This window comes from Humulus lupulus, chromosome 8, assembly GCF_963169125.1.
Source record: "Humulus lupulus chromosome 8, drHumLupu1.1, whole genome shotgun sequence".
Classification (NCBI taxonomy): Eukaryota; Viridiplantae; Streptophyta; class Magnoliopsida; order Rosales; family Cannabaceae; genus Humulus; species Humulus lupulus.
The window spans coordinates 170374104-170518282 of NC_084800.1; the positions used below are offsets into that span (position 1 = coordinate 170374104).

Consider the following 144179-nt stretch of genomic DNA (forward strand, 5'->3'; position numbering starts at 1 on the left):
GCAGTACCGGTGCTTTATATTTTGCCGGCAGTTGGGCTGCTCTAATCCGGGCACAAAATGGGCTGCCACTCCGGTTGTAACGACCTAAATTTGCTATTAAGGCTTGGAGCCTTGATTAGTGTGCCTGGAGGGAAATAATTGTTATATTGCATTAATTTATGTGAATTTAATGAATATGTGGTTAGAATGCATGTTTAGGTGAAATAAATATGCATGCGAACCCCGTTTGTATGATAGGGGTAAATTGGTAATTTTAGCCCGCTGATGGCATAAATGTGATAATTGTATTATGTCATTTGAACCACGTGAGTGTGGTGATATTATTGTGATGCACGTGCCGAGACGGTCCTAGAGAGCTAGTTAACTTAGAAGTCACAACGGGATTTTTTTATACCCAGCTCGGGAGGAGCCTAGGGGGTACTTTGGTAATTTCATGTTTGAGTTGTGAATTAGTGGTTATTGATTATTGGTGATTGAGTAACCTTTAGTAACTGCTGAGAGTAACAAGTTGTTATGGAAAATGGTAGAATAGTAATAGAGATGAAATGACTAGAGTGCCCTTGAGGTTTAGTTAGGAAAGGGTTTTGATGGAGGGGTAAAATGGTCATTTGGCAAGGGTTTAGATAAGTTTCAGCTGGGGAAAAAGGGGCACACGTTTAGCATTTAGTCACATATTGGTTTATGCTAAAATTTGAAGAAAAAGCTAGAAGAAAAGGAAAGGAAGAAGGGAGCTGAAATTTTGAGACTTAGGAGAAGAATCAAGGAAGCTTAAGGGTGAATTCTCCACTTGAGGTAAGGATTCTATGCAATTTTAAGATTTGTTTCTGTTGTGGTTTAGGAAATTTGAAGCATGGTTTAAGTTTTTCAACCTTTGGTTTATGTTTTTGGTTTATGGGTTTAGATTTCTGAAGTTTGAAATCAAAGGGGTGGATTTTGAGTATGATTTTGTGTATGATCTTGATGCTAGTGTGTATAGGTTGTTAGATGGTTCATTTGAGGTTTCAAATTGGTTTTGGGGTTTAGATATGTGTTTGGGTTGGTTTAGAGGTGTTTTGGATGAGGGAATTGCAGGAGAAAAACCCAGAATTTCTGGGTTCGCATAGGGGCGCCGCGGCCCTGCTCTTCGGCGCCGCGGTGCGAGGCTATGTCAGGGGGGAGGAAACTTTCTGACTTTTATGGGCGTCACGGCCCTCACGGGTAGCGCCGCGGCGCTAGGCTATTTTCAGGATGGGAAATTTTGCATTTTTGGGCATTTGTTTCGGGGGCTCAGGGGATGTTTCCGATGCATTATTTTAGGAATTTGGAGGTCCCGAGAGTACGGGATTGGTCCTGGAAAGTGGTTTTGGAATTGGTTAGTATTAAAGAGTGTTTTATATGTGTTGTGACTAGGGTTTTGGTGAGGCTCAAGTTAGAGGACCGTGCTCGTGACTTTTGTGCACTGTGAAGCTCGGGATACAGGTAAGAAAACTGTAGCACCCGTAGGACAGGGCATGGGCCCATAGTGTTAATGCAAGGAACGACCCTAAATTATATTACATGTTAGGGTGTAGTCTTGATTGAATTGTTATATGTTTGAATGTTATTTGAATTATACTATATGTGATTATAGTAGAATGAACGACAAAGGAGCCGAGAACGGCAAAGGTGCCGAGAACGGCAACGGAGCTGAGAATGGCAGCGGGGCCGGAAGTAACACTTAGCACGTGGAATACTTATAGTCAGGGTGGGACCCCAATGGATACATGGGATATCCTTATGGTGAGGACTGAGATACCAGACCTGGGTAATGCTTCTGGAACGGCATGGCCGTGTTTGTTTAGTCTGATGGACTACTTGGTTATCTGTGGATTATCTGATAGGTTGATTATATATTATGCATACGCTATGTGCTGTTTGAGTTTTCTTGCTGGGCTTCGGCTCACGGGTGCTCTGTGTTGCAGGTAAGGGAAAAGATAAAGTCAACCAGCCATGAGTACGGAGAGCATGAAGCGACGCGTACATGTTTGGCCTGCTCGACTGCTTTGGTTGGGGGCATTTTTTAAAAATGGTTGTATTAACCTGTAATTTTGATAGTCAATCAGCTGTAAACTTATTTTAACTTGTAAATATTTTGCAAACCTTATTTTGGGATCCCAAATGATAGATACTTGAAGTTTTCAACGAAGTAAAGCATTTTCAAAAGATTACAGCCTTAACTTTTGCTTAGTCACACTTTTGTTTTAAAAACCTCGGTTAGCGGGTTAATTGCACAATTTTTCGTAAAACTCACTTAGTAATGGCTCTAGGGCGTTACACCGGTGGTCTATCGCATCCATCCCAGATGGTCATTTTGACAAACCTTGCATTGCAGCTGTTAGCACGTCATGCTAGGATTGGATGGCTGGTGCAACTGATGAAGTTCCAAGGTCTTGACCGCCTGGTCGGGCATTACCATCTGGTGCACTGTCGTCAAGTATTTTTACTTGACTGGCAGGGTGGTTCAGATTTTGCCCTTTGACCGGGATGGTCCTCCTCTTGTTGGTGATAACGTCCCTCAGATCCTTCCGGGAAGCATGCTCTCCTGCCTGATCGAACACCGTACTTTTTAATTTTTCAGAGGGCTTACTACGCGGGACTTGCTCTCTCCCACTACGCTGCTGCCCGAGGTGCAGTGGAGGCCTTTTGGTACATCCCGGGCAGTCTTTTCCTCCTTGTTGGTCATTGCCCCCCTTTTCCTTTGACTAGTCGGTGTGATGACTATCAACCTCATCACGACCATGCCCATCTTTAAATTGTGAAGTCCTCTTGTCTCGAGGAGTCCTGGTCTGATCCTGCTTGGGTGGAGTCTTTTTACTGCCCGATCGGTGTCTCCCGGATCTAGAAGTTTCTGATCGGTGGCTCCTGGAGGGGGTTCTAGAGTTCTCCCTTTGCGTTGAGGCAATTCTGGAGCGGACTCCATCATCTGCTCGACCAGTTTGATTGCTTCATCTCTGGTCAGGTCCCTGAGAGTCCGTCCTTCCAGCAGGGGACTTCCGACTAGCGTTATCCTTTCGTGCTCCTTGGGCGGCTGCTCGTGTCGCGACTTAATCATTGGCTTAGCCCAATTGGGTAGCCGCCTCTAAAGCAAGTGCTGCTTCGTGATGTCTTCGGTCGACCTCCTCTTGTCGTTGTCTGATCTCTTCGCTTCTGGCCTCCATATCGCACCTTTACTTCTTTAACGCAGCTCTCTGCTTGGCCATCTCTTCAGCGAAAGACTCTTGCCGAGCATTGAATTGCATCATCTCCCCTTGGAAAGTGCCGATTGCTTCCTGGAGTTGTTCAACTTCTGGAGTGGTCTCCTCGAGAAAGACCCTGGGCTCAATCTCTGGGTTCTGCGGTCCAGAACCTTCTGATCTAACAGGCTCTTTTGACGTGCCTGGCTTTTTGGATGCCACATTGGTATTCTTGGGCGCCATCTTGATATGTTAGTCGTGTGTTTCTTCTCTTCAGGCTCTCAATAAAAGCACCAAAATGTTGACCACGATTTTGGCCAATGACGAGTAGACGTCAAAACTGCAATAAACATTCAAGAGAAAAAACAACACTGATAATTTTATAGTGGTTCAGCCCCAATTTATTGGTAATAGCCTAATCCACTTGGAGTTGTGATATATATCCTATACTTAAGATTAAATGAACTTGAGCCAACTGAGTTTCTTAAGTATAAGTAGAAAAATACATAGTTTCTCTCTCTAAACTCTCTCAGAAAATGCCCCAAGAATGCCCCAAGTCACAGTCCCAAAGTCTCCAAACTAGAGAGTTTTTCCTCAGTCTAAAAAGATCAGATCCCCTAAAATGATGCCATGAGCCATTTATTTATAGGCTCATGGATCATACATCAGGTATCTCCCTTTGACCAGGTCCTTGGTTCTTCCAACAGACTTTAATTAATCAAATATTAATGAATTTAAATTACAATAATATAGCTATTATTCCGGGATATCTGAGAGATTCCCGCGACAGTTGAGAATGATTCGGGTTGAAGCTGTTACTGAGGACATAGGCAAGCACCTCTCGTCAGTAAAGCACACCTCTAGCACACCTCTGGTCTAGCATGACACATCTCTGGTCTAGCAAAACACTTTACTGGTCGACCAAAATGACTGACTGGTCGGCCAAAACAGATGACTGGTCAGTCAAAACGACTGACTGGTCGGCCAAACTCCTAACTAGTCAGTCAGAAATTTTTACCGGTTAGACAGAAATTTTATCAGGTCGGTCAGATCACTTTATCACAACTCCGAAGAGCCAACATATTTATTGACTATTAATGTGTCATCTACTGATCATGCATTACCACTTGTCACTTCTGATTGCCACGTCATCGAACTGAAATTTTGGGGATAACAATTATAGAATCGAGAAACACTACAATATATTCAGATTCATCAAACAGAGCATAACAGAACATACATATAATTTCAATGTTTAAATTTTACAATATTAAGTAAAAAGAGTTAAGAAAAAAACTAACCAAAATATCACAAGAAAAGCCTTAGCCGAGAGACACCATAATCCAAGATGATAAACCTGCAAAAACATACATATCAAAAAGGATAAATGCCTAAAGGTGAACAACATATTAATAGAAATAGCCCATGAAATGACGTCAATATAAATGAGTTGTGTACAGAAATAAAGAATGTCCCTGGACTGGAATTCCACTCCCTCGCATGCAGGTTTAGTGATAGAGCTTTGGTCTGTTCCATGACCAAATTCCATACCAAGGATTATACCTTCTACAGTTCTATTTTGGTATATTAATGGAGTGAAAATGCATAATTATAGTCTGAACCCACTTGGACGAGATGGAGGTCGACCACCGTGCACTAAGAGCACCGTGAGGGTCGGGCGAGGGAGAATTGTGTGATGAGTGAATAGGCAGCGAGGGTCAGAGAATAAGATGATATGATTTGTTTGTATGTGTATATATTACAAGGAGAATGGTACCACCTACAAAGTTGTCATTTCCAATCTTCTGGACAATTTAAATGCCTGAAGGTATGCACACCAACCCGAGTGGCCCAACCATTTGGCGAATGACTCGGTTGTCAGTGAGCTTACGAGAATGTGACAACAAATGGATTGGTTTTTGAAACTCAAAGGATGGGACTCAGACTTTGATGAGGAAGGAGGAGAGCCCTGTGCACCTAGTCGAGGAGCCCATGCCTTTCAGATTTAGGATGCCTGCAATGGATTCCTACGATGGGACTACGAATCCTACTAACCATTTGGCCAAGTTCAATAGGCAAATGACAGTACACAAGGAGTCTGAGGACGCACGATGTACAAGTTTCCTATTGACAGAAAGTTAGTGGTTTAAAAAAAATACAAGTCGGGAAACATACACTCTTGGTCCTAGCTGTCTTCAAAATTCATAAGAGAATTCGAGGCCGCGACAATGGTCAGCTTTGAACTTAATGTGTTGGCCAATATAAAGCAAAGGCCTGGTGTAAGAACGCCCTAATCTATTACTTTATAAAAACTTCGCTCAACTCACATGTATTAGAAAAATACCATTTTAAGGAAAATTTCAGTGGGGCCTTGATAAATCATGCAATTTGGGCCCAATAGTTTGAAATAAAAAAATGTTGTGTCTTTATGTAGTATTTGGAAATAAAATAAAAATAATAAGTCCCACTGACGTAGTTTGAAACATAAACCATGACATAAGTTATTAATTATTCTTGGCGCTCATCTTGTTCATTATTCGTTCACAGGACACCCCGCGTCACACATGCCTAGACGTCGGAACCTCTCACATCACTGTGCGTGCCAAGGAGAAACCCGATTACCTACCTGAAAGGTGGAAAGTAAGGGGGTGAGCTAAAATCCTTGTAAGGAAGTACAAACAAATGCAACAATATTTAAGAAAACCACAAGAAGGCTAAATTCGTATCGTAAACTCATGGCAAAACATATCGTAACTATATCTTATTCATACTCATATATCATAATCATAAGAATTCAGGATCTCAGGTCTTCGAATATCCTTGGTGCGTCCACCCTATGAGTTATGTCATATCCTTAGTAACTCCCTTATTGTGTCGCGTTCAACATGCTAACAACCTACTACTTTTCATACAACATGCAAGCACATATACAAGCACCTTATCTCATAACATAATAGCTCAGTTATCTCATAACATAATAGCTCATTCATCTCATAACATAATTCATAGAAATTCTAGCTAACTTCCTTACCTTGAGTCCAAGCAAATTATAACGTGGGGATACTTCACAACGAGCCTATAATCACAATCAAACATTCGTCTTAAAATCATATAAGATTACACATTTCCTACATACATACCCCACGTGTGCATGGGTCATGCACACGGGGCACAAGTTGCACAACAACTCTATTCACACAACAACATCACATAAATTCATAAAAGAATAATGTCAATTCTACTAAGAAATTCTCAATGATTTCAAGTCATGAACCATGTATTTAATTAACTAACATATAGTTGAGCGTAAAAGTGAACTTGCATGTAATATGCATATGTGAGACAACTCTTAAAACTAGCGTTGATGTTGGAATTATTTGTTCCTTTATTTTCTTGTCAATTTCTCAAAATTCAGCAACATAAAATAATAGCCCTTTGATTATTACAACTTTATTTCTTTTAAATCACACATTTGGCATTCATAAATTTTATTGCAAAAATTTAGTTTACAAAATAATTCCTTAGCTTTAATGTGCATAAATAATAATCTCATTATTTAAAAACAATTAAAAGAATGTGACAAAATTTTGTAGTTACTTATGATTATTAAAGAAATTCCTTGATCTCCTTTAGAAAATAATTTTACTTAATTATTTTTTTAAACTGCATAAATATAATTGAGAAAAATACATATTTAAAGTGTAGAAAAAAATTGCATTTATCATATACATAGTCTAAGGTTTAATTTATTTGAGCACATGTTTTACTTACTTTTTTTTTTAAAAGACATTTTCTCCTAATAAACCAAAAATTCCAGCAAACACTTTATTTGTTTAAAACCACATAATTGAACTAAAACAATATTTTTCTTTCACAAAATAATAAAAAAAAACTACATATGTTTAATTAGATAAAAAAAACCCCATTAATATGTGAAATAATTTTCTTTTTGTTTATATAAGTTCAAAATATCACTTTGAGGCATAACTTGTACATTTTAAAATCATTGATTTATCATCACCATCAAACAATGAAAAAAAACAGCAAGCATATATTTATCTAATTACACCTTTAATCATGTTAAAACTAGGGGTGAACATTTGACCCGCAAAACCCGAAAGCCCGCCCAACCTGCAACCTGAAAACCTAGGTTTTGACAAAACCAGTTAATTTTAGTTCGGATTAGACCCAAACCCGAGTATGTTCGGGTCGGCTTCGAGTGTGATAAATACACATACATGGGTTCAGGTGTAACCTATACACCCGAACCCGAACAAATAGAAAAATATATTTTTATTTTAATTCAAATTTGATGACAAAAAAACCCTAACCCCTACCCTTTCAAAATTGTGTACCAAGGCCCAATTTGTAAAAAAATCAATTGAACCAAACTAATAACAAAATAAAAAATAAAACATGTGAAAAGTAAAAGAAAAATTAAAAAAGTGTCAAAAAATTGGTATTTTTGAATTTTTTTTACCAAGGCCCATTTTCGGCCCAAAACCCATCTTCGACCTAATTCCACCCGAAACCCGACCCGACCAAACCCGAAATTACCAAAAAAATTGAAAAATTCAAAGCAGGTACGGTATCCCATTTCCCAACCCGAAACCCCCAAAACCCGAACCTGATGCACCTGCAACCCAAAAACCCAACCCGTGTGCACCCCTAGTTAAAACATCACCTATCTCGTTTCTAGAAGTCATACATCCCAAGAAAATAAATTCTAACATATTCTAGGCAATTAAATCCTTGGCATGTTTTTAAGATCAAACATAAATAAAACACGTTACACGGAACCCTAGGTCGAAACCTATAGAATGTTTCTATTTTTTTCCATAACCCAAAGCAAATCCTAGAATATTCCTCAGATTACAAATGACAACGTGATATACAAACAAAAATATAAACCAACATGCAAAAAGAATACCTAGGCTGAAACCTAAATGACCAACAAGTTATGAAAATAATACAAATAATATTATTCAAAATCAATGGTTTCAAAAATAACAACAAGGGACAACATAAACTCATCATCCATTTTTTTTAAAAATGCCTATGCTGGAAATTACATAGCATGTTTCTAATATCCAACTTGCATTCTTTTATTATCAAAACTTTAAGATTTGTTGGAGCAATAATAATTAAAATATTAATCCTTGATCATAAAAAAATATGAAAATTCTAAAAATTATTCAATCAAAAACTCAACAATCCACATGAACCCTAGCTTGTTCCTATTTTCCAATAACATGAACAAGTTGAAAGAAAATCAATTGAAATAAAAATAGAACCTCACATGCATTGTCTAGACATAGAGAAAATACAAAACAATAATCCATTCCCATCATACAAGAATCCTAACAAGTCTAATACAACACTTTGCATAGGTGAAACCCCAAGATCAAAACAACACCCATACAAGGTCCTTCCTCACCTTGAGTATACCCAATGCCGAAATCTATGTCCTCCTCTTTTCATTGCTAACCTTCAACACCTTATCATGATCACCAAACCATTAGACCAACCAAAACCATATTCTCATATCAATCAACATAAGAGACTAAAAGAACAGCCTTACCCTTGTAGGCAGAAACCCTAGCCCAATACCTTCACTATGCTCTTGTGAAATTCTAACCTAATAACACCATGAATTTCACCAAGCTTAGAACCAAGAAGAGGAAGAAAAGAATAAAACCATGAACCTTAAACTCATACCTTAGGACCTCAAGCCTTAGCCTCCTTTTCTTTCTCTTCTCCTTCTCTCTCTCTCTCTCTCTCTAGATGTCTTGGCCAACCACCATGCAAATGAGACCAAGATAAATTTTCTTTTCCTTTTATTACCCTAGTGGCCGAGTACCTTAGTGCCCTAGCAAGAAAAGGTAACTTCAATTTCTCCTTTATTTTATTCCTTGATTTCCTATATTTCTAATAAAGGGCGGTGGACTTTACTCTTCCTATCTAATTTCATACTAATGTGAGAATCTTAAAAAATATGGAAACAACTCCCTAGCATGCATTCACACACCACACGCCCACACTTTCTTTCTCATACACTCTATACTTGTGTGAACACAAGTATTCTATAATTGATTTTCCCTTTAATATTTTAATTTCCTCCAAATAATAAAATAATTAATTTAAAAAGGAAATCACTTAATGCATAGGAAAACCAATGCATGCTCACCATGCATACCATGCACACACACAAGTGCTCCTCAACCAACCAATCACCTTGGTGCACACAATCAAATCTCAAGAAGGCTCTTAAAATAGAATAATTAAATAAAACAAATAACAAAATTAAATTCACATAATTTCTACCAAACAATTAAAAATAATTTCCTAACACTTAACAATTAATTAAAAATATAAAGCACAAAATTAAATAAAAAATAATAATTTTTGTGCGCTACATCTAGTGAAACCTTGAAGCAATACATTAACCACTTCAATCAAGAAGTTTCCCGTATGAAACGGATAGACAAAGACCTACAACTAATGGGCGTACAAACATGAATCCTTTCTATGTGCCCTCTATGGGACGATTTTCAAAGAAGGTGTTGTCACAGATTGGATGACTTCGCCAAGCGAGCTCAGGAATTCATTAACCGAAAAGATGCCCTACTAGGACTGTCAGGAGGACCGACCAACATGTCAGGGTCCTCGGCAGCCAACCTGGGCTATTTCGCAGGCCCCCAGTACAGTATGGTGCTGACATCTAACATCGGTCAGGTCGAAAACTCCCAGCACAATTACTCCATCCCTCAGGCCAGCTTCAGCGCCATCCCGATGGCCCAAACCCAGCCAACAATACAAAGCAATAACCAGGGAGGTGGAAAAATAGGCAATAACAATCAGTCCCGATGAGGGAACAAAAGGGGGAAGAAAAGTTAGGAGGACTGATACACCCCTCAATATGCCGAATACACGGATCTGGTGGAATCTCGTGAAAACATATTCGTAGCAACCGAGAATCAAATTCTGTATCAAAAACCTCAACCAATTAGTAGGGAACGGGAAAAGAGAGACCCCTCCAAGTTTTGTAAGTATCATAATGATATCGGCCATAATACTAATGAGTGCCGATAACTCAGGGATGAGATCGAAAACCTCTTGAAGCTCGGACATCTCCAAAACTGTCCTATGGGACCTTAACATGGGGTTCAAGGTAGTCCCTACAGGGTTTAAGGATCGGTGAAGGCGAGCAGCTGGCACCACCCCCTCCGATGGTATCAGGCCCACATGTGGCCAATATTCCTCTGCCGGCTGGAGACTAGGGGCAACCCCTACCAATCCCTCTGAGACCTAATGGCCAAGTGAACACCATATTAGGAGGGCCATACCTGGGAGGCTAGTCGAGATCCGCCCAGAAAAGGTATGCCCAAGCCCTCAACCATGATGAGGAAGTTTATGCTTTCAGATAGGCTCCCATGCAAATGCCAAGAATGACTGACCACGCCATCACCTTCACTGAAGAAGATGCGGGAAAAGTTCACTTTCCGAATCATGACCCATTTATGATCGAGACCCAAATACCAAACAAGATAGTGACCCGCATCCTCGTCGACAACAGAAGCTCAGTAAATATACTTTTTAAGTGGGCTTTTGACAAGACAGGGCTAAAGGTCTGAGATTTGCAGCCATGCACTTCCATGTTGTGTAGTTTCTTGGGAGAAGGAATGGCTCCTGCTAGTTAGATAAAGTTATCGATCACCTTGGGCGAGGCCCCAAGGCAAGCCTTCAAGTATTGTACCTTCATAGTAGTTGACTGCCCTTCAGTATACAATGTGATCCTAGGTCGACCAACCCTGGTAGAGTTATGAGAGATTACTTACATCAGGCATTTTTGTATGAGGTTCCTGACTGATTTAGGAGCGGAGTGGTTCGAGGAGATCAGAAGGAAGCTAGGCAATGCTACAATGTGTCAGTACGACTGCCAAATCAGCCTAACCCCACAGTCATGGTAATAATCAAAGAAATACTTGAAATGGAGGCACCAGTACTTGATGAACAGGTCCTCAAGATCCATCAAGACGAGGAGGATCTTGGCCCTTGGATGGGGGAAGAGCATTCGGCTGTGGAACTAGGGGAAGAGCTTGATGAGATAAGGTTAGATGAGGATGAACCCTTAAGAGCAATCAAAATCAGAAGAGGCTTCGAATGAGGGGTTTGGTAGAACCTTATCGCATTCCTCCATGAGAATCAGGATGTCTTCGCATGGTCTCACGTTGACATGGTCGATATTAGTCCTCATGTAATTAGCCATGCACTCAACACCGATGAAAGTGCTTCCCCCATACAGCAGAAGAGGAGGCTAATCAATATTGATTGGTAGGAGGCTTTGAAAGCTGAGGTACATAAAATTTTGGCCAACAATTTCATCTGAGAAGCCTTATACCCTGTTTGGGTAGCTAATCCATTCCTCGTGAGAAAACCCAATAGAACTTGGATGACTTGTATAGACTTTACACATGTCAACAAGGCGTGTCCAAAGGACTGTTTTCCTCTACCACTCATTGACCAGTTGGTAGATTCTACATTAGGGCATGAGCTATTATCCTTCATGGATGCCAATTCGGACTACAACCAGATCATCATGCATATCCCTGACAAGGAGAATGCTATTTTTTTTTTACAAATAAAGGAATATACTATTATAAAGTAATGCCCTTCGGGTTGAAGAATGTAGGCACAACCTATCAAATATTTGTCAATAGAATGTTTAAAGACCAAATTGGGAAAAACATGGAAGTGTATGTTGATGACAAGTTAGTAAAATTAAAGTTCTCAGGAAGGCATATCGTGGATCTTGAAGAGGCTTTCACTGTCCTGTGCAAGTTCAACATGAAGCTCAACCCCCAGAAGTGCACCTTTGGAGTAGCCTCATGGAATTTTTTAGGCTTCATTGTGTTTGCGAGGTATAGAGTCAAACCCCAAGAAAATTAAGGCCCTCATTGACATGTCATCTCCTCGAAAGTGCAAAGATATCAAAAGCTTAACAAGAAGGATAGCTCTCTTAAGTCGTTTTATGTCTAAAGCAACAAACAAATGTATATCATTCTTTAGCGTCCTCCAATGATGAGCCCAATAGTGCGAGAAAGCCTTTCGAGCCCTCAAAGCCCAGATGTCTCAACCGCCAGTCCTTTCAAAACCAGTAGATGGTGAAGTATTATTTCTATACCTTGCCATTACCAATCACGCAATCAACTCTACCTTGGTGCGCGAGGAAGGAAAAACACTATATCTCGTCTACTACATCAGTAAAAGATTGCTAGGGGAAGAATCTTGGTACCCGTTGATGGAAAAATTAACTTTTTGCTTAGTAGTGGCCTCACAAAACCTCCGTTTGTATATCCAGGCACACGTCATAAAAGTACTGACCAACCATCCCCTACAAAAAGTGTTGCAAAATCCATATGCTTCAAGTAGGTTGTTAAATGGGCCATAGAAATTAGTCAATACAATATTGCATACTACCCAAGAATAGCAGGAAGCATGGAATTCACAATAGCTTCTCGGTTGCAGCCCATCCCCACGCAAACGACCAGGAAGAAGCCTGAACAAAACACTCAAAACATCCTTGAAAAAGAGGTTAGAACAAGCAAATGTGCTTGGCCCGAAGAGATGCCCTGAGTACTTTGGGCCTATCGAACTATTGCTTGGACATCTGCTGGCCACCCACCTTTCTCCATGGCCTATGGATGTGAGGCTATGCTCCTAGTAGAGGCAGCAATCCCCACACATCGATGCACCACCTATGATCGAACGACCAACCATGAGTTACTCCAAGAGTCGTTGGACCTAGTTGACGAATACCGTGAGCTGTCACAGCTCTGAGTCACCTCATATAAACAAAAGGTCACTCAATATCTTAACTCCAGGATGTGAGATCATTGTATTGGTGGACGGGGATGAAGAGAGATGTAGTGGAGTATGTGGCTAAGTGCTTGGCTTGTCAACAGGTCAAGGCTGAGCATCAGAGGCCGACAAGGTTATTGCAGCCTCTAGATATCCCAGAATGGAAATGGGAAGACAACACAATGGATTTTGTGGTGGGCTTACCCAGGACTGTTGGTCAGCATGATTCTATTTGGGTGATAGTAGATCGCTACATCAAGCAACTCACTTCTTGCCAGTGAGGACTACTTATACAGTTGACCAGTATGCAGATCTCTATGTGAGAGAGATCGTGCGTCTCCATGGAGCACCTAGGTCGATCGTGTCATATCGGGACCCTACTTTTACTTCCAAGTTCTGGGGAAGTTTGCAGAAAGCCATGGGGACACAGTTGAAGTTCAGTACTGCTTATCATCCTCAGATAGATGGGCAATCTGAGAGGACGATCCATATTTTGGAGGACATGCTGAGAGCATGTGTGCTGGACTTTGGTGGATCTTGGAGTAAGTATCTGCCTTTGATATAATTCTCCTACAACAACAGTTATCAATCTACCATTGGAGTTGCACCTTATGAGATGCTGTATGGTAGGAAGTGCAGATCTCCCATTCATTGTGATGAGATAGGTGAAAGGAGATACTTAGGTCCTGAAGTAGTTCAGAGGACCAGTGAAGCCATTGAAAAGATTAGAGCTCGGATGCTTACTTCTCAGAGTAGATAGAAGAGCTATGCAGATCCCAAGCGCAAGAACGTGGAGTTCCAAGTGGGAGACTATGTTTGTTAGGAGTGTGTCCTAAAAGCATGTAAAGACATTTGTGTTTTTCTGTGAATAAATAAATACAATGGTTCATCATTATTGTTATATTTAGATTGTTAAATTATTGTTTGAATAATTTTGTAAATATCAGAAAAATTCCATATTCATTATTGAGGATGTAATCTTGTATTAGTACGAGAGAATTAAGATCACATGAATGAATAAAAATAGTCAACAACAACAAATTAAAGTTATGGAATTCTTTAATTGGAGTTGTAAGTACGGTTTACTGAGTATCATAATGATACAAATAATCTAGATTCGGATAATTGATGTGGAAAGACATCTCGGTAAATGTGCTTTATATAATATGATTATATATGACATGGACCGATATGAATTAAAGTCTTTATCCAAAAACCATTTAACAATAAAGACTTGTAATTCATATCATAACTAATGATCATTTATAGATCAACCTAAATCCCGAGTGTTCATGAACTCCTGTTCATGTTTATTAAATCTTTTGATTCATTCGTTAAGGTCTCTTCAAAGAATGAGGCTAATGACTTTTGTTTTGGAGATTTAATATCATGGATGGCTGGAAACATGTATCAACAATACAAAATCTAATCTTTCCTAACAGATCGTATAGTAGTTCCCTTAAGGGTTAATTCTGGAACTGGATGATTTTGAGCTCAAATCTATAATTAGATTATAGATTAATTATTCACTAGTGAATTAATGGTACTTAAGGAATAAGAAGTAAATTAGAAAGGTAAAATGGTAATTCTTCCATTTTAATTTATGAACTAATTAATTAGAGGGTTGAACTATTGAAAGGTGGTTATATCAATGGACGACTTAAGATAAGATTTCTGTAAAAGTATATCTATAACATAAAGAGTGCAATTCTGAATTTATAGTGGAGTAATATCAGAATTAATAAATTAACTATTATAATTAAAGAGTTTAATTTTTAAGTTTATTTATTGGAGCTTAATGTTATAGGTCCATGGTCCCCAAAATGGCTCAAACAAACACTGACAAAGGTAAACGCAAGAATGGGCAAAAAGGACTTATGTGATAAGTAAAATATTTTTCTATGTATCAAACATAATTATTGTTTAATTATGTGTAATTAATTAATTATTTGATTTAACAAAAATATAATTAATTTTGAATTAATTTATTTTTTGGGATTTTTGGTATTTAAATAATAATAAAAATTGGGAAAAATCACATGCCATCACTGGCATGTGGTACACGTGTGGCATAGTGCACAGTCACTGTGCTACACGCATAAGAGACTGTGTTCAGTTTCTTGGTTCCACAATTTTAGTTATTTAAATATTCAATAAATAATGAGATATTTTAATATGATTAAAATATAATTATTTAAACAAAAATCTAATAACTGATCAGTTATTTTAAATTGTTTAAAATAACAAATATTTTAATATATTGGATATATTAAATATAGGATATCAGTTTTACAGAACGTAACTTTTCAGGGATAGAAAAATATCTAGAAATCTCTCTCAGAGAAAGAGAACAGTGACATAAACAAAAGTCACTATTCTTCACAAAACCTAGGTCCAAACTTTATCAGATCTCATGTGTTGAGAACATCTGATAAATAGTTTTTTGCCTATTGTTTGTATAGCGAGCCCACACTCGTTACATTTTGGAAGATCTTGGTGTGAGACCTCAAGGATTTAGCCATACAAAAAGATAGCAGCAAGGAAGGACCTGAGGTAATTTCTCTATTCTTGTCTTTGATTCAATATATATATATATATGCATGTGAAAAAGTAGATCTAGAAATATTTTGGGATTAAACTGACAATTTGATTGTTGTTCCGCTGCGTATAATCTCTGATTTGATCAATAAAAACCAATAATGTTTTCCTTAGAGTCTCGCCATGGAAAGGGGTGAGAAGGTTTGGGAAGAAAGCAAGCTGAGTCCTAGATTTGTAGGTCCATTTGAGATCTTGGAGAGGGTTGGTCAAGTGGCTTACAGATTGGCTTTGCCTCCGGCGTTGTTAGCTGTGCATAATGTATTTCATGTTTCAGCTCTTCAGAGGTATGTATCAGATGTGAGCCATAATTTGAGCTATGAAGATCTGGAGCTTGAGCTAGATCTCTCCTTTGAGGAACAGCCAGTTCAGATACTTCACAGAAAGGAAAAAGTCCTCAAGTATAAAACGATACCTTTGGTTAAGGTATTGTGGAGGAACAGCAAGGTCGAGGAAGCGACCTGGGAGCTGGAGTTAGATATGCAGAGTCAGTATCCCGAGCTGTTCAGGTAAATTTTGAGGACAAAATTTCTGTAAGGAGGGGATACTTGTAATGCCTTGAATTCTCCGATATGGTTTAATGGCGGGATTAGTAGGTCGGGAGGGCCATACTTGTTTAATTATGCCATTAATTGATAGAATGCATGTATATGTGAATTATGGTATAATATGATGTTAAATGCATGCATGTGGGTCCACATTTTAATTACAGGGGTGTGATGGTAATTTGGCCCGTTGAGGGTATAATTGTATGCATGTCGGTGATATGTTGTTGAGACCACATTATAATGTGGGTTTGTTCGAGCTATTCGGCATGAGACGATCTTAGAATATTGATTAATGGTCTAGTCATAACAGGTTTAAGTTCGGGGCTCGGGATGAGTCTCGGGGTGATTTTAATGATTAGAGCGTTACCGGGAATTAAAGGGTAACGGGATATAAATTATTGGTGTTCGGGTTTATTGAGAATAGCAAGAATTGGAGAGCATTAATTATGATTAACGAGATAGGTTGGAAAGGACAATTTTGCCCTTGGGAGCTTTTAGAAACCCTTAATTGACCTAGGGGTATAATGGTCTTTTTACCCCTAGGATAGATATAAACTATGTTAGGCTGTGAAACAGAGGGAAAACAGAGCAAGTTCTTGAGCTTACCCGTACCTTCTTTCTTCTTCATTTCCTTTGTGATTTTTGAGCACTTGTTGAGGATTCTAGCTTGGGAAGTAGACCTTGGGAGTTTGGGAGAGTGTTCTACCATTGAAGAGAATCACAACCTGAGTTTGAGGTAAGTTTCTAGCCATTAGTTTTCTAGTATGCTCTGTTTTGGTTATAGTTTTCAGCTTGTGATTTTGTTGTGGATAGTTGGAATTAATGGAAGTTTTGGTTGGGGTTTAACTTGGGTTTTGATAAGGGTGTGATATAGATCAAGTTTAGGGGTTGTATTGGATGTTTGAGAGGTGTTTGAGCTTGGTTTGAAAGGTTGGTTCCAAGGGAAATCGTAAGGGAAGAAAAACCAGGGTGTTGGCTGAACTGGGGGTTGGGCCGCGGCATGGCCAAGGAGGGCCGCGGCTCTTGAGGGATGCTGAAGGAGGCCGCCTCTGTTTGAGGGGCGGGCCGCGGCATGGCTAGGGAGGGTCGCGACCCTTAGTGGCAATTTGGACAGAAATAAGTTTTTGGCTTGGGGATTCTATCCTTAGGCCTCGGGATCGATCCTACTACCCGATTTAGTAGTATTCGATGTCTCGGAGGCTAGGTTTTGGTTTAGGAACCCTTTGTTATTCATTTTATTGATGGAATCCCATAATTGGTTATGACCAGGTAACCGCTAAGGAACCAAAATGTTGATCGTTCTCAGGGGTCGTTCTTATTATTATCTCTCGCTCGAACAGGAGGTAATAAAACTGCACCATGTGTATATATGACATGCGTGATTGTTATTGAGGCATGTTGATTGATAAATGTGGACATGGATTGCCTATTAAATGCTAGCGAATGTTGTATACTTGTATATGTACTGACTAGTCAGGGATACTGACCTAAGAGTCAGAAATGGCATAGCGTCATGAATGCAGGGCCAAATGAAGATTAGATCTAATCGATACCAGCGTTGAATGGCTGTAAGGCATTAATGCTGGACTGACCCTAAGGTCGATGAACTTATAAGCGCTTATCTACTAGTTACTAGAGCCAGGGCCTAAGGCCCCGGTGACTGCTTGTCACATGGCTAGGGAATGCTGTTCCAGGGTTATGACTCTATGGTCATGAGGAAGGTTATGTTGGTGACTAGTCATGCACCTATCCTGTTCGAACTAAAAAAAGTTCACTTATTTATTAAGCCCCGGTGACCCTAGCGTCACAAGGCTAAAGGGAGCTAGACCCAACTTAGTGACTTTTGCGACTGTCACCTATTTGTTTGGACTGATAGTCCTGAATGATTATAATGATCATTGATGATATTATATCATGCTTTATTGTGTTTTCTTGATGGGCCTTGGCTCATGGGTGCTATGTGGTGCAGGTAAAGGGAAAGAAAAGCTCACCCAACCTTGAGTGGAGAGCTTAGGTGGTGATGTGTACATGTGCGACCGCTTGACCACCACGGCCAAGGACTTCTCAGAGGAACTAGAAGGTTTACCCTATTTTTGCCGCTTAGGTCGGCGGGTTTGTAATTTTGAAACAGCAATGACCTCTTTGAGTTATAAATAACTTGTAAAAGATTTAGTGGGCCCATGAATAGTTTTATGTATTTAATTAAATATATCTTATCCCTTTTATTGATTTTCCACCTTAGCCTGTTAATAACACTTAGAACACGTTTTTAACCAAATGACTCGGGTAGCTGGTCAAATTTCTGGTTCACCGTAACTTTTCTGGGGTAACTAGGGTGTTACACTGACTCTCCTTTATTACCTTAGCCACCCGAGCCACTTGGGCAATGATTCTTATTTTTAGAGTTGCCTCCTAGTGGATCATGTCCGCTTTGTTCTTCTCTAGTTCGACAATCTTCTACCTTGCCTCAGTAAGCTTTCTCTCGACAACTTCTCATCGAGTCTTCTCCTTATCCTGAGCACACTCAGCCTCTAAGAGATTGGGCCAGTTTATTTGCCTCTTAGGGAGGGAGAACATCGTCAACTTTTAGCTTGGTCAGCCTTTCCTCATACTTGATCAACATTGCAGTATAATTCTAGAGCTCCTTGTGAAGGCGTTGGGTGTCCCACACCAACCCCTTCATGACCTCACTTTGTTGGATAGTGAGGAGGGCCATCTAAAAGAAAGACAAACATTAAAGATCAGTTAAACATGAATAAAACCAATAGTTGAAACTTGCACTAAAATGAGGGGGCTCACTCGTATGGATGTAACGACCCAAAAATCACTAATAAGGCTTAAAGGCCTTGATTAGTATGGCGGGAGGGCATAATTGGTTTATGTGCGAATTAAATGATTTAATGCATGATTCCATGATAAGCATGCTTATATGATTATATTGATATATGAAATGCATGTCTAAGAGTATTAGTATGCATGTAGGCACTGTTTAGCTTAAAGGAGCATATTTGTAATTTTAGCTCGTTGATGGAATAAATGTGATTATATGTCATAATTGTGAAGAGCACATTATTATGTGGATATATTTGCAGCATGCGGCTTGAGGCGATCCTAGGGAGCCAGTTAGCGGGAAAGTCACAACGTGACCCAATACTTGACTCGGGGCGAGTCAAGGGGTATTTTGGGTATTAGATAGTTATTAGGGTTATCGGGTTATGGAGATAAATAATTGGAGATATAATTGAGGTTAGGAAGCATAGGAGGGAATACTGGGGAAATTTACCATTTTTCCCTCGGGGACATTTTCGGTACCCCTTGCTTTGGGATTAACTTAATTAACTAAGGGTAGATAAAACAAAACTAAGAAAACAGTAGAATTTAGCTAAACCAGATATTTCCCTTTTTCTCTTAGCTCACTCACCTTTTCCTAAACTCTCTCTCTCTCTCTCTCTCTCTCAAGGAAGCCATTGGAAACCAAAGGAGGATTTAGCTAGAGACTCAAGGATTTGAGCTGGAACTGTGGGGATTAGCTTAGTGTTAGCTAGAGGATCCAATCAGGAATTGAGGTAAGTTTCAAATTACACTCTTGGTCATTAAATTCTGTGTTTTCTTGGCTGGGTTTTAGTGTTCTTGAGTTGTTAAGTTTCAAAGCTTAAAATGTGGTTTGATGAGTTTCTAAGTTAGGTTTTGTTGGGTTTTGCTGCTGGGAATTTGTTAGAGTGTTTATGATAATTAATTTTTGTCATCAGGATGGATTTGGGTTGATTTGAGTGAGGTTCGATTGTTAGAAATGGTGGGTTTTTTGGGTTCGAAGGGGTCGGGCTGCGGCTCTGTTCTTGGTGTGACGCGACCCTCTAGAACAGGTGAGAGTTGAAGAGAAGAGCAGGCCGCGGCCCGTGTCTACTGTCTTGGGAGGCTGGGCCTCTAGTTGGAGGCAGGCTGTGGCATGGAGGGCTTAGGGTCGCGGCTCTTAAGGGTATTTTTGGCTTTAAGGAGGTTTTAGGTGTGGGAACTTAACCTAGGGTGCTCGGGATCGATTCCACTACCGTGTTTGGTGGAATTCAATCTTCTGAAGGTTAGAACTTGAACCGGAAGCCTTTATTCAATTGTGATCGATGGAATCCCTTATCTTGGTTGTGACTAGGTGTACGCTAGGGCTCAAGAAAAGGATCGTGCTCAAGGGTCATTCCTCGTAACCAGAACGCTCAGAATCAAAGGTAAGAAAATTGCACCTGGTCGTGAGTTTATGACAGGACTAAGGGTTCCCTATTCCTGTATGTATTATGAAAGGTGGTATTATGCCATGTGAATGTAAAACAAACGACCTAAGAGTGCCAGAGTTTATATTGGCGCATAGGGCACGACTCAGCCACTGGTAGCTGAGGATAGCTTAATATTCACTGAGCTCGATTTAAGCGGACCGGAGTCAGGGGAGTAAACAGAGGGTGTGACCTAAGGGCGTCGACCCTGGTTATTGTATGATTTGGTTGTTGTTGTTAATTGACGAACATGATATGCTAAATATCTTAGTATTGGTTTGTGGATTTGCTGGTTATGTTTCTGATTATGTGAATTTTATGGATTGCTGAATTTATGATCATGCTTAAAGAATTATTTGGTTATTGTCATTGTTTGTGCTATGATGTTATGGTTTTCTTGCTGGGCCTTGGCTCACGGGTGCTACTGTTGGGTTTTATGCCCTTATAAAATCATGTCGGACATGTAGCACGATTTCATATTATCAATAAAAGTAGTAGAAATAATTTAGTTTGACAACTGTGTTGCTTGCTTGTTTTATTACATGATTATTGAAATAATACAAACATTTATAAAATCCCGAACATATGGATAGTTACAATTATAGTGACTAGGTCACAGTGGATTATAGTTGTAATTATATGTTCAAAAGAACGAGTCCTAAGATTAGATCAGTACATTGGAATTTCACTGATTAGGCAATCTACGATATGATCTACTTACACATTCAGGGTGTGATGTCTTGTCCAAGGCATCGACCAAGTAGATAAGATCGGATGTATTTAGTTACATCGGACTAGGACCGATATTGATTATTGATTGATAAATAAGTATCGTTGTTATCAAATCTAATCAATGTCACAATGTTGACCATAGGTTAAGTCGATCTTAATTCTGAGTGATAATATTCTGCTAATTATATTATTTAAATCTTTTGACTTGTTCGTTACCAGCTTACCCTACGGTCTAGCCCATACTTACATCTTGGAGATTTAGTAATGTAATTGAGTGGGAGTATTATTCATAGATATGAAATCTATAACTTCTGTAAGAGATCTCATTGCTTTGTTCAAAATGTTAAATGATTGAGATCTCATTTCTGTGATTAAGTTCACGGAAATATCATTTATAAGGAACTTAGTGGGAGTTAAGGATAAAATACTGATGATGGGTAAAACGGTAATTTGCACCCAGCTCGTTAGTAAGTCATCGATAGAGGATTGACTGATTGTAATGGTTATAACAATGGATAACGTATTTATGGTTTTGAAAATACGTTCTATGAATTTAAGAGTTCAATTCCAAGTCTATAGTGGAGTCACGAGGAATTAATAAGGTAGTGAAATTATTCGTAAATAAATTCACGGTAACTTGTTGGAGCTTGATTTCATGGATCCATGGTCCCCGCATCACCTTTGAGTAAATCATCTAGAATGTCTCAATTAATTGATTTAATTATCAATTAGGATTTTTAAAGTTGACTAGGTCAATTTTGGAAAATTTACAGAGATATGAGATTTAGAGAATAAAAGAGAATCTTTGGGTAAATTTATTAATATTGATAAATTGGTATCAATATAAATAAATAATATTAAATCAAGTTTCAAATCATAATTAGTTAATTTGAATAAGGATTTAATTAATTAATTAAAAATAAATAAATACATAAAAAGTTTTGAATTTAGGCCCAGTTGAGATTTAAATTCAAAACAAAGAGATTGTGCCCAAGTCCATTTATGGCAGCCCAAGGCTTTTATTTTTGTTTATTATTTTTAATTAATTTAAATTTAAATAAATCCCATTAAGTTGCATATATAAGGAATATGATATCTAGGGTTTTAAGAAAGGAAGTCAGTCTAAGTTGATTTGGGTAAGTGAAAACCTAGACACTCTAATCCTTTCTTAGCCACATTCTCTTCTTCTTTTCTAGATCTCTATCTCATGTGTTGAGAACCAGCCCACACTAGTTCTAGGTTGAACAAAGGATTGGTGAGGAAGACTGTGTTGCTGATCTTGTTCAATCTCTTGATAATACTCTGCTACAGAAAAGAATCAAGGGTTAGAGAGATTGAAGGATGGAGTTGTTCCAGTTCCGCTGCGTAATGTAAGTTTTTACTTTACTTTGTATTTGTATCAATTTCATAGGAGCATGTTCTAGGAATTTGTATGTTTGTTTGATAATATGTAAATTGCATGAAAATAAATAAAGATCCTGAAATGAGTTTATCCTACAGCTACGTGGTGCAGGTAATGATTTGGAGAGCTCTAGAGGTGGAATGTACATAGTCAGCTACTCGGCCACCATGGTCGTGGGTTGGATAGGAACGGGAAAACCTTAAATGTCTGTTTTTCCTTAGAGTGACTAGTAGTTGTATATACCTTGGAATTTTGTAAACTGACCTTTAAACTCTATTTTCTTTTGGGATCCCATGTATGAAATGTTTATTTAAATTAATGGTATCTTTTATGACCAAAATCTTTTAACCCTAGTTATGTAATGGTTTTAGTGACACATTTTTAACTAAATGACTTGATTAGCAAGTCTTACACCTTTATAAATACACAGTGTAATAGTCTTGGCTACCCAGGGTGTTACAATGGAACTCACCGACTAACTTTGAGAAAGGTGGGAAATATTCTGTTCTTACAACCAGGCCCTCTGACGATGAGGTATGCTCCCCATAATAACGTCCACCATCACTAGTAATCTCGCAGTGAGTGGGCTGACCTTCTCCCTGAGTCCTCGGAGGTAATCCATGAACCTAGCATGGGCCAACACCTTCAGAGATTCGTGGCCCAGACCCATTGAAGGGTCGCTTGAGGGCCCTGAAGATGGGTCGCGACTTAATGAAGTCGCCAAAGAGGGAGCTGATTTCTCGACAACAAATTTACAACACTAGGCTACTCAGTCGAAGGCCTCTTATGCCACTGCAAGCCTACCAATGTCTGCCAGTCGTAGAGGAAGAAGACCAGTCATATCCTCTTGAGATGCCCCAAGGAGGGCCACTCCTGTAGTCGCAGGTGGGGCCGCGCTGACCAAGACAATTAAACCGACCGCCGAGTAGCTGGGGGAGAGTTAGTGGTGCTAATTCTCGATCTTTTCTCTGCCCTCGAGGGCTTGACAGTTTGTTTCTTTCCTTTTTAGGCATCCAAGGCCGCCTTCTTCTTCTTGGAAAGCAACTGGATGAAATCCATTTGACTTAAAAAGTGACTAGGAATCAAGATTAGTTGGAAAGGAATACACTACAGCACTCGAAACTTCATCCCACCATCGAGGACCTCCTCAACAACGTTGGACCTCTCGAATGGAAAGCCTTCTCGTAAGGCACCTATAACGCCCCACGTCACTATGGCTGCTTTCTGGAATGACGATTGGCCCTACAAACCAACACGAGTCTTTCCAGCGTGCTTTGTCCTCACTTGCACGCTTCCTGGGAAAACTTCCCAGGAGATCAACCATCTTGAGATTACTCCAGGTCAAGCATGCTTAACTTTGGAGTTCTCAAGTGATGGGCTACAGAAAATAAGATGCATCTTGTTGGCATAGGTAGTACCCATCAATCCATTTAAGTCCTCTTCAACTGTGTAGTCCCATACCTACACAGTCTTAGAATCATCACACTTGACCTTCCCCAGGCGGTGTGGGATTGCACAGCTTTACCCAGTCTATCCCCTTACGGATCACGACATTCTGACTATCACAGCACTCGAGTCTGTGACACTAAGACCGACTCCTCAACGATCCTCTCCATGGCATCAAGCAGGAGACTCAGGTCCAAATAAGCATTGCTGCTAAATTCGTCGAATCCATGAGCCCTCATCGCCATGATCTCATTGACAATAGCTATCTGCAATGCCTTGGTTAGCCAAGATCGTCACACTGTGTACTTTAAATAGTGCTTAACTCGTTAAATGATTCATTAGGCCATAAACATTCATCTAAGTGTTATTGATGGGCCAAGGTTAAAATTTCGATCAAAAGGAATGGATATATTTTTATTTAAAACGTTAAATTGTGCATGGGATCCCATAAAAGTGTTTACAAATTTGCTTACAATCCAAATTGGTCATTACAGTTCAAAGTTACAATCTGCCAACCTAAGCGGCAAAAATAGGGTTGAACCCTAGTTCCCCTGAGAAACACCTTGGTCATGGTGGTCAAGCGGCCGCATATGTACACGTCGCCACCTAAGCTCCCTACTCAAGGCTGGGTAAGCTTTTCTTTCCCTTTACCTGCACCACATAGCACCCGTGAGACAAGGCTTAACAATAAAACTTATTACTGCATGGATACAAGTATTAATAAATGATCATTCTGGGGCTTGTAACCCTAATCAAATGATGACTGTTAAGTCATTCTAGGGTCATGTGCCCTGGATTATTGACTACTAAGTCATTCTAAGGTCTTGTGCCCTAGATTAATGGCTACTAAGTCATTCTAGGGTCCTGCGCCCTGAATAGATGACTAATAAGACATCCTGGGGTCGTGCGCCCAAAGCCATGTGACTAACAAGTCACCTGGGCTTTTAGCCCTGGTTCTAAGTAACTAGACATAAACTAGCCAAGTTCTTTAGTTTTCTTCGACCAATCGGTCGGACGAGCATATAATGCTCTTGTTCATTAGATCTAATCATATCGAACAATGTTCCATATGCTATTGCCGCTCTGGACTCATAAGTCAATTCCATACAACCAACGCTCAGTACTATTGCTAATCCTGACTAATAAATCAGAGCTTCACGACCAGCACTTAACACCATTGTCGTTTCTGACTAATAAGTCAGTGCATTACTTAGATAAACAATGAATTTAGGCATTCATAATGCAACAAATCCAAATATAGAGCAATCAACATGCTTCAACAATAATCATGTATGTCACATAATGGGTGCAGTTTTCTTACCTCAAGCTTGAGCGTAAAATAGATAAGGAATGACCCTTGAGAATGATCGTGACCTTTGGCCCTTAGTAATTACCTATTCATAACCAAATATGAAATCCCATCAATAAAATGAGTAATAAAAGGTTCCCGGACCAAGTCCTAGCCTCGAGACCTCGAATCCTACTAAAACGGGTAGTAGAATCGATCCCGAGCCCTTAGGTTTGAGTTCCCACGATTAAAACACAACTTTGCCCAAAAATGCCCTTAAGCATCGCGGCCCCACACCCCTGAACCGTGGCCCGCCTCCAGACAGAGGCCCCTGCCCCAATCTGCCTGCACCTTGCGCTGCGGTCCGCCTACCAGGCGCTGCGACCCTAATGCCCATCAGCAACTCTTCTCCTCTTCGTTAAGCTTGGGCGGCGGCGCCCAAGAACAGGGCTGCGACCCAACCTGGAACCCAGCTAAAACCTTCGTTTTTCCCATTTAAAAATCTTCCAAAAACCTACCCAAACATATCCAAATCCCAAAAACAAAGTTCCCAAACATCCCAATGGCCCAAAACCATAAAAACTCGAGCCTCAAACAACTCAAAAACTCATCAACACATAAAATCCAATCAAAGCTTAGAAACTCAAAAACTCAAAACTTAAAGCTCGAATTACCTCTGATTGAGTTGTTTCCCAGCTAAATCCTCCGGATAAAAGCTTCTAATCTTCAATAGAATCACTATAACTCGATCCTTGCTTGAATTTGAGTCCTAAATCTCAAGTTTCCTTCGAAAATGCGACGAACGGTAAAAAGGGATAACGAGAGAAAGAGAGAAAATGTTTTGAACGTATTTTCCTTCTGTCAGTTTACTTCGAGCATAAGTAATCTCAAGTAAATCCCAATGCTCGGGGTCCCAAAAATGCCCCCAAGGTTAAAATAGTCAAAATTCCTAGAATTTCCTCATGATCTCACTAACTCCCAATATATCATCAAATAACCATTCTCATTACCCAATGTCCCGGTATTTGACCCCGTTATGACTAAACTGCTAACTTGCTTTCTAAGATCATCTCATGCCGAATAACTCAAACATAATTACATAATAATTATCACCCATATATCACATACATGCACATAAATATACAAATATAGCCATATAAAAATACAATGCACATAATCATGCATATAATCACATAATAACGCATTAAATAATTTTTGGCCTTCCTGGCCTCGTAATCCAGACACTAAGCCACATTAGGGAATTTTGTACATTACAACTATCCCTTCCTTACAGAAATTTCATCCTTAAAATTTACCTAAATAGCTTGGGATACTAACTTTGAATATCTGACTCCAGCTCCCAGGTCACTTCCTCGACCTTGTTATTCCTCCATAATACCTTAACCAAAGGTATAGTTTTATTCCTCATGACCTTGTCCTTTCTATCTAGTATCTATATTGGCTATTCCTCATAGGAGAGATCTGCCTCAAGCTCCAGATCTGCATAACTCAACACATGAGTCACATCTGATACATACCTTCGAATAGCTGAAATATGAAACACATTATGCACGGCCGACAATGTCGGTGGTATGGCTAACCTATAGGCCACTTGACCAATCCTTTCTAGGATCTCAAATGGACCTACGAATCTAGGGCTTAACTTGCCATTCTTCCCAAGTCTTCTCACCCCTTTCCATGGCGAGACTCTAAGGAAGACATAGTCTCACACTTGGAACTCCACGTTCATGCGTTTGGGATCAGCATAACTTTTCAGTCTTCTTTGAGAAGCGATCATCCGAGCTCTAATCTTCTCAATGTCCTCATTTGTCCTCTGAACTGCTTCAGGACCCAAGTATCTCCTTTCTCCTGTCTCATCCCAATGAATGGGAGATTTGCATTTCCTACCATATAGCATCTCATAAGGAGCCACCCAAATGGTTGACTGATAGCTGTTATTGTAGGAAAACTCGATCAAAGGCAAATACTTACTCCAGAACTCACCAAAGTCCAGCACACATGCTCGCAACATGTCTTCTAATATCTGGATCATCCTCTCAAATTGTCCATTTGTCTGAGGATGATAAGCAGTACTAAACTTCAACTGTGTACCCATGGCCCTCGGCAAACTTCCCCATAACTTAGAAGTGAATGTGGGGTCCTGATCTGACATGATCGACCTTGGTGCCCCATGAAGGCGCACAATCTCTCTCACATAGAGATCTATGTACTGGTCAACTGTATAAGTGGTCCTCACTGGTAAGAAGTGAGCTAACTTGGTATATCGATCCACGATAACCCATACTGAATCATGTTGACCCACAGTCTTGGGTAACCTTACCACGAAATCCATCGTGATGTCCTCCCATTTTGACTCTGGGATGTCCAGAGGCTGTAATAGCCCTGCTGGTCTCTGATGCTCAGCCTTGACCTGATGACATGTCAAGCACTTAGCTACATATTCTACCATATCCGTCTTCATCCCAGGCCACCAATACAACGATATCACATCCTGATACATTTTCGTGGTGCCTGGATGCAAAGAGTAAGGAGTAGTATGAGATTCATCTAGAATCTCCTGTCTCATAGAAATGTCCATCGTAAGACATATCCGACCTTTGTATCTCAAAAAGTCCATATTTGATACTGTATAGTCTCTCGACACTCCAACTAGAACGTCCTCTCTAATATTGGTCAGTTGTGGATCACCCAACTGACCTTCCTTTATTCTTTCCAACAGCTTAGACTCCAGTGTAATGTTGGCCATCTGGCCTAGTAGCAACTCTATGCCAGCTCTAGTCATATCCTCTACTAACTCTCTCGATATCAGCCTCGCACTGAAAATCTACCTCGGACCCTTTCGGCTTAAAGCATCTGCTACCACGTTGGCCGTTCCTGGGTGATACATGATCTCACAATCATAATCCTTTACTGACTCTAGCCAATACCTTTGTCTCATATTCAAGTCTTTCTGTGTGAAAAAGTACTTCATGCTCTTGTAGTCAGTGTAGATCTCACACTTCTCCCATAAAGAAAATGTTGCCATACCTTTAATGCAAAGACTACCACTGTGTGACAGTCTGAATCCCGTGATCCGTAAGGGGAAAGACCGAGTAAGCTGTGCAATCCCACACCGCCTGGGGAAGGTCAAGTGTGATGATTCTAAGACTGTGTAGGCATAGGACTGCACAATTGAAGATGGCTTAAATGGATTGATGGGTACTACCTATGCCAACAAGATGCATCTTCTTTTCGGTAGCCCATCACTTGAGAACTCCAAAGTTAAGCGTGCTTGACCTGGAGTAATCTCAAGATGGGTGACCTCCTGGGAAGTTTTCCCAGGAGGCGTGCGAGTGAGGACAAAGCACGCTGGAAAGACTCGTGTTGGTTTGTAACGCCCCATGTCATTGTAACGCCTTAGATAGCCAAGACCGTTACACTGTGTGCTTATAAAGGTGCAAGACTTGCTAATCAAGTCATTTAATTAGAAACGTGTTACTGAAACTACAGTTGAACTAGGGTTAAAAGATTTTGATCTCAAAAGTTTCATTTCTTATAATTAAACATTTTATTTACATGGGATCCTAGAAGCAGTAAAGTTAAAAGACCGTTTACAAAATTTCAAGATTTAAAATACAGTTGCTAGCCACTCTAAGACAAAACAGAAAATTAGGCTTTTCTCGTCTTGTACCACTCCTCGGTCGTGGCGGCCAATCAGCTGACTATGTACATTTAGCCCTGAAGCTCTCCATCTCAGGAATGGTCCAACTTGCCCTTGCCTTTACCTGCACCATGTAGCACCCGTGAGCCAAGGCCCGGCAAGAAAACACAATAACAGAGCATAATCATCAAGAAAACAACTAGATAACTCATACAGTATAAACATGTACTCAACAATCCAAACATTCATGACATTCAAGTATTCAGCATACCACATACATCACTTCATATCAATAATCAATTCACATATGATAACCAGGGTTAACGCCCTTAGGAAGCACCCTCTATTTATCCCACTGACTCCGGCCCGCTTAAACCGAGCTCAATGAATATTAAGCTGTCCTCAGCTACCAGTGGCTGAGCTGCGCCCTGTGCGCAAGTATTATTTATGGCACTCTTAGGTCGTTAAACACATGTCCCATGGCATAATACCATCTGTGACATCATACAGATATAGGGAGCTCTTAGTCCCACCACAAACACATAACCGAGTGCAGTTTTCTTACCTTTGGATTTCGATAGCTTTGTTCAATTCAATCCTCAAGCACGATCCCGTCTGAGCCCTAGTGTACACCTAGTCACGGTCACAAGTTAGAACCAACTCCAAACCTCAATTCCAAAACCTAGCCTCGAGACCAATCCCGAGCCCTCGGGAAGCCCTAATTCCACCAAATGGGGTGGTGGAACCAAACCTCGAGCCCCCGGGAAAAAACCCTAAGAAATAACCCAAAATCCCTTTTCTGGGAACAGGGTAGCGCTACAATGCCCTAAAGTGGGTGCTACAATGCTACAAGCAAAGCCATCAAAGCTCCCAGACGCCCAAGCCTAGCGCTGTAGTGCCCTAAGGCTAGCACTACAACGCTAGTCACAGCCAGGCACTACCCAATTTTCTCTTCTTCGAATTTCCTCGAGCCAAACCTTTCTAAAACTCAACCAAACCTCAACCAAACTTCAAAACAAGCCTCCCAACATCATCAACTCATCCCAAACAACCTAACCACAAGTAATTCAATCACATGCACCCCAAAACACAATATCCACCATGGCTGAACCTAGAGCTCAAAAACTCAGCAAAACAATAGAAATCACAAAGCCTAAAGCTAGAGTTTCGTACCTTTGATGGATGAGCTCAGTCTAGGTTGTCTTCCACACTTGCTTAGCCTTCATCTCCTCAAAGCCTTAGGTTTAATTCCCTAGAATTCCCACAGAAACTCTGCTTAGAAAAACCAATTCAATACCAAACCAGGAACTGAATATTAACCTCAAAACCTTACCTCAAATGATGAACAACCTCAGCTAATTCCCCAACCTAATCAAGATCCCAAGTACACAGCCTTAGCCCAAAGCTCCTCTGAATTTTAACTCCAAATTTCCAGAAGAAATTGATGAAGAAAACCCAAACCGTTCATGAGAATTGCCCTGCTTTTCCCTTATTTCCTTTTCCTTCTTTTCTTTCTCTTTCCTTCAGACCTCTACTGCCTTCTACACATTCCACTAAGGTATAAAGCTTAATAATACTTATCCCTACTTAACTCAAATGACCAATTTTCCCTCCCATTTAAAACTAGGCCTTTAAACCTCCTAAGGGCATTTTAGTCATTACACCCAATTCCCACTAATTCCTCGAATGTCTCTAATATTTACCGTTTACTTCTAGACACCTAACTAACCACCAATTATATTCCTCAATATCAAAATAGACTCCAATATATTCCCTAAATCCCCATAATTACCCCCCAGGCTCACCCCGAGCCGGGTATAAATCCCCGCCGTGAATTTTTCGTTGAACTGCTCACTAGGATCGCCTCGAGTCACAGATTCCAAATATATCCACATAATAATGTGGTCTCAACAATTTATCACAATTATTTACATTTATGCCCTCAATGGGCTAAAATTATGAGTATGCCCTTCTAACCTAGTCAGGGCCTACATGCATATTAATACACATAGTCATGCATCATAGATATTCAAATAATCATATAACATGCTTTTAATAATTTAATTCACATATAATCCAGTTATGCCTTCCCGGCACACTAATAAAGGCCCTTAAGCCTTATTAGTGAATTTGGGTCATTACACGCTGCCAACTCTAAATCATGAGTGGGATATCTATGTTTATACTCTTTCAACTGGTGTGAGGCATAAGCAATCACCTTCCCTGAGTGCATAAGAACACAACCCAAACCTTGATGCTAGGCATCACAATATATCACAAACTTCTCATGATCTGTTGGGAGACTTAGAATTGGAGCTGTGATCAACCTCTGCTTCAGTTCCTGGAAGATGTTCTCACACTTGTCTGACCACACAAACTTCTGATTCTATCGTGTTAGTTCAGTCTATGAAGTGGCAATCTTTGAGAATCCTTCCACACAACGTCTGTAATAACCTGCCAACTCAAGGAAACTCCTAACCTTTGAAGCATTCTTTGGCCTTGGCCAATCTCTGACCGCCTCTGTCTTGGCTGGGTCCACCTTGATCCCCTCCTTACTTACAATATGACCAAGGAAGGTTACATGAGATAACCAAAATCAACACTTCTTAAAATTTGCAAATAATATGTGTTCCCTTATGTAGAACCAACCTCAGATGCTGCACATGTTCTGACTGAAATAAACCAAAATATCATCAATGAAAACAATCACAAACTATCCAAATAATCCTTGAACACTTTATTCATCAAATCCATAAAAGCAGCTGGGGCATTAGTCAACCCAAAGGACATGACTAAGAACTCATAATGCCCATATCTAGTGTGAAAGGCAGTCTTTGGTATATCTCCCTCCTTGACCCTCAGCTGATGATAACCAGATCTAAGGTCTATCTTTGAGAATACCCTTTTTCCCTACAACTAGTCTAACAGATCCTCTACCTTGGCAGAGGATACTTGTTCTTAATTGTTAACTTGTTTAGTTCTCTGTGATCAATACACATCCTCAGAGAACCATTCTTCTTCTTCATAAACAGAACTGGTGCACCCCACGGTGATAAACTAGGTTTGATAAAACCCAAATCTAACAACTCCTGCAGTTGTACTTTCAATTCTTTTAATTCTGCTGGGGCCATTCTATAAGGTGCTGTAGACACTGGCTCCGTCCCTGGTGCCAGTTCAATCACAAATTCAATCTCTCTATGTGGTGGCAACCCTGGTAAATCTTCTGGAAACACATCCAGAAACTCACAAACTAGTCTAGTCTCCTCTGGTCTTACTAGCATGACCTGAGTGGTACTAACCACACTGGCTAAGAATCCTATGCAACCTCCTTGCAATAGATCTCTAGTCCTCAAAACAGATATCATGGGTATACGGGGTCCATGCACAGTGCCAACAAACACAAAAGGATCCTCATCTTCAGGCTCAAAGGTTACCATCTTCCTTCTGCAATCTATGCCCCATACTTTACCAACCAGTCCATACCCAAGAACATGTCAAAGTCGCTCATAACCAACTCTATCAAATCAACTGATAACTCTCTGCCCTCCACTATCATTGGCAGTGATCTAATCCATCTCCTGGATACTACTAACTCCCTAGTGGGTAACAATGTCCTAAACCCCACAACATAATAATCACATGGACTACACAGTCTATCAATAATTCTACTAGCAATAAAAAAATGTGTAGCACCAGAATCAATCAAAATAGTATAAGGGGTTCCAACACTAAAAAGCTGACCTGTAACTACTGAGGAGCAAGCCTCAACTTCTACCTGTGTCAATGCGAACACTCGAGCTGGGGCCAAGCTGTCCACCTTTCTCGGCTCTTGCTTCCTTGCTCTCGGGCAATCTTTCCTCAAATGTCCCACTACCCCGCATAAAAAGCAGGCTCTTGCTTGACACTCCCCTAGATGACACCTCTTGCATTTAGGGCACTCAAGAAAAGTCCTCTAGATCTCATTTCTGCCCTGGCAGCCCATAGTAATACCACGTGGTCTCTTGTCAATGCCTAGAGCTGAGAAGGTATCAGGAGCTTTTCTTTTCTGATCATTGGGGCCTCCGCCCCTACCTGAACCCATAAATGGAGGTCCCACCCTCCTCAAGTCTCTCCTGGCTGCGTTATTCTGCCAGATTTTATTTTTTGCGCTCTCAGCGGTAAGCGCCTTCTCAAACACCTGTGCATAAGTAGTCACTCCTGACACAGTGGTAATACGAACATCACGGACTATCCTAGGCTGTAGCCTTTGGAGAAACCTCTCCCTTCTGGTCCCATCAGTAGGCACCGGTTCCATTACAAACATTGCCAGTCTGTCAAACTTTAATTCATTCAACTATTGACAAGCTTCCTTGAAACAACTTGCTGAACTCTTCAGCTTTTGCAGCCCTGATGGCATCATTGTAGTACTTTTCATTGAACAGAGTCTGAAACTCTTCCCAACTCAAGGCATTAACATTTCTGGTCTGGGATATCACTTCTCACCAAATTCGGGCATCCTGCCGAAACATATATGTGGTACAAGCCACCCTTTCATTACCAGACACCCTTATAAAGTCTAAGATGGTGGTAACCATACTCATCCACTACTCTGCCTTAGCTGGATCTGCACTATCCTAAAAAACTAGAGGGTGCTATTTCCTGAACCTTTCATAAAGAGGTTCCCATTTGTTCCCAGCCTCTGGCAACTGCTCAATTGTTGGCACCGTTATAGGTGGTGCCTCTGGAAAAATGTTCCCTGTAGGAACCTGTTGTTGTCTCAGGAGGCGTATTTCTTCTTCCTGCCTCATTACCCTGGCTTGTAAATCAATAAGAAATTGCTGCCAATTTTTAGGAATTGGCTGAGGGGTATGACCCTGATCATTATCTTGACCTTGTCTATCATTTTGGCCCTGATCTTCTTGGCCAACTGATGAATCTACCTGTCTTGGAAGCATACTTTCAACTTATACCTTGCTGCAATAGTCAATGTGGTCAGTTAGGTTATGATAACTAAACCTCTTGCCGCCTCATGGTCCAAGATCAAGGAGAAACTCACCCACATTCAATATTCATGCTAATAAGCATGTCGATTCATAAACATAACAATTAAAAATTAACACTTAGCAATTTAACAATTAGCGATGCTAAGAAGCATGTTCTGGCAATATCAGTGCTAATAAGCACGTTCTTGCTTATCATGCAGCAGTCAAGGGCCAACCCTATTAGTGTATCTCATGCATGCAGGTAAAGCATTTATATTTTATTTAAGCAGTTAAACACATAACCACATAAATAGTTACCGAACCATGAGTCGAGCTTGTCTTCAGTGGCGAGTGTACATGCCCAGCCAGTCTATAGAAACCCTAAACCTTGGCACGCTCTGATACCAAGTTCCAACACCATGGTTAGCCAAGACCATCACACTGTCTACTTTAAATAGTGTTTAACTCGCTAAACAAGTCATTAGGCCATAAACATGCATCTAAGTGTTATTAATGGGCTAAGGTTAAAATTTCGATCAAAAGGAATGGATATATTTTTATTTAAAACGTTAAACTGTGCATGGGATCCCATAAAAGTGTTTACAAAGTTGTTTACAATCCAAAATGGTCATTACAGTTCAAAAGTTACAATCTACCGACCTAAGGGAAAAAATAGGATTAAACCCTAGTTCCCTTGAGAAACACCTTGGCCGTGGTGGTCAACCGGCCGCATATGTACACGTCACCACCTAAGCTCTCCACTCAAGGCTGGGTAAGCTTTTCTTTCCATTTTCCTGCACCACATAGCACCCGTGAGCCAAGGCTCAGCAAGAAAACTTATTACTACATATATACAAGTCTTAATAAATGATCATTCTGGGGCTTGTAGCCCTAATTAGATGATGATTGTTAAGTCATTCTAGGGTCTTGTGCCCTAGATTAATGAATACTATGTCATTCTAGGGTCATGTGCCCTAGATTAATGACTACTAAATCATTCTAGGGACATGTGCCATGGATTAATGACTACTAAGTCATTCTAGGGTCTCAAGCTTGAACGTAAAATAAATAAAGAACGACCCTTGAGAAAGATCCTAACCTTTGTCCCTTAGCAGTTACCTATTCATAAGCAAATAAGAAATCCCATCAATAAAATGAGTAATAAAAGATTCCCGAACCAAGTCCTAGCTCCGAGACCTCGAATCCTACTAAACCGAGTAGTAGAATCGACCCCGAGCCCTTAGGTTTGATTTCCCACGATTAAAACACAACTTTGGCCAAAACTGCCATTAAGCGTTGTGGTCCCACACCCTTGAGCCATGACCTGCCTCCAGACAGAGGCCCCTGCCTCAATCTGCTTGCACCTCACATTGCGGCCCGCCTACCAGGCACCGCGACCCTAATGCCCATCGGCCACTCTTTTCTTCGTTAAGCTTGGGTCGCGGCCCGACCTGGAACCCAGCTAAAACCTTCATTTTTCCCATTTGAAAATCTTCCAAAAACCTACCCAAACATATCCAAATCCCAAAAAGAAAGTTCCCGAACATCCCAGTGGCCCAAAACCATCAAAACCCGAGCCTCAAACAACTCAAAAAATCATCAACACATAAAATTCAATCAAAGCTTAGAAACTCAAAAACTCAAAACTTAAAGCTTGGATTGTCTCTTATTGAGTTGTTTCCCAGCTAAATCCTCTGGCTAAAAGCTTCCAATCTTCCCTAGAATCACTATAACTCGATCCTTGCTTGAATTCGAGTCCTAAATCTCGAGTTTCCTTCGAAAATGCGACGAACGATAAAAAGGGATAATGGGAGAAAGAGAGAAAATGTTTTGAACATATTTTCCTTCTGTCAGGTTACTTTGAGCTTAAGTAATCTTAAGTAAATCCCAATGCTCGAGGTCCCAAAAACGTCTCCAAGGGTAAAATAGTCAAAATCCCCAGAATTTCCTCTTGATCTCACATACTCCAAATATATCATCAAATAATCATTCTCATTACCCAATATCTCTTTATTCGATCCCGTTATGACTAGAGCGCTAACTTGCTTTCTAAGATTGTCTCATGCTGAATAGCTCAAACATAAGCACATAATAATGTGATCTCACCCATATATCACATACATGCACATAAATATACAAATATAGCTATATAATAATACAATGCACATAATCATGCATATAATCACATAATAACACATTAAATCAATTATGGCTCTCCCAGCCCCCTAATCTAGGCACTAAGCCACATTAGGGAATTTGCGACATTACACTATCCCTGCGAGATCCCTAGGATGGTGGTGATGAACCACCTTATCGACATAGTCGAGGTAATCAGCATACTGTCGCCTCGACCAACATTGGTCGACATACCCATACTGACGCAAGGAAGGAGGAAAAGAAAAATGTCCCAAATTGTGACCCTCGTCACCAGTCCGATGAGAAAAAAGTGAGATCTCCTCACCTTTGTTCTTGGCCTTCAGCTGCTTCAGGGTGCGGAGTCAAAGATTGGTGTGTTGAACGGGCACAACTTGGAAGGCCTCATCGACCTCATCTTCTAGCTCTATTTGAAGCTTAGGGGAATTCGTCTTAGGTTCCTGAGTGTCCAGGACAGCTCGACCCAAATTCAACGCCTCCTCCTTGACGCTCATCAACGGAAACTATTGATAGTTCTCAATAGCCTCATCAATCCTCGACTAGATGTGCAAGGTCTAGAGCGTCCAAGTCGACGGGGTTCTTGACCACCACCACTGGAAAGATACGTCTCTCCCTCTGACGAGGCTGGAAAATCCTTGTCATGTTGAGGCGATCAACTCTTTGCTTGGGATCGATAAGCCCCACCCTTTGCAATCAAGTGGTGGTGCTCAAGAGTAGTATGTCCCTCTCTTCGTGAGAGATGGTATGATGGCTTGGGCCTGCACAAGGTCATCATCGGTTTTTTTGGGTATTGCATATTGACCTACGAGATAGAAGTCAAGGAAACATGAGACAAAGAAAAGAATGGATAACGATCGACACAAGTAAGGCACCACTGAGATAGCTTACCGACTCGGTTGAATGCCAAGCGAAGTCGGTGGTTATTGCAGGTATCAAAACCCATCGAGAAGAAAAACGTGTTTTTGGAGTCTCGAGGGCTTGTTCTCGTTATGGTGGAGTGTCTGATAAGGCGACACCCTTTTCATCAATTGGTAGAATCCATCCTTCTCTCGACCACCTTTCTTGGGAGCAACTTTCATTTGGAAGTGGTAATGAAGTTCCTCAAGGTTCGAGAGAATCCAATCTTTCTCCTTGTAGAGCACGTAGAACGCCGCCAATAGTCGGTCGACATTGGGAATGAGCTTGAAAGGTGAGATCTACATACACACCACAAAATCAATGAAGTATTGGTGGAGTGGAAATGTCACACCGACTTCTAAGTTGGCCTGGCTCCAGGCTAAGTACCCATTGTAGGCATAACATGCTCTCTCCATCTTGTTAGGGAGCCTGCTGATGAAGTGATTGGAGGAGATCTAGCAGTGCTCCTCTATGGCACCAAACACCTCCAAAGAAGTTATGTCAGAGATGATACCCTCCGAATCAAAGCGAGTATCCCTAGGAAGGGGTGCTCAGGGGTCCAAGATTTGGCCCAGTGGTCTTTGAGCAGCAACAAGCACCGCTCGAGTTTTTTTGGGGTTGAGCCATCGGACCGGGAAGTGCGAATGTTTTGCCTGCCGAAGAAGATGTTCAATTTTAGGCTTCGTTCAATAAGACCCTCGTCGTCTACCTTATAATAGTTCTCAAAATTCATGTGCAATAGTTGCTCAAAACAAAGCTAGGTCCTTGTCTTCTCGACTCTCCCTTTGCAAACGCAGATTCCGCGATAAAGGAAACTCCTCGACGGTGTGCTCTTCTAGCTTGTCGCGGAGTGAAGATAAAAATCTATGTGTAACTCCTTGATTTTAGGGTCACGGGACATCTAAAACAAAAGAAAAAAAGAGCATTTAAGCACTTCGCCAAAGAAAAACACCAAGGTACTTCGATTGAGAAAAAAGTAGAAGATATTGCTCGCAGAAGATCAGAGAAAGAAAATGGGAACCCAGAAAGGGGAGAATGGAACCCTAAAACTCACTAACCCCATAAATCACAAGCATCGGGGTGTGAGCAAAACCTAGTGTAAATCATGAATCCATGCGGAATATTCAAAACTCTAAATAAATAAATCAAAGAAAGGAAGAAACTTACGTGCTGAAAACTGTCGGTAAGTTTGATAAGTTGTTCGCACACAGATATAATGGCGTCCATCTACTTTAAACACCCTCGTAGAGCTATTGGGATGACCGATTAACTCTAGAGCGGTCTGTAAGCGAGATGGTGGCAAGTGTAAACAAGAGAACAAGTATGCAACTTGGAAAGAAAGTTTGCAACTTGGAGAGAAAAAATGGTGAAACTTTTCTCTTAAAGAGATGCAGAAGGTAACCACGATATTTAAATAGATCAAGTCAAGTTTGAATCAACAACTGGATTAAAGGCACAAGTACTCGAGTACCATTCGACGACCCACCTGCGAAAGGACTGTCTCGAGACGCCCATCGAGTTAACAACCTACTCCTCGGGTTAGGATAGTAGGGGAAGTCGCAGAGTCCAGACCACTCAGCATACGACACGTGCCTTTGCATTTAATGTTTTCGCAGAGGTCCGAATGCTTATATTGCGACACGTGTCTTGACATTGAATGTAATTGCAGTGGTCCAACCACTGGTAATTTGGCACGTGTCTTGCCTTAAGCTCCGGAACGGATCCCAAAGCAGTTTTATTGGCCGACATGTGTCCTTCCGATCACACGGTTGCCGACCTGAAGCTCGAGTAACTTATCACCACGTTTCTACTAGAGAGAAGTCTCCACCATATGAAATATGCCGGAGACTTTGAGGCAAATGTTATAGGGTTTTTTTCAGGAACGTTCCATGTGAGCATTTCCTGACACGTGGCCATAAATAGCGCATCTTTCGAGGAATCCTCGAGAGGATACTGCCACATCGACCATTTCCAGGTAGTAATCTAAACCCAAATAACTACTTACACGAGAAGGAAGCTTGGAACCCTCCATGAGTCTTTATGGTAGAACTTATTTGGAGATCCCCGAATCCATGCTCGGGAAAGAAGCCTTTATGAAAATATCTTGGAAAGCATAAGGAGTCTCACCGAGTAACAGTTTAACGAATTTCTCAGAGATCTAGGTACCACAAAGGATACGATTATCGCTGACATCATTTTGGGAGTGGTCCCTAACACCTTTCTATTAGGTTTTGGGGATCACACCTTACAGAATAAAATTTCTAGAACTTGAAGGCCGCCCAATCAGTTCGATTTTCCAACAATACGTGTCAGTGTTTATTGCATAACGGATAATTCCCATTTATTGGGATAAATCAATGCAAACATTTTTATATTAATTATTCATTACCTAATTCCCTCATGCCACCTATAAATAAGGCATGAGGGGTCATTTGTAAGGATCCGAAAACCCTAACTTTTGGACTCTCTTTTTACCTTGGAGCAAGACAATCCTTGTAACGACCCAAATTTCAATAAGGCTTAGGGCCTTGATTAGGGGAGCAGGATGGCAAATTTTGGAATTATATGATTTTGTGATATTTATGTGTATCATTATGTGAATAATATTATAATATAACTAGATATGCATGTTTAGGTGTATTAAATATGCATGTAGGCCCATTTCTGTTTAATTGGGAAATTTTTATATTTTGGCAATTTTGGGTATATTTGGCATATATGTGGTATGGATATGGTATTTCATTATTATTTGGTTATGCTTGGGTTACTTAGCACGAGGCGATCTTAGGAAGCAAGCTAGTGGGAAAGTTACAATGGGATTCATACTTGACTTAGAGTGAGTTAAGGGGTATTTAGCACATTACCGAGATATTGGGTAATGGGAATAAATATTTGATAATAAATTGGGAGTTAGTGAGATCAGGGGGAAATTATGGGAATTTTGACTATTTTACCCCGGGGGGCGTTTTTGGGACCTCGAGCATTAGGATTTGCTTGAGGTTACTTAAGCTTGAAGTAACCTATCAGAATAATAAAAGAATGTTCAGAACGTTCTCTCTCCCTTTCGTTCCCTTTTCGACACCCGTTCACATTTTCGAAGGAAACTCGAGTTTTAGGACTGGGATTAAAGCAAGGATCGAGGCATAGAGATTCTAGGAAAGATTAGAAGCTTATTAGCCGAAGGATTTGGTGAGAAACAACATAATCAGAGGTAATTTAGGCTTTGAATTTTTGAGTTTTCGTTTCAAGGAATTTCTTAAGTTTTGAAATTGGATTTTTCGTTTTGAGGAGTTTTTGGATAAATTGAAACTTGGGTTTTGATGGTTTTGGGCCAGTGAGATGATTGAGAACTTTGTTTATGAGATTTGAGTATGTTTGAATAAGTTCTTGGAAGGATTTAAAATGGGAAAAATGGAGTTTCATGGCTGTGTTCGTGGTTGGGTTGCAACCCTTTTATTGTGTGCCGTGGCCCAAGCTTGAGAAAAAATGAGGTTTTTGGCTGTTGGGGGCACTTTGGGCTGTTGCCCTTTTTTGTCAGGTCGCGGCCCACGATGCAAATAGAGAGGGGTTTAGCCCCTGTTCTTGATCAGGCTGCGGTCTGGGTTTTTGGGGTCGCAACCCAAAAGGGCAGAAATGACCAAAATGGGATTTTATTGATGGGAACTTAAACCTAAGGGCTCGAGATCGATCTTACTACTCAGGTTGGTAGGATTCGATGTCTCGGAGGCTAGGAATTGGTTCGGAAGTATTTATTTACTCATTTTTGACGGGATGCTATATTATGGTTGTGACTAGGTTATCGCTAGGGGCTTGGAAACAGGATCATGCTTATGGCTCGTTTATTGGTAATGTAATGCCCCAAAATCCCTAATGAGGTTTATGGTCGGATTAGTAGACCGGGAGGGCCATAATTGATTTATTATGCCATTAAATGATTATATGCATGTTTATGTGAATTATATTATTATATGATGATAAATGCATGCATGTGGGTCCACTTTTCATTATAAGGGTATTTTGGTAATTTGGCCCATTGATGGCATATATGTATATTTTCATGCATGTTGGTGAATTATTGATGAGGCCACATTATAATATGGATTTGTTCGAGCTATTCGGCATGAGACGATCTTTGAATGCAAGTTAGTGTTTGGTCATAACGAGGTTAATTTCGGGGCTCGGGGTGAGTCTCGGGGTAATTTGGTGATTAGTACATTATCGGGAATTAACGTGTAATGAGATATGATTTATTAACATTTGATAATATTGGGAACAACGGGAATTGGAGGACGTTAATTATAGTTAACGAGATAGGCGAGAAAGGACAGTTTTACCCTTGTTAGCCTTAAGAGGGACTTTAATGACCTAGGGGCATTTTGGTCTTTTGACCATGGGATAGACTTAAAACTAGAAGGCTATAGAAAACTGAACCAAAAATAGAGCCTCTTTCTTCCTCCTCACGATCATCATTTCTCCTTCTTCTTTCTTTAAATTTTTGATGCCCCAATTGAAGATTCAAGCTAGGGAATCAAGCCTTGAGGGTCTAGGATTGTGTTATACTATTGAAGGGGGTTTAATCTTGAGCTTGAGGTAAGATTCTAGCCATGGAAACTCTGGTTTTTACTCTGTTTTTCATTGATTTTCAGTTGGGATTTTTGGATTTGATAGTTGAGAATTCATTGATGTTTTTGGCAAAGTTTGATTGGGTTTTGATGCCAAGGACTTGTAGAATGGGTTTTTGGGTTCATTTGTGAGTTTAGTTGAGGTTTGGAATCAGTTCTTGAAGATTGGAAATTGGAGAAGTCGAAGGGGAAAAACCAGGGCTGAATCACCTTGGTTCTAGCGCTACAACGCCCAAGGGTGGGCGCTACAGCGCTGTCCAGGGAAAGTCAGCCCTGCTTGTAGCGCCATGGCGCCAAAGGGGCAGCGCTACAATTTTTCCAGGGTACTTTTGAGGGTTTTTAGCTTGGGGTTTCAATTCCTAAGGCTCGAGATCAAATCTACTAATCGTTTGAGTACGATTCGAGGTCCCAGGAGCGAGTTTTAGATCAAGAACCTTTTATTGCTCATTTTCATTGATGGTGGTTATATTTGGTTATGACTAGGTGACCACTAAAGGATCAAAGGATTGATCGTTCTCAAGGGTCGTTCTTTTATTATTTCACGCTCGAACTAGAGGTAAGAAAACTGCACCAAGTATGTGACATGCATGGCTATTAATGAGGCATGTTGAGTGCTCAATATGTGGACATTGATTGCATATTAAATGATTAGCAATCTTGCTTATCTGTGAATGGTACTGACTTATTAGTCAGAATTGGCAATGGTGTTAGTATTGACTGTGAAGCTGTGACTCATTAGTCAAGTTCGGCAGTAGTACTAAGCACTGGTCGTATGGTATTGGCTTATGAGTCAAGAACGAAATTAGTGTGTTTAACGCAAGCCCAAAAGATTAGATCTAATAGACATAAGCATTATCGTCATAAGCATGAAATGCTTGACCAAATTTAAGTTTGATGAAAACAAAAGCACTTGTCTAGTCTAAAGGCTAGTTACTTAGAGCCAGGGTCAAAAGGCCCGGGTGACTGCATTGTAACATGCAGAGCCCAAGTTTGTGACTCACTCATTAGTCACTTATCTGATTCAAGTTTGTGACTCCATAGTCACTCATCTAGTTTAAGTTCGTGACTTACTCATCAATCACTTACCTAATTAGGGCTACACTCCCCAACATGATTATTAGAATCTCGATACCATCTGATTAGGGCTACACGTCCCAACATTTGAATCTTGATATTATCTGATTAGGGCTACAAGCCTAGTATGATTATCATAATCATCATTTGATATTATATACATGCAGTAATGAGTTTTCTTGCTGAGCCTTGGCTCATGGGTGCTATGTGGTGCAAGAAAAGGGAAAGAAAAGCTCACCCTACCTTGAGTGGAGAGCTTAGGTGGAAATGTGTACATATGCGGCTGCTTGACCACCACGGCCAAGGTGTTTCTTAGAGGAACTAGGGATTAACCCTATTTTTGCTGCTTAGGTCGGCAGGTTGTAATTTTTACACTGTAATGATCATTTTGGATTGTAAATAACTTGTAAATGCTTTTATGGGCTCATGTACATTTTTATGTATTAAATAAAATATATCATTTCCTTTTGATAGAGATTTTTCACCTAAGCCTATTAATAACACCTAGAAGCACATTTATAACCTAATGACTCATTTAGCGAGTTAAGCACTGTTTAAAGTTCACAGTAACGGTCTTGGAGTAACCAGGGCGTTACAGGTAACCTGTGCTTGGACCATAGGTAAGAAAACTGCACCCAGTATGTGATGCATGTGATGCATAATATACATGTGATTAGGGCATGACATAAATGTTGAATATGGGATTGATCAGCGCTTGAGTCACTATAAATGTGCATGATCATAATTATGCTAGTGAATGTTGAGTAAGCATGCTGAATGCCTTATATTTGGATATTTGACATATGATATATGCCTGGGTGCATTGCTTATTTGTGAGTGGTACTAACTCCTTAGTCAGAAACGACACGAGTCGTATGGAATTGACCTATGAGTCAAGATCGGCATAAGCGTATTGAACGCAGAGCCAAAATGATTAGATTTAATCAACATGAGCATTAAATGAATCAACATGAGCATTAAATGCTTGACCGACCTCAAGTTCAATGAAAATAAAAGCGCTTGTCTAGTCTAAAGGCTAGTTACATAAAGCCAGGGCCAAAAGGCTTAGGTGACTGTAATGTCACATGGCTTAGGGTGCGGAGCCCAAGTTCATGATTCATTAGTCACTTATCTGATTAGGGTGCAGAGCCCAAGTATAAGACTTATTAGTCACCTATTAAGTTCGTGACTCATTAGTCACTTATCTAGTTAAGGTATGGAACCTAAGTCCATGACTCACTAGTCACTTATCTGATTAGGGTACGAAGCCCAAGTGCGTGACTCATTTGTCACTTATCTGATTAGGGTGCAGAGCCCAGATGCATGACTCATTTGTCACTTATCTGATTAGGGTGCGAAGCCCAAGTGCGTGACTCATTAGTCACTTATCTGATTATGGTGCAGAGCCCAAGTGTGTGACTCATTAGTCACCTATTCAAAGATGGACATATTAGCCATCTATTCCCAGATTGACTTGATAGTCATCTATATAGGGGGCAGGGCCCATAATCACTTATTTAGACTTGTCTTCATGCAATGATAGGGATATTGTTGCTAGGCATGCCTATTATGATTTAGTGACATATTATTACCTATTCATGAGCATATTGAGTTTTCTTGCTGAGCTTCGGCTCACGGGTGCTATGTGGTGCAGGTAAAGGCAAAAGAAGGCTGGACCATCCTTGAGTTGGAGAGCTTAGGTGTCGATGTGTACATATGTGGCTGCTCGACCACCATGACCGAGGGTTTAAAGAGGAACTAGGGTTAAACCCTATTTTGCCGCTTAGGTCGGCTGGTTGTAAATATTTTGTTGTAATTAACCTTTAAAAATATATTTTTGGGATCCCAATGTATACAGTAAACGTTTTAGTGAAACGTTATATCTTTACCAAAATTTTTAACCCTAAACTGTTAATCACATTTAGTTATACGATTATAGCTAAATGACTTAGTTAGCGAGTTTAGCACTGTTTAAAATGCACAATGTAATAGTCCCTGGGTAGTAGGGCATTACAACTTGGTATCAGAGCGAGCCAAGGTTAAGGGTTCATGTAGACAAGCTGGGCATGTACACTCGTCACTAAAGACAAGCTTCACTCAGGGTATGGTAACTATTTATGTGGTAATGTGTTTAACTGCTTAAATAGAATGTAAATGCTTTAAGTGCATATTGATTAGGGAGCATGAGATTCTGATAGAGCCTGGCTCTTGATTATTGATATGATTATATGTTTGCCTGCTCAGTGAATATATAAATGTGTTATTTGCATGCTCGAGTTGGAGGCATGGTATGTATGTTGAAAGAGCAGGGGTTATGAATTGATATGTGAATGTTATGGGCATGTTTTTAGCACTGTAGTGGTCTGTGAATGTAGTGTGGTATGATTGCTCTTGAGGGGAAGGTTTTTGAATATGCTCATCATGTTTAATGGGTCAATTTATTGAATGCAAATTCAATCAGCATGTATGTATCCAAGGAAGTTAATGAGACCTGGTGGTGGTTTTACTAAGGCTGGGAATTACAGCCAGGGTTTGAGTTCTTTACCTACCCCTTAGAATTTCTAGCAGGTGTTTACAGATGTGCAATTAAGATTGCAGAGGCAAGAGGAAGAGATTAGGTGTTTAAAACAACAGCAGAATCTGTCAGGGAACACCTCTTCCTTTGCTATGCCAGGAGTGGCACCAGTATTGGCTCAGCCTAGGGTTAAGATTAGGTGGGAATTTCTTTGTGGAAGATTCCAGGAGTATTACTCTCCAGTTTTTGAGGGAGGCCTAGATCCATTCAGAGCTGAGCAATGGATGGGCATGATCGGTTCCATCCTCGACAGTATGGGGGTGGTAGGTCACGATAGGGTGATCTGTGCTACATATGTATTGCGGGATGATGCCCAAGCATGGTGGGAAGTGGTATGCCAAACTCGAGATACATCTATGATGGAACGAAAAGAATTTAGGTAGCTGTTTAATGAAAGATATTACTATGATGCAGTCAAGACTGCTAAGAAGAATGAGTTTCTGGACCTCGTTCAGTGAAATGTAACAACAACCAAGTATGTTAACAGATTTGATGGGTTGGCCAAGTTTTCCTTTGATATGGTACCCACGGATGTGGCTCGGAAGGAAAGGTTAATCCAGAGATTGAATCCCAGAATAGCTCAAGGCATTAGAGTCGCCCTAGTGCATGAAATCTCTACCTACGCTCAGGTGGTAGGGAAGGCTCTTGCTATTGAGAGCACAGGAAATCAAATTGACAAGGACAGTGCCAAAGAGTGTGGAGCTCAGACAACAACACCTCCGTTTATTGGATGAGCAAAAGGGGGTGGACAGCTTGACTCCATCTTGAGTGTTCGCATCGATGCAGTCTGAGACTGAGACTGAGGCTGGTTCCTTAGTGGTGGCAGGTCAGCTTTCTAGTACTGATTTTTGTATTGCACTAATTGGTTTTGCTGCCATGTTGTTCTTTGTTTATTACACCTAAAGAGGCATAGATTTGATATGCAGATTGCATGGTTATGTTGTGATGAGAATGTGGTACTTTATTGGTGATCTTAAGAGATGAGTTGGATTATTATGGTGAGAAGGGACTCATTAGTTGATTTGATAGGATTGGTTATGGCTGACTTCGATATGGTCCTGGATATGGATTGGTTAACCAAGTACGAGGCAATGTTAGATTGTAAGGAAAGGATAGTAACTCTTGGGTTTGAGAGTGGGACACCCTTGTGGTAGTTGGCACTGTGCATGGATTCTGTATGTTGATGACATCTGTATTTAGAGCTGGAGACCTATTGCAGGGGGATGCATATGACTCCTAGTTAGTGTGGTGGAAACCACTTAGGTCGTTCCAGTGGGACCAGGACAGACTGGATTAGTTTGTGAGTTTCTGGATGTGTTTCCAAGGGATTTGTCAGGATTGTCTTTAATCAAAGAGATAGAATGGTAATTGGATTGGTTCTAGGGACAGAACTAGATTTAGGGCACTGTATTGAATGGTTTCAGCATAGCTGTAAGAAGTAAAGACTAAGTTATTAAGTAAGGCAATATTCTTTAAGGTGGATCTTTGATCTGGTTATTACCAGCTGAAGATCAGGGAGAAGGATATGCAGAAGACTGCTTTTTATATCAAATATAGGCACTGGGAGTGCTAAGTTATGTTTCAAGGGTTTGACTAATGCCCCAGTTGTTTTGATGGATCAAATGACAGGGTGTTCAAAGAATATTTGAATTGGTTTGCGATCGTCTTGATCGACGGTATTGTGGTATACTCTCAATTGGATATTGGCCAAGGTCAAGGAACGCCTCAGAGGGCAGGAGTTTCCTTGGATGGGCAGGATATTACATGTGCTTTGTGGAAGAGTTCTGAGTCTTCTTACAGATCAAAACCAACTTGTAGGTTATTATGACACCTCATTGTTAGGAAAAGATGATTGCCTATGCATCATGTTATTTGAAGGATATGACCATAACTAGAGTAGAGTTACTGGTGGGCCAGGTGGCCAATATTATGTTTGAGTTTACTATTACAGAGAGGATCAAAGGAAAAATAGTTAAGGGACCCACAGATGGAAAGAGTTGAGGGAAATGTCTTAGCAGGATTAGCTAAGAACTATGCAATGTCAAGTATGAGTTTATTGTGGTATAGGGATCAGATTTGGGATATGATGGAAACTGAGATTAAATGGGAGATTTTGGATGAATCTCATATTACCCTCTTATTCTCTTCATCCAAACATCATGATGATGTACCAGGATTTGAAAGCTTTATATTGGTGGCCTGGGATGGATGGGGACGTAACAGAATATGTGGCGAAGTTCTTAACTTGTTAGTAGGTCAAGAAAGAGTATTAGGAACCAGTAGGGCCATTACAGCCTTTGTGTATTCCATAGTGGAAGGACATCGCGATGGGTTTCGCGGTGGGGCTACCCAGTACAGTGGGCCAGCGTGATTTGGATTAGGTCATTATGGACTAGTATTTAAGTATGCTCACTTCCATCAGTAAGGACAAGTAATACAGTTGATCAGTATACAGACCTCTATGTGAGAGATGTAGTACGCCTTCATGGAATTCAAGGTCTATCTTATCAGATGAGGAACCTGTTATTACTTCCAAGTCTTGAGGAAGATTGCAGAAGGTGATGAGTATACAGATGGAGTTTAGTACAATTTATTATCCTCAGACTGATGGTAAATAAGAGAGAGAGTTATCCAGGTATTGGAATGGCACCTTATGAGAAGCTGCATGGTAGGAAATGTATATCGCTCGTTCATTGGGATGAGATGTTATATCTGGATCCTGAGGTGATTTAGAGGACCATTGAGGTTATTGAAAAAGTTAGAGCTCGGATGCTCACTTCTCAGAGTAAACAAAAAAGCTATGTGAATTTGAAGTGAAGGAACATGGAATTCCAAGTTGAAGACTGTATCTTCCTTAGAGTCTCACCAAGGAAAAAGGGTGAGGAGGTAAGGGCATGTTGAGCCCTAGATTAGTAGGATCGTTTGAAATCCTTAGTAGGATCAGTCAGATTGCCTTTGGATTGGCCTTATCTTTGGCACTGTCTGTTGTATACAGTGTAGTTTATATTTCCATGTTGAGGAAACATGTGTTTGATAAGACTCATGTGTTAAGTTATGAGAATATGGAATTAGAGGTTGAGTTATCCTGTGAGGAACAGCCAGTCCAGATATGAACAGAAAGATCAGAGTTCGGAGGAACAAAGCTATACCTTGGGTTAAGGTATGATAAAGAACCAGTAGGGTCGAGGGAGCGACTTGGAAACTGGAATCAGTTATGTGTGATTGATATTCTGGGTTACTTAGATAAAATTTCGAGGACGAAATTTCTGTAAGGAGGGGATAGTTGTAACAACCCAAATTTCCTAATAAGGCTTAGTGCCTTGATTAGGGGGCTAGGATGACAAATTTGGGAATTATATGATTATATGATATTATGTGTATCATTATGTGAATATATGAATAATATTATAATATAACTAGATATGCATGTTTAGGTGTATTAAATATGCATGTAGGCCCATTTCTGTTTAATTGGGCAATTTTCATATTTTGGCCATTTTGGGTATATTTGGCATATATGTGGTATGGGTATGGTATTTCATTATTATTTGGTTATGCTTGGGTTACTCAGCACGAGGTGATCTTAGGAAGCAAGCTAGTGGGAAAGTCACAACGGGATTCATACTTGACTCAGAGAGAGTCAAGGAGTATTTAGCACATTACCGGGATATTGGGTAATGGGAATAAATATTTGATGATAAATTGGGAGTTAGTGAGATCAGGGGGAAATTCTGGGAATTTTGACTATTTTACCCCGGGGGCATTTTTGGGACCCCGAGCATTAGGATTTGCTTGAGGTTACTTAAGCTTGAAGTAACCTGTCAGAATAATAAAAGAACGTTCTCTCTCCCTCCCGTTCCCTTTTCGACACCCATTCGCATTTTCAAAGGAAACTCGAGTTTTATGACTCAGATTAAAGCAAGGATTGAGGCATAGTGATTCTAGGAAATATTAGAAGCTTATTAGCTTGAGGATTTGGTGAGAAACAATATAATCAGAGGTAATTTAAGCTTTGAACTTCTGAGTTTCCGTTTCCTGGAATTTCTTAAGTTTTGAAATTGGATTTTTCATTTTGAGGAGTTTTTGGATAAATTGAAACTTGGGTTTTGATGGTTTTGGACCATTGAGATGATTGGGAAATTTGTTTATGAGATTTGAATATGTTTGAATAGGTTTTTGGAAGGATTTAAAATGGGAAAAACAAAGTTGCATGGCTGTGTTCGTAGTTAGGCTGCGGCCCTTTTATTGTGTGTCGCAGCCCAAGCTTGAGAAGAAAAAAAATTAGGTTTTTGGCTGTTGGGGGCACTTTGGGCTGCTGCCCCTTTTTGTCAGGCTTGGGCCCACGACCCAAACAGAGAGGGGTTTAGCCCCTGTTGTTGATCAAGCCGTGGCTTGGGTTTTTGGGGTCGCGGCCCAAAAGGGCATAAATGACCAAAATGGGTTTTTATTGATGGGAACTTAAACCTAAGGGCTGGGGATCGATCTTACTACCCAGGTTGGTAGGATTCGACGTCCCGGAGGCTAGGACTTGGTCCGGAAGTATTTATTTACTCATTTTTTACAGGATGCTATATTATGGTTGTGACTAGGTTATCGCTAGGGGCTTGGAAATAGGATCGTGCTTGTGACTCGTTTATTGGTAACCTGCCCTTGGACCAAAGGTATGTGCTGCATGTGAAGCATAAGATACATGTGATTAGGGCATGTCATGAATGTTGAGTATGAGATTGATCAGAGCTTGAGTCTTTGTAAATGTGCATGATCATAATTATTCTAGCAAATGTTGAGTAAGCATGCTGAATGCCTTATATTTGGATATTTGACATATGATATATGCCTGGGTGCATTGCTTATTTGTGAGTGGTACTGACTCATTAGTTAGAAACGACACGAGTCGTATGGAATTGGCCTATGAATCAAGAGCGACATAAGCGTATTGAAAGTAGAGTCGAACTGATTAGATCTAATCAACATGAGCATTAAATGAATTAACATGAGCATTAAATGCTTGACCGACCTCAAGTTCGATGAAAATAAAAGCGCTTGTCTAGTCTAAAGGCTAGTTACATAGAGCCAAGGCCAAAAGGCTCAGGTGACTGTAATGTCAAATGGCTTAGGGTGTGGAGCCCAAGTTTGTGACTCATTAGTCACTTATTTGATTAGGGTGCATAGCCCAAGTGTAAGACTCATTAGTCACCTATTAAGTTCGTGACTCATTAATCACTTATCTGGTTCAAGTTCAAGACTCATTAGTCACTTATTTAGTTAGGGTATGGAACCCAAGTTCGTGACTCACTAGTCACTTATCTGATTAGGGTGTGGAGCCCAAGTGCGAGACTCATTTGTCACTTATCTGATTAGGGTGCGGAGCCCAGGTGCTGACTCATTTGTCACTTATCTAATTAGGGTGCGTGACTCATTAGTCACTTGTCTGATTAGGGTGCAGAGTTTAAGTGTGTGACTCATTAGTCACCTATTCAAAGATGGACATATTAGCCATCTATTCCCAGATTGACTTGATAGTCATCTATACAGGGGGCAAGGCCCATAATCACTTATTTGGACTTTTCTGCATGCATGAATAGGGCTATTATTGCTAGGCATGCCTATTATGATTCAGTGATATGTTATTACCTGTTCATGAGCATATTGAGTTTTCTTGCTGAGCTTCGGCTCACGGGTGCTATGTGGTGCAGGTAAAGACAAACGAAGGTTGGACCATCCTTGAGTTGGAGAGCTTAGGTGACGATGTGTACATATATGACTACTCGACCGCCACGACCACGGGTTTAAAGAGGAACTAGGGTTAAATCCTATTTTGCTGCGTAGGTCTGCTAGTTGTAAATATTTTGTTGTAATTAACCTTTAAAAATATATTTTTGGGATCCCAATGTATGCAGTAAACGTTTATGTGAATAGTTGTTTCTTTGACCAAATTTTTTAACCCTAAACCGTTAATCACATTTGGTTACACGATTATGGCCAAATGGCTTGGTTAGTGAGTTTAGCACTGTTTAAAATGCACAACGTAACGGTCCCTGGGTAGTAGGGCGTTACAATCCTCTGCCCATGTTGTGAAACCCTAAGAAGCTTGTGATTCCGGCAAGATTTCCTATATTACAAGTGACTCGTGGACTAGGCCTCGTTAATGGCCGAACCACGTAAAAGATCGTTTGTTTTCTTTATTGTGTTTCTACAAGCTTTTCTCTATTTTTATAGTTGACAAGAATTTGGGTCAATAGTTATGTTGCGTGAAATTAGCTTATTTATTAAAATAAGTATCCAATGATAACTTTCGTACGCTCACGTTGAATTTTAATTTCGTGCACACAATTCCTGAAACAATAGTAGACATTAAGATCTTACATTTTCGACGCTTGGAAATTTAAAGGAAAATAATATTTAATCTAAAATAGGATTTAATTATGAAACTATGAGATTTGAATTATTAATGATTTAATTAAGTACTAGGTGTTTACCCAAAAAAGGTCACTGATGACGTGGCAAAGATTACTTACACATGAATTGACACGTGGCGGAATTAAAAGGCAGAGGTGCTGTTCGGCCATCGACCAGAAGTGCACCCCCTCAACGGTGTTAATTTTTGTCATGACCAGTCTGGTCGTGAAGCCCGATTTATTTCCTTCTTAAGTTGTAATCCAATATTAACTGCATTTGAATATTTCTTCATAATTATCCTTGATACGCAGTTATTGAGGATAAGATAAGACACGTTATCATATGTAACATTCCTTAAGCCTATAAATACACATGAAATAGCTCAAGGAAAGGACTTTTGAATTCATTTTTAGCTTTTTTGCTTAAGATTGAGAGAGAACAAGCTAAGGTGAGTTGTTACCATCTGATTGTGTTACGCCTAAGGTCAGTGAAACTCAAGAACCCTAGTTCTTTGATCACAACTTAAGGATTCTATAATAACAATATCACAAAGTGGACGTAGGTCATTACCAATCACTGGGGCCGAACCACTATAATTCTTGGTGTTTTTTCCTTTCCATTAGATTATCTTTTCAAGCGTCGTGCTATTTCCTGTCGTATATTTGACTCCGTGTCGTTGGCTAATTCGAGGGTCAACACTAGGATAATAAATAGATTTTAATATCCTAAATTATGTATTACTCTTTGAAATAAATAATAAAATATATCGAAGTTTATAAATGGTGAATAATTAGAATTTAAAAGGGTTTTATCTCTTAATTTATATTATTATTATTTATTGGAAATAAATAATAAGAAATTTTTACATTGATAAATGAAATTTATCAAAACTTAAAGATTTATGTTGAAATTATGAGATTTAAAATAAAATTATTATCTATTTATGATAAAGTTAGTTTTTATATAATAATCGGGGCCAAATTGCAATTTAAAGAAAATTGATTATATAATAAGTTTTTTATTTAGATAAATTATTAATCAGATGAATAAGTAAATTAAATGAATAACAAAATAAAATAAAAAGAGATATAATCAGTTTTTATTAAAAAAAAAGAAACTCTCTGTCTTTCTCTCTCCTCTCACTCGACTCTCTCATGTGTATCCACTGGCGGACATCTGATGACCGTCGTCCCAGACTCCAACGATGACACGTGCCCCACCATGGGCTTCAAAGGGTGTTGAAACCTTTACCTTGCGAACATACCACCCCACGCGCCGCTTAGCATCCCTAATAGGTCGGTTCAAGTTTGACCTTCATGGTGATTCCCAGTAGATTCTGACCACAACAAGCAAGGTCGAGTGGAACCACCACCACCACTGCATTACTTGTGTCTTGGACTTCAAAACCCATTAAAGGATCATACTCAAAGGTTGTCAAAATTGAAAGTCGATGTTTACTAGAATCCATGAAAATTTGAGAGTGCATGGGTTTAATTTGGCAACCTCGGATCCTTCTAAGCTTAACCAGCACCACCATGACATTCTAGAGATTGGCCATCCCCGATCAGCTAACAAGCCAACATGTTGGCATCTATTATTATCACTCCCCAATCTTTTTCCTTAGTTGGAACGGAGGTGAGCGCTTGGTATTGGTCCCTCCTGAAGAAAGAAGCTTTAGACCTCTTGTAGAAAGCTGTGCAAACATGTAACATGATCAGAATAGAGAATATTGTGAAGCAGACAGAAATTTACAAATCATTAAGGTGAAGATGCATACGAGGTTGGTTGAAGTATCTGTAGTCGCAGGTTGTAAACCCATTCGACATGAAGAACAAGTCCTTAAAATTTCTTGGATGACTGGGGAGATCGATGATGTTGGTGGTCTTAGGAAATCAGGTGAGGTAATAGAGCCCATCACCTCCGATTTTGGTGTTGGGATTGACATTGAGGCAAAAAAATAGAGGATATCCTTGGGGTTGGGTCTTCCCATTCATGTTTAAGAAACACATATTTTAGCCCCACAAGGAGGCGATACGAGTTTGGGGGTCGCTAAAATGGAGCTAACATTACGTAATTCATAAAATCTGAAAAATACGTGCTCAGAGAAAGAAAGGCCCTCACCTTCAAGTGCTTGTTGCTCCAAGCCCCAAAATTATCCTCTAGGGGGCTGCAACTTTGCTCTTTTTCCAATGCTGCCCTTGATTATGACATTAATTAGAGGCATGGAGGTTATCTAGGACACGAGCCTCTCGGCCTCATAAAAGCTATCTGCAGTTACCTTGAACTCCTTTTCCACCACTAGCCCAAAGTGGGGAATAGGGGTCTCCGCAACTTCCTGGCCTTGAGAGGAAGAGCCAGCTACATTCTTGGGTTGTCTCATTTTGATGATAATATAATTTAGCTCTCCTGGTCATAGAACAATACTAACTATTTATGGGCGACCTAAGGATATAGCTCTGGGATAAGGTTCAAATATATTAAGTTAATAACTATTCATGGGCGACCTAACGATATAGCTCGTATAGAATGGAAATCAAATTTTATGAGCTTGAAATCTTACGAGATGGGATAAATTCTATGAGCGGGAAATCTTACGAGCTAGTGCAGGTATGGAACCCGTGTACGTAAATTCATATGTGCCCCTAATTCACGCCCCTTGATATCGGGAAGTACTTTCTCCTCAAGAATCTCGTGTCAGAGATCAGGTTTTGGGAAAGCAGTTTTTGTGAAAAACTGCTAGGAAACGTGGCCTCTAAGCTATCCGGATTTGGGATTACAAACCCAGAAATGACCCTAAAACGTAGCCTAATCCGTTCCTGATTCGAATCCAAAAAACCCAAAAAATGGCCAGAAAATACTCGCCTATTTCATTCTCAGTACACTTGCAATTACTAAACCTGTACACTTGAAATATCGTCTTCCACTATACAAGCTTCAAGTACAAGTAAATCAGACTTATGTTTCTTTTTCAGTTCAGTGAGATACATTTTACAGTTTTTCTTCCAGTGACCTTCAAATCCATAGTGGAAACACTTTCCCTTTGGTTCCTTCTTTTGGGAGTTATGGTCATTCTTGTTCTTATTGGCTTTGTAACGCCTCAACTCCAGGGACCGCTATAGTGCACGTTGCAAACAGTGCTAAACTCGCTAATCGAGTCATTTGGCCATAAACGTGTAACTAAGTATGATTAGCGGTTTAGGGATTAAAATTTTTGGTTAAGATATAACGTTTCATTAGAACGTCTACTATTTACACTGGGATCTCGAAAATATAATTTCAGAGTCTATTACAAGAAAATATTTACAACAGGCCATTCTAAGCGGCAAAACAGGGTTTAACCCTAGTTCCTCTTTCAAACCTCGCCCAAGTATTGGTCGAGCAGCTGCATATGTACACGTCATCACCTAAGCTCTCCAACTCAAGGATGGTCCAGCTTCCTTTTGCCTTTACCTGCACCACATAGCACCCGTGAGCCGAAGCCCAGCAAGAAAACTCATATGCTCATGAACAGTCATATCATGATATCAAGTCATATCTGGCATGCCTAGCAAACATAGCTTTATTCAAGCATGCAAATGAATTCACACAATGCTGGGGTATCCAGGATAAGAAATCCTGCCCTTCTGATTGGAGGACTATCAAGTCAGTCCTAATCAGATGAGTGTTTCAACACTTGAGGTTCTGGTAAACCATACTGAGTGACCAATAAGCAAGTCACTATGGGGCTCAGCACCCAAAGCCATGCATATGATGATCAAAATGATCATACAGAGCTCATAGCTCTGATCAGATGAGTGAATATCACTTTGAGGTCCTGTTAAACCATACTGAGTGACTGACAAGCACGTCACTGTGGGGCCGGTGCCCATAGCCATGTGACATAACAGTCACGAGGCTCGCTAGCCCTGGTTCTAAATGACTAGCCTTTGGCTAGACAAGCGCTTTTCAATATTCATCGAACTTGAGGTCGGTCCGGCATTAATGCTCATTTGAGTCATTCAATGCAGAAAGTCAATTAGATCTAATCTTTGTGGCTTGCATGAAACACGCTAAGGCCGTCCTGACTAATGAGTCAGTGCTATGTGACCATTGTCCAGTACCACTGCCGAACCTGACTAATGAGTCACAGCTTCACAGTTGATACTAACACCTTTGCCAATTCTGACTAATGAGTCAGTACCATGCACAAGTAAGCGTTGCTACCAAACATATATCATATGTCACACATCCAAAGATGAGGCATTCAACATGCTTACTTAACAATTGCGAGCATAATAATGATCATGCACAAACACAGAGACTCAAGCTCTGACCAATCTCATATTCATCATTCATGGCATGCCCTAATCTCATGTTTCTCGTGCTTCACATGCATCACACTTAATCATCCAGCATGCCTCAATAATAATCATATGCAAATGGGAAAAATTGCCAAGCATTCATTATGCTATCAATGTTTACATTTAAACATCCAACATGCATCAAGCATAACCATGCATGTCACATATGGGGTGCAGTTTTCTTACCTTCGGTCCAAGCATAGGTTACCAAAAAATGAGCCACAAGCACGATCCCAATTCCAAGCCCCTAGTGATAACCTAGTCACAACCATAATATAAAACCTCATCAAAATGGGTAAATAAATACTTCCAAGCCCAACCTAAGCCTCCGGGACAACAAATCCCACTCAACTAGGTAGTGGGATCCATCTCAGGCCCTTAGAGTTAAGTTCCCATGCTCAAAACATTAATTTGCCCAAAAATGACAACAAGCGCCGCGGCCCTCCCGGCAAGCGCTGCGACCCTTAGGCAAAACAGAACCTCCACCTGTTTCTTCAAGCCTGGGCCGCGGCGCCCAAGAATAGGGCCGCGACCCTACCTCGAACCAACCATTTTTCCTCATTTTCAACCTTTTAAAACCTCCCAAAAGCATATCCAAACATCTCCAAACTCAAAAATCAAAGTTCCCAAACATCCCCATCATCCAAAACAACCAAAACCCAAGTCTCAAATCACCGAAGAACTCATCAAAACACAAAGTCTAATTCAAGCTTAAAAACTTTAAAAACTAGAACTTAAAACTTGAATTACCTCTGATTGAGTTGTTTCCAACTAAATCCTCTAGCTAATAAGCTTCTAATTTTCCTTAGGATTGCTATGCCTCGATCCTCGCTTGAATCCGAGTCTTAGAACTCAAGTTATCTTTGAAAACGTGACCGGGAGACGAAAAGGAAACATTTAAGGAGAGAGAACGTACATAACGTTCTTTTTATTTCTTAAAAGGTTACTTCAAGCTTAAGTAACTTCCAATAAAACCTAATGCTCGGGGTCCCGAAAACACCCCTGGGGATATTATAGTCAAAACTTCCAGAATTTTCCTTTGATCTTATTAACTCCCAATTTATCACCAAATATTAATTCCCATTACCCAATAACCCAGTAATGCTCTAAATACCCCTTGACTTACTCCAAGTCAAGCTTAAATTCCGTTGTGACTTTCCCACTAGCTTACCTCCTAGGATCGTCTTGTGCTGGGTAACCCTGGCATAACCAAATAATAACAAAGCACCACGCCCATTTCACATATATGCCAAAAATGCCCGAAATGACCAAAATATGAAAATCACCCAATTAATCACAAATGGGTTCACATGCATATTTAATACACCTAAACATGCATATTATCATTAAATAGCATAATAAAGCAATTATGGCCCTCCCGGCCTCCTAATCAAGGTCCTAAACCTTATTAGGAAATTTGGGGCATTACAGGCTTGAGGAGGAGAAGAGAGGTGGCTAGAAGAGTGTAATCTCTAGGGATTTCTATAACTGAACACTTACCCAAAAATGCCTCTTAAAACCCTAGCTATAACATTCTATTTATAGACACAACCTTGGCCTTATTTTCTTAATTAAATTAATTATAAAATAAAAGGTAAATAGCAACCATCATGGTCGGGCACACCATGTGGATTTGGCTCATGGTGTGTGTCTTAAATTTAAGGCCCAATGGACTCAAATTGAAGACCCTTTTATTTATCCATATTTTAATTAATTAAATCCTTATTCAAATTAACTATTTATAATTTGAAACTTGATTTAATATTATTTAATAATATCAACACCAATTTGTCATTATTAATAAATATGCACAATATTTTACAATAACTATATTCTTTTCTCTAATTCATAATTCACGCAAATATCACTAAACTGACCTAGTCAATTCGATACTCTAAACTGATAATTAAATCATTTGTTTGAGACATTTAGACTTGATTTAATCAAAGACGATGCGAGAACCATGGATCAATGAATACAAGTTATAATAAGTTCTCATGAGTTTATTTATAAAATAAATTATCTCACAACTTATTAATTCCTCATGACTCCACTATAGACTTGGAATTGGACTCTTGAATTCATAGAACGTATTTCTACCAATGTAAATACGTTATCCATTGTTATAACCATTACCGTTAGTCAACCCTCTATCAATGACCTACTAAAGAGTTAAGTGAATTTTACTGTTTTACCCCTCATTTGTATTTTATCCTTAACTCCCACTAAGTTCCTTGTAAATGATAATTCTATAAACTTAATTACAGAAATGAGTACTCAATTATATAACCATTTGAACAAAGCTATTAAGGAAATCCTCTTTTCACTTCTATTATGGAAGCTATAGATTTCATATCTAAGATAAATACTCTCATTCAATTACACTATTGAATCTTCAAAATGTAAGTATGGGCTATGTCGTAGGGTAAGCTTTAGCGAACAAGTCAAAGGATTAAGATAATATAATTAATAAAAATATGATCACTTAGAAGAATGACTTGACCTATGGTCAACGTTGTGATGCTGATCATATTTGGTAATAATGATACTTAATTATCTATCAATAATTGTGACACGGTTTTTTGCCAATAGTAGATTAAGAAATAAAAAAAAAGATAATTAGACTTTTGCAAACCGTAAAATGAGAACACAGGAAATTTTACGTGGTTCAGTAGTTAAAATCTACCTAGTCCACGAGTCTATATTATTCTGTTTGTGAACTCTTGGAGAAATTTTTTAAGACAATTTCTGCAGAGTTTTTGCATACGAAATTCGGTGTCCCTTTTACTGTCAATTCCCTTTGTATTTATAGGGGGTTGATGGACAATTTTGGGTAACCATACAATATTTGGTAATTTAAAAGAATTGGTAACTTCCCAAATTCATAATTCCTTAAATATATTAATTACCTTGATATCGAGCATTTATTAGATAATGATTACAAGTATTAAATGCGTATAGAGAATCTCCTTATGTGTGTCACAGTACTACCGCGAGTTGAACGTGATCCTCGGACTGGAGGTTATACACGAAAGGAAATCTGAATCAAGTGATGCTCGAAGCCTGACTAAAGCGATCTAGAAGTCGTGTCACATGCCTTTGGGATGATCTACAAGATCTCACGCTATCTAGAATTAGTGACGCAACCTCTACTTGTTTTAACAGACGAATTGATGAAATGTCTTTAGAGTACAATAATCAATGTGGGTCACATCCGATCTTATTTATTTGGTCAATGTCTTAGACAAGACACCACACCATTGTGTAAGTAGATTATATCGTAGATTATTAAATAAGTGAAAATTCTGTGCACTGATTTTATGTTAGGACTAGTTCTTTTTTAACATATAATTACAATTATAATCCACTGTAACCTAGCCTCTGTAATTGTAACTAGTTACACATGTTTATGTTTATATAGACATTTGTATTAAATAAATAATCATGTAATAAAACATGTGAGTATGCATTGATAAACAAAATGATTTATATTTATTATTAATAATAAAATGTGTTACATAATAAATATGGTTTTACCAGGGCATAAACCCAATAGTATCATGTAAAGCTCCAAGACATGTAGAATTATTTTAACTTTTTCAGTAGTCCCAAAAGATAAAAAATATTGAGGGGGAAAAACATGTAATATTTGAAGAGTTTAGGGATAATAATTAAAAAATATTATGTAATTTATTTTCTTCATTTTTTTGGGTGGGGAGAAGGGGGGAGTTGTTCCTAGTGTAATGTTAGAGCTTCTCAATCTACTTCTCAATCTTTCGGTAGGAGTTGTATTTGATATGATTTAAAGTTGGGTAAGTAGATGCATTTTGAGAGATAATCTATTTCATCTTATTGTCTTTTAGCAACCAATTTGCTGAATATGGGAAGTCTTATTATTTATAGGGATGACTTGGATTTTCTCATCAAGGAGATGATTGATGATTCTTTCTTTTGCAATTCTCTTGGCTTCCATTTTACCCCTAGATCAACCAACTCTTCAGCCCATTTCTTCTCTAATTACGATTCTAAAGTAATACTTTAGCTTGTTGGAAGGAGGGTTTTATCTGAATGATCTATTTTGTTCTTTGATCAGATTGACCCTTTCCTTAATTAAGTGTACGTTATTTGTGGTGTTTGTAGTATTTTCTCTCAAAAAAAAAAAAAAAAAGATATTTATGCGGATATTCTAGTGGTATGTTCTATCAAATTGAAATAAAATTGGGTAAAAAATACTACACTGAGTTTTCACATGTTGTTATGTGCGTATGTGTATACATGACATATGATGTACATAAAGTGTTACGGACTTCAATTTTTAGCACACTATTAATATTTGTTTTGAGCCCATTTATAGTTATTACTAAGTGAAATTTTGTCAAAGTTCCGATATTACTCAAGAAGTGGGAAAAACATCAAAATAACATCAGGCTGGGCTAGCCCACTTTGAGGAAGGAACACCCCGACTTTGATCCCAAGGACAAATATATTAATGATAGATCGACTAAAAACAAAATAAAAAAGAGAAAGAAAAAAGAAAGAAAAAGGGCACAAAAATAATCTACTAATAATTATCACACTTTCTCCTCAGCCCGTTTTTTCAAATTTTAATTTGCTATATTCTTTCTAAACACACAAATTGGAATTTGACAGTGGAATTCCATATATTCCCAAGTTTGTTTTATGCACTTTTAATATCACACATATATCTACGGTCACCATCATATCATTGTCAAGAAGAAGAAAATAAAAACCATGAAACCATGGCAAATACTTTTTTTTTTCTTTTTGCTCAGATGATAAATACCATTTACTCTTATCTCAAATCTTTTTCAAACGCGATTTTTAGATATGGACCAAAAATGTTTTTATGTTTAGGATTATTGTCATACATAAATATATATTTATATGTATAATATTGTTACAATTTTTGTGACTGTGTTCAATATATTATGACTTTCGATCATAAATTTTGTAATAACCCTAAAAAAATAGAGGGTCAGATTTTGGTCCCAAAATCTCGAAGACCGATTTATTTCCCACATGATGCATTGACTAATGTGCTGGGTTATGTGTGTGTGTATATATATATGGTGCTGCACTGCATATGAGAAACCCTAGCTAGGGATGATGAGTTAGATAGAAAAGAAGAAGTTTTGTAAAGTGTTCAAATTCCATAAAGCCTGGTCCCACAAATTCACCTTCAAAGGAATATATTCATTTTAGCGAATAAATCCCCAGAACAAATAAAGATGCTTGAAATTCAAGCAAACATGGCCTTAACACTAAGCCAACCCACTTTTCCACTTGTTTATTGCATTGAAAACAATATATAATGAACTAAAAGTTAAGCCTCAACTTTGCTTGAATATATTATAAAGGCACAACCATTAAGAGATAAATGGTAGTGTAATTAAAGAGGAATATCTCTAATTTAAATTAAAAATATGCTTTTATTTATTTATCTCTATTAACAACCATTTGGATAGTGAGGTGCCAAAGTAATAGAAACTAAACATTAATGTGCAAAGGTGGTGGGGGACAGACAATTTTATAGTCCAGATTAATCCATAGATTTCGATCTTGATTCCAATAAATCACCTTCTTTTGTCCTCGTGGCATGCATACATAGTTTTGATTGAACAGATCAGTGGGACCCGGTCAAACATTTCGTTATAAGTGGGTCCAAACGTGTAAACATATGGGTGTGTATTATTTAAGTATTTAAAATATTATAGTTATAAAGGAAAATTATTATGGAACTGTAAACTTATTAAAATCAGCTTTAGTGTGACTCCTAGAGTTCTAGATCTTTGGGAGAAGAATCTACCCTTGATTGTCAAAGAAGAAAGCATTTATTCTCTAGTTGAATTTGGGTGAATAGCAGCCATTTTTTTTAATTAAAACAATAAAAAACTTCTTGACAATTTTAATTTCTCATTGGATTTGACACGTGTGTTACGGAACTCGGATTTATTTATTTATTAAAATTCAAATTATTTCTAGTATTTTTCGTCATATTAGTATAATAAAGAATACCCATCATATATATACTAACAGTAATCGTTTTAAAATTAAATTCATTTGTATAGCGCAATCACATATACGTACGGCATGTTTGTTGAATTGCAAGAAATTTAACCAATCAATGTCAATAATTAAATGAGAATCTCTATATAGTGGTCGAATTGCTCTCTTTGACGCTTCTCATTTTATTTTTTGTCTCCATGCACTATATGTGGTCAGCGCTCATAATCTGAGATCAATGCCTGCGACAATCCAATTAAATTATAGTGTTACATAATTAGAATGAACAAATTTTAGTTTTATTTTTTGTGTAGAGTAGATTTTGCATGGAGGGACAGTCTTGGTAATTAAGGGGACTTGAGGTTTGGAAAGGTTTTACAAGTATAAGGTCCCCTACTCCTGTCATCAAAAGCTTCACAATATAATATCAGCTTTATGCATGATGTTCACTTCATCACATATTTCCAACCACACACCCTAAACCTTTAATTGGTTCCATTTTTTGTTTCCTTTCGGTGCTTTTATTTTTTAATATATATCCATACTTGAAAATCAACTTTGACTACTACTAGTAGTACTACTGGTCATTATACTGTACTTATATAATACTGTTTTCGATTGCTCTCACATCCTCAATTATATCAAGAAAAGTTTACTCAATTACTAGTGTATAGTACACTAATATTTGAAGAAGCTTCACTATTTAGATTGAGGAAACCCTACGTAGTTTCATTTATATTTTACTATATAAGGTCTAATAATGCAGATATTATAAATTTATATAGACAATTATTATGTGTATATGATTTATAGCATTTCTTTATATGAGTTTCGATCATTGTGGGCACACCACTTTTAGAGATATAGGTAAAGTTTGACCATTAGTAGTTTCCCATTTAATAAAACGAACTAATCATTAAAATTAAAACTATTTTCGTATTAATAGATCCATAATTAAGCTCATTCGATCAGATGACTTGATGCTATCTTTTCTTTTAATATTTTTTTTTTAAGAAAATGGTTAGTACAGTAGCTTAGGGGACCCATTTTACAGAGAACTAAAAAAAACAGTTCTTTTCCTTTTGAAATTAAAAAAATAATATTAAAATTAGCAACTTAATTACCGACACACATTTCAACTCGCTTGGAATCTACTATAAAGGCTACTTACAAGTTTGAGTTTTCTATTATCTTACTATCATTTTTGTACAAATTAGCATTATGAAATATAAAAAATAATACACATCCCATCTCTTGGTCCCTCATGAACATTTGGACGTATATCAAAAAGCCCAACATATGTGCATTGAAAACTCAACAACAATTATTGTGTATTTAGGTGTTATATGCTAATTAAAGTTGAGTACGAATGTGACATAACTATAGAATGCTGTCACAATATGATTGTGTTGACATGAAAATGTTTACATTCTTGGACTTATTATAATATCGATCGACCAAATATTACATTTGTTAGAAACCGGCCTAGTAATAATAAGCAAATCATTATTTTAATCCTATTACATCTGTGATCTGTTACTAACCGCAGTAGATCTATTTTTTCAATTTTAGATTGATGCAATATGGTTAATGTAGCTAGGTTTGGATCGAGTCCTAAAATTACTTCTTTCTTTTTACCATTGCAGAAGATAAGATTGTTCTCTCCCAAGCCCCTTTACTGATGATTCTTAGAACTGTATTTTCATATTCTTAACTAATTTTGTTATGTCTTATTGATTAGTTAGCCAAGTTTGTTATTTAGTTGTTATTTGATTCTTGGTTAAACACTCAGCTTATATAAACAAAAGGGCTCTCTATTTTGTACTCTCTAATATATCTTTCAAGAATTAATAAAGTCATATTTCTTTTCGTGTTATGGTATCAGAGAAACAAAACTCCAAATACCCATTTTATTCCGATCGATCGATGGCCAGAGCAAGAACAAGATCTTCATCTACTTCACAAGATCTTCCGCTTCCAGATCCACCAATCCAAAACCCCCATCCCTGCTACTCAACCTCTGCCCAATTTGACTAAAAATGGTGGTTAGGCTTCTACCTCCAATCGATTCTTCTCCCTAGACAATCATGAACGACCTGCCCATGAAGACATCAACAATCCATACTTCTTGGGCAGTTGAGATCATCTAGGTCTGATTCTTGCTTTTCCAACACTCAGACAAAAAATTTCAACAATGGAGAAGGGATTTCAAAATCTCTATAGGGGCCAAGAACAAGTCTGCCTTTCTCAATGGCAGTCTTCCCCAACCTCCTCCACATGATCCCCTGTTCAACTCATGGCAACGATGCAACCAGATGCTAATGTCTTGGATTCTCTACTCTATCTCTCATGAGATCAAGAGCAACATAATCTTCCTAGAGACAATAGCTACAATGTGGACAAAATTGAACAACCGCTTCGACCAAGCAAAGGTCCTTGAATCTTTGAGCTCCGTGAAACTCTAATCAGTCTACACCAAGGTGATGACTTAGTCATTTCTTCACCAAACTGAAGGCTACGTGGGATGAAATCAATGAGAACTGTCTAAGAACTCCCTGTACTTGTGCTGCATCGGCTAATAATCTTGATTTTCACAATCAAGAACAGGTTTTTCAGTTTCTTACTGGTATAAATGACTCTTTTCACGCTGTTAGGGCTCAAGTTTTACAGATTGACCTTTTCCCTTCACTTTCCAAAGTGTTTTGAATGATCATTCAAGAAGAGAGACAAAGGAAGCTTGGTCCTTCCCATAATCAAAATCTGATTCAATCCACCATCCTGAACCAAAAAGACGTGCCCAACATGTTCACATTGCCAAAAACCAAGCCACCTTCGAGAAAAATGCTTATTTCTTCATGGTTTTTCCCTTGGGTATGGTGATAAAAGGAAAACAAAACCTCATTCTCAACCATTTTCCCATCAAGCTATTATATCTCAACCCACTGGTCTGACTAATGTTGACCCAGCTTCAATTCAAGGCTTAATATCTCTTCTTAGCCAACAACCGCAACAAGCAAACTTTGCTCAAGACACTACCAAACCTATTGCATCACATTTTTCTGGTAACTCTGTATCTCTCCTTCATTCTTTATGGATAATTGATAGTGGAGCTACTCACCATATTTGTATTGACATTACATGTTTTCTTCTTTTCATAAGAATCATATTGCTACATCTGTCACACTGCCTAATGATTTAAAAATTAGGATGCATAAATCTGGTAATGTTCGAATAAATAATGCTATCTTTTTGCTTGATGTTTTATACATTCCTGATTTCAAATTCAACTTATTTTCAGTTCCTGCTTTTCTGAAACTCAAACTCATATTGTTTCCTTTTATAATTCTTACTATATTATTTAGGAAACACATCTGAACAAGAGGATTGAGATTGCTAAAAGAGTTGGTCACCTCAATCTTCTACAACAAGATAAATCTTTTATTTCTACTTGTTCGTCTGTACATTCTAAATCTACATGTAATGATGTTCGAAAATGGCATACACGCCTATGACATCCTTCTTTACATATTACTAATAATCTCAATAGAAGTTTGCATTTTTCTACTTCTGTTTTTTCTTCTCCATGTCATATCTGTCAATTAGCTAAACAAAAGAAATTACCCTTTATTTCTAATAACCACATATCATCTTATCATTTTGATTTACTTCATATGGATATTTGGGGTCCATTTCACACTATTAGTGTAAAAGGGTATATGTTTTTTCTTACTATTGTTGATGATAACACAAGATATACATGGGTGTCCATATTCTCAACTAACATTATTTTTCTCATAGATGGTCAAGTGATAATTCCACAATTTTTTTTTCTATTAATTTCTAATCAATTCTCAACTTACATAAAAGTCATACGATCTGACAATGCCAAGGAATTGAATTTAACATCCTTTTATGCTATGAAAGGAATCCGACTATTTCATTCACGTGTTGAGAGACAACAACAAAATTCGATTGTTGAGGGAAAACACCAAACATATCTTAAATATTGGAAGAGCTCTTGCATTTCAATCACATCTTACTCTACCTTTTTTTGTCTTATATGATAAATACGATTGTGTACCTCATGAATTGAACACCTTCAGCCCTATTAAAATACAACACCTCTTTTGAATTGTTGCACAACAAACCATCTTCTTATGATCACCTTAGAAATTTTTGATGCTTTGCCTATGATTCCACTCTTTACAATAAAAGGCACAAAATTTTACCAAGAGTTCGAGCTTTTGTCTTTATTGGTTATCCTAATGGTATGAAGGCTTATACTCTACTTGATATTGAGAGCCATCAAATTTTTTTACTCTAGAGATGTTTAATTTTATGAGAATATTTTTCCTTTAAAGCAACCATGATCTATTGATCATTATTATTCTTTTTTCTCCTTTGATCACTCACATTCCTCTATGTATCATAATGCCATTGCTACAGAAACTACTACAAAGATTGATCATCAATTACAAAAAAATGCCTCCATCAATGACACGACTCTAACAAATACTTCAACATCTCAGCATCCAAAATAACATGCAATTGTTTCCACTGAATTCGATCGACCTCTCAATCGACCATCATACCTCCAAGATTTTTGTGAGTGTTCCACCTCCCATCCTTTGTCTAATTTTGTTTCTTATGACAAATTTAGTTCAACATTTTGATCTGACATACTCAACGCACACACTTTTACTGAATCGAGTAGCTATACTCAGGCCTCCAAAATACCTCAATGGTAAATAGCCATGATCGAAGAGCTTAATGCTCTTACACTAAACAATACTTGGACAATTATCTTTCTCCCCCCAGACCAACATGCTATTGGAAATAAATGGGTGTATAAAATAAAACATAAATCTAATGGTGATATTGACAGATACAAGTCACATCTAGTAGCAAAGGTTTACAATCAACAACAAGGTATTGATTCTTTTGAAACTTTTGCTCCAGTAGTAAAGTTTAATACCCTTAAAATTTTACTTGCTCTAGCTGCTATTAACAAATGGAAATAGCACAAAATGGATGTTAATAATGTCTTTTTACATGGTGATTACAGGAGCAAGTCTACATGAAAACCCCTCAAGGTTATACAACTCGAGGGGAGCTTCCTTTAAATGTTGTTTGTAAATTAAATAAGAGCCTTTCTGGCCTTAAACAAGCTTCACGTCAATGGAATGCTAAACTTAGCGTCACTCTATTAAATAATAATTTTCAACAATCTCCTTCTAACCATTCTCTCTTTATAAGGTCTACATCTAATGCTTTCCTAGCTGTTTTAGTCTATGTTGATGATGTAGTCATTGCTAATAACAATGACATAGATGCAAATTTTTTTTAAAAAAAAATAGAATCACAATTAAAATTTAAAGATCTTGATCCTTTACATTTTTTTTTCTAGGAGTTGAGATTGGTAGATCTAAGAATGTTATTTCTGTTTCACAACGTCCATTTACTCTTCAAATTTTAAGTGATACATGATACTTTGGTACAAAACCATCATCCACTTCAATGGAACAAAATGTGAAGCTCATCAATGATGAATGAGAGCTTCTATCCGATCCTACTACTTATAGAAGCCTTATTGGTAAACTTATTTATTTAACAATTACAAGACCCGATATTTCTTATGCGCATATGCTAGCATGCTGTCAACAAATTAAGCCAATATCTAAGTACACCACGACAACCCCATATGTTAGCAGCCCAAAGGATACTTCAATATTTAAAGGGTACACCTAGTCAAGAACTCTTTTTTTCACTCAAAATCCTCTACACAACTTACAACCTTTGCTGAAACAATTCTGTCAGCAGCAGATATACAACTCAAAGTCTTCTCGGATGCTGATTGGAGTATTTGTCCAGACACAAGAAGATCCATTTCTGGCTTTTGCATTTTTTTGGGCCAATCCTTAGTATCATGAAAATCAAAGAAGAAAAATATAGTCTCTCGCTCCTCTAGAGAAGCTGAATATTGGGAAATGGCAAAAACTACTTGTGAGCTCTTATGGATCCTTGCTCTCTTGAAAGATTTCAGCATCTCACATCCACAACCAACCGTGTTATACTCTCACAACAATGCTGCCATTCGTATTTCAAAGAACCCAGTCTTCCATGAACACACCAAACATGTTGATATTGATTGTCACATTATCCGAAAATGAGTTCAAAGTGGTCAATTAAAACTCATACATGTTCCTTCCAAGAACAATTAGGCTGATATCTTCTCCAAGACACTATATCCTTCTCATTTCAACAACTTATTATCCAAGATTAGTGTCATAAATATGTACCACTCACCTTGAGGGGGAGTCTTAGAACTGTATTTTCATATTCTCTACTAATTTTATTATTTCTTGTTGATTAGTTAGCTGAATTTTTTATTTGTTATTTGATTCTTTGTTAAACTCTCAGCCTATATAAACAAATGGCTCTCTATTTTGTACTCTGTGAGATATCTTTCCAAAAATAATAAAGTCATATTTCTTTTCGTGATGATGATGATTTGAGGATATTTCCTTATTTTTATTGGTTTTAATCATCATAAATTAATCCTCATATTGATAATTAAGTGTTTACAATAGTGTATTTTTCATTTTTTTTCGAGATTAAATTTTGAGAACCCTGAAACCTATATTATTGTTTTTTTTTTAATTATTGAGTTAAAATAGTCATTTTCTATATATTTTTTTGTCGATTGATTTCAGATCTTTTACTTTTTTTTTTTTATTTAAGACTTTAAAATTTAAAATTTTGTATTTTTTTTTGTTAAAATTCTCTTGAGAGTTTGAAGAAATATAATTGAGGTATGTTAATATAAATTTTATCTATTAGTAAATTATAAAAGAATTGTATGAAGAGGTTTTTAAAAATTTGTGAGCTACCTAAAGATAATGTGTGTTTTATTGCATGATATGTTTTGTATTTGTTTATTTTGAAAGTATCATTGCCTAAGTAGCATAGAGTATGTAATTGAAGTAACATTCTAAGTGTTTTTAGTTAACCGTGTTGATTGACGCTTTATTAATAAGATGTCAATCACCAATGTGACGCGTTAGGGTTACCCTAAAGGTTTTTTTAGTGAAGTACAAATTTATCATGTGGTTGTTGAGATCTCTAATGAAGGTATTGCTACATTCATAGCCGAAGTAAAAAAGAACTACCGTATTATAAGTCGACATATATGATAAGCTTATTACGTTATAGCCAATTTAATAAGCATAACAATGTGACAAACTTGTGACGTACCACCTCTTGATTTTGTGATTGACTTGATAGCCTTTCCACAAAGAAGGCACCCAGGTACAGTGGAAAAGAAGTTACTGTTGTGGTGTATGAATCAGTACTACAAGAAAAAAGATATCATTAACATTTTGTATCCAAATCATGTGCCATAACACTTCTAATACATATACATACATATATACATACATACATACATACATACATATCTTTAAATAACTAAGGCGTCGGCATAAGATGTATAATATTGTCAAATTGAGCAATATTGATATTTAAAAATCAACATTATATATTCCAAAGTTAGTAATCAATTATCAACTGATTATCTTAGGAAGAAAAAGAAATAGAGAAGAAACCGTTATAAAAATATGTATGCATATGCTCGAAAAAAAGTGTCCCATATATGCCTAGGCAGAGCAGTCCCTTAAATATAAATCATTTGAACCTTTTTGTTGGTAATGACATAAAGGGTGTCTTTGTGTTCTAAAACATGATGGCTGATTGGTTAAGGCTCATAATAATTACACTAAAAAGGGGGTCGTACTACGAAAATAAGGAGGGACCAAATATGTATATTTATATAATGCATCGAGTTATGCATATATATATAATGTATATGTATATGTATATGTATATATATACGTGTAATATTTTTGTAATGACTATGTATAGTATAGGGCCAGCATATGCAAATTTATATGTGGTTCAGAAAAGAAGGATAAAGTATTGCCCATCATCATTGCATAAGGGGTCTCACTCATATCCTTGTAATGCCAAAAGCTTCACATGCTAGAAGAATAAAACTACTGCTTCTATAAAGATATGTACTCTTCTTTTCGTTATAACAAAGCATACACTACTCTCTCTCTCTCCGATCTCATACGAACCGTATAATACTCTTTATTATGTGTAACCTTATAAGATCCTCTCTCACAGATATATATATATATATACATGTAATATGTATTGTAGTATATTATATTGAGAGAGAGAGAGAGTATCTTTATGCAAAGGAAGGCCTGCACACATTAGAATATATATAGGGTGATGTTCTTTAAATATCTTTTCTTTTCTACTTTTTTTAAAAAAAATAATAAATAAATGTTTAGTAATTAAAAAAACATTAATTAAAGAAATAATTATCTTTAATATGTAAGGGGTTAAATTGTCCTGTCCCCCCTCAAAATATTGCTTTCTACCCCGCAAAGCAGCTAAGCTCACACCGCTCTTCTTAAAAAACGCACCCTATTCTTCCCTATTTGCATCGCATTTGTTCTTGAATCTCTTGGTATTCCTCTCTCCCAAAGAGAGTCTCTCAGAGAGAGAGAGAAAGAGAGAGAGAGAAAAGAAAGAGAATTAAGAAGAGAATAATATGTTCCAACACAAGAAGCCCTCAACTATGAATGCCCATGACAGACCTATGTGTGTTCAAGGTGACTCTGGCCTTGTCCTCACAACAGACCCCAAACCTCGTCTCCGCTGGACAGTTGAGCTCCATGAACGCTTTGTCGATGCCGTCACTCAGCTTGGAGGACCAGATAGTACTACTTCAACTTTCCATTATTACAATTCAAACTTCTTTTTTATTATATATATATACATACATGCACATAGACTTCTTCTCTCCTCTTCTTTATCTTGTTCTTCCTTCTTATTGATGATACATATAACAATATTTTCAGAGGCAACACCAAAGACGATCATGAGAGTTATGGGCGTGAAGGGCCTTACACTTTACCACCTCAAGAGCCACCTTCAGGTTTGAATATATACTTCAACCTATATATATATATATATATGTATATGGTTTCTCTTTCCTATATAGTTGCACTCATATGCAAAAACAAAAATTGGTTCAGCCGTGAGATTATGTTTCTCTCTTATTTTTAATATATATATATTTTTAATTTACTTTGTAATTGATTTATTGTATTATATTGTTCAACCTGGATATATAGAAATTCAGGCTTGGAAAGCAGCCTCACAAGGAATTCAATGATCATTCGATTAAGGATGGTATGAGAGGTGACTCTTCTTTTCTAGGGTTCTTCAAATCAATGAAAATATTGCAATATGGTGTACTATTAATTTCATAATTTTAAATATGATCTTCGTCTCTTTCTTTACACAGCTTCAGCTCTTGAACTTCAACGAAATACGGCATCTTCTTCTGCCATGATAAGCCGCAGTATGAATGAGTACGTGTATATATAAATATCGCCTTTGATTTGTTTACTTTTCTTTTTCCTATTTTTTTTTCTTTTTCTTTTTCAACACCACAAATCAAATATAACTCAATTTCAATGCATGGTTTTCGGTGGGTTTCTTTCTCTCTTTTCTTTTTGTTCTCATAATTTATACGAACAAAAAAAAAATAACAGCCTAAGTTTTAGCTTTCTTGTTATCATCATGGGATTTTGGGGTGGGATTTTTCTTGTGAAAAATGTATGTGCGTGGATATGTAGTAATAGCTCACACTTTTTGTTGATGCAATACCAGGATGCAAATGGAGGTGCAAAGAAGACTTCATGAACAATTGGAGGTAGGTAATTTAAAAATATGTATGAATTAGTGCATGTAAATGATTTTCATGGATTTTTTTTTTTAAAGAAAATGATTTAACATATATTTTTTTATATAGGTCCAGAAACATCTCCAATTGCGAATTGAGGCTCAAGGAAAGTACATGCAAAGCATATTGGAAAAAGCTTGTCAAACTCTTGCTGGTGAAAACATGGCATCTGGAAGCTACAAGGGTAGTATTGTAAATCAAGGTGTTCATCCTCATCCTCATCCTCATCATCATCATCATGACATGGGATCAACCATGAAAGATTTCAGCTCTCCTCTTGGCTTTCCATCTTTTCAAGACCTTAACATCTATGGAGGTGGTGACCAACTTGATCTTCAACAGAACATGGAAAGGTCATCATCCATGGATGGCTTCTTACCAAATAATAATAGTAATGATACTCTTTGTCTGGGAAAGAAGAGGGCTAGTCCTTATAGTGGCAGTGGAAAGAGCCCTTTGATTTGGTCCGATGATCTTCGGCTCCAGGACTTGGGAACAGCCGCATCCTGTCTTGGACAACCGGATGATCCTTTCAAAGGCGATCAGATTCAGATGGCGCTGCCGTCGTCCACCGAGAGAGGAAGCGAGATTGATTCCTTGTCTGACATTTATGAGACAAAGCCAGTAATCTCATCATCAGGTGATCATATGGGGGAGAAGAAGTTCGACGGAGCTGGAACAAAACTTGAAAGGCCCTCACCAAGAAGAGCTCCTCTCAGTGATAGGATGAGCCCTATGATTCAAGGAAGAAATTCACCTTATGGTTGAATTAGCATTGATCGTACTAATCATGGTTTAGATACGTAAGTTGATCCACATATATATTATATTAAACTCTCTCAAGCATATGGTCGATGAGGTCTTATTAGGGTTTTGACCATCAAGGTTAAATGTTAGTCTTATATATATATTCACGATTAGGGTTTCTATATACCGAGTGTATGATAAATGCCATGCATGGCAAACCCATCAAATTACATTTTCAAGTTAACATGAACATTGTATTAATTTTATTGTTATCGTTGTCATTTATTTCTTATTGACACTACTTCTTGGTATGCATATGTCTATCACAGTACTTGATCTAGGTTTGAGTAATAAATATTAGACATGGCCAAATGTAACATTAATAATAATATTAATATAATTGCATGTGGCATTACTTTGATGATCTTTAATTTTTATACAATCTTAGTTTTTAATGAGAAGCTTTGAGTCCTTTTGTTCACATGCATTTTACTTTTCAAAACAAGGCAATATTATATAACTATATATATATACATTTATATTTTTCTTTCTAATTGATTAAACCTATTGTTTTGTTGGACACAAACGATCTTCTATAACACCTTTTTTTGCTCCATATTATTTTTAATGGCTAGTAAATGATTGCGTACATCATTTTGAAGAAAATTTATTAATTAGAAAAAGTTAAATTTAAAACAATTAACAAGGAGGCAAATAAGAGCTAATTATTTATGAGATGGGATTCAAAATATTCTTATGAATAATATTGCGAAAATAAATGAAAAAAAAATCTTGAGAGAAAATCTGAACCCCAATATCTTGTGGATTTTATTAGTTGTTATTATTTTTTAACTTTTATGTTGTCAAAGTGTCAAGCCTACCTAAGAGCTAGATTTGGAAAAATTGTCCCCCCCAAGGCCCTGTTACAATTTTTTCTTAACATGGATTTCTTTATATATATAAAAGAATGAAAAAAAAAAGATATAAAAGTTCTGCCACTGGAATGATGATAAGGGTATATAATACTTTGGTGTGTACATTTAGCTCATGTTCAGTACTTTTTCAAGAGTTTGAACACCATTTAGATCTACTACGGAAAAGAATACTACTAGCAAGCTCAGGGGGGAAAAGGTGGAAAAGAAAAGGAAAAGAAAAAAGAAAGAAAAGAAAGGATGAGGGGGATAACATGCATATAATTTTGAGTTTTACTATATGAAATCTAGGTCTCTCTCTCTCTCTTTTATATGTATTAAGTGGTCAATGTGAGTTGTCTTCTTATGGAGCTAATTCTTACCAATGTATAGTTGCTTTTGAAACTGCTGCTTTATAAGTTAGTTGCTGGCTTCAAGTTCGTTAGCACACAATAATTAATTATATATATCATTGAAGACATAACCTATATTAATTGGGATAGTTAAAATATTATATAAAAAAATATACCCGTAGACATACATATATAATTCCTATTAATAAAGCAAAAGATGAATATAAAGGGCCAGAGTATCCACATAACGAGAGGTTATAATTAAAGAAAGCAAAACATATTTGTTAATTAAATGTGAATCAGATCATGATCGATCACTTGGTTTTGCGTTTTTTTTTTAAAAAAAAATCCAGCTTCATTGTGTAGTATATATATATATATATACTATAAATAATGTGAACCCGAATGCTTAGTTTTAAAATTATAAACATTGTCGATTCAGTTATTTAATATATATATAAAATGAATTATAGCTCTATAGTATATATAAATATTTATATCAATAATCACACTAGGTATAAATATATATTTAATTGGCTACATGACATATATATAAAATACAATAATATTTAAAAAGAAATTAATAATAGAAATAAAATAATAATAGAAAAAATTATAATGTAGACAGTAATATACATGCATCAATTATTTTTAGTTTCTAATGTATCTCACAATGTTCTTTGATGAATTTGATAAAGAAAAAGAGATCCAATCACTTGATAAAAAATAAACTATACCACATATTTATAAGATAAAAAAATAATATGTATGCCTTTATTATTTTTAAATAAATATAATTTAATTATTTAAATTATCATAAAAGTATCATATTTTAATTAATTAATTAGTTAATTTATTTTTGTTTAAGTTTATGTTTGTTCTAGTTTTTGAATTTGACAGTGACAACAAAAAATTATATATATTATATGTTTAATATAATATTAAGTTTAAGTTATAAAATATCTGGTTTTATTATTTTGAAATAATTATCATTGTAAAATATCTCAAAAAAATCTTATTTTAATTTATTTTATTAATTATTTATTTAAGTCTAAGTTATGTTTACAATTTACTGTTAAATATAAGAATATTCTATTAAATATAATAATATTTTGTTAAAGTTAACGAAAAAAAAAACAGTCAAAACCAAGAATTTCTGTTATCTACACACTTTTTATATAGAAGAGATAACATAAATTCTTGGTTTTAACAATTTTTTTGTTAACTTTAATAGAATATTCTAGATATTTAAGGGGATATACTTTTAAAACTAACTTAAAATTAAATATTTATCAATTATATTAATATAAATATAAATTCAAATTCAAATTCAAATATTATAAAATATCATTATTATAATAATATATAATAAAAGACTAGATATTTAATAACTATATTAATATAAATTTAAATGTTATAAAATATTATTATGAATATATAATCAAAACTTTTTACTAATTATATTGATATAATTTTATAAAGTATTATTATTATTATAATATTTAATACAAAATTAGATATTTAATATTTATATCAATATAAATTTAAATATTATAAAATATTATTATAATAATATATAATACATACTTTTAATTTTTATTAAAAAAATGATCATTTATGTTTAAAAATGTTAACATATTATATAAATATATATTTAAAAAAATCATAAAGAGTGTTTTGGTTTAATTTTTAATTTAATATGTTTATGTCATCAACAAAATACTCAATACACATCTGAAAACAAATGTCATGGTCGGAGCTGGATTGGCCAGAAATCAGAAGAAGAAGTTTTTTGCTGGAGGGATTAGCTATCTCAAAGCACGTGCTCTCTCTTACCAAATATTCTTTTATATATAATATTGTTTATTTATTTGAAATTTATATCATATGATACAAATTTAATAAATATAATTAAGAAATTATATAAATAAACTAAGCAAACAATATTCATTATTCGTTGCTTATACGCTGCTTGTATAATATTTGGTATGTGAAGTTTTCTTGCACTGCATATGATTTTCTACTTAATTATCATATCAGAGAACCCGACCAAAAGTATCTGTCTTGGCTTTTTTATTTTTTATTATTTCGGTTTTCTCTTCTTTAGTACTTTGGTACAAATATTCTCTAGTGTCAAATTAAGGAGGAGGACAAGTGTGCCATTCAAGTTTTAATTTTGCTTTATTTTATTTTTCCTTTTGGGTATACTTGGAGTGTCAGAAGAAGATTAACCTTTTCATGAAAGATATATAAGTTTCATAATGATAACACAGTAGTTCTATTTTTAAGGTGAAATAATAATACCATAAAATTCTAGTGAAGACCTTGCAATCATTAAACATAGCAAATCACTTTACAAGAAGAGTACTATATAGCTTGTGGTGTTCTAATTATATTAATTTACTGCCATGCACTTTTTTCTTGTACATATTATACTCAATTTTCATATGTATAAATTCTCTACTATTATTGCATATATATATATATTTAGGTTGCATTGGTTCAGCTAGTTTGTGTTTTCTACACTTTGATAATTTTTTTATATGACAGTGTATATTGTAATCATTTACGACACTTGCAAATTTTCAAGAATTTCAAATAATTTAAAGTGTACAAGTAGTTGACTTTTATACATATATATACAAAAAAAAATAAGCATACATGCAGCAAACCGTTTGAACATTTGTCAATTATTCAAAATTTATTGAAAATTTACAGGATGTTTTAAATGACTATAATATGCATTGTCACATAAAAAAATAGAATTTTTTTTTATTAGAGTGTAGAATAAACATTCTAGCTGTAATTTTATCATGTAAAATTGAAAGAAAGAAGAAAGATAAATTGCATTGTATATCCAGATATTGCTTTCAAAGCTCAGTTATAAATGTATCTAATTGATGAACTATAATTTAGACATTTGAAACATTAGAAGCTAATTTGGAAGCATACGTCAAAAATTGGTTGTTGAATATGTTAATAAAGTAAGGTTTGTGAACTATAGCAAAACCACTTTAATAATAACTGAAACTGATTGAGAGTTTGAAAGGAAAAAAAAACATATAATTAAGATTGCTTATATATATATATATTAAAGTAACTGATTTTGTAATAGAATGTGGAGTTTTTTTGGACAAGTTTTGTTTGTTTGTTATTTGATGGTGATGAAAAAGGATGGTGGTGCCACTTAGGTACCTTTATTGGTTGCAGAGAAAATTTAGTCACTGCAAGTTGGCAAGAAAGAAAGAAAAGCTAGTAAAGCCTAAAGAGAAGGAAGAATACAACGCACTCCCACGCCTGCAGATATCGAGGAAGCTTCTACCTTTATGTGCCCAAAGCTAAAGGGCTTCTACTCTCTTGCATTAAAATCTGATAATGATGATATATTTATATCTATATACTTATATATATAATGCATGGAAATGGATATATTTATATATATCTTTTCTTTTTTGTCTCTTCACTTTTGCATGCAATTGAGACTATTTTTACACTCCATCATCATATAATATGATCACATCTAATTAATTTAATTAACAAGTTATATATATATTTTCAAAGCAGAGGCACATCCTTCGATGCAATTGCAAATCATTTGAAGTGCTAGACTACTCCATTACTTCTACCCTGAACTTTGGATTCTGTGTTTTGCTTTCTTATATTCATTTGAAATAACAAACTTTTTTATTTAAGAGAAATCACCTCTCTTGTAAAAGAACCCCTAATTAATAAGAATACATCTCTTAATAAACTTTACTCCAGAAGCTTCTTTTGTCCCTACTCTCTCTCTCCTTCATAAAACATATATATAGTAGCATACTAAATAGTGTCATTTATATGCATCACTCAACTAAGCTCATCGTATATATGACCTTTTCTAATATCCCTAGTACAAAAAGATCAACAAAGATATATATATAAAAAAGTACGTACTACATAAATATATACGTATATATTCTTCCCATCAAAATTATAGTAAATTGTGATGTAGATGTTCTCAGTGGCAATCGTATGAGTGAAAATAATATTTAGGATTAATTTTGGCAAAGTGGAAAAGAAAAAAGGACAAAGAGAGGGCACCTTTCTAGCGTACAACCTAACCTATATATCTTTCAAATGTTACACCATTTGTTATATGGAAATGCTCATTCGATACCCTCTCTTTTATCGATACTACAAAAAGAGGGGTTTTAGTGATGACAATTTTCATCACTAGAACCCAAGTTATGGTTGATGGAGGAATTAGCGACGACCTAATCGTCACTAAATGTCATCGTTGAAGACCAGTCGCTAATTGGTTATTATTAGCAACGAAACTAAGTATGTCGTCGCTATTTCTTTCAGCAACGACAAAAATGGTCGCTGAAAAGTTGAATTAGTCGTCGCTGGTAGTTTTAGCGACGACTAGGACCCTTTTAGCGAAAACATACATTTTTTTTTGGTGTGATCGTTCAATGTAACAATTTTTTCTTAATCGTTTAAGCTAACATTTTTTTAATGGTTAAAGTTATTATATATGTACACACATACACACATTTAATATATATATATGCACACAATTTTTTTTTCCAAAAAAGGATTTGAAATAGAAGAGAATTTGAACCATGCACAAAATTATATTAATGACTAAATATTTATATGTAAAAGTAACTATCATAGTAAAATTAAAATACATAAATATGAAAGTTGTTAACTAAGTGTTGTAGGATCACCACAATCAGCTTGCTGAGAAGATTCTAATCCCGAGACTCCACCAATCCTAGCCAAGTGCTCCTCTATGGCTTGGAGTCGCTCCCTCACCTCTTGCATCTCCTGTGTAGTAGGAGGTGGTTGGGCTGGTTGAAGTACATAAGCTGCTTCACGATTTTCCCTCGTGTGAATCCTACGACCAAGCCCTGGATGATAGCCTCGACGACGTCCAAAGACCGTCTCAACAAGGGTAAGGTCATCCTATTATGTCGGGATAGTACTCAGAGCAGAGGAGATCATAGATGATTGTGACTGCAAAGTGTCACATACCTCCATCATCTTTTCCTGTATCACACAATTTTCAAGATTCTTAGAATTTACAATAAAATAAAGCAAGAAAATCATAAAATATAAATTTACTTACATAGTTATCCTTTCCAACCTTGCTCACCCAACCTTCCCGCCTATGAACTTTGTCACCACCCACATCTTTGGAACCCCAGCAAGACGCCCAATTTGTAAATCACACTACAATACAATAAGTTTGAAAAAGTTAAGAAAAAATCATTACAAAGAAAAAACATAAATAAAAATTATGTACAAAAAAGTATCTTCTTGTAACGAAGGGATGGCGTAGACTGTGATCCCTGCACGCTTCCCTGTTTTTATTTTGCACGGTTGGCAGAGTTAATCTTAGAACCCCTCTACAAATAATTTTTGTTAATCATATGTTAAATTAACAAAAATAAATAAGAAAAAAAATTATTTTTTGTGAATACCTTCACTTCAGGACGATAAAAATATTGGAGCACCTTCTGCCATTTCTCCACCACCAAACTAGCAGGAGGATGTGCTCGACCATTATTTTTTAAATAGATGAACAAGTTATTCTTCCACTTCGAGTAACGATTAGCCACTACACCAATCGTGGCTATGGAGGGAAAAAAATGGCTGGGTAAAATTAAAAGGGAGGGAAACAAAAAAAAATGACATATGGAAAAGCATTTTTTTTTAGCAAATGTAAAAGGCAAAGGCTCCGAAAGCTCCTCCGCACCAATTTTCTCTAATTCCTCTTCTGCTCCGCCGTAAGAGCTACTCTGATTGTCCCTCAGGCGTGGACTAAGGCTCGACGACTATGAGACATAGGCAGGGACTAAAGGTTGACGATGATGGGATGCAGACGGTGCTTTGGTGGTGAGGGCTAGATCGGTGCAGGTGGTGGTCGACTGTGTCTTGTGCAAGGTCGGGGACAGACGGGGACTGAAGGGTGACGAATGGGTAAGATTTTTTCTCACCTGTTTTTTTTTTTTTTTTCATCACCTTGTCTAACCTTATACTGATTTTGGGCAATAACAAGTTTTCATTTTGTTTTCTTATTCGGTAAAACATTTTATTTTTCTTTCTGTTTTCAACCCAGTGTTTGGTGTTACCTACATGGATTTAAAGCTGTCTATACCCTATAAAGCTTACACGAGGATTCGATTGTTCGCTTTCTTTTTCTCTCACTTCGTTAACTCTCAGCCATTCAGATTATGGAGATTTCTCTTTTCTCTCTTTCTCATCATCCCTTCCTATCTCTTTTTCTATCTAGTTCATACCTAGTAGTAGTAGTAGTGGCTGAGATATAGATTATAGTTGAATCTCATCTGCAAAAGAAGCTTGACAATTGAACTCTGGCTCTTGTATCGAGAAATTGGTAATTGCTCTTTTGAGTGCTTCTGGAATTGGGTTTTTGAAGATTTTCTTCTTATTTTGTTTCTCAAGTTTCTGAAGTTGGCTTCGACATCTTAAGATATACCACGATAATTGCTTTCTCAATATCATTGAATTGCAGTTCAAACATGTTTTTCACCCATGCAATGTGTTTGCTGTTTCGTCTAAATGATGTTATATATGTACCTATGGTGGGGACTTGCACGATGTACCTTTTGTTCATTTTTTTCTTTCTTTCTGGGTAGTAGTGGGTCCTTTTCTTCACTAGTTAATAACCTACTTTTTTTCTCTTATTAATTGGGTTTTTTTCCTTCAAATTTATGGACTCAAATAATTGATTCAATGACGTAACCGTGTTTTTCACTTACCCTTTTGCCTATCTCATTGCTTAACACTTTTATTAGAGTAATTCTACAGCAGTATTTATGTTTTTTTTTAATTAATTTTCAAAGCTTTGTCTTGTTTACTGGCCCTTGAAGACTCACTATTCCAAAAATATAATGTAGGAGAGGTAGTTGTCTTGAGAAGCATTTGTGCTTATAAATTTGTGCACACAAGGTTCAGTTGCATAGAGAGAGCATGCTAGGGAACAAGTACGAGAGTAACCAAACCTTGTCGAACGGTCGAGTTGGACGACTAGTGAATGATAGGAAGATAAGGAAAAATAGCAGGACTTCTCAATCAAACGATGTAACTACTGAGAATAATAACAATAATAATAGGGGGGCTCAGTATATTGAGAATGATGTCTGCTTAACAGAAGATGATAATTCGAAAGTTGCCACTGTTGGACAGTGCCCTGAAGGTGATACTGCAACGACTAACAATTATGAGCGATGTGAAAAGCTAGATAAAAAGCTTGCTAGGCAACGGTTATTGGTAGTTGCTAACAGATTACCAGTCTCTGCTGTAAGGAAAGGTGAAGATGTATGACATTTAGAGATTAGTGCTGAGGGTTTAGTCAGTGCTCTTCTGGGTATGCAATTCCTACTCTTCATTTTTTAAGATTGTTTGGTTTATTTATATTTATATTAAGATTGTTTACTTGATGATATTATTGCGTGTCTAACAAAATAGTTCCCCGTATTAATAGTTTTTTTGTTACTTTTTTTACCTGATGATTTGGTTTTTTTCTTTGTAAACTTGTTATTCACTTGTACTGTATGGTTATGTTAAAGGCGTGAAGGAGTTTGAGGCAAGGTGGATCGGTTGGGCTGGTGTAAATGTGCCCGATACAGTTGGACATAATGCACTTACTAAGTCTCTAGCCGAAAAGGTTAATCTTATATCTCACTATATTCTTTTTGGGCTATTTGGTATTTGGACAAATGTTTTAAGTGTTGTTGACAGTTGTGTATACTGAATCGTATCTTATCATTGTTAGATTAAGCAATCACTCTTTTAGACACAATGGTTCTATATTTCAAATGGTATAGGCTTACCTGGTACTATTAAAATAGGACCTTGAGAGTGTTAAGCTTGGTGTAGATCACATCAGTGACCCATCTATGTGGTATCTTGATGAGTAGGTCACATCATTGTGCCCCATCATTGCTTTTTTCTTGAATTGAACCTCAGTTTCTCATGCCAGTGCGTCAACCAAATGTCTAAACATAAAAGCTAATATGCTATATGTATTTTCATTCATATGCCAGTGGGTTAAGTAAATCATTTTTAATTTTATATATGGTTGTAACATAAATTAAATGTTTTTCCTTAGAAGTTTCAACAATCACTTTTTATTTTTAAAAATTACAAGAAAAAGTGTGTAATTGCTGCATGGCTACGAGTTTAGGGTACACTACTATAAGTTTTTATTTCTCTCTTGTGAGCTGATTTGGCGAAATAGTTGTTGCCAATTGAACCTGTATATGTTAATGTTGAAGTTGTTCTGGTTGTAGAATTCATATATAAGCTTTCTTTTTATAGGTGAATAGGCATTAGAATTAATTTAGATTGGCATCATCTCTCTCTCTCTCAGTTTGACACTTTGTCATATTTTCTATGCTTCTATTATAGAAAATGTCTCAAGTTGACAAGCTATGGGAGCGTCTAGTTCGTGCAGCATTGAAAAGAGAACGGATTGGGAAGGATGCGTATGGGCAGCTTGTTGATGGGATTGCAGGAAATGTTCCATCTCCCCTTGCAAACAATGGGGATATTGATGAAATTCTACGTGCTGTAGATGAGATCCAAAATAAGAATCCAAATGTCTCCAGGATCTGTATGTTTCCCCCTTTCTTTTTTCTTGGCTGTACAATTTGGAACTCATTTATATGCTGTCATGGTTTTCTATCATATTTTGAGTTGTTAAGAAACTGAACTGAGTACTTATTAAGCTAAATTTTGTTAGTTAACAACATTGTGAATATCTTGGTTTTTTTTTTTTGTATACCTACAGTGTGTGAACATGCTTATTCTTTGGCTCAAAATCTGGATCCTGACAGTGAAGGAAGAGGAGTTCTACAATTTAAAACTGGATTGATGTCTGTCATTAAGGTGTGTGCTTAGTTTGAAATGGATAAACTTCACTTCCAGATTTTTAGTCTGTTTGTTTTGCATTCTATACACTTAGACAATAATATTATATTTGCCATATATTTACTTGTTATTGTTTCCAAAATTTTAGCAAAAACTTGCAAAAAAGGAGGGAGGAGTTATAGATAGAAGCCAAGACATTGCTGTTTTGCAAGATTTCTACAAAACTCTATCGAGAGCAGAATGACGTGGAAAAGTTACGAGAAGAAGAGTTGAATTTAAGGGAGATTGGGGCTTTCAGTGGAGACTTGGGCGAGTAAGTATTTCACCCATTTGAACTCAAATAGATGGCACTTTTATTTATTTGCTTTTGTTCTGTTTATGCTAATACTGTAGTTTTATTTTCTAATCTACCTATAAGGGGAAAAACATAATTATGTGAATGTGACTTTCAATTTTCTCCTTTTGTTTATTTTTGTCCCCTGGTTTATTATTAATTTGAAAACCTTCCTTTAACTATTAGGAAAAGTTTGATTTGTATATTCCTTTGTTTTTTTGGCCAGCCCTTTATCTTTGGTGTTAAAGGTATTTTCTCAATTTTTCTTTCATGGCCATCATATTGATCTATTTATTGATAACTTTTTCCAGGCTGGAGAGAAAGACAGTTAAGAGGAAAAGAGTTTTTGATACTTTAAAAGTTCTAGGCACAGTCCTTCAGCAGCTGACTGAGGAAATTCCTGATGAGGTTGGTTGTATGACTTTGTCATCAGTCGTAATGATTTACTATCACTATTTTTGAACATCCAAAATCCTGTGAAGCATTTATGTTGAGCCCCTAAAAAGAATTAATGTGAAGAATTAGTGACTAAATATATGGAAAAAAAATTGCATGATATGTATCTACAAAGGAGGAATATGTTTCTGCTTGAGCTTCTTCATTGAAAGTTGAAACTAACATAAATGGGACACATTCTATTTAATCTTGCATCTCTCAATTGGTTTGCTTTATGCAGCTGAGACGTGTGATGGAAACTGATGCAGCTATGACGGACGACTTAATTGCTTATAATATTATTCCACTTGATGCTCCTAGCCCAACAAATCGTATTGGGTTTTTCCCCGAGGTAATTAGTTTAACAGTTTATGTTTCAAGTCCAAAATTTTGTTGTTTGTACCTCCTTTTGGAATAATTTTTTTTTGAATAGAATAAGAAATTTATGAACAGGTTCAAGCAGCAATCTCAGTGTTAAAGTATAGGGGACTGCCAAAATTGCCCGAGGATTTTCCCATCCCTGCTACAAGAAAAGCTGATGTTCTTGATTTTTTGCACTACATTTTTGGATTTCAAGTTTGTACGTCTAGATCAAGTGGTATATTGGATTTGGATTTGCTTATATTGGAAATCTAGTACTAGTTGGATAAAATGGGATTATTGGCTACACATAGGGTTAGGGACTCAATGGGATGCATCAGACTTATTTATTTCTTTTTTCATAACCAATTTGTTTTATGAGTACATAGTATGATCATATTATTTTTAAGTTGCTGAAATATTGTTTATTTTAGTATTTTAGTAGCTGAATTTAAGATAGAATGAGCGGAATTGGATGGGAATTTTTTAACATGCACATACAGAGCATTTTTCTTGATATGTGTATATAACTGGTGTTATCATGTCATTTGTTGTTGCTTTATTGGTATTCTATAAATATGAAAGAGATCAATGCTCTAAATCTGAGTTTGAATGTTTGCTATTTGTGTACTGTATAAGTTTATTAGTTTTTTTTTTCTTTCACTTTTGTCTGCTACCTTGTTTATAATATATGGTCAAATTTGTTAAAATTCCATTTAGATAGATAGCCATGTAGAGTATTTGTAGCCTGATCTGATCTTTATTACAAACTTTGTATGTAACAATAACAATTTTTGAGCTTTTTTTTTTTAGGAGAAGATAAGAAATGAATTTTCCCATGTTGAGAATGGTCATTTGGGGTCATTGGGATTAAAGAGTGTTGATCAATCTAATCTGTAAAGTGTGTGGAAGGTTTCTATGAGGCAGAAATAAAATTTTGAAGAGAAAGAGAAAGATATCTTGGGGATTATATAATCTTGTAATTAATGATATTTTTCTAATTTACTATCTAGAATGAAATTTTGAGGAGACTTGATTTATTTTAAAGTAAAGTAATAAAGGTTATAGGCACATCGTAGTAAAAATAACTTGATCTATCATGGCCCATGTTGGGGTTTTATGCCCTAATTAAAACCCAAATTCTTTGTAATCTCATTTTATTATCAATAAAAGAATAGAAATCATTTTTTGACTTGGTCAATCACTTTGCTCACATATTTTATTTTCATGATTATTTGTTTAATATAAACTTCTATTAAATCCCGAGCATATAGCTAATCTTATTTATAGTGACGTAATCATAGTGGAATATAAATATGATTATATGTTCAAAATAAGTTAGTCCTAAGATTAGTCAATGCACCAGATTTACACTGACTTGCCAATCTACGATATGATCTACTTACACATTACAGTGTTATGTTCTTTCCAGAACATTAGCAAAGTAGATAAGATCGGATGTATTTGTTACATCGGACAGGACCGATATTGACAGTTGATAAGATAAGTAAACATACCGTTATTATCTATTCTAGTCATATCATATAGTTGACCATAGGTCAATTCAATCTCAATTCTGAGTGGTTAGTATTCTAACTGATTGTATTATTTGAGTTCTTTGACTTGTTCGTTACCAGCTTACCCTACGGACTAGCCCATACTTACATCTTGGGAACTCGGTAGTATAATTGAGTGGGAGTGTTAATCATAGATATGAACATCTATAGCTTCTGATGAAGAAGTGAAACGATGGTTTCCTTTTAGTTTGGTTCAAGGTGTTAAATGATAGAGATCTCATTTCAGTAATTAAATTAGTTTACTGAAATATCATTTACAAGGAACTAAGTGTTTTAAGGATAAAATACAATGAGGGGTAAAACGGTATTTTAGTCGTATCTCATTGTAGATCGTCTATAGAGGATTGAGTGACAATTATGGTTGTAACAATGGATAATTAATAGCGTATCTATATTTGTTATAGAGCGTTCTATGAATTCAAGAGTGCAATTCCAAGTCTATAGTGGAGTCACGAGGAATTAATAAGTTAGTAAATTTATTTGTTAGATTTATGATAACTTATTGGAGCTTGATTTCATAGGCCCATGATCCCCATTGTACCTTGGATAAAATCATCTAGATAGTCTCAATTAATTGATTTAATTATCAATTAGAATTATCAAAGTTGACCAGGTCAATTTTAGATAGTTTCACAGAGTTGTGTAATTTTGACAAGAAAAGAGAAATTATGGCAGATTTATTAATTAAGATAAATTGGTATCTAAATTAATAAATAAATTTAAATCAATGTTCAAATTATAAATAATTAATTTGATAAAGGATTTAAATAATTAAATCAATAGAAAATAATACAGGCCTTGATTTTAAGTCCAATGGGCTTATAATCAAATGGGAAATTTCACGGGCCTATATCCCATGATAATTTCGACCTAGGGCTTCAAAATGGCTGTTATTTTATTGATTTTTTAATTAAATTAAATGGCCTAATTGAGTCTATAAAAGGAGTGCTTAGAGAGAAGATTTTAGAGATGACAGATAAGTCACAAGTCAGATTTTCTGATAGTTTTATATTCTCTCTAAACATAAGTCCTTTTCTAAGCCACTTTGTTATTTTCTCTTCTTCTCTCTATATCTATCTCATGTGTTGAGAATTGCCCACACTAGTCTAGGTGGTTCTAAGGATACATTGGAAGATTGTGAAGAAAATAGAAGATCGGTTCAGTTTCTTGATAATACTCTGCGACAGAAAGGATACAAGAGTTAGAGAAACTGAAGGAAGGGCTTCTTAATTCCGCTGCGTATACTGTAAGTATTATATTATTTGTTTCTCTTTGAATTCAATTTTAGAAACATGTTTTAGGCTATCTCGTATTAATTTGTTTAATATTAGATATACATGAAAATAAATAAAGATCCTGTATAAGCTTTTCCAACAGCCCAAACTAGTACTATTTGTGACATGGTACTTTAATTCAAGAGAAGTAAAAATTTAATACTTTTCCATGAAAACATGAATAAGTGCCATCAACAGTGAAGAAGAACAGGTTTAGTCGATAGTTAATTAATATGATCATATTTTGATTGCTATTTTGAACTGTTCTTGAGACAAGATACTTTGATTGCTTTTTGGCTCTGAAATATACTGGTATAAATGTTGGGAAAGTTGGATTAGATCAGAGAGGCTTTAGTAGTTGCAATATAATATTCTCTAATTGTTCTCAGATTGATTTCAAGATCATATCTTTAGTCGATTTTATGGAGTCCATTGTCACCTAAACAATCACTGATCATCTTTTGTTTTGCATACTCTGATATTTTGGTCTCCTATCACCACAGAAAACATGTTTAGACAACTTAGCTTACTTGGGATTAGAATGGAATCAAATTATTTCCATGTTGTTTTTTTGGCATGTTTTGAATTGAGCCAAGAATTGCTAGCAGCCCTAGTTGGAAAGGAAAATAATAAAAATGAAAGATGCTTGTTGCTTGTTCCAATGTATATAATCTATATGATAAAATGTATTTGATATAGATTGAAAAATTATGGACAATCTTATTGATATAACCCATGCTATGACTATGAGGATCACCACACTTGTTGTTTTGCTTATCTTTCTACTTTCTCTTAATTCCTTCCTGTAATGAAAAAACTGTCCTGCAGTCTTGGAGAGTCTTTTTAATGCTATATATTGTCCATTAGATAGCCCACCCTGAAGAAGCAGTACATGGAATAATATGCAAGGAGAATGAGTCAAATCTCAATCAAGATATTGATCAAATATCTTTTTGATATATAGTTCATAGAGTAATTTATTAAAACATGTAGAGCCAAGACCAGAGATCACAACAACTTGCACAAACACAATTTGATCCAAAGAAAAAGTCACAAGAACAAACCAGTTAGAAGAAACACACAAGAAATCAAACCAGTTAAAACACAACACCAAGAATTACGTGGTTTGAATTATAGTCAAAACTTAGAACTCTAAGCTACATCCACAGGCAGCCACTTTTATTAGAACTTCCTTCTTCTTTTTCAGTACAAATCTCTCTTCTCTCAGTTATAGATTTTTTTACTGAATTACAAGGAAAAGTTTCTAAAAAACTATATGTAAAAGTATACAACTCAACAGTATATATAGCAGTAGTAAACATAACGAAACATAACTAACTGCTTTACAAGAATCCAATTATAAACATAAAAGATTGCTGACTGGACCAAAATAACTAACAAATTCTCCACCTTGGTGCAGTAACAATCTTAGATAAGTGGCTGCACTTAAGGCCCCGAATGGATTAGTTTCCTTTCAGCTGAATCAGATCCAAGCAGTGGAAAAACTTACTACTTGGAATCACCTTAGTGATCGAATTGGCAAGGAGCATTGCAAAGTTAATTTGCAAGAGGTACGGAATTATGTTCTTTTAACTCTTATTAATAATATCTTAAAAATGTTAGAGGAGTTTGAATATCTTAAATATTCATCCATAGAGAAGTAGGTTCTGAGATTAAAATTGCGTGTTGCGATGATAACGGAAGGTTGAAAACTTGTGTGTATTAGAGAAGTAGGTTCTGGAAAATTTGTTTGTGTGCTGCGGTGATATAAGGAAGAAAACTTATTGTGTGTTGTTTGAATTTTTTGACTTGGTATTGATAGATGGTTAGGTAAGCTTTTATATGTATAGATTAGATTTTTCATTATATGTATAGATTAGATTTTTCATTTAGTCATATTGTTTTCATTATTTCCATATGTATAGATTAGATTTTTCATCCATATATATTGATGAAAACTAACTCAAATAACAATTATATGTATAATCAAAGATAAAAACAAGTTATACTAATATATAACTAGCCAAAATTATTCCTTAGTGCAAAACCAAGTGGGATGCTACCATAAATTTTTAAATTATATTTTAAGAGAATCAAGGCTTAAATGCCACTGTAGATATTGATACTAATAAAACAAAAATAAATTTCCTCTGCTTTGCTATATTTCAAAAGACTACCCTTATAAAGCTATTTCACAAAGGTGTTTTTGTAAAAATATCTTGTTGCAACAACTTTGTGAGCCACACCCATTTAAAATTTTAACAATGCAAATGAAAACTAATTTAACCGTTAGTGAATTATGTAAGAACTCATATACACTGATACTTACTGTAGCTTCTGGGTTTTGAATCAACACACAAAGCACATCAACCAACTCCCCAAGATTGTGAGGAAGAATATTGGTCGCACATTTTAAACATCATTTTTAACAAAACAAGTGTCATATATCTCACAATTCAGGGCCAAATTAAGAAGCATACATAGCCAAGTTAAGAAAGGATTTAGGCCAAAATCATTTACTCATTTATAAACAATTATACATATATCTCATTGAAGCATTCTGTCAACCACCTTCAATGCATTACTTAAAGCTTAGTACTATATACTTCAAAACAGTAAGCAAAACCATCATAAGAGTAAAACTAAAAAAACTTGCAGATATATCTGTACAATTGAGCTCCACAATTCAAGAATATGCACAACCCCTTCGATATAAATATATGAATTATCTCTCTCAAATCTCATTTTCTCTCGGTATTATCTCAATCAGAAACAAATATATGTATATAAATATATATTGATTAAATTCAAAATACTTTCTCGATATTAATTTGAAATCTGAAAGGAAAAAAAAAACTACACGATACTAACTACTCTATGAGTTATCTGGGTCTTGTTTTAGCTAAGAGAGAGATAGTTGATTTCAGAGCATTTGTGATGGAGAGAGTTGATAGACTGTGTGTGTGTGTGAGAGAGAGAGAGAGAGAGAGAGAGAGAGAGAGAGAGAGAGAGAGAGAGCAAAATATTCTCTCTACTTTTGTACATTCAACAATTATACAAAAACAGAGGAGCAACTAATATGAATGTTTCATGATGTTAGTTGATTATATATGAAAATATTTCTATCAAGATAGGATATACATAAAGGAAATGACCAAGAGACTACCTGGCCAAGGAAATGTTAAGAATCCAGCATGTATAATTGTTAATTAGAACATATTAAATATGGTGAAACAGAAGCATGTATAATTGGAAAATATTAAATTTGGTGAAAATAAGTGATTAATGAAGGCACTAGACTAGTATAATCAAACCTTCTCTTGATTTCCAATTGTAGAATTTGTTAAATAAAATATTTATTAGAAAATAGAATAAATTAATCAAGCAGAATTTTATTTACAGTAACAAAATTCTATTTACACATATATAGAGAATAACAATGATTACAAATCATTGCTCCCAACACTCCTTAGTACATAATTTAATGAGTTTATAGTCTTCTTTTTAACGAGCCTAAGGAGACCAAACAACACAACAAAAAAGTATTGAAATAAGAACAAGCACCACTTAAGTAGAAAAAAAAAACAGCTAAGAAAAGTACCAAGTCACACATTTGAAAATATTTATAATGTTTTTGTTTCTTCTTTTCCTTGTACATATATAAATTAAAGCTAAAAAAGACTTATATGCATAGGAGACTAAAAAATAAGGGAATCATTAAAGTATGAAAAATTAATGAATCATAACTACTATATGCGAAAAAATGGATACCTAATGTTATAGACGCAAACAGAACAAGTTCTAGCAATAGTTCTACATGATATGAAATTGGAACAATATCAGAGAACCATGAATAGTATTAAAGAAATACAAAAGCCATCCAAAATATTAACGTGCTTACTTAAATAATGTTTATCTTTGATAGTCATGCTTAGTGTTGTTTAATGATCTTGGTTCAACTCTTCATAACATAGTACATAGCGAGATCATTTTTCAAATTTGCTAAATTATAACTGAACTAGAATGAAATATTATTCATCTAACAACAAACCAATCATTTAAATAACACTACAAGAAAAAACAGTATTCATAACACTTAAAAACTGCTATCCGGGACTATTGATAGCACTTCTGAAAATGCTAACATAGCCCCTGTTATTAAAAGTCCAGTCTTTTCTATAACAGTTTTTGAATGTTATGTTCGATGTTATCTTAAACTATTCAATAACACATTTTTAGGTGCTATAATATTGAAATAATAACATTTAGATAGAGTTTTTGGTTATAAATTTGAAATTTAATCGTACTTTTTTCATAACACTTTTCAACTGTTACATTTGATTATTTTGATAACATTTTTAATTTGTTATATTATATAAACCATAACGATTTTTTACGCTTATAATATGTTTCTAAATCATAACATATTAAAAGTCTAGTAATAAAATTTTAAGGTTTTTTTTTAATTAAAATATTTTCATTATTGTATTTTGATAAAAAAAAAATCAAAATTAATCATAAAATGTAATTCTCAATAGATTGATAAACCACAAGTATTACATTAATCAATAACTAATTCAAACCATGAATATGTCTAATTCATGAGATCTTAGTTCTAACTTAAATTTAAAAGCATAACATAATAAAGTAATATAATCTTGAACATTTTTTACTTTAAAAATGAAAAACAGAAACATTACAAAATACACAAATAAACCATGCATGAAACTTGCTCCATCCTTCAATTCATCATCCAACCAAGTATACTTGCTGCTGAAGTTGTTTGTTGCCATCTGAAGCTCTCTAAATTGAAATCTCCTCAGGTTTCCAAGGCAAACCTCCTCATGATGTTGCTCTGAAATTTTTTAAAACACTGCAAAATTTAGTCAAATAAACAGTATGGTAATAGTTCAAAAGCTTGGCATCTATCACTCTCTAATCCAGTGAGTCAACGAGACCTCTTTTATGCTCATATAAGTTGCATAATAATTACAAACTTTTCCACAAAAAATGAGCAAAATGAGAGCTGAATAAAATGACTAAAAATTAATCAAAAGAAAACAGAGGAAAACTATATACACAGGTACATACATACATACAATGTGTAGTGACTGAAACATATTAGTATTATATTTAACTAAATATCAATCCTAATATAGCTGAAACATGACTAGTGAAACAAAATGATTAGTGAAAAAGATGGAAATTTGCATTGGTAGCTGTTGTTATATCATGTCTTGTGATAGTAGTTCTTGGTTCATATGCTTGCTATTATGCACTTAACAGAAGACACAAAAAGAGTAATAAAGATTTTGTTCAAGCTTATCTAAGAGTTACTTGCTTGTCCTTTTTATTTTTTATTTTTGTTCTCTACTTAATCGACAGCTTGATTCCTTATTCAGGGAATAATGAAAATCTCTGGAAAATTTCTCATAAGAACATCAATGGAGATGATTCAACAGATCAGGAGTTTCCATACATTGATTTGGCTTCCACAAAAATTTCTACTAACAACTCTTCTGATTCAAACAAGTTAGGAGAGGGTGGTTTTGGCCCTGTTTACAAGGTAATTAATAAAGTATTTCTTTATTATCTTTTTTCAATCTGAAAAAGAAGTCAACATATATAGGATTACACAAAAACAAAATGGTTATTTGCAGGGGGCACTAAGAGATGGAAAGGAAGTGACAGTGAAGAGGCTTTCAATATGTTTTGAGCAAGGTTCAGAAGAATTCACTAATGATGTTCTACTGATATTGAAAGTTCAACATTACAATCTTGTTTGATACAATATTAAAGCACTATTAATATTAAAGGACATAAATATTATATTCGTGCATGGTTTATACTACTATAGCAAGCCAACGAGTACCAAATTGCATTATTCTTTTGTACCAAATTGCAACTGACAACTTAACAGCCACAATGACAAATTTCCCATATCAGATTATCAAATCAATTTCAAAAAACAAATCAAAATATATATTCCTAATTAACAAGCAACAAAACCAGAAAAAAAAGCTTCGAACAACTAAGAAAATCAAGAACACCGGATTTACAAATGAAAGAAAACTTATTGTAAAACTTCTAACTCTGTCTAAATCCAAAACAAACAATCAGAAATACATATAACTTATTTGGCCATTTTATTAAAAAGAAAGAAAAAAAATGGGAAAAATACCAACATAGAGAAGGGAAGAGAGAAATACAAAAACAAACAGATATGGAAAAATGGACTTTCAGTCAAATAAATCAAAGATCACTTTAACATACATTTTAAATCAAGTTAATGGTACTTTAGCACTTTAGAAAACACAATCAAAACTATGGGCCCTCTTAAGAGAAGCTACATAAACATTCAGCACATACATGGAATATAATAACTTCAGCATTGAGCCTAGGAAAGTTGTGTATGTGCATGTAAAAACCAATAAATCAGATAAACTCAGACTGCTAGATCATTTTGTAAGTTATTTTAACTAAACAAGAAGACAAAACAAATAAACTCTTACTACTAAACAATTACATAGTGAACTGAGCTAGTAAACGATTATCCTGGGCAGAAAGTTTCTTTTTGCTAATACTGATAAGCCTATGATGCAATAAAAGTTTAACTTCAGCAGCTAAACTAGAAGCAGACCGAGAGCAATGATAAAAAACACAGCCATTTCAATTCCTCCAAATGCAGTACACTAGTTGCAGAGCATAAAAAGCATAAAAAATGTAGAGCATAAAAACATAAAACAAAACTAGTTGCAGAGCATAAAAAATACCACTAACAGGAGCCTGAAACAGAGATCAAAATGTAGCTGCAGACAAGCTGTAAACAAAAGCAAACCCTACAAGCAAACAAAATTAACAGAAAACAGATGGAAATACTGAATACACCATAACAGAAGGAAATACTAATCATTTAAATGTCGCAATCTAACAAATAGGGGACCGCCATTGATTAAACTAGAAAAGTCAGTCGCTCCTATGAGGGAAAACAAAATCAGAAGACAAGAGAGAGAGAGAGAGATTAGAAGAAATACGTACCATCGAGCCTACACCTCGCCTTTCCAAGCCCTGCCACCATCAAACCTCACAGACGCTGGTGCACCTGCAAAACAGAAAGAAATAAGCATAGCTAAGTGTCTAAGTCATTTGTAATTTATATTATGCACCCAAAAGCAAGCAATTTCTTCCACATCAATAAATTTATTGTGAAAAGCATTCTATAAATGAATAATAAATGATAGTATTCTCCATGAAACTAGAAAAGACTCAGATCATAACATTACATTATAACCAGAAAGATGCTACTTTAGTATACCATGAGAATCAATGGCTAGTTAATTACTTCTGATTTCAATTAAAAATGCATTCAAGCACAATAAAAGTTAAAGAAACCAACACTACTCAAGGCCACCAATTATAAAACTTTCAGTAAGGTTAATGTAAGATCTGGCTGATCAAATTAAATATAATTGAATATGTATGCAAACCGCACCAAATGAATCCCTCCCTACATATATTTACACACTGAAAGAATACGTGCGAGGTTTACTAACTAAAACAACTAAAATCCTAAGATACATGTCAAATCCAATGCTATAAACAAACTCTTATTTCTTTACAATCTCTAATAATAACAAAAGTATAACCTGATGAACTGTTAAGTAGCATTCTTTACAAGCTCAAGCCATCATAATGTGGTAGCATGACAGCCAATACGTGTATATTTAGATCAGTTTCATCTGCCTCACTGACCATCTTGTAAAATTCTGTCAAAAACAGAGAAAAATTTGACATAAAAATATAGCAAAACATAGATGAACCCTAACAGAACATAACTAATAACATAAATACACACAAATAGATTATAAATACATTTTTGATTGTTCAAGAGAATCAATTATATTTGTTCACCAATTTACATAATAAAATTGATAATAAAAAAATGTCAAAAGAACAGAGAAAACAACATCAATATTATTATCTCTCACATAATTCAGACTCAAAACAGAACCATTAATAGCTAATTTATTTTAAGAATTAACTACAAGCACCAAACGAAACCAAAACTGTAATTTAAATAAATAAACTTATCTTTTATTAGAGGGTAATCAAATACAAAATAAAAGGCTATGAAACTAACCAAAGCTACATTATCAAAAGCTATGAAACTATCAGCTTTCATAAACCCAATACAAAATATATTTTACATCATCAAGTTGTAATCTTTGCTTGATCAATCCCAAACAAACAATAATTCCATAAAAGGGAGAAACAGAGAACTAACATAGATATTAAAAATGATAGATATTAAAAATGATAGGTTCATATACAGTTGCTTTACCACCATGGACTGTCTTGACTCTTGAGACCAATTTTATCCCCATCTAAGCCTTTCAATGAATACTAATAATAGCCAAGTAGAAAAGAAAATGCAGAGAACACCTCCTACATTCAGACCCAGAAGAGACAGATTTTTTGGGCTGTTGTTCATACTTGTATATAAAACACAGTAAAAGCAAATTGGTATAACAAAAATGCAACTTTTACCAAAATAAGCTCCAAAAAAACTTACTAGAGAAAAAGACAACAATATACCAGACCTCAAAAAGAAGCTTGACACGCCATTTGTGGTTACACATAATGGGTTGGATCTGTTTGGCCACATTTTCAAGAATCTTCCAAGCTTTTTCCACCCCTGACTTCTTCAAGGCTTTAATTTCGCAAACCTTGTGAAGATCACATTCATCTCTCTGAATACCAAAACAAAATAAAAATAAAAAATCCACCCATAAACCAAAATTAAAAGAAGCTTTTGATGTTCAGAAAAGCATCAAGAAAAGATGGAAATCAAATCAAAAAAAATATTTTAATCCTAAATCAAAGATCAGTACAGTAAAGAGTTTATACTGTTCTTATTTCAAAGATCAGTACAGTAAGTTTTAATCAGGCATCAAAACTTTGTTGCACAAATAGAAAGAATCAATTTTGTGGACATACTGGCTCATGCAGCAAATTTTGTGGACTCTTTAACTGTACAAGAATATTGTAAGCCAATCAAATCTGAAGTGCCAACTAAAATTCCCCAAAAGACTAAATCATGACCATGAGAAAGAAAATCTACACCATCTTACAAAGAAGACAGAACATCAAAAGTAAATTTTATCATGAAGTTTAAACAGCCTGAAAATTGCCCAAAATAGCACAATAACATGTCCCAATGCTAGCTACTAAAACCATGTTCTTAAGAAAACATAAGTGATTTGCAAGTAAAAGATAATAAACAATATAATCAGAGATAATTAGCTAGATACCAAAATGCATGAAGCCCTTACCTTCAGAGGTTTTGATGATGAGTGACCAGAATCCTCAGTGCCATTGCTCTCATTTTCCAAACTCGACCTCACACGGAGCTCGACTGGCTTCGAGTTTACTACCTACCTATGACACATGAAAACAAACCATCTAAAAATAGTTCCTTCTATTTGCAACACGTAAGAAATCTTGCTGTTCTAACCATCTTAAATTCTGTCATGACCTATTTGATACTTAGTGAAAACTTTCCAGATGATTGTGCATTAATAACAAGTAGCGCAAACAGATTTTAATGACAGAAAAAGAAAACAAAGAAGGAAGTACCTTTGAAAACTATCTTCTGTGGAGTAGAAACACGTTGTTGTGGAAAATTATTTTCATACTCGGGTGCAATCTCGCAAAACTCTACACCACCAAACAAAGTATACATGAGATGAGAGCGATCGAGGAGATAAATGTAGACCAGAAAACAATAGTAAAAGAAAAAAGGTACACGTTGCAAGAGACGACAAAGTTTCGTGTACCTGCGATATCAATTTGAAAATCAGATGTGCCAGAAGTATTCCTGAATTTCACATAACACAGCAATCCTTACACTTAGAAGTAGTTGAGAACCATCCAAACAAGATTTCAGCCAAGGAAAAAATAAACATCCAAACAAGACTCAAATTAAATATGCATACATAGTATCAGAGCTGAAATGCATCTCATTATCATTAAGGCAATCAGTAATCCATTCGTCCGAATGATCCAGGGTCTCATAACCAGAGGCAGACGGAGATGTATCTTCTGAAACAAGTTACACTAGATATGTTGAAAATCCAAACATTTTGTACGTATTATATTGGAATGCTTTCAAAAAGAAAAGAAAAAAGACATGTAAATCTAGAGATCCAATCAGATGCAGAAGGTAAAGCCTCCTCAAGTGAATCAACCTCCTATAGAGCAGAAAAATATGAGACCTGCAGTTTGGGTACTAAAATCTCATCTAACAAATAAAATGCATAATTTTCACGAAAATCTTGAAACTTGACTTGTTCGACATAATAGAAACGCAGGGCATTATATACCCACAGATAAACCCGTAGGAAAACTGTAAATCACCAGTGATAACACCTACATCAGCTTCACATAAAAATTAAAGAATCCATGAAGACTAGAGTTACAGATTCTGAAACTTTTTCAATACAAAAGAAGAAAACAACGAATTTAATTCAATTTATATGTTCAAGATCAAATGGGTCCAATGTGTAGTAACTCATGGTTTATAAAGTTCATTCTACTAAAACATTATAAAATGCTTTTAGTATGACAATCCAATGTAGAGGGATATTGCAAATGAACATTTAATTTAAGGAAGACGGAAGAAATCTCATCATAGAGAAGGGAGTTATCAAAGTCATCATTGGTAAACTGTAGCATCCGGCGCCTCTTCATTTGTGAAAAGGACTCCCTACATTCTTCAACTTCCTTGTTCATAGTATCTGAAACCCACTTAACAACATTAAAAGAGCATATATAGGGCATTAAGTTGCAATTCTAGAAAGTTTAAAAAAATGTCAATGTACATTGTGGAAGAGAAGTAGGAAAAAAAGAACATATATTAACCTTTATGGTCAACATGGTATTCCAAATCCATGCAGGCCTTAACTGGGGTTGTTTCCTCATCAAACATATAAGAAATATCTTCTTCATTCTGAGCCACTCCATTCCAAAGACCTTCAGACATGACTGCTCATCAGTCATACCATGAAATAGTTAAATATCAAATCAGGTATCTTTCAAATATGTCAACAGTTATTAATTTTTTAAGCCACATTGTGGAACATACCGTAATTTGGATCCTTTTGGAAATAACTATCCTTTTGCCAACCCCATTGCGCACTTCTGCCCATTTTATATCATAACATGAGAAAACAACAAGTTCAATTAAAAAAACATAGATGAACAAAGTAAATAAAAGCCATGGTCAAGTAAAAGGACAAGGCAAGTGCATAAAACAAAGCTCAGAACCTAAATTACAAATATAGCTCATTGAATTGAGCTACTGCATTTCTATTCTACTCTATATACCTTTAGCTGGAGAATATTACAGAAATGAAAAGGGTTGAATTCAACATCAAACCAATCAGCAAAACCATGACCTTCACCAAAATAGATAACCATTCAGTGGTGAAGGACCAATCAACTCATTCAATATCTTCCATTTAGGTAACTGAAGCACAGCAATATATCATTTGAAGAGATTATATATATATATTACACACAAGCACACAAAAAAAAAATACAAAAAGTAGCAGTGGAAATTGGATCCAGTACTAGCATTCCAAAATGAAGAAGGAAAATAAAAAATCAGTAAAAATAAAAGGACAATGCTACAAAAAATGCTTACTAAAAGGGTATCATAATCCAAACATAGACCATTAGATTTACGTGATAAAAGGGCAAAATAAAAGGCAAAAGCAAAATGACCCGACAACCAAATCACATAGTCCATTCATTCATTTCCACTCATTCTCCTTAAATCTGCAGATTAAGTCATATTCATCTCCACACATTTAACTTAAATAAAAAAATCTTAAATACAAACCGAACCATAGATATCAAGAAACCAAGAATCAAGTATAGTAACCACAACCAAGAACAAACTAAAAAAAAATGCAATTCGAAGAAAAACCCAGATACGAAAACCGATCATAGATATCAAAAAATAAAAATAAAAAAAGAAAGAGGGATTTACTTGTCGTTGTTGCAGTCCATTCGCTGAAGCAACAAAGCGATGAACAAGTCCTTCTTCACCACAAAACCAGAGAGAGTCAGGTCAATCTTGAGGTCTCCTCCTGCTCTGACCGTATGAGAAGAAAAAAGTAGCCATTACGGAGAAGGAGAAGCCATCTGGGTATTCTGGGTATGAGGCGTTTGGGTTCGTGAACGGTGATGAAGGTGTTTGGATTCAAGCTCAGAGATGAGATGGAGAGTGAGGCGGTGATGAACGGTGATGAAGGGGAATGGGTTGGTAGCTCAAAGATGAAGCTCAAAGACGAGAGTGAGAGATGGAGACTTCGTGAGGCGGAGAGACGAGACGAGAGTGAGAGATGGAGGCTGAGAGAAATTTTTCGGGTAAGTTAGATTTAGGGATTAAAATTTGGCAGATGAGCCTCAAAAAAAAAAATTCATTTGGCGCCTGAGGTTTATTCATATGGCGCCAAAATAATATATTCTGTGTGTTTTTAATCCCCACCATTAATAGCACTTCTAAATATATGTTATTTTTTAATGTAATATATACTAAAAATTGTTGTAGTGTAAATTAAGAGCAAGATCAAACTAAAGTATATAAAAATGCCAAAACTTACATTCTGCTTTTATCTATGACCATAATTAGAGCTTTTGGAGGTGGAATGTGATAATCTTAACTTTATTGACACAAATATATAATGCAAAAAACTTAGAGGGCCTTCTTCGTGGCTACAAATGACAACTATATAACCATATTGAGTGAAAAGTTAGGTTTAAGCACCTTACTTAATCTAAAGGTCGTTTTGACTCTTACTAGTACCAATGACCCATTTCTCTAAACTTCACTTTATCCCAAAATAAAAAAATCTAATAACCATAAGCTTTATACATCTTTTTTAAAACAGAAAGGAAAACAAGCCTAATTTTCAGAAAATATTAATGGTATTATAAAACACCATAAGAAAATATTATTCCTCCCTAACATAGTAGCGTTGTGTAAACCATCATTTCCTATTTTTTATTATCTTCTATTTTCACACTCAACTCCTTGTACCATTAGTTTCTAGTTTCTAGTTTCTAGTTTCAGTGTTCAAAGAATATACTACACTGTGAACACTTAGAACAAAGTAATAGTCATTCCACGCGATTATTCTATTCAACAGAAACCAAACAGCCAAACACAAGTTCAACAAAAATTAAGCCATACACACGCAACTTTGAGTTAAAAAATCAATCAATCAAATTTAACTGAAGAAAATGATCTTTTTAAGCTTCTAAATGGTTACAAATGAAAAACAAACATACAATTTCTCATTTCCTGTATCTTAATTCTTAAACAATACTGAAAGGGATACACATATATATATACACACCCTTTTCCTTAAGAAAAATCAACAAATAAAAAGGAAGAATCGAATAAACTCAATATGAAACACACAGTGACCACATGAAAGAACTACTGCCTTTAGAACTACCATATGTGATTATTACAATATGCATGTGCATCAAAACCCGTATCAGGAGGCATCACAATCAATAGAAAATCTAACCAGACCAAATATCATGCTCATCAAAGGGAAAATATAAAAGATGTTGAAATGGAAATCAAGTCAGTGCTTACCCAGCAAAAACAGAAGAAAAAAAAATGCAGTTATTATACCTCTATTCAACTGGTGAAAGATCTCTGTTACAACTTCAATTTGTAGCTAGTTGTAATGGAATCCTGGGGAACAATTCAGATTGAGCCAAATAAGCAAATCATTAAATTACAAAAAATAGAAAGACATAATTTAAAAGAAAACCAAGAAATGAAATGCTTTTATTTATTCAAGAGAGTAATTAGCTCGTAGAGGGAAAACTTCCAAGACTAGAGGGAACAAAAACTGGTAAGAATAAAAATTTTACCACCCAAATGCAAATTCTCTTCGCCATTACTAGGAACAACAAACCTATGCTGCCCTGATGAAGAGGCAGCCATTGACAAAAATGGATGAAAGGATAAGCCATTGAAAGTATTTGAGGTGTCACACATACAAAAAATAAGTTATAAAGGAAAGCGCAAGTCATCTCTAATACGAATTTTTCCACATTCTAGTGGACTAGAGTATACCTAATGCAGCTTGAAAGCTTGATACCCATTGCCCAGTTTTTAGATCATATATATGAACATAATCATCCTGAAACCAAAACATTAAATTAATAGAAGAAAAAATGCAGGATTGTTTTGCTTAGGGAAACTTGCAATCATCTCATTTGGTTTCAACTATCATCTAAAATTGTGCTTTGGCCTATGCCTTGTAGCAGTCACAATAAGAAATTAACCTAATATAAAATTATATTTAAACCACTTTAGATATTTAATTAAATCATTTTGCAACACACAAAAGTATTAATGTGAAGAGGCTTTGCACTGTTTGAAATTTGGATGGGTGCACTATGGGTTTGCATATATTTCAGATATCTTCTAAGATTCATTTGGCGATAGATTGTGGGAAATTGGGAATAGGCATGCTAAAAAAATGTCAACCCAAAGAAAATTGAGAGGACACATGGAAAGAAGAAGTGGAGAGGACGCATGGAAAGAAGCAACAAGAAAGAGAGATAGGTGTGGTCAGAAGAGTAGATAGAAAACTATACTAATGGGCACTTTTAGGGAAAATTTGTAGTAATAAAAATAAAAATTACTTTAAAATTTTAATGAAAGTGTAATATCCTTCAACTTAATTATAATTAATATAATATTCTCAATGTAAAAAGTTCTGGGACGAATCCTATGAAATATAATCCATGAGTATCTAATTTCACTGAACCATTATGGGCATCGGGTACTTACTTGGGACAGCTCCAATCTCATTTCTTTATTTCAAACTCGCTTTTGCCAACACTTTTAGGACCATCATGCTTTCATTTTAGGCAACGTAAATTTTTGGAGAAGTTCATAAAATTGCAACTAAAAAATAAAAAGGAAGGCTAGACAAAATATATAATGGTCTCCCAAAATTCTCACCAATCTCGATCACTACCAGTGCCTAAGAGTACCCCAAGCATTTAGTCACTCCCATGATTAGTAAAGATTCACTTAAAAGAAAAAACAAAAAATCCCAACTCCATAACTAGTATTATACACACTATAGCTTAATGTATGGGATAAGTGAATAGAACATAAACCAATGCTAATAGTTTTTCTTTCATAATAACAGTTTTTCTAAATCGAGTTTCAGCTTGAAAAGCATAATATGCATATAGATAACCAAAAGATCTGTCCAATCCTAAAACTACGGTGGGGTGATGCCCACTAAGTACTAAGCAAAATAAATTGCATCCAAAGCATAAGCTTATAATTTAGTGTTTGGTTTCTTTGTTTGCTTTGGTGTAGTTGTGAATTCATTATTTTGTATGTGGTGTCCTTTCTTGGATATAATTTCCATAGAATTTTTCTTGAAGTAATTTGTGATGCTAGATAATAACAATAAAATATTTCTTTGTTTATTTTGCAGATGTGACAAGCGAAGTAGAAAAGGATACTTAATTTTGAAGGTTTTGTGTTGGGCAGCTGTAGAATATTTTGTGTTGAAAGTAGTAACTTTTCACTATGTTGAATATTTAAGACTCCTTGAATACTTAAAGAACATTTTGTTGTTGATGACAGTGTTGAATGTTTTAAACTAATTTGTGGATTGTTAATACAATGTTGAATGTTTTTACTTTTTGTTATTTGAAAATCAAGTTCATTTGATGATGCTAGTATATATTAGAAAGCTAATTTTAATTATATATAAAAAATTAAAATATAATAGAATAAATTAGTGTTATATAAATGAAATATATAATGAGAATTTAAACTTATCTAAATATTAAAATAATACGAAAATTGTGTTATAATGTCTATTACAATAACACTTTTTATGCAAAGAATTGTGTTATGCAAACTTCATTATATAACACAAATAATGTGTTATACTAAAGTGTAGTATAACACAAAAAATGTGTTATACTAAAGTATAGTATAACACAAATTTATAAGTATTGAAATGTGTTATATAATCAACTATAAATAACATAATTAAACACTTATCTAGTTATTAAAATAACACAGAAAGTGTGTTATCGTTGACAGTATAATAACACATCTGTATAACAATGATAAAGTGTTATGTAAAGTACCCTAACCTACGATAACATAGTCGGTCTTAACACATCAAAAAGTGTTATGGTATGTTTTGATAACACATTTTCGGTGTTATTAAAAGCATTTTTTCTTGTAGTGAGTACACGACCGTTGAATGCCCAAAAGGATGTTGAGGAGGTGTTCTGGAGAATATCGACTTCGACCGATGTCGAATAAGTCATCCTGAATAAAAAAATACAAAATAAATTAGTTAGATTTAATATTAAAGCGAACCCAATAAAAAAAGTTTTAGAAATAAATTACCTCTAGACGAGGAAGTATCTGATCCCTAACTTCGCTTGGTACTTTATCCCATCGATCGTCGTTCGGATTGACATATATTCGAATGAGAATGCCGATCTCCCGAGACAAATGTTGGGAATAGTCACAAATTTCTTTGTAAGTCTTCCCTCGAACATCCCACTCTAGTGGTAGTGGTCTATATAAAATTGTAATACATTTGAACTTGAAAACAAAAATGAATTATGCATATATATATACAACCACATAAAAGTGTTTGAAATTTGAAATTCTTGGAAAGACATATCTTAAGGCTGTTTTTCTCAATAAGTGTCTCTTTGTTTATCACTTGAAAAACAACATCAATGAAGTATACATATGTGTACTCATCAAGATCTAATCCATATATAAATGATAATTCCCATATATATACTTATATGGCAAGTACTTTCTTAACACCATAAACCAGACCCTTGCTACCACTAGAAGAATCAAGCTTTGAAGATTAATTAAGTTAATCTACTGTCATGCATGCTTAATTATCTATACTTGAATAGGTTTATGCATTAATGATAGTTCCAATTGAACATCATGACCGAATAGAATCTCTACTAATTGAGTCAAAATTATTATCCCAATCATAAAAAAAAAAACAGAAGATATATATAGCCTATTTTCTATCCAACTACTCAAGTTCACTTGAAGAAAAGTTGGACCTAAAAGACACCCCATAACTTATAAATTTTTTTAACATAAATGCGCTCAATGCAGTCACTTTATTCTTGTCTGACTAAATTTCAACAAAGTACACATAAATCACAATAGAAGATCCAAAAATAAATTAAACAAATTCCTAGAATAGAACAAGTTTCATACTTTTATTTAAAAAATATTCATGAAAGAGAAAACCACAAAGTGAATAATATATAGTAATTCAACATATACATTTTAGATTTTTATGTGAATAGTTTGTGATTAGTTGCTTGGAAAAGATCATGAATAATATATAATAATTTTCCATATGGATCATTATAATTTCAACTTTCCACAACATCAGCAAGATATTTCAATAACAATGAAAAGGGTAACTATGAAACAATATATCTTTTGTATCCAGACATAATATGTGAACGAGGCCAGCTAACATAAACAGATAACAACAGTACAATAAAAGGGTTGTTGTTTAAATCCCCATATGAGCTGCACACCAATCATTTACATCAAATCAACATATCTGTAACAATAATCTCAACTACTACTCAAATAAAGATAACTAATTAGGTTTAGATTTTTACTGGGATTATTTTTCCCCTTTCTTTTTTTCGTGTACTCCTTTTGTGTATATATATATATATATTCTGATGCTTCTCAGTTGAGGGTACTTAGAGAACCATTTTTCATGTATATGTAAAAGAGAGAAACAAAGAGTTACCAGAGAGACATTGTAAGAAAGAAATCAAGATAGAAAATTAGAGAGGTTGAGATTTGGGATTACCAGTCGGACCTGTGACTTGAAATCTCCATTGTTGTTGTAAAAGAGCTTCAGAATAGTGCACATCTGAGCAGTCTCTGAGGCAAGCTCGATAAGGACGTTGCCCTAGTTTCTTGGGGTGAACCTCGATAAGATATGTGTCCCTCTTCGTTTTCTTTTCTCCCTTTTTTTATTCTGACTTATTGCCTTAGTCTTTTGGGTTTATGTTTCTCTAAAGCTTATGATTGGTTTTTGTTTAAATCTGAATGAGTAAAGAAGAGTTAGGGTTAAAATTGATTTTGAGTGGTACTATGCATATGTGATACGTGTGTGGAAGAGGTACTCTGAATATATGTGTGAAAGGTCATCTATGGCCTTGTGTTTCTAATAATTTTTGTGAGCTGATGTAGGGTCAGAATCGTGATTTCCCTTCAGTGGTATCAGAGCTGGGTTTTCTGGTAGGAAGATTTAGTTCACGGTTTATCAAGAAGATAATCAAGACTAGATGAATTTAATCCTCAGGGGGCTATATTCAGATCAGACGGAAACTTTGTGGATATTCCTTTAGATGATCCACTTGAGTAACCTATAAATCAATTTTTGTCAGATTTAGATTATAATAACATGAGTAACATTAAGGTTGACATTGATAAATTCGATGGTTCTGGTCATTACAGGATTTGGAGAAGAAAGATTAGGTCATTGTTGGCTCAACAGAGGCTATTGAGAGTACTAGAAGACCCAATCGAATGGCCTGAGAATACATCTAAAATACAACAAGAAGAGTTCTTGGAAACTACTACTGGTATTATCATCTTAAACCTATTAGATGCTATTATTAGGCTGGTTGACAAGGAAGAAACACTAGCCAAGATTTGGAAGAAGTTGGAGGAACAATTACAACAAAAATCTCTTATAAACAAAATTTTCTTGAAAGAAAGGATCTTTGGGTACAAGATGAACCATTCAAATACTCTTGACCAGAATCTTGATGAGTTCCTAAGGATGCACATTGAATTTGCTAACTCAGGAGAAGATGAGGCTTTAAGTAATGAGAACCAAGAAATAATAATATTGAACTCTCTACCAAAATCCTATAGAGAAGTAAAAACAACCATCAAATATGGCATAACCTCTATTACTTTGGAGGAAGTCATTTCGGCCCTAAAGTCTATGGATTTGTAAATGAAAAATGAGAAGCTTGGGAGTTCTAATAGGGAATTGAACCTAAGTCGTGGCAGGAGTCATAGCCAAGGACACAACAAAGGGAACCATAACAATGACAAATGCATATCACACTTAAGAGGAAATTCTGACCAAAAGGGATGCTACCATTGTGGGAAACCTGGGCACTTCAAAAGGGATTGTTATCTCTAGAAATCAGACTATCAATCATCAAAACAAAGAGAATATTTTTAAAATGCAAATTTGAATGATGGTTATGATAGTGGGGAAGTTTATGTTGCTGCATTCACTTTTAAGGATGATTGGATATTAGACTCAAGATGTACATTTCATATAACTAATAACAAATCCTTGTTGATTGATTTCAGGGACTCAAGAGGTGGCAAAGTAATACTGGGGAATGACCAATCTTGCATTATTGGGGGATCGGACACAGTCCATTTTAAAATGTTTGATGGCATCACAAGATCTCTAACTAATGTGAGGTATGTTCCTAAACTCTCTAGAAATTTAATTTCACTAAGTGTGCTTGATGACTTAAAAATAGAGAGCAAAATCAAGGAAGGACATATGAAACTTTGCAATGGGTCGATGGTCATTATGAAGGGTCTAAAGAAAGATGGACTGTACTATCTAATGGGAGAATCGATTGCACAAAGCCACCATACAATTGTCAAGTCACTTGAAGACACTAAAGCTATCCTATGGCATTGAAGACTTGGACATATAAGTGAAAGAAAACTACAAATTATGAGCAATCGACAACTATTAGGGAAGGATAAAGTAAGTAAAGTAGACTTTTGTGAATATTGCATTCTTGGGAAACATCATAGGCTCAAATTCAAAACAGGTACACACAAAACTAATGCTATTCTAGAGTATTTACATTCTGATTTGTGGAGTCCTAAACAAACTAAAACTCACGGGGGCAGCTCTAATAGAGAACCTCACAAACAGAAAAATAAAGACACTTAGAATAGACAATGGGCTAGAATTTTGTAACATTTAATTTGACATTTTTTGCAAGGAAAATGTCATACAAAGGCATAGGACTGTAAGGTTAACACCACAACAAAATAGGGTAGTAGAATGAATAAATATAACTATCCTAAACAAGGCTAGATGAATGTTATTTAACTTGGGACCGTCTAAAAGATTTTGGGGAGAGGCTGTTATGACAGCCACCTACTTGATTAATAGATGCCCTTCTAGTGCTATAGATTGTAAGACCCCTGAGGAGAAATGGTCAGGTAAACTTCCAGAATTGTCAAATTTGAAAGTTTTTGGTTGTGCAACCTATGCACACCAAAGTGTTGGAAACTAGAACCTAGACCTATCAAGTGTGTTTTCTAGGCTATCCTAAAGGTGCAAAAGGCTATAGGTTGTGGGTAAGAGAAAAAGGAATTTTCCAAACTATTATAAGCCGTGATGTAATCTTTAAGGAAAATGAATTTCCTTGTTTATCTACAACTAACCCTTCAGGTACTAATTAAGAAACTAACCCTGCAGGTACCATAATGAGCTTACAACCAAGTAACAATCAGGTGGAACAAAATATAATGCAACCCGAAGACTTTCAGGTGGAACAACACAATGAAGAACCTGATATAAATCAGGTGGAACCAACACAGGAAAGAAAAATTCAAGGTCAACAAGATGAAGCTAACACAGAGGGTCAAAATGAAGGAACTAGCACAGGTTTAGAAGATTGTCAATTGACTAGAGATAGAGTTAGAAGGGTGCCTAAACCAACACAGAAATACCGTTACAACATATGGGATGAGGATATTACATATGATTTCTTAAGTAATCAAAAAGGAGAAAAGAGTGAACCTGAGACTTATGAGGAAGTTATAGCAAGTAAGGAATCTAAACAGTAGGTTAATGCTATGGAAGAGGAAATCAAGTCACTGCTTAAGAACAACACTTGAAAACTCACAAATAGACCTAAAGGGAAAAGTGTTGTGGCTTGTAAATGGCCGTACAAGGTTAAAGAAGGCAGAAACAAAGAAGAACCTATACGATTTAAAGATAGATTAGTAGCTAAGGGTTTCACACAGAAGGAGGGTATAGATTACATTGAAATTTTCTCCCCTGTTTTTAAATACGAGACCATAAGGATAGTTCTATCTATAACAACTAAATACAACATGGAAGTGGACCAAATGGATGTTACTACTGCTTTTCTACATGGGGAACTTGATGAGGATATCTACATGGGATAGTCTAAAGGTTTTAAAGTTACTGAAAAGGGGGCCTAGTTTGCAAGTTGATCAAATCCCTATATGGGCTAAAATAGTCTCTTCGACAATGGAACAAAAGGTTTGATTATTTTATGACTAAACAAGGATTTACTAGAAGTTATTTTGACACTTGTCTATACTTTAAAGGCACTCAGATTCAAGAAATTATCTACCTATTGCTATATGTTGATGACATGTTAATCATTAGCAAAGAAAGATCAAAGATAGACTTTGTGAAGAGTCTACTCAAATCTGAGTTTGAAATGAAAGATCTTAGAAGAGCTACCAAGATCTTAGGGATTAACATCTCAAGGGGTATACTCAAACTTATGGAATTGACTACACAGAAACCTTTGCACCTGTAGGAAAAGTGAACACAATTCAGGTCTTGTTATCCTTGGCTACAAATTTTGGATGGCCTCTACAACTGTGTGATATAAAGAACACAATTTTACATGGAGAACTAACTGAGGAAGTGTACATGGACCTTCCCCTGGGATGGATAGTGCCAAAAAAGCAAAGCCAGAAAGTGTATAGACTGAAGAAATCATTGTATGGTTTTAAAGAGTCTCCCAGGGCTTGGTTTGGAAGATTCACAAAGTCTATGGTAGCATTTGGTTGTCATCAATCCAATGCAGATCACACTTTGTTCTTGAAGAAGCAAAACGGTAAAGTTACTGCACTGATTTTTTATGTTGATGACATGGTGGTAACAGGACATGATCCAGTGGAAAGGAAGGCTCTACAAGAATACTTGTCTAGAGAATTTGAAATTAGTACTTCCTGGGAATAGAAGTATCCCGATCTAAAAAAGGTATTTTCTTGTCCCATAGAAAATATGCTTTAGATCTCTTGAAGGAGACGGGGATGTATGCATGTCAACTAGTTGATGCACCAATCAAGGAAGTATTAAAATTACGAATGGAAGTTGATCAAGCACCCGTTGATCAAGAGAGATACCAAAGACTTATTGGCAGATTGATGTACTTAGCCCATACAAGACCAGATCTTGCATATGCTTTGAGCATTGTCAGCCAATTTATGCATAATCTAGGTAAGCAGCATATGAACACAGTCATACGAATTTTGAGATACTTGAAGTTAGCCCCTGGAAATTGAATTCTGTTTTAAAGAAAAATAGAGGAACAAACCATTGATGTATACATTGATGCAGACTAGGCTGGGGATAAGAATAACATGCGATCTACTTCAGGGTATCTTACCTTTGTAGGGGGAATCTTGTATCTTGGAGGAGCAAGAAACAAAGTGTGGTCCCCCGTTCGAGAGGTGAAGGAAAACTACGAGGAATGGCTCTTGGTGTTTGTGAAGGACTATGGTTGAAATTAATCCTTCAGAATTTAGGTTATTCATCAAATATACCTATTCGATTGTTCTATGATAAGCTCGTGATATGGCACATAACTCAGTTCATCATGATCAAACAAAACATGTTGAGATTGATCTTTTTTTCATCAAAGACAAAATTGGAGGAGAAAGTCTAGAACTACCAGAAATCCGATCAAAAGATCAACTAGCAAATATTCTCACCAAAGCAATTTCAATTCACATATTTTCAAAAATTGTGGACAACTTGGGCATTATAGACATCTATGCACCAACTTGAGGGGGAGTGTTGAAATATTCTCGGAATCAATTAGTGGTTTCTATAAATCTATTAATGATTTCCTTAAATCATTTCTAATTGATTAGGGTTGATTTGTAATCAATTAATATTCTATCTTTACGTTTCTAAATCCTATAAATTGTATCACCTTTCCTTGAATGAAATAAGGAAAAAACAATTTATTCACACAAGTTTCCTCACTATTTTTTTATATCTCCAACGAACATCCAATACTAGCACTCACACCAAAGTCTTCTTGAATGTTCTCAACACCTCAAGCCATGTGTGGGCATGCAAAGTTATGTGAATGTATTTTGTGATTTAAATGATGTAATCAACTCATGAGATCAATTGAATAGGCTGGAGAAAGCTTGTAGAGAAAATAAAAAAATGTGTATTTTCTCTCTGTGTGTTTTTCAGGTCGAATGAAAAATTATTACTTCATTTAGTTCTTATGAGTAAAACCGAATTTTAAACTGACAACCAAAATATTAGATATTAAAATAATAAGTTAATTATTTTATTACTCTTTCATATGCAAAACCAATTTTAACTAATTATTAAAACATTGTATATTTTGTGATGACTAATTCAAAATTTTAATTTAACACACAATTAAACCATTTAATTTATAATAGAAATTTCAAAAATTGCATATAACAATTTCAAAATTTTCTATTTATTTTAATTACAATAATTAATAACTAACTAATTTCTCTCTATTATCTTATAATTACATGTTTGATCCAAAAAATAATTTTCATAGGAGTTCTTACAGAAAAAATGTATCCCATATCAACTCTTTCCTTGAACGGTGATTAATGAGGAGTAAGGGGGACTTATGGACCAGTAATTCCAAACTCCAATAAAATTAAATTATCCACTAAAACTCTTTTGATGCAATAATCATATTTATTAATCCCAATATTATTCCACTAAAAATATGTGATTGGACTCTTACAATTACAAACACTTATTTACTAAGTACTTACATTTATTATAAGCGTCCATTAATATGATAATTACAATGATTTAATCCTCTATTATTTGTTCATAATTAAAGCTGGAATAATTTATCATTTTACCCCTTTAATTATATATTTCTTCTTAAGTACCATTGATTTTACTAGTGAACTGTTAACTCATAAACAATTTATGAATTTGATCTCAAAACTATTCAGCTCCAAAAATCAACCCTTAAGGGAACCAATATTCAATCTATACAGAAAGGCATCGATTCGATATTTGTATATTATGTCTCCAACCATCTACACCAATAAGTCTCAAAGATAAAATTTCTTAGCTTGATCATTCTGACAAACATTAACGATTGAATCACAAAACTTATGTAGCATAAATAGGAGTTCATAATAACCTCAGGATTAAGATCAATTCATATATGACCATCGGTTGATATGTGACATCTTAAGTATAATTCACATATCTAGTCCAATTTTGTATAATCTCATTATACAAAGTACATTCACTAAGATATCCTACGACACCAGCAATCCGGATCTAGATCGTATGTATTCATTAGTACTAGTCAATTGTACTAGCATTATTTAATCTAAATATTCAAGAACTTTATTTTACTGCGAACTTATTAAATTCGTTCCATACAATCGTAATCCTCTCGTACACATATAAGATTGTATTCACATTAACGAATTTGAGAATTTTATGATATTTATATATTATTATTGTAATAACATAGATCAATAACATATATAAACTAAAAAATATTCAACATTTTATTTATTTCATAAAACAAATGTCTCTACAAATGCTTTCTGGACACAATTCCCAAAAGCAAATTGATATATAAAGTAACTATCATTAATTATTGTTAACAAATTAAATATTTAAAAAAAATAATTAATGGGAATATTGCAATAAAAAAGTGTGTATTAAAGTCTCTCATTGATGTTTAATGAAAAAATTGTAAATAAAAAATGAATTATTTATTGCTATTCTGAATTTTGATCATGATATATTCTAATCTAAAGTTTGATTAACTTTTCGCATGTGTCAAATTCGGCACAACTTTTAGCACACCATTGGAGAAGCTTTTCTATGAAGTGTATTATATTTTATAAATGCATCATAGATTTGGATCTCCAATGCAATATGTAAATTTTGTGGTAAATTTGACAAAGAAAACGAGTTAATGTTATATTTAGCTTGCAATTGTGCTCCAATGTACAAGATGCAAATTAACTAAAAAATGCCAACAATCCATTTAATATTTATTGATAGCACATAAAAAAATTAATATTTTTTTCCCTTTTTTTGTAAAAAATGTGAATAAAAAAAGTGTGCAAATTTAGTCCATTCTATATCTTGTGCCAAATTTGGCATAACTTCTAGTACGTGCCAAATTAGGAACACTTTTTAGAACACTATTGGGGTGATATTTTTGCTAAAATATGCTAAATATATATTGGAGTATGGTGTTCCACATGGAATAAGTGTAAGAATATTTAGCCATTAATAAGAACATGACTAACTTCACTAATTACCAATTGATTTTAAGATGGAGCCCCATGATTCTTGTCATGATATCATGAGCCAATTCTCAAGCGCGCATTAGAGCCACACGGATCCAAAGAGTGAGCCAACTTACTTGTGATCTGTATAGTTCAATAAGACACTTGAGATCCAAATAGTGAGTTAAGCTGTAATGCCCTAGTTACCCCAGAACAATTATGGTGAACGGTGAACCAGAAATTTGACTCGCTACCCGAGTCCTTTGGTTAAAAACGTGCTTCTAAGTGTTATTAACAGGCTAAGGTTGAAAACCAATAAAAAAGGAAAGGATATATTTTATTTAATACATAAAACTGTTCATGGGCCCATAAAAAACATTTGCAAGTTATTTACAACTCAAAAGGGTCATTACTTTTTCAAATTTACAAACCCGCCGACCTAAGAGGAAAAAATAGGGTAAACCCCCTAGTTCCTCTGAGAACTCCTTGGCCGTGGTGGTCAAGCGGCCGCATATGTACACATAACCACCTAAGCTCTCCACTCAAGGCTGGGTGAGCTTTCTTTCCATTTACCTGCACCACATAGCACCCATGAGCCAAGGCCCAGCAAGAAAACACAATATAACATGAATATAATATTAACAATGATCATAATAATCATTCAGGACTTTCAGTCCAAAATAGAGGAGTGACAATTCGAAATATCACTAAGGTAGGTTCAGTTCCCAATAGCCATGTGATGATAGGGTCATCGGGGCTTTAGAGATAAGTGATCCTTTCACTAGCTTAAATAGGTTAGGTGCATGATGACTAGTCACCAACATAACCTACCTCATGACCATAGAGTCATAGCCATGGAACACTGTTCCCTAGCCATGTGACAAGCAGTCACCTAGGCCTTAGGCCCTGGCTCTGAGTAACTAGTCCTAGACTAGCTAAGTGCTTATAAGTTTCATCAACCTTAGGGTCGGTCCAGCATTAATGCCTTAGAGTCATTCAACGCTGATATCGATTAGATCTAATCTTCATTCGGCCCTGCCTTCAGGACGCTTATGCCATTTCTGACTCTTACGTCAGTGATATGCGACCAGTGCCATCCCTGACTAATCAGTGCCATACACAAGTAAACAACATCCGCTAGGATTTAATATGAAATCAATGTCCACATTTATCAACCAACATGCCTCAGCAAAAATCATGCATGTCATATACACAGGGTGCAGTTTTCTTACTTTCGGTTCGAGCGAGAAATATAATAAGAACGACTCCTGACAATGATCGCCCTTTTGGTTCCTTAGCGGTTACCTAATCATAACCAATTATAACCTCCTTTAATGAAAATCAATAATGAAAGGGTCTTAACCTAAAACCCACTCTCGGAACCTCGAAACATGCCCACACGGTGAGTAGATTCGATCCCGGGCCTTAAGGATTGAAACCCCGAGCCAAAAACCCTTAAAAAACACTCAAAACGGGATTCTGGAGGAACAGAGTAGCGCTATAGTGCTGCTCAATAGCGCCCCAGCGCTATACTTAGAACCCCCAACCGCCCAACAAAAGTCATGTGTAGCGCTATAGCGAGGGCGTTGTAGCACTACCCCCAGAACAGTTCTCCCCTGAAACCTCCTTCTTCGACTCTTTCAATTCCAACTCGATTCCAATGCTACCAAACCTCATTTTTGGTGCCAAATGAACCCAAAAACCATCCTCACATACCCCAAGCATCACAACCACAAGAATCCTAGCCAAAACTCCCAACAAAACCAATCATCCAACCTAGAAATCCCAACTGAAAACCAGAACTAAAACAGAGCAAAGCAGGGATTTTAATGGCTAGAAACTTACCTTAAGCTCAGATTATGATGCTCTTCAATGGTGGAACACACTCCCAAACTCCCAAGACTTACTTCCCAAGCTTGAATCCTCAAGAATGGCTCAAAAATCACAAAGAAAACAGAAGGAGAAAAGGTACGGGAGAAGCTTCAGTTTATACTCTATTTTCCTCTTCTTTCTATAGCCTTAATGGCTTATATCTATCCTAGGGGTGAAAAGACCAAAATACCTCTAGGTCAATTAAGGGTTTCTAAAGGCTCCCAAGGGAACAATTGGTATTTTCCACTTATCTCGTTAATCATAATTAACGCTCTCCAATTCCCGCTATTCTCGATATTCTCAAACACCAATAATTCACATCCCGTTACCCTTTAATTCCCGCCAACACTCTAATCATTAAAATCACCCCGAGACTCACCCCGAGCCCCAAACTTATGCCTGTTATGACTAGACCGCTAATCAATATTCCAAGATCGTCTCATGCCGAATAACTCGAACAAACCCACATTATAATGTGGTCTCAACAATATGTCACTGACATGCATACAAATATACAATTACACCCTCAATGGGCGAAATTACCAAAACACCCCTGTAATTGAAATGTGGACCCACATGCATGCATTTAACATCATATTATAATATAATTCACATAAACATGCATATTATCAATTAATGGCATAATTAAATAATTATGGTCCTCCCGGCCTACTAATCCAGCCATTAAACAACATTAGGGATTCCAGGGCATTACATAAGCCACATGAGATCTGCAAAGGGAAAAAAGACACTTGAGATCCAAAAAAATAAGTGAGCAGAAAAGAGGCAGGTTGGTGAGCGAAAAATCGCCACCATCTTGATGGGGGACATTGGAGTATGGTGTCTCGCATGGAATAAGTGTAAGAATATTGAGCCATTAATAAGAACATCTCCACTAATTACCAATTGGTTTTTAGATGGAGCCCTATATGATTCTTGTCAATGTTGCAATGCACTATATTTTTGGCACTCCATTGTAGATGCTCTTATGTAGTAAGAGCATATCCAATGAGTGCTGAATTGGTGATGCTATTTCTTAGTACTTTTTTTTTAAAAAAAAAATTTCTCTAATGGTGTGTTAAAAGTTGTGCCAAATTTGACACATCAATAAATAATCCAATTTTTATTTATATTTCTACTATCAATTATTATTTTTTATATCTCACTTATAAATTGGCATTAATCAGAGACTTTTTTTAATATCTTTTATATTTATTTTAAAAGAAAACTTAATTAGAAAATTATATATTTTTTATTTGTTCTCAACCACAGCAGCGATCCACACACATGCCCTTTTAGGTTTTTTCAGTGAGCCATAAGCCAACAACATACAAACATATTCTTTTAGAGACTTATAGCTAAAAGCAAGTGTCATGCAATCACTTTTACTCTTTCTAAAACCCAATTTGATTCAAATAGTCCTTAAGAAAGTCATAAAACCACCAAATAGAAACCCCCCAAACTAAAACCTCCAAGCCCTAACCAAAACTACAAAACAGGGCGTTTTCCCGTTTTCGGGCGAGTAGCACGGTTGCGCCCAATGCTGTGCACAGAATCGTAGGTGCAATTTCTTCTTCGTGTTCTTCTTCTTCCATCGAACCAAACCTCCTTAAATCCACATTTAATCATAGTTTCAACCCTAAATCATCCACATAACATTCCTAATATGATCTAATCACGAAAATACAATAAAAAACAAAAATGTGCTATCATCATGGTTGATGCATTGTTAGGGTTCCAGAACCCTAGCTAACTTTGTCTTCCTCACCAAACTGTTCAATAAATAGACATACCAAACCTTTAATCAATCTTAAATCTACTCTTATCATGTTTCTAATCATTATATAACAGTATTATGGATCCTAGCATGCATATCTACCAAATAATAATAACCTATCTTGCTTTCTAACCGTTTTCACCATTAACATGCATTCAAGCTTCAAGATCCCTAATCAAGATCCGCAAAATCCTTCTTTCTATCATGTCCCAAAAAAGTTCCCAAAGATCCATGCTTGATAGAAGAGTTCAATTTTTGTAGCGTCTCAGAATTTTACTTAGCTAGATAGTAGTAGGTTGTGCTGTAGTATTTTAGTTTTCGTGGTTATTGGTTCAAGTCGTGACTTAGTTGGAAACTCATAGAGATAGTTATGGGTTTTATAAGTTTAGCCTATAGTCTAGAAATATTAATTTTAACATAAGGTTTGATTAATATAGCTGGTCCTAGAAATGATATTTATTATAACCTAAGGTTTAGATAGAATAATTAAGAACATGAAACTTGTCACATGTATGTTTATTATGGATTTAAGGATTTTAGATGAATAATTTAATAAAGGATAAATATAGGAAGTATATATGTAACGTCCTGCATTTTCGGGTACCTTTAAACGACTCGGGTCGGGATTTTTCCCCCGGGTTAAGAATATTATATTAAATAATATTATATTTTGTTTGTAAGTATTCCATGAGTTATTCCTAGCCAAAATATGAAATTTGTGATTTTAAAAGTTAAGATAAGACTTTCGGTTCTGGACCAACACAAAAACCCTGATGGGGTAAAAATCTCGGAAAATAAAATGAAAAATTATGGCAATTATATTTTGGGCATAAAATACATTCATGAAAGTTAAAGTTTGGTAAAAAATAATAAACCTAAAAGAAAATGGAAATTTTAAGGAATTTTGTGTTAAATGCCTAATTTTGCCGAAATGAGGAATTTTATTCCATGAATAGACCTTAGGTTAAATTTTATTGTGTGATTAATTAAATTAAATATAAGAGACATTTAATTTAATTATTTAGCATTAAGTTTTGTTTTTAACACTTAACAAGAGTGAAAAAGGTATAGAAAGTCAATTTGGACTTTTCTTCTTAGCAAATAATTATTAACCAGTGCATTTTTAATCTTTGCTCTTTTTCAGTAAATACATTGTTTGCTTTATTGCAAAATTGCTTGAAAGCTAGACTTGAGAATTCGCATAGATTTAAGTTGACTAGTAAAGATGTTGCTTTCCTAGAGAAAGTTAATCCTTTGTAATCCTCGGTTTGAGGGGCTCTTATTTGAGCTTGTTTTTGTATTTGGTTTGTGGTTCAATATACTTTTCTTTTCATCAAAAAAAAAAAAAATGAAATGATCACATATAAATCAATGGGTGGCCGGCCATGTGGTATTTTTAGAGTTGTGTGAACCCAATTTTATAAAGTTTAAATCCCATTTAATTAAGAAGTCAAGTGGGCAAGTGGCTAGAAAAACACTCAAGTGTTTTGTGATATTTTGAAGAGTTTTGTGAGCTATTCTAACCCCCAAAACAGACCCCCACACTCTCTCAATCACTATCATCTGATTTTTGAAGACCCTCTCAAGTTTTCTCTCCATTTTGAACCCCAAGAACACCAAGGAAACTTGGAAGCTAAGTCTTGGTCTAGGAAGGGTTTTCCCTAAGGTAAAGTTTCATTAATCTAGATTTTGTAAAGTTTTAAGCATAGAGTTTCAAATAGCTAATTAACTATGTTGTTGGGGGAAGTTTATTAGGGTTTTTGAAAGGATTTGAAGGAGTCAAAGCTAATAGGAAGGCCCAAACCTTAAGCAAGAACACCAAAAAGGTAAAAAGTTTACTTTTGATGATTTTGTTGTAGGGTTTTTAGTTTTAAGCATTATTTTGTATATTTAATGCTTTAAGTTTCTTGTTGGTGATGTAATAAGGTTATGGTAGTTGTTTAATAATTTTTATGATGCTTGTGTATTGATTTTTGAAAATGGGAACCGACACCCCCAAGGGTTTTGTAGGATACCCTAAAACAAAACATGTTTTGAGCTGTGGCGTCCAAGGGGTCAAGCAGCCACTGTATATTGGTTTTGTAAAATTAAATTGTACTGTGATGTTGTTGATATTGAGTACATAAAATTGAGCTTTTGAAACACTAAAAAATATTTAGAAATGAGTAAGTTATGCTATTTCAAAGTTTAGGTAAAAAACTGTTTTCTCGTATTCTTATTTTCGGAACCAAGTTTGGACAGCCACTGTATAGGGAAAATGATCCCAGTTTTTTCTAAAATTTTGTGGACATATTTCTGGCGTAACCTAGTATTCCACTGTAAAATTTGGTAAGAAAATATTGAACGGTTTAAAAGTTATTAACTATCAAAGTTTGGAAAAAAATAAGGACTTGAAAATAAGGTCATTTTTACCTCATTGTTGGAAAATGATTTCACCAATAAAAAATGCTCATTTTGACCTAAGTTCTTACAAAGACCTAAATGGCATAACAAAAATGGAATTGGGAAATTTTGGTTACAATTGGGTAAGTAAATTTCAAGTTATGAACTAACGAAGTATGTAGTTAAAAATGTGAAAAATAGGCTTTTCACACAGTGTAAAAATGAGATTTTGGAACATAAGGTAAAAAGTAAAATTTTGCTCATTTCAAGATATAAATTGGTAAGTCTTGAAAACATATTTTCACTAAAATTACTCCTTTGAGTTTAAATGAATTATTTTTATTAAAGAGTTTTTATTCTTTTTAAAAATAAGAGATTTAATTTATTAATAGTTAATAAATTAAAAGAGGGTTTACAACCCTATATTTTGAGAAAATAATTAAATGAATTATTTTTCTAGTAAGTAAAATTGATTACTTGATTTTGGAAAATTAATTAGTCAAGGTGAGAAATTTTTAACGGTTTTCCTAATTAAGACAAATTAGGCAATTTTCTTAAAATGGTTTTTAGATATTAAAACCTTAAGAAAAATAAAAGGAAAATTTAAGAGTTTATTTTCTGTAAAAATAATTAAGGAATTTATTAGTATTTTCTGGATATAATACTGGCAAAAACCTTACATAGTTTAACCGACTAGTCGAAAGTGCGGGTTAATAGCGATATCTTGAAAGAATAAGATTTTTAGCGGATTGTGGGAAAATACCATTGTGATACCCGAGCCTAGGTATCGAGACCTTAGGATAGGTCTCCCCGAGACTTAGGGTTTAGTCTCGAATATTTTGTATGACTTTCCTTAATAGGTTTAAGACCAAATAAGGATTATAAATCCTTACAAATGACTTTTATTAAAATGACCAAACTGCCCAAAATAATAATAATGAATTATGAGTGCCATAATTAATCTGAGTATACTGTATGGATAACTACCGTATTGGCTAAGCGTAACTGGACTGAACGTTGGAGGGTGAAAACCTGGTGAGCGCTAAGGACTCCAAGTAAGTCAACTTATATTGTATGGCTGCAACATGAAACAATTATTATATTGTATGTTAGTATAGGGATACATGCACATATATACCTTGTCGTAGAAAGTTGCTTAGAGACATTAGTCTAGTGGGTGCTGAGTTAGAAAATATGAACGGTAGATGTCCGTCATACCCTAGACAACTGATCCCCGTCACACTGCTTGATTTTATTTATGTCCGGTTCATTACCGCGACGAGTGGCCATGTGATGAGGATAAGCTGGTTAAACCTAGGGTCGCCAAAATAAATGGGACCTAGGGGCCCTCATGCCTACTTAATCATTGGACGGTTAGAATCCGAGCAAGTGCTCTAATAAGTTATTCTCGGATAGCAGCCGTGAATATTGGCCATTTAGTGAGAGTGCCTAGAGATACTAGGGGTTGCCAAGATTGAGTGAGGCTGAACACCCTAGGGGCAACTGCTCACCAGCACCACTGATTAACATAGAAGTCTCCGTAAAACCGTGTAAATTGGATTACACTCTTGGATAAGTAGCGATGCCCTAGGTAACATGTTAGTTACCATTGATGAGGATATTTATTGGCTAGATCATAGTGTGGAGACTTGATTCTCTTTTACAGATTAACAATTATGTTGGAGGGCGCGTTACACCTGAATTGATGGAAATTGTAGAGCGTTGGTCTTGAATTATATTGTGATATAATATATCTGCTTGCTCTGGGATTTTCTGAGTGCAGGGATATAATTGTTGATAAGATATAGTTGTGATATAATATATCTGCTTGTTCGGGGATTTTCTGAGTGCAGGATTTTATCTAGTTATGAATTAATTTATCATTGGTTATCAGGCATGACCATAAGTTTGCCAGGACGCTTTAGCGTTCTTAAAATTGATTGTGTAGGGTCCGAAACCCTAATTCTTTACATGCTTTGTTTGAAAGTTGATCTTACTAAGCGTTTTCGCTTACCTAGTTGTTTCATGTTGTAGGTGAGAGCAAGGGCAAGGCAGAGTAGTGAGCGCTGGAGTCTTCCTTGCAAATGTACATGTGGACCGACCTTTTGGGAAGCTGTTTTATTTTTGGAAATGTTGTGTAATTTTCCTAATCTAGGCTCACTCTACTCTTTATAAAACATGTTTGTAACTAAAGGTTAAGTATGGCCATACGACTTTTTAAAAAGTTTTTTTTATGGGTTTTTGAGACATTTTGTTAAATGAAAACATTTATATTTTTGCATTATCGAGTCTTTAAAATCCGGGTCATTACAGTTGGTATCAGAGCTTGAGTTGAGCCGGTTCTTTAGACAACCCACATGTACATTTCGCAAAGATAGACCGTCACTCACTGTAAGTACTGTTTCTTCCTTTAGTGTGTTGTTTTCTTTTTATTTTCCTCCATTCTATAAATTGTAGGTTATGGTCGATATACTTGAGATAGGTGACCCTGTGATAGGAAAACTACCCATGATCCCTTCGCCTAGAATCAATTTTCTATAGACTCTTTAATGATGAGAATTCCTTGCCACTTCGAGTACGAATGATGACATTGGCGTGCCATTTGGCAATGTACGCATTACATGACGGAAGTCTTCTGTAGAGCCAGATGAGGATCTCAAGCAGTCTGACGAGGATACCGACATAGAGTTGGATTTGTTGATGGACAACTTAGATTAGGTTATGCTGGGGTCTTGTTGATACTTTTTGTAAAGACCTTGCAAACCTACTAGGTTGTAGGACTTTGGTGTAGTTGTAGCTGGGAACCTGCCAGTGGAGGAAGTGGCTAATGAAGAACTCAGCAACGGGGAAATTTCTTATGAGGAGCCGATGGACCAAGATGAGGAAGATCCCGAGGAGGACCCTGAGGAAGATCCCGAAGAAGATTGCAAGGAAGATCCTGAGGAAGATCCCAAGGAAGATCTTGAGGAGGATCCTGAGGATGGTTCTGATACGGCAGCAGACAGCGACATCGACTAGGTTTTAGGAGCTGCATAGGTGTTAGAAACCCACCTACTTTTGAAATATGTACCTACCTTGTATATGATTAAGGAAATTAGTAATTAGTCTAGCAGGGATATAAGTCCATTTTTTTAGGGCTAATATTGTAAATCCTTTAAACTGGCCGACCCAAACTTCAAACGTTGTTGTATATGGTATATGTTATGAAATGAAGTTGCTAACTTTTGTTAAAAAGTGTTGATTGCTTGTTATGCTTGATATGTTTGGTGTGCTTAATTAGGTTGATTAACTATCTGTGTCAATATTAACTTCTCGTCCTTATGCGCTTAAGAGCTTTTGATTGAAATCAAACAATTGGAAAGGACAAGAGCTCAAAGAGGAAGGGGTGTTGTTGGCCGAGGCCAGGCCGTACCTGCTGATAGAGTTCAGAACGCGCCTGCCGCTAGAACTCCAAACCAAGCTGCTAGAGTTCGCGAGATAGCCGAGTAGATGAACAATCTGCAAAGGCTAGTGGAGACGCAGGGAGCCCAAATAGAAAGAGGGAAAAAGAGACAGGAGGACACTGATGCCCTCCAAGCTGAAAGATTTAACACCCTTCTGGGACGACTCCCCATGCCACCCAACAATTCTCAGAACTGCGAAGTACCACCTGCAAACAATGAAGAGCAAGACCTTGGCCCGCAGGTTATCATTGAGCAACCTGTACAGCCAGTAGAAGCGCCAAGAGCTGCCCGAGAAAAACCTATATCAGAAAGGTTCGACAACCAAAATCCACCTATATTCTAGGGGAGCAGTGACCCTTCAATGGCAGAGGAATGGATTAGTATTTTGGAAAGAATCTTCAACTTCATTGGAACTACTGAGAGAGAGAAGGTAGTTTGTGCGACCTATATGTTGAGAAAAGATGCCCGCATCTGGTGGGACGCAGCCAAGAAAGGGCATAACGTTGTCGAGATGGAATGGCTAGAGTTCTTGACCTTGTTTAATGGCAAGTACTTTAGTAAGGCAGTGATTGAGCACAAAGTGAATGAGTTCACTAATCTGAAGCAGGGAACATCGAGCGTGCAGGACTACGTTAAAAAATTTGACCAACTGTCTAGGTTTGCGAAGAACCAGGTGAGCACTAAAGAGAATAAGACCTGGAGTTTTATGAAGGGCCTACGCAGAGACATTGCTAGGTGTGTAGACACTGGTAGAACTGGCCCAGAGACGTATGCTGAATAGGCTCTTCCCCAAGAGTCTTGGGTCGTGTCAGACAAGCCAGATCCACAGAAGAACGAAGACAGGAGGTACACTCCCAATAACCCCGGATAGTTTCAGGCCAATCAGAATGACCCAAGGGGAAGGTTCAACCCGAGGTTCGGCCAGAACTCGGGGCGAACAAACAATCCAAAAGGCACAAGACCGATTTTTGGGGGAAATAACAAAAGAAAAGGGGGACCTCCCAATCAGGCAATGGCTAGTCACAACAAACAGTCGAGAAATGAGTTTGAACAATGGCCATTGTGCAACAAGTGTAATCGACACCATCGGGGCGAGTGTGGGGTCTGTTTTAACTGTGGAAAGCCAGGGCACTTTGCTAAGGATTGTCGAATGCCAGCCAAGGGCAATGGAAACGACCAACATAAACAAATTGGAGCTCCGCCTCGAGTTTATGCACTTACACAAAGCGACAAAGGAGCTGGCCCATCTGATATGGTGTCAGGTCAGATTTCTATCGCCCAAACCTCAACATATGCATTAATGGATACTGGTGCATCACATGCTTTTGTATCTGCATCCTTTGTGGAAAAATTAAATAGAAGTCTCGAGCCTATGCCTATTATTTGTGGGGTATCCTTGCCTTCGGGAGAGGATATGCTGGTCCGGACATGGGTTAGAGCCGTACCATTTTGGGTTGAAAATCATGAGCTGATGGTGGATCTGTTAGTTTTGGACCTACATGAATACGATGTCATATTTGGGATGGATTGGTTAACCAAATATGGAGCCGTTATCAATTGCAAGCGCAGAAAAGTGGTCTTCACCCCAGCAAGAGAAGAACCATTCGAGTTCGAGGGTACGTCAAGAGAAAAGAAGTGTCCCATGATTTATGCGATAAAGGCGAGAAAAATGTTGAGTGTCGGGTGCATCAGTTTTCTGGCAAACATAGTGGATAAGGATAAAGAAACGAGTCAGCAACCATCGGATGTACCGGTTGTGTGCAAGTTTTCCGATGTATTTCCTGAAGATCTCCCAGGGATTCCACCAGACCGAGAGATTGTGTTTGAGATAGAGTTGATTTCGGGAACTGCCCCGATCTCAAAGAATCCTTACAGAATGGCACCAGTTGAACTCAAGATGTTGCAGTCACAACTGCAAGAGTTACTGGACAAGAAGTTCATAAGGCCAAGCCATTCTCCGTGGGGAGCCCCGATCTTATTCATTAAGAAGAAAGACGGTATGATGAGAATGTGCATTGACTATCGCGAGTTGAACAAAGTGACGATCAAGAACCGATATCCATTACCGAGGATCGACGATCTTTTAGATCAACTACAAGGAGCATCAGTATTTTCCAAAATAGACCTGTGATCAGGCTATCATCAGCTCAAGGTTAAGGAGACGAATATACCAAAGATGGCCTTCAGAACGCGCTACGGTCACTACGAGTTCTTAGTGATGTCCTTTGGACTAACCAATGCGCCTGCAACATTCATGGATCTCATGAATCGAGTATTTCGTGAGTATTTGGATAAGTTTGTCATCGTGTTCATTGATGATATTCTGATATACTCAAAAATCTAGGAAGAGCATGCAACACATCTGTAATTGGTCCTCCAGTGTCTGCGAGACGAAAAGCTTTACGCTAAGTTTTCGAAGTGCAAATTCTGGCTAGAGAAAGTAAGTTTTCTGGGGCACATAGTGTCGGGAGACGAAATTTCAGTAGATCCTGCCAAAATAGAAGCTATTAAGCAGTGGAAACCTCCGAAAAATGCGCATGAGGTTAGAAGTTTTCTTGGGTTAGCAGGATACTACCGGCGATTTGTGGAAGGATTTTCCAAAATAGCCGCACCAATGACTGCCCTTACCCGTAAAAAACATCAAATATGAATGGACTGACAAGTGTGAGAAGAGTTTTCAAGAGCTGAAAACAAGATTGACGACTGCCCCAGTGCTGACAATCCCCAATGGCACAGAGGGATATACTATTTATAGCGACGCCTCAGACCGAGGGTTGGGAGCAGTGCTGATGTAGCACGGAAAAGTAATTTCTTATGCTTCTCGACAGCTAAAGAATTACGAGAGGAACTATCCTACTCATGACCTGGAGCTTGCAACAATGGTTTTTGCTATAAAAATATGGAGGCACTACCTATACAGGATACATTGCGACATCTACACTGATCACAAAAGCCTGAAGTATTTATTCACTGAGAAGGAATTGAATATGAGACAACGTCGATGGTTGGAACTATTTAACGACTATGAGTGCGACATTCTGTACCACCCGGGAAAAGAAAACAAGGTGGCAGATGCATTGAGTCGACAACCAGATGCTTATGTGATGACAGTGAAAGAATTTTCGCCGCAGTTACAAGCCGACCTTGCTACCTTGGATTTAGAGATAATAGTTGGTCAATTGGCTAACCTCTCTATCGAGCCTACCATTATGGAAGCTATAAGAGGCAGGCAGTTAGTCGATCCTTGGGTTCAAGGATTGATGCACGAAGTGAGGAACGAGGGGCGACCAGGATTCCATATCTCCGAAGATGGAGTATTGGGGTTCAAGGGAAGAATATGTGTTCCTGAAGATGGAGAGATCAATAAGAAGATCTTTTTCAAAGGACATAATTCTCCTTATGCCATGCATCCGGGTACCACAAAAATGTACCAAGACTTGAAGAAGTACTTTTGGTGGCCTGGGATGAAAAAGGAGACGGCAGAATATGTGGCACACTGCTTGACTTGTCAGTAGACAAAGGCCGAGCATAAACGGCCAGCCGGATTGTTACAACCCTTAGAAATTCCATAATGGAAGTGGGAGATGGTCACTATGGACTTTGTCACAGGTCTACCAACCACTCCTAAGGGGCACGATGCCATTTGGGTTATCGTGGATAGGCTGACTAAGTCTGCTCATTTCTTGCCGATCAAGGTAACTTATGGCGCACATAAGTTAGCAGATATTTACATTGCAGAAATAATGAGACTGCATGGTGTACCCAACTCCATCGTATCAGATCGCGACGAACGTTTTACCTCGACATTTTGGAATAGAATCCAAACGAGGTTGGGTACTAAACTGAAGTTTAGCACTTCTTTCCACCTGCAAACAGACGGTCAAAGTGAACGAACAATTGAGACCCGGGAAGATAGGCTAAGAGCCTGCGTGCTCGACTTTCAAGGGTCATGGAATGAGAAGCTTCCACTGATAGAGTTCGCTTACAATAATAGCTATCATGATTCCATCAAGATGGCTCCATATGAGACTTTGTACGGAAGGAAATGCCGATCACCGATTCATTGGCATGAGATCGGTGAAAGAAAGTTTCTCGGATCGGATGAGGTTGATCAGATTACCGAGGACATCCGACAGATAAGGCAACGCTTGCAAACTTCGGTTGATCGACAATGCAAATATGCTGATCGACGCAGTAGACCCCTGGTGTTTGAGGTTAGCGATAATGTGCTGCTGAAGGTAGCTCCGCTACGAGGGGCTATGCGATTCAGGAAGAAAGGAAAGCTTAGCCCAAGGTTCGTTGGACCTTTCGAAATCATAGAGAGGATCGGGGAAGTAGCTTATCGTTTAGCTCTTCCGCCCACCCTGTCTAAGGTGCATGACGTGTTTCATGTATCCTTGTTGAGAAAATACATGCACGATCCCTTGCATGTAATTAGCTATGAGCAGCTGAGCGTGGATCCTCAACTCGTCTGTGAGGAAAAATCGGTTATGATACTAGACCGAAAGGAAAAAGTGTTGAGGAACAAGACAGTGCCATTGGTAAAGGTGCAGTGGTGTAACCATGGCATTGAAGAGGCAACCTGGGAAACAGAAGACAAGATGAGGGAGCTGTATCCTCATTTGTTTTAAGTTTCGAGGACGAAACCTTTATAAATTGTAGGTATTGTAACGTCTTGCATTTTTGGGTACCTTTAAACGATTTGGGTCGGGATTTTTCCCCCGGGTTAAGAATATTATTTTAAATAATATTATATTTTGTTTGTAAGTATTCCATGAGTTATTGCTAGCCAAAATATGAATTTTGTGATTATAAAAGTCAAGATAAGACTTTCAGTCCTGGACCGACACAAAAACCATGATTGGGTAAAAATCTCGGAAAATAAAATGAAAAATTATGGCAATTATATTTTGGGCATAAAATACATTCATAAAACTTAAAGTTTGGTCAAAAATAATAAACCTAAAAGAAAATGGAAATTTTAGGGCATTTTGTGTTAAATGCCTAATTTTGCTGAAATGGGGAATTTTATTCCATGAATAGACCTTAGGTTAAATTTTATTGTGTGATTAATTAAATTAAATGTAAGAGACATTTAATTTAATTATTTAGTGTTAAGTTTTGTTTTTAAAACTTAACAAGAGTGAAAAAGGTATAGAAAGTCAATTTGGACTTTTCTTCTTAGGAAATAATTATTAACCTTTATATAAAAAAAAATGATATGATCACATATATAACAATGGGTGGCCGGCCATGTGGTATTTTTAGAGTTGTGTGAACCCAATTTTATAAAGTTTAAATCCCATTTAATTAAGAAGTCAAGTGGGCAAGTGGCTAGAAAAACACTCAAGTGTTTTGTGATATTTTGAAGAGTTTTGTGAGCTATTCTAACCCCCAAAACAGACCCCCACACTCTCTCAATCACTCTCATCTGATTTTTGAAGACCCTCTCAAGTTTTCTCTCCATTTTGAACCCCAAGAACACCAAGGAAACTTGGAAGCTAAGTCTTGGTCTAGGAAGGGTTTTCCCTAAGGTAAAGTTTCATTAATCTAGACTTTTGTAAAGTTTTAAGCATAGAGTTTCAAATAGCTAATTAACTATATTGTTGGGGGAAGTTTTTTAGGGTTTTTGAAAGGATTTGAAGGAGTCAAAGCTAATAGGAAGGCCCAAACCTTATGCAAGAACACCAAAACGTAAAAAGTTTACTTTTGATTATTTTGTTGTAGGGTTTTTAGTTTTAAGCATTATTTTGTATATTGAATGCTTAAAGTTTATTGTTGGTGATGTAATAAGGTTATGGTAGTTTTTTAATAATTTTTATGATGCTTGTGTATTGATTTTTGAAAATGGGAACCAAAACACTCAAGGGTTTTGTAGGATATCCTAAAACAAAACATGTTTTGAGCTGTGGCATCCAAGGGGTCAAGCAGCCACAGTATATTGGTTTTGTAAAATTAAATTGGACTGTGATGTTGTTGAGATAGAGTACATAAAATTGAGCTTTTGAAACACTAAAAAATATTTAGAAATGAGTAAGTTATGCTATTTCAAAGTTTAGGTAAAAAACTGTTTTCTCGTATTCTTATTTTCGGAACCAAGTTTGGACAGCCACTGTATAGGGAAAATGTACCCAGTTTTTTCTAAAATTTTGTGGGCATATTTCTGGTGTAACCTAGTATTCCACTGTAAAATTTGGTAAGAAAATATTGAACGGTTTGAAAGTTATTAACTGTCAAAGTTTGGAAAAAAATAAGGACTTGAAAATAAGGTCATTTTTACCTCATTGTTGGAAAATGATTTCACCAATAAAAAATGCTCATTTTGACCTAAGATTTTACAAAGACCTAAATGGCATAACAAAAATGGAATTGGAAAATTTTGGTAACAATTGGGTAAGTAAATTTCAAGTTATGAACTAACGAAGTATGTAGTTAAAAATGTGAAAAATAGGCTTTTCACACTTAGTGTAAAAATGAGATTTTGGAACATAAAGTAAAAAGTAAAATTTTGCTTATTTCAAGATATAAATTGGTAAGTCTTGAAAACATATTTTCACTAAAATTACTCCTTTGAGTTTAAATGAATTATTTTTATTAAAGATTTTTTATTCTTTTTAAAAATAAGAGATTTAATTTATTAATAGTTAATAAATTAAAAGAGGGTTTAAAACCCTATATTTTGAGAAAATAATTAAAAGAATTATTTTTCTAGTAAGTAAAATTGATTACTTGATTTTGGAAAATTAATTAGTCAAGATGAGAAATTTTTAACGGTTTTCCTAATTAAGACAAATTAGGCAATTTTCTTAAAACGGTTTTTAGATATTAAAACCTTTAGAAAAATAAAAGGAAAATTTAAGAGTTTATTTTCTGTAAAAATAATTAAGGAATTTATTAGTATTTTCTGGATATAATACTGGCTAAAATCTTACATAGTTTAACCGACTAGTCGAAAGTGCGGGTTAATAGCGATATCTTGAAAGAATAAGATTTTTAGCGGATTGTGGGAAAATACCATTGTGATACCCGAGCCTAGGTATCGAGACCTTAGGATAGGTCTCCCCGAGACTTAGGGTTTAGTCTTGAATATTTTGTATGACTTTTCTTAATAGGTTTAAGACCAAATAAGGATTATAAATCCTTACAAATGACTTTTATTAAAATGACCAAATTGCCCAAAATAATAATAATGTATTATGAGTGCCATAATTAATCCGAGTATACTGTATGGATAACTACAGTATTGGCTAAGCGTAACTGGACTGAACGTTGGAGGGTGAAAACCTGGTGAGCACTAAGGACTCCAAGTAAGTCAACTTATATTGTGTGGTTGCAACTTGAAACAATTATTGTATTGTATGTTAGTATAGGGATACATGCACATATATACCTTGTCGTAGAAAGTTTCTTAGAGACGTTAGTCTAGTGGGTGCTGAATTAGAAAATATGAACGGTAGATGTCCATCATACCCTAGACGGCTGATGCCCATCACACTGCTTGATTTTATTTATGTCCGGTTCATTACCGCGACGAGTGGCCATGAGATGAGGATAAGCTGGTTAAACCTAGGGGTGCCAAAATAAATGGGACCTAGGGGCCCTCATGCCTACTTAATCATTGGACGGTTAGAATCCGAGCAAGTGCTCTAATAAGTTATTCTCGGATAGCTGCCGTGAATATTGGCCATTTAGTGAGAGTGCCTAGAGATACTAGGGGTTGCCAAGATTGAGTGAGGCTGAACACCCTAGGGGCAACTGCTCACCAGCACCACTGATTAACATAGAAGTCTCCGTAAAATCGTATAAATTGGATTACACTCTTGGATAAGTAGTGATGCCCTAGGTAACACGATAGTTACCATTGACGAGGATATTTATTGGCTAGATCTTAGTGTGGAGACTCGATTCTCTTTTACAGATTAGCAATTATGTTGGAGGGCGCGTTACACCTGAATTGATGGAAATTGTAGAGCGTTAGTCTCGAATTATATTGTGATATAATATATCTTCTTGCTCTGGGATTTTCTGAATGCAGGGATATAATTGTTGATAAGATATAGTTGTGATATAATATATCTGCTTATTTTGGAATTTTCTGAGTGCAGGATTTTATCTAGTTATGAATTAATTTATCATTGGTTATCAGGCATGACCATAAGTTTGCCAGGACGCTTTAGCGTTCTTAAAATTGATTGTGTAGGGTCCGGAACCCTAATTCTCTACATGCTTTGTTTGAAAGTTGATCTTACTAAGCGTTTTCGCTTACCTAGTTGTTTCATGTTGTAGGTAAGAGCAAGGGCAAGGCAGAGTAGTGAGCGCTGGAGTCTTCCTTGCAAATGTACATGTGGACCGACCTTTTGGGAAGCCGTTTTATTTTTGGAAATGTTGTGTAATTTTCCTAAACTAGGCTCACTCTAATCTTTATAAAACATGTTTGTAACTAAAGGTTAAGTATGGCCATACGACTTTTTAAAAAGTTTTTTTTTATGGGTTTTTGAGACATTTTGTTAAATGAAAACATTTATATTTCCGCATTATCGAGTCTTGAAAATCCGAGTCGTTACAATAGAACCTTCCCTCAGCTGTTAGAATTACATTTTACTCAGTCAAAGTTGTTTAAACAAACTTCAAGTGTGCTGAAAGCGTGCAAATGCGTGTTTGATATATCAACGTATGCTGATATATCACAGCTATAGGGGCTGAAATATCTCCTATGATTGATACAGAAAACACGTCGACTTCACACAAACGAAACCAAGGAGGCTTGGGATGATGGGGCAGGTGATATATCGCCTATAGGGGCGATATATTGGCTCCCTCATGCATATTTTTGAAAATTCGTGGAATCCAAGCTAGAAATAGCCTTCAACAACTTGGATTTGCTATTGAACATTTTTGACCGTGTTCTGGGCATCTGTTGAGTAAAAGATTATATTTTTATTCAATTATTTATTAATTTTAAAAGGAGTTAGTTTCACTCCTCGAACTCTATAAATAATGCCCTTCACTCAGCCTTTTGCATCATCATTCAAGCATTTTTGAAAACCTCCAACCTGCTAAGTTTGTTCTAGAGAGAACCACTAGGGTTTTGGGGTTAAAAGCTTTCAAATCCAAGCTTTTCAAAACACTTGGGAAGTAAGATAGAGTGATATTTTGGTATTGAGGTGTAGATCGAATTTCTAATTATATCTAAGGTATTTGATTCCTTTGAAACTAAAGGTTTTCGGAGTTCCCAATCCTGTTCTTGTCTCCAATATTTTGGTTTTTGAAAATAGGTTAGATTTTATGTGTATGTATGTATGTATGTATGTATGTATGTATGTATGTATGTATGTATGTATGCATGCATGCATGTATGTATGTATTTTATGTTGTAGTCGCTTGGGAAATATGGTTGCTTAGATAGCAAATAAGCAAATCCCAAGATTTTTATCATTATGGTAGACTATAGTTATGACTAAACCTACCTCTAAATAGTAGCAAGAGGACCTAGATGGTTTATCATATACTGTATTTGTGTCTAAACAAACCTCTAAATAGTAGCAAGAGGACCTAGATAGTTTCCATCACATACTACGATAATGAGTTAAGGACCATTAATATTGTAGTCTTATGTTTTATGATTTATGATTTTACGTCATACGTCATACGTTTTATGATTTATGTTTTTAGTCTTATGATTTATGATATATTTTAGTAGTTTTTCCTTACTAGGCATTAGGCTCATTCCTTGTTATTTTAGATGGTGCAGGAAAATGAGCTTTGAAGGCGGGACAGATTCATGGCAGCTTTGGCATGTGTATTGGGCGAGAACTAAATGAATGGACTGATGGGAAAGATTGCAGATGAAGTTTTGTTTGAAGTCTTTTTAATTATGTATTTATGTTTTTCCGCATTTAGTATTTGAACAATTAATTAAAGGTTTTGTTTTCCTTATGATTTTATGTAATAACCATGGGATTTCGTAATTTGGATTTTTATAATAAAGTTCTATTATTTTATGTATGTATTCCAAAATAGTAGTTATGCTTAGTAGTTTTAATAGTCTAATGTCTTTAAGTTAGTCGAGTCATTACAATTTTCTTCTTGCTTAGTGTTTTGAACCCTAGGCTAGATTGAATGTGAGAGACAGAAAATTATGAGATCTAACCCTAACCCTAGTCTCTCTCTTTCTACTTATAATGACTAACTATCAAAACATTACCATCCTATCCTATCCTTGATATAAGCTTTTCTGTTAATTGACTTAATCATCTTTTTTGGTAATTCTTTCTTAAACTACTAGTTTTAAAAATTAGACATTACACTATCTACCATAAAACTCATAATTTTATTTTAACCCCCAATTTCCAATATCTATGACAATTAAGCCACTAATACTTGAAGGAACATCCATGTGATCATCTTTTCATAAATTTTTGTATTCTTTCACAAAATCAATATTATGCAAAACATACATATCACAAAAATGACCAAATTACTCTTGAACCATGGCCAAATTAGCAAAATAACCCTATATAAGGAAAGCAAATATTATAACTACCCCCCTTAAAAATGAATTTAATCTCTGAAATTTACCTGAATAATTCCAAGTAGCTTCCACTACCGCACTGTTCTTCCAAAGAACCTTAATTTGTCTTATTCTATAACACCTTTTCTTTCCTATCCAAAATATGCACTGACTTCTCTTCATAAGATAGTTTTTCTTGTAAACTTAATGTCTCGTAACTATGAATATGAGATGGGTCCGACACGTATTTCCTCATTATCGATACGCGAAAGACATTGTGAAATCCTAATAATGCTTGAGGCAAAGCTAACTAATAAGACACTTCATAATTTTTTCCAGTATCTAAAATGGTCCATGTAAAACACCCCAAACTACTACTTTGCCAAACGTCTCCATACTCATAAAATTATAGAAGAAAACCACTTAACATATGAAAATCTAGTGGGGCTTTGATAAAACATGCAAGTTAAGCCCAATAGTTTAAAATAAAAATTCGAGTACTTATGCAATGTTTAAAATAAATAAAGTTTGAGTCCCACTGATAGTTTTAAAATTTAAGTCCATAACATTATACTCTAAAATTCAGCGTTTAAGCTAATTTTTTATTCATCTATAGGATACCCCACGCCATACACACTATGACGTCGGAACTCCTCACATCATAGCGCGTGCCAAAGAGAAACCCTATTTATTACCTAAAAGGGGGAAAGTAAGGGGGTGAGCTAAAAGCCCAATAAAGAAGAACAAACACCATACAAAGAAAAACACAATAAGAATATAATCATACCATAAAGCTCATTCATACATCATCATACATCGTAATTCAACGTCATCATCATACATCGTAAATAGACGTCATCATCATACATCGTAAATAGACATCATCATTATAATCAAACATCATCATCATATTCACATATCATCATCAGAAAAAAAAAAAACATCATCATCATATTCACACATCATCATCATCAGAAATAAAAACATCATCATCATCATATTCTTTGTGAACATGGCGCCTCAATTGTGCATGTCACATCTTGAGGTAAACAAGAGGCTCTGATCCTTGAATAACCTCGGCGCGTCCACCCTAAAAGTTATGTCATACCTTAGTAACTTGGGTTACGTCTTATATCCTTAGTAACCCCTTTGGTTGTGTCGCGTTCAACATGCTAACAACCATTTGCTTTTTCATACAGCATAAAATCACATGAAATCCATTTCAAACAACATAAAGGAAAACACATGTTACACACACATTCATCGTAGCATTTCATGAAAGATTTCAATACTTCATATTTCACAGTCCTTCATCATACATAGCATATCATTATTCTCATAACATATTGTTCTTACCATTTCATAGCATAAACATATAAATTTTATCTAACTTCCTTACCTCAGGTCCGAGTAAAGCAATAATGAGAAAAACTTCACAACGAGCCTATAATCATAATCAAATAGTTCTCTTTAGAATCAATGAGATTTCTCGTGCCCAACACATATACCCCATGTGTGCATGGGTCATGCACACATGGTGCAAATTGTTCATAAATTCTAAACATTCACATTTTTCGCATAAAATGACAAAATAATAATGTCAATTCTACCTATTATCCATGCATGGTTACAAAGTAAAAGTTATATGTTTGAATGATAGACATATATTTGAATGTAAAAGTGCATTTGCATACGACATGAATACATGGGGAGCATTGTTAAAAAGTGATGCCTAAAACGATAATTTCTACATTCTCAATTCTAACCTCTTGAAGTAAAAATTCAGCAACATTTTCATTTTACCATTATTTATTTAAGTCTCAAAGTTGATTAAACAAATTCATTTAACTTCTTTAAATTTCTCATAAAATAATATCTACATTTATTATTTTAAATTGCTTAGAAACAATAAATTTTTTAATTACATAGAAATACTTATAAAGTTTCATGTTTCCTTTAGAAAATAACATTTTCTTCTAAATTAACAAAATTACAAGATTAAATATGAGAAAATATAATTTTAAGTGTGGGAAAATTATATTTTCACTTGTATTATTTAAGACTTAAATTATGTAGTGTAAACCCATTACTTTTAAACAAAGTAATTATTTTTAACTTAGTAACTTAAACTTTTAGCAACTATTTATTTTGTTTAAAAATCATAAGTGAATTTGAACTCAAACATTTTCTCATTAGAATAAAGAAAAACTGCACTTAATAATAATGTGAAAATTCATGGCTACATTTAAAAAAAAATATCAATTTAACATATACATAACTTAGGAGAATAATTCAATATACTCACATTATTTGTTTCATTTAAAAGGCATTTCTTATTTTTAATCAAAACTTCCAGCAACTATTTAATCTCTCAGAAATCATAAGTTTGGATAAAAGCTATATTTTCTTCATAAGATAAAACACTGTAGGTATTAATTGAGTAAAAACACCATTTCAAATGTGAAATAAAATACCCTTTTATTTACATAAAATCTACTCATCATTTGAGACATTACTTATGCATGCAACTCATTGTTTCACCAAAATTCCTCACCAAATATACACAAAATCAGCAAGTATAATCATCATAAAATTCACTAAATTATCCTTTTTAAAAGAATCAAGACACACCCTTCACTTAACCAATTAACCTAGCATGTTCTTAATATGTATAAGTGAAAAAAAAAAACAACACAACATGCATCACACCCCATAGGCCGAAACCTATAACATATTTTCATTCCTTATTGTTTCCAAAATCCAAGAAATTCCCAGCATGCTCCTAATATCACAACTGATCACAAGATAGGAGGAGGATTAAAACTAACATGCAAAGAGATAAGAGATCCTAACATGTTCCTATTTTTAAAACAATAAACATATGTATAACCATATTGGTACCATGCATAAGAATCCTCAGTCCCCAAAATATAAGCGCAACACATAAATAAACCTAGCATGCCTTAACCTATTAATACATCATAACCACATACCAATCTCATAAACATGTTCATCAAATTCATCGATTCAACAACAAGAGTCCAAATCATGTATCATGCCGAAAACACATAGAACCCTTTAGCAAAATCTCAATATTCAAATCCATCATGCTTGCTTAAAAAAAATAATAAATCTAAGGTTATACTCTTGTTGGCCGAAACCACAATAACATCACTCATCATGATCAACATGTTTTCATATCTCAAAATCACATCTCTTTCACAACTTCATCAACCATTATCCCAAAAGAAAAAATAGAAAGAAGACATAACCATGATCATTAACAAACCAACACATAGGGAAGAATCCATTACCTCTCTTGAATGTGTAATCAAGAACACACTAGCAAAAAGGGACCTTGACACCTGTAGGGATTTGAACATCACAAGGAGAGAAAAGAAGAACCAGTACTTAGAATTGAGGGGATGAGTAAACTTAAGAATCAAACCAAGTATACAAGGCCATACCTATAGAATTGACCTCTCCTTTTCCTCTTCTTTCTTCTTCTTTCTTTCTCCTTCTCCTTCTCTCTCCAGTTCACACTCACTCTCTCTCCTTCTCTCTCTAGGTCGACGGTCACAAGAGCACAAAGTGCTCTTCTTTTCTTTCTTTCCTCCGTTTAATTTAACCTAGCAATAACTAGTCCTAATGGGAAATGGGTAAGTTTCCCAAACCATTTCTCGTAATTAAGCCTAAAATCATTTATAATAAAAAGAATAGATAATTGGAGAAATGTCAACAGTTCCCTTACCCAAAATAGCTATAGTCTTCCAATTTAAGCTCTTTGATTGAAAAAATAAATGGGAATAAAATCCTTCCCTTTCCCACTCCATTGCCGTTCACCCCTCTATTTCCTCTTCCTTTATTTTTTTTCTAATTAAATAAAATAAATCTAATAAAAAGAAATAAAAAAATGTGTAGAAAATCTATTGCATGCACACCATGGAACCATGCACATGCACACACTCAATTACTAAGGTGCATCTTTACTTACCATGCACCTTGGTACATTCAATCAAAACTCATTTTATTCAAAAATTAAATTAATAAATAAATAAAACAATTAACAATTAAATACACACAATTTCTACAAAAAAATTCAAACAAATAAAAAAATTCATAACACTTAAACAATTAAAATAAAACAAAGCACAAAACTAATAAATTTTAAAAAAAAATTTGGTGCGCTACATCCTACATATCTGAGACATAGATTTCCTTTCTTACTTAATCTTTTTTCCCCTTCATTGCTGATACCCTCAAAAACACATAATCACCAACCATAAATTCCACATCTGTACGCTTAGGGTCTCCATAACATTTTTGTTAGTCTTGAGAAGCAATCATCCGAGCTCTAATCTTTCTAATGGCTTCATTTTCTTCCTATACTGACTCTGGGCCAAGGAAATTTCCTTCCCCCATCTCATCCCAATGTATTAGCGAGCTACACTTTCATCTATGCAACATTTCATACGATGCTATTCCAATAGTCACCTGATAATTGTTGTTATAGGAGAATTCGATCAATGAAAGATACTTAATCCATGATCCACTAAAATCAAGGACACATGCTCGCAAGATGTCTTCCATTATCTGAATCGTCCTTTCAGTTTGCCCATACCTCTGAGGATGAAACACGATACTAAACTTCAACTTTTTACCCATCACTTTATGCAAACTTTCCCAAAACTTGGAAGTAAAAGTTAGATATCTGTCTGATACTACCGACTATGGCGCCCCATGTAGTTGCACTGTCTCTTACACATACAACTTGGTTTACTAATCTGTTGAATACACTGTTTTCATTGGTAGAAAATGTACCGAATTTGTGTATATGTCTACTATCACCCAAATTGAGTCACGTTGTTTCGTTGCCTTTGGTAGTCTCACCCGGAAATCCATCGATATATTCTCTCATTTCCATTCAGGGATACTTAATGATTGCAACAACCCAACTATCCTTTGGTGCTCTACCTTCACTTGTTAACATGTAAGGCATCTTGCCACAAATTCCACCACACCCTTCTTCATCCCAAACCACCAATATAACAATTTTAAATCATGATACATTTTGGTCGTACTTGGATGCAGTGAGCAAGGAGTAATGTGGGTTTCCTCCAAATTCACTTTCTTTAATTTCTCCTTAGTAGGTATCTCAAATTCTTTTCAGGTATCTTAACATATTTTTGTTCTTTTCTGATCCTTTCTAAAAGTTTTGACTACAAAGTGATGTTGGACAATCTGCCCATGATAAACTTAATTCCGGTCTAATCCATTTCTTCAACCAATCTTGCTATAACTTTCCTCCATATTATCACTTGACCAGGTCCTCAAAGACTTAAGTAATCTTCAACCACACTTGCCTTTCTTGGATGATATAGTATTTCTCAAGTTCCAACAACTATCTCTGTCTCACGTTCAATTCCTTCTAAGTGAATAAATACTTTAGACTCTTGTGGTCATTATAAATCGCACACCACTCACCATACATATAGTATCTCCATATCTGCAGAGCAAACACTACCGTTGCCAATTCCAGATCATGGGTGTGATAACGTTGCTCATATTCCTTCAGCTGCCTTGACACGTGCTATTACCTTTTAGGCTAGCTTCAACACAAAACCAAGCCCTTTTTTTGATGCGTTCCAATATACCACGAAATTTTACTTATCTAAATGAAGACTTAGCATAGGTTCGGTAATTATCTTCTCTTTCAACTCCAAAAAGCTACTTTTGCACTTATCTGTCCATACAAACTTTAAATTCTTCTTTGTTAACTCTGCAAATGGGTAACAATTTTTGAAAATCCTTTAAAAAACTATCGATAATATCCAGCTAACCCAAGAAAACTCCTAGCCTCCGAGGAGTTCTTTTGTCTTGGTCAATCTTTTGCTACTTAAATTTTTTCCAGACCTACCATGATTCCATCCTTGCGATATGCTCCAAGAATAACACTTGATGTATCCAAAATTCATACTTGTCGTACTTGGCAAACAACTTGTGCTTTCTTAGTTGTTGAAGCATTAACCAAAGGTAATCCTCATGTTCTTATTCTGACCTTAAGTGGATATGAATGTGGTCAATGAATATTATGATGAACTTATCGAGGTAGTCCTCAAACACTTGATTCATTAAATCCATAAATGCAGCTAAGGCATTGATAAGTCAAAAAGACATTACCAAAAATTCACAATGCCCATATATGGTACAAAAAGTTGTTTAAAGAATATAATCTTCCTTAATCCTTAACTGATGGTATGCCGATCAAATATCTATCTTTGAGAAGACCGACTTCCCTTGAAGTTGATCGAACAAGTCATCTATTCTCACCAAAGGGTAATTATTCTTGATTGTCACCTTATTGAGTTCTCTGTAGTCTATACACATCCTCATTGACCCATCCTTCCTCTTCACAAATAGCATCGATGATCCCCATAGAGAATGGCTCGGCCTTATGAACCTTATATCTAGTAGTGTTTGTAGTTAGTTCTTCAACTCCTTTAATTCTTTCGGTGCCATCCGATATGGTGCTCTCAAAATCAGTACAATCTTCGTTGCTTACTCAATGGTGAACTCGATCTCTCAATAAGGTGGTAAATCCGCTAGGAACACATCCAAGAAATCCCGTACTATTCTCGTCTCTTCTTGTACTTGTGCCACAACCTTAGTAGTTTAAAATACGTTTTTCCAAAAATCCTATACATCGATTTTGTAGAAACCCCCTCACCTTTCAGCGCTATAATGATCAGGATTTTGGGTCTGGTAGTTATGTAAAGACTCGAAAATACTAAACCGAAATAATGCAGAAATAAAGCGTTTTCATTTAAAAAGTGGTCTTAAAAATCCATATAAAAAAATGTGGGAAATATGTGCATTAAAAGTAAATACATCCAACAATAGGTTTAACACATCCAGTGTGAGTTTTAAAATTTAACAGTACGTACTTAAAACATTCAAAAGCACCCAACATGCCACAGTAGGGCTACATGTACACTAAGCAAAGGAGATTCCAGGGCGCACTGCTCCACCTTGCCTTTGCACTTAACTACAACCTTAAAAACTATGTAAGCGATAAGGCTTGAAAAGATCAACCTTAGACACAATCGAGGAAACAACAAGCCAAGGATAGATGTCAATGACCGAGTCACTAAGATACAAGTAAGAAACAAACATACCAAAATTAGGGCTCCAGAAATATCCATGCCCTAAGTTATTAATTAAGGAATGCCTAAGCGTCCCTGTGTGACAAGTCCAATTCCAGAAATTTTTAATCAAACAATAACCACCTGCAGAAAATCCAATAGTAGTTCCCCTAGAATATAATCATACCAGTAATTTGGGAGTCGATCCCAATAATATTTGGGCATAAAAATATGCCACCAGTTCATACACCAACTAAACCAATAATAAGAGATAGGATCATTAACCAACATGGTTCAACTCTAGATATCCTATCATGAGCATTCACATAGCTCACCCAAGAAAAAATGTTGTTATGGGTATAAGTGATATTACGCTAGTTTATAGAGACTCCTAGGTTCTCGGATATGCTCAACTTAATTCAGTTCTTCAGGACATAAACAAGAAATTTACACGGACTTGAACCATTACAAAAAGTGGAACTCTATTCGCTATATTAAGCGGAACTTTAATTGCAATATTAAGCATAAATTTAACCGCAATATTAATCATATTGAATATGAGCATCCACTTGGACAACGATCTATTACATAAACCTACTACATCCATGTGTATACATGTGCTTGTTTCCCATTTCTAACATACATAACACAAGCCATTTCATGTTGTAGCTAGGCTTGATTTTAAATGTTGACTTACTTGGATACTTAACACTTTTCCAACTCCCTACCCCACCCTTTTCATTAGTGAACCCTGTCTTCTTAACAAATACTGTGATTATTATGTATACTCGGATTAATTATTGCAATAATACCCACAAAATTTATCTTTGGCCAAAAGATAATCATTAACTAATTATCTACTAATTATAAACCTTAATCAGTTTAGATCAACTTCTTTATAAATCTCTTAGGTTTTGAAACTACATACTCTATAGTATCGGTCCTAAGGCTCAACAACATCACTAGCATATAAATTCATAGAAACTTAGCTCTAATTGAAAATTAGATTTAAACCTTAACTAATAATTGATTAGAAACCCTTTTAAAATACTCTAAATAAAATTCTCGAGGTACTTTCTTAAATCTTGGTTTTTTTTTAAGAAAAATAGACGATTGTTAATTATTTAATTAAAAATATTATTTTAATTCAAGAAAACTTTGGAAAATATTTTAACTGTAATAATTGTTTTTTAGGCAACTATATTTTAATAGAACTCCCATTATAAAATTATTATTATTTTTAAAATATTTAATTAAATTCCTTTTTTTATAAAAATTTAGGCTTTTGGACCCTATTTTTACTTTAGTTCAATAATTAACCAAAATTTAACAATTTCAAGTTTTAAGTCTAACCCTAACTAAAATCGCTTCTAAGTCCTATAAAAAAAAAATCATAACATATAACTTAGTTTATAACCTTGCTAAGTTTCTAGATTTAGAATTTAATAAAACTTATCCTGAATTTCCATTCTTGACTTTAGGCCCAAACTCGAGACCTTGGGGTAAAATTTCCAAAAAACCCTTCTTTGAAACCTAAGCCAGACTTAGAAAATTATTATTTCCAATAATATTATATTATTAGCCTAGGTCTAAAATTTCATCACCAAACTCCAGTTACATCTCAAGTCATGATCTTCGAGATGATCTGCTTTGCCTTGAAGAAGCTCTTCGATGTGGCCACTACCGCATTCTCTTCCTTTGCAATGAAGTGAAGGATTGGGGAATTAGGCTCCTTGCCAAATGAACTTGCTCCAACTTTTTGGACTTTGTGTTTTTAAATGAGTGGTGTTCAAATTTTAATTTGCTTGGACGAAATGCAATGGTGGCTTTGAGGTGACAGTCTAAGGGAATAGGTCTACGAATCCTAGTTACAACTAAGGTTCTAGTTGGACCGCACGATGGAGTACCCCCCATTGACCTTGAATAACATCTTGTAAATGCCTTCTTCGAAAATCTTTTTCCAGCTTATGCTTTGATCAGGAAGTGTGCTCGCGTACACGACGCTGGTTACAGTAAAGGAAGAATGTATCGCTCAGCTTGAAGGACTTGATCACCCTCGTACTTCGAGATACTGGATTGATAAATCTACCAGTAAATTAAGGTCTAAATAGACATTTTAGTTCAAGGTTGAGTTAGCTCCTAAACTACTGTTAGCAAACAAGACCTACATAACATCTACAGAAAAGTAAATAGATATGGGTGAGCTACGCTATGCTACGTGGAATGCCAAAAGCATTCTCGGGATTTCTGATGTCATCACCATAATCAGTGGAAGTTTTCTCTTGCTAAAACTCCCCAACTGCATGTCCCTTAGGATTCCCAAAACCACGCTAAAAAACAAGGATTTGTTTTCTTCAGAAAAATACCCTGTTTTTCCTATTTTAATCCCATAAAAATGACCAATTTTTTTTTTTTACCCATGTTAATGTGAGAAAATAGATTAAAAGCCATATTTCATTAGTTCCAGTCAAGGAAAAAAAATAAGAACAATGAAGAACAAAATATGGTTTATTAAAAATCTTATGCAAATGATCGGAAAAATAAGGTATTTTGATTATAGTAGTCTTCTGACTGCTGACACGATTGGAAAAAGCTGAGAGATGGCATGCATAGTGATCGAAGAATGAGAGATGGCTTTATTTTAAGGAGTTTTTGAAGGTTAAAACTCTGAAAGGAAAATGATGAGATTGAAAAGTAAAAGTGAAGGTGAAGACCTTTTAGATGGTATATATATATATATAAGGTTGTACCACCTGCTGTTGTTGGCCATGTTATTGCCGGAACTCCTCCTCCTCCCTTCTCCATAATTATGCCCTAAGATGGGCCTTTTCTCTTTCTAGATTTACTCTGGCAGCAACAACCGTTGGTTCCTCGACTACTTCTGTGATTTATGGTGCTTCTAGTGCTCTAGGGCTTCTGGTATGTCCAAATATTATTCTTGTAATGGAGTGGAAGCTTCTCCCCTACATCGTCTTCGTCCATGACCTCAACCTTGACCATTAGGCTTACTGATCTCCTGGGTGCCTAGTCCATAGTTTATTCTTTTTCCCCAAGAGCAAAAAAATTATAAAACCTAGAAAAAATAAACACACAAATGTTAACTTAGCCTATCGATACTAATATCTATTAGGTCGATCTATAAACTAAAACTACCCTAATACAATTAACTTCAACTTGGGTAAATGGGCCTTAATAATTAAATTTTCCATGGAGAAGGGTTGAGTTCAGTATGTCGTATCCACTACTTAGGCCGCCTAACTTCCACTTGAACCTAAAAGACAAGAATTTAAACCCTTGGTTTATTAGTTGTTATTCATTTTTATCAGGTCCAATTTAATAATGCAAAACAAATTGGCCTTCAAAAATGGGCTAACCCATAAGAGAGAAATTTAAACTTTACACTTTCAATCGATCCCAAACTATCTTAATAATATTACTAAACATTAATATGAGATAAAATAAGAATCTTTATTGAAAAATAAATTTATTTACAAACTAGAAAAAGTTCTACTAGTACTTTCAAAAATGAAACTAATTATCATGCACTTATTTTAATTCTCTACGTCGGACCCTTCTTCTAACATGTCTCGAGTAAGGTCCTCATAGTCATCTTGGGTGTAGATAAAGCATGAGGTGAAAGAGGTGTATCCTTTCACCTATTCCCCATTCGGTAAATCAATATCTTCAATAATTCTAAAATTGTTGGAATATCTATCCATAAATTTATCATACTTATCCTCGATTTGTATGTTTTGGTCATACAAAACTTTATAATATGCTATCTTCAAATTTGGTTCAGCTAGTGGTAGTTTTGTAGAGTGCATGAGAACTATAAATTTCTCATGGGATTTAAGTAGTGCAGTGTGATGGCGATGATCCTCTCTAACTTTTTATGGATTCGGTTTATCATAAGAAATACTCTTTCGAATTATATCTTGCCATCTATGTCTGGTATTCTTCTTATTGCCTTAACATCCCTAATGACATTTGGGTTCATGGTGCTATGTTATAAAAATAAACCCTTAAAAATCATTATTTCACATATACAAAACATAACGCAAAGTGAGTATACTTACTTGGTAAGGAGTCTATCCCCTTTTTAGCTGTTGTGTGTATTTCGTGAGAACTTTTGAGACCAATATAGTCGTGGCTCTGATACAACTTGTAACGCCCTAACTTCTCATAATCATAGCACCGAGACCAGTATTGGATCATAAAACATAAATGTTGCTCTTTTATAGAAAAATAACATAAAGTAGAGGGATCCTAGATTTTTTACAATAAAAAGATCATCTTTAACAAATTTTTTTACAACAACATTTAATTTAAATAAATAAAATTCTAATAAAGAAACCAAAAACATAAACCCTAGATCTTTTCCTACAGCTACATGGCCATCAGGAATACACCAACAACTATTCAGGTCCAACTTGCCACCGACCATTCTATCCTTCAATTATCTTGATCTGGACAAGTATACTATAAGCAGTGAGCCTCTAAGCCCAGTAAACACAATGCATACAAAACAATCATACAATCATATATAGCATAAACAATTCATAAATTCTAAGTCTATAGAATTACATCATGACATTATTCTATTAAAGATAACTATTTCATATAAAACCATAAATATTCTAAGTCTTAATCATTCATTATTGGTCATATTCATATAGTTCATAATCATAATATCTAATAACAAATCAAGCAAGAGAAGATAAAGTGCTTATAAAAAGGGTTGACATTCAAGCCCCGAACATCGCTTAGGTCTATCATACAATTTTTGGCATCCGAGCCTACTAGACATTTCTTAGGTCCATCATATAGTTTTGGACATCACTTTGGTCCAGCCACACTTG

At 35.9% G+C, this 144179-nt stretch overlaps 2 protein-coding genes and 2 long non-coding RNA genes across 5 annotated transcripts; 2 read left to right on the forward strand and 2 right to left on the reverse strand.

The window, feature by feature from the left end:
- Positions 1–70478: 70478 nt before the first annotated feature.
- On the forward strand, positions 70479–72868 carry LOC133798659 (myb family transcription factor IPN2). Of its 2 annotated transcripts, none has more exons than XM_062237091.1 (6): positions 70479–70818; positions 70960–71036; positions 71236–71293; positions 71409–71475; positions 71777–71819; positions 71919–72868. In XM_062237091.1, exons 1-6 carry the CDS (start codon positions 70650–70652, stop codon positions 72615–72617), a joined length of 1113 nt encoding a protein of 370 aa, XP_062093075.1. In that variant the 5' UTR covers positions 70479–70649; the 3' UTR covers positions 72618–72868. The 2 variants fall into 2 exon arrangements, with proteins under 2 accessions (XP_062093075.1, XP_062093074.1); XM_062237090.1 differs by having other exon boundaries at positions 70482–70818; positions 71236–71302.
- Positions 72869–83403: 10535 nt separating this feature from the next.
- On the forward strand, positions 83404–84072 carry LOC133794668 (uncharacterized). The gene is made up of 3 exons (XR_009875288.1): positions 83404–83485; positions 83754–83864; positions 83966–84072. It is a non-coding gene; the product is annotated as an uncharacterized LOC133794668 (long non-coding RNA).
- Positions 84073–96356: 12284 nt separating this feature from the next.
- On the reverse strand, positions 96357–96798 carry LOC133794669 (uncharacterized). The gene is made up of 3 exons (XR_009875289.1): positions 96719–96798; positions 96560–96600; positions 96357–96440 (listed from the first exon to the last, which is right to left on the reverse strand). It is a non-coding gene; the product is annotated as an uncharacterized LOC133794669 (long non-coding RNA).
- A 527-nt stretch (positions 96799–97325) lies between these two features.
- LOC133796251 (protein XRI1-like) lies at positions 97326–98747 on the reverse strand. The gene is made up of 3 exons (XM_062233724.1): positions 97867–98747; positions 97644–97766; positions 97326–97519 (listed from the first exon to the last, which is right to left on the reverse strand). Exons 1-3 carry the CDS (start codon positions 97928–97930, stop codon positions 97326–97328), a joined length of 381 nt encoding a protein of 126 aa, XP_062089708.1. The 5' UTR covers positions 97931–98747.
- Positions 98748–144179: the final 45432 nt, after the last annotated feature.

Coding starts and splice junctions, on each gene's coding strand:
- LOC133798659 (XM_062237090.1), top strand. CDS start 70,650: ATGTTCCAACACAAGAAGCCCTCAACTATGAATGCCCATGACAGACCT. Junction 71,037..71,235: donor ACCTCAAGAGCCACCTTCAG/GTTTGAATATAT, acceptor CTGGATATATAG/AAATTCAGGCTTGGAAAGCA. Junction 71,476..71,776: donor ATAAGCCGCAGTATGAATGA/GTACGTGTATAT, acceptor ATGCAATACCAG/GATGCAAATGGAGGTGCAAA.
- LOC133796251 (XM_062233724.1), bottom strand. CDS start 97,930: ATGGGCAGAAGTGCGCAATGGGGTTGGCAAAAGGATAGTTATTTCCAA. Junction 97,767..97,866: donor CCAAAAGGATCCAAATTACG/GTATGTTCCACA, acceptor ACTGATGAGCAG/TCATGTCTGAAGGTCTTTGG. Junction 97,520..97,643: donor ATACCATGTTGACCATAAAG/GTTAATATATGT, acceptor AGTGGGTTTCAG/ATACTATGAACAAGGAAGTT.